The sequence below is a fragment of the Papio anubis genome, chromosome 13 (assembly GCF_008728515.1).
Source record: "Papio anubis isolate 15944 chromosome 13, Panubis1.0, whole genome shotgun sequence".
Taxonomy (NCBI): Eukaryota; Metazoa; Chordata; class Mammalia; order Primates; family Cercopithecidae; genus Papio; species Papio anubis.
In genome coordinates, this window is record NC_044988.1 from 4,745,284 (window position 1) to 4,863,808 (window position 118,525).

The following is a 118,525-nucleotide window of genomic DNA, read 5'->3' on the forward strand; positions in this document are numbered from 1 at the left end:
CAGATCAAGAGGGCATGGAAATGTAGTCACCAGCCAGGGTCAAAAGGGGACGCGCATTTGGAGTACATGGCCAGCACCAGGCACCATCACCCCACACCATGGACCCACCCTGCAGCTGTGGGAGTCCAGAGTCGGCAAAAGAGCCCTTCCTCGTGCAGTGCCCCCTTGCGCCCTCTATAGCGAAAGGCTGGCACTGCACTCACTGGGAGGGAGAAATGTTATCCCAGAGCAGGAACTGAAGGGTGACTTGGAGCTCAGAGGTAGTGAACAGATGCAGTGACCCTAGAGGAAGAAAGAGGCCTCTTGGACAGGATGCCAAAAGAAATAACCGTAAAACTTGGTGAGTTAGACTTCAAAATGTAAACCTTCTGCTTATCAAAAGACACTACTAAGAAAATAATAGACAAGATATAGAACCGGAAAAAATATTTATAACTATACCTGAAAAAGAATAAGTATCCAGGCCAGGCGCGGTGGCTCACGCCTGCAATCCCAGCACTTTGGGAGGCCAAGGTGGGTGGATCACCTGAGGTCAGGAGTTTGAGACCAGCCTGGCCAATATGGTGAAACGCGTCTCTACTAAAAATACAAAAATTAACTGGGCGTGGTAGAGCACATCTGTAGTCCCAGCTACTTGGGAGGCTGAGGCAGGAGAATCACTTGAGACAGAAGTTGCAGAGAGCCGAGATCAAGTCACCGCACTCCAGCCTGGACAACAGAGGAACACTCTGTCTCAAAAAAAAAAAGAACGAGTATCCATAATATATAAAGAACTCCTTTTAAAAGCCAATGCTAAAAAAAATGAATAACCTGAAATTTATTATTATTTTTTAGAGACACAGTCTTGCTCTGTTGCCCAGGCTAGAGTGCAGTGGTACGATCACAGCTCACTGTATGCAGCCTTGACCTCCTGGGCTCAAGGGATCCTCCCAGCTCAGCCTCCAGAGTACCTGGGACTACAGACATGCATCACCATGCCCAGCTAATTAAAACAAAAAATGTTTTAGATGGACCTGAATTGTAAAATGAGCCAAACACCTGAACAGACACTTCACAAAAGAAAATATATAAAGAGTTAATGAACATGAATTTGTATGCAATACCATTACTCACCAGGGAAAGGATAATTAAAACTTCAATGAGTTACTACTTCAAGCACATTATAATGGCTAAAATCTCAAAAGCCGGAAAATATCAAGTGTTAGGACACAGAGCAAATGGAACACACAGTCACTTCGGAGAATGGTCTGTCAGTTTCTTATAAAACTGAACATACTTTTACTATATAATCCAGAAATTTCATTCTGTTTACTCAGGAGAAATAAAAACCTTTACTCAAACAAGTACTTACACACCAGTGTCTTAAGGAATAGATTTATTTGTGACAACTAAAGCTGAACAATCCAAACGTCTATTCCCCAGGTACATGGATAAACACACTGGGGTGCATGCCAACAGTGGAGTGCTGGTTAGCAGGGAGAAGGACTTTAGAACCGCTGATCCAGGTAACAACATGGATGAGCCTCAAAAACATTTTGTGGCCAGGTGAGGTGGCTCATGCCTGTAATCACAGCACTCTGGGTAGGACTGCAAGTAACACTCCTACCTGCAGTCAGGAGTTCGAGACCAGCCTGGCCAACATGGTGAAACCCAGTCTCTATTAAAAATACAAAAATTAGCCAGGCATGGTGGTGGGCGCCTGTAATCCCAGCTACTCAGGAGGCTGAGGCAGGAGAATCGCTTGAACCTGGGATGCAGAGGTTGCAGTGAGCCGAGATCATGCTATTGCACTCCAGCCTGGGCAACAAGAGTGAAACTCCATCTCGAAAAAAAAAAAAAAGAATGAAAGAATGGATACTGGATATATCCATTCCTTGCCCCAGGGGACAGCATATTCAGTCCAGGTGACAGGTCAAGACACGGCCAATTCAGTTCCATATTTCCCAGCCTTCCTCGAAGATAAGGGTGGTTCTGAAACCTGAGGTGCAGTCTACTGGGGAAAGTTAGGGCTTTTGCTTTCAAGAGAAAAGGGGGCCCATGTGGCTTGTGGTCTCCTCCCTGTTTCTTCCCAGACTGCACACAGACATGCTGTCTGGACCTCAAGCAGCCCTATTGTGACCAGTAGGCAGCAACCCTGAGGAGAAGGCCAACAGCATCACAGAGATGAGGCCCACACAACATCAAGCCTCTGAGCAAGACGGTCGCTGCCCAGGTCTGCTGTAGTGATGGGTGGGAGGAAATTTTATTTCTGTTACATGAAGCCCCATCCCATTCCTAATGGACAGATATGGGTAGCTTATAGACCAACTCTGGCAGTGCGCCCAAGGATGAATTCTCTGGCCACCATCTCCCAAGGTCAGACTGGACACCAGAGGGGAGGACACACATTTGGTGATAAGTTGTGATGCTGCCTTTAAAACATTCACTCTCACCTGACCTGGAGGTGAAGCACAAGCATTTCATCTACCTCCATATCTCCACGAACAGAGGCCTCATGTTGCTTCTGGAACCCATCTTGGGAAGAATGGGTGCCTCCCTCATCCCCAGCTGGGCCAGCACATGAGCCCAGTATGGAGAGAAGGAAGAAAAATGATAATCGGAGTCCACTTTAATTGACATTTATGTTTAACACAAATTCACAGAAACAAGGGGGAAAAAAGGAGGGAAATAAATTCTGCTATTTTCTAATACGGTTAGAATTTTTAACAGAGAAAAGAGCTTCTGACTCCTCTGTCCTACAGTCTTATGGACACTAGGGTTAAGGGCAGACCCTGTGGGCAGATCCTAGTGACAGCAGTTGCTCCCTGCCTTTCATCACACCCCGAGGACAGCAGTGAGTCCCAGGGAGTGAGGGCAGCTGTTAGAAGCCTCTGGAGCTAGCATTGCCACCTGCAAGGCCTCTGTGAGCTGGTGCCTCACTCCGGGGTGGCCCCCACCTCAAACTCTGAGTACAAGGATGGGTGACGATTGTGGTTACTGGCCTTTGGTGATGATGTGTCCTGTACCAAAGCCAGAACTGCCACCCTAATTGGGAAGCTGGACACCCATGTCCAACGGCCACTGGGAGAGAGGAAAGGGTCCAGTCCTGCCCAAGGGATACCTGTTGCAAGGCCACAGGAAGCAAGTCCTCGTGTCGCAAGGGCCCAAGCCAATCACTGCAGACAGCGGCAGACTGATCGTGGACAGCTCCACTTGCTAGAGGGAGCTCATGGTCACTGTAGCCCGAGCAAAGTCAGCAAGAAGGTGGGCAGTGGCCTCAGGGGACAACCAGACCATGCAGGTGTGCCGGGGTGGGGGAAAAATGGGATAGGCTCGGCCCCCATCACCCCTTTTCCTCCCTCCCTCTCCCTATTCCCTTCTTTCTCTCTCTCCACACTCTCTCGTTTTTGTCCTCGTCTGTGAAGTTTTCCAAGAACTCTTCGGTGTTTTCCATACTCAGATCCCATGTTCCTGACCCATCATGGCACAACCGTGAGGCCCCACTATTACTGCCTCACCTGCCTGCATTTGCGATCCAGGACACTGAATCAACAGGAACCTCTGTGCCAGGCACAGTGGCTCATGCCTGTAATCCCAGCACTTTGGGAGGCTGAGGCAGGTGGAGCACCTGAGGTCAGGATTTCAAGACCAGCCTCACCAACATGGTGAAACCCTGTCTCTATAAAATTAGCTGGGTGTGGTGGCGGGTGCCTGTAGTCTCAGCTACTCGGGAGGCTGAGGCAGGAGAATTGCTTGAGCCCAGGAGGTGGAGGTTGCAGTGACCAGAGATCGCACCACTGCACTCCAGCCTGGGCGACAGAGCAAGACTCCATCTCAAAATAATAATAATGACAATAATGTAGGAAGTACACACGGCACTGCACCAGAGGCAAACCCTCTGAAGAAGGGCATTTTTGTTATCTAACAAATAAAACAGATGAACAGAGAAAGACCAGCAGGGCTACAAATGTGCCATGCGCCCCCTGGGGGAACTGGGAAAGGACAGCAAGGACGCAGAGGAGGCAAACCTCATCCCATCACCCAGAGGACACCACTGGTAACATTTCAATGTTTATTTCCTATGTGTCTGCATTTACATCATTGCTGATTATTCAGCTCTGCAGTCTTTTCCAAGTAAGGCTGTAGCGTCAGCTTTGACGGGCTCCACTGTACTTCCTGTAATGCTTGCACATATTCTATCGCATGGAGGTGCCATAATATATCTTTACTCTGGCATACATCTAAGTTGCCTGCAACTTTTCCTTATTTCATATAATGCTATGGTGAATTATGCATAAAGCTTTTATCTTATTAAAAAATATCTCCCTAGAATGCATTCCCAGAAGCAAAATTATTTGGGTCAAGGAATATAAATATTTTAAAGGCTGTTGATAAATCTTGCAATTTTGTTATCTGGAAAAGTCAAGCCCATTCTTATTCCTATCCGCTGTGTGTGGAAGTGTTTATCCTGTAGCAATTGTGGAAGTGTGGGTATTCTCAGATTTCAAAAAGGGAGTTTTGTTTATGCCATAGGAAGTGAAACACTGTGAATCAGTTTCAATATGCATCTCTGGACTTCTGGGAATTTTCACTTTTCAAATACATAGTAGTCACTTTTATTTCTCTTGATTCACTGTGGCAGAGGCAATACTAAAAAATTATCTAGTTATATTCTGGGGCATACAACTAAACTATGTTTCTTGGCCCCATGCTGCTGGGTGTGATAACATGGATTTCTCACCACCTGAATGTGAGAAGAAGTGTCCTGCTTCTAGGTGAAAATACCCTCCATTCCTGGGACTTGAGTGCCAAGCAGGAGAGTCCTCCTACCCACATCAGACGTAAGTGAGGGTGAAATAAATCTTATCGTATTAGCCATCAAGATGTGGTTTATTTGATATTGTAGCAGAGCCTGGCCTCTTTTGCCAACATAGTTACCATTTAAGTTATCACTCCTGCTGTGTAATAAGTTAACCTAAAACTTAGTAGTTTAAAAAACAAGAATCATTTACTATCACCAGCAACTTCTACGGGCCAAGAAATCAAGAGAGACTCAACAGGATGGTTCTTTCTCTGGGTCTCTCATGAGACTACAGTCAGGTGCTGGCCAGAGCTGTGGTCTCATCTGAATGCTTGGCTGGGACAGCAGATCCACTTTCAAGGTGACTCACTCACACATGGCAAGTTGGTATCAGCTGCTGACTGGGGGCCGAGCTCCTCTCCACAAGGGATTGGTTCTCCTCAGGGCTGCTTTGTCCTCATGACATGGTGACTGGCTTCCCCCAAAATGAGCAGTCCAGAAAGAAAAGTCTGAAGCCACAATGTGCTTTATGACCCAGCCTCAGATGTCACACACCATCTACCTCTGCTGGAATTTATTGGCCACATGCACTCTCCCTGATTTACTGGGAAGGGAGACTACACTGGTTATGAATATGGAAGCAAGGATCATTGGGGGCCATCTTGAGGCTGGCAATTAATTCTTAAATCATTCAAGTATGTGTGCAGAGATTTACATACCAGAGAGGATGGTCATTATAGCGTTGTTTTCAGAAGAATAAAAGAAGGATGCCAAGCACAGTGGCTCACACCTGTAATCCCGGCACTTTGGGAGGCTGAGGCAGGTGGATCACCTGAAGTCAGGAGTCGAGCCAGCATGGTGAAACCCCGTCTCTACTAGAAATACAAAATTAGCCGGGTGTGGTGGCACATGCCTGTATCCCAGCTACTTGGGAGGCTGAGGCAGGAGAATCGCTTGAACCCAGGAGGTGGAGGTTGCAGTGAGCTGCGATCGTGCCATTGCACTCCAGCTTGGGTGACAAGAGTGAAACTCTGTCTCAGTAAATAAATAAATAAATAAATAAATAAATAAATAAATAAAGGAAAAGATAAATGTCCATTGGGTTGAATAAATCATGATATGACCACAAAATAGAACTGCAAGCAGTCACATGTTGCAGAATAATTTTCATGACATAAAAAGATGTAGTCGTAGATATAACTGAGTGGCAAAATAATATGTACAGTGATTCTGATTGGTAAAGAGTGTCTTTATTTTAAAAAGCATAGGAAAAGTGTGAAAGGGTATATACCTGGGATATTTTGGTCATCAATCAGCAAGTGTCCACACCCCTCACCTCCACTGTGATGGTTGGCTATCCGGCAGCCTTCGTGTACTATGAGGCTACTTTGAGGATGGAAGTTATATACTTTGCAAAACAGAAAAGAAAGATCCCCAGTAACATTATGGGGGCCAGGCATGGTGGCTCACGCCTGTAATCCCAGCACTTTGGGTGGCCCAGGAGGGCAAATCACTTGAGGTCAGGAGTTCGAGACCAGCCTCGCCAACAGGGTGAAACCCCCTGTCTACTAAAAATACAAAAATTAGCCAGGCATGGTAGTGGGCACCTGTAATCCCAGCTACTCAGGAGGCTGAAGCAAGAGAATTGCTTGAACCCAGGAGGCAGAGGTTGCAGTGAGCTGAGACTGCCTCACTGCACTCCAGCCTGGGAGACAGAGCAAGACTCAGTCTCAAAAAATGAAAACAAAAGAAACAGGCCACGCACGGTGGCTCAGGCCTGTAACCCCAGCACCGTGGGAGGCCGAGGTGGGTGGATCACCTGAGGTCAGGAGGTCGAGACCATCCTGGCCAACATGATGAAAACCTGTCTCTACTAAAAATACAAAAAAATTTAGCTGGGTGGGGCAGCAGGCGCCTGTAATCCCAACTACTTGAGAGGCTGAGGCAGGAGAATCACATGAACCCGGGAGGCAGAAGTTGTAGTAAGCGGAGATTGCGCCATTGCACTCCAGCCTGAGCGAAACCCCATCTCAATAAAACCCCATTATATATATATATATATGGGGGTACCATGCTGACCTTAGATTGCCTATCTCCAGGCTTTTTTCATGTGAGAGACAAACACATCCTAATTAGTGAAGGCTTTGAATCTTCAATCTCTGTACTAGCAACAGGACTGCTTCTTACCTCTAAAACTTTACTATCATTGTTTCTTTTAGCATAGTACAATGAGAGAAATTATTTATAGGTGTCAAGCGGGGCTTAATTCTTTTTCAGTCTGGGTATTTTGAGAGTCATTACAGGCAGAAGAAATAACACAAGCAAAGATGTACAAGCTGGGAAAGACAGGTATTTTCAGGGACACATCCGTCACTTCTGGAGTGTTCGCCTGTCTGCTCTTGCCTTACTAAGAGAAAGAAGGTGAAGTCATACTGTGGAGACCCTTGCTGTCAGGTGAGACATGAATTCCATTCCCATCATGGAGAACCATGGAGGCAGACTGTTCCAGTGGAGACAACCTACGTTTCCATCTCCCTCCCTCTCTCTCTCTCTCATTTTTTCCATCCCTCCCTCTGTCTGTCCCCATCTGTCTCCCTTCCTCCTTCTCCCCCAAGTCTTCCCCTTTCCCCTCCCTGCCTCTCTCCCTCCAGTTGCAGCAGGACCGTTCTCAGAGAGCGCCCTGTCAGGGACAGAACAACTCGCTGGGGAACATGGATGGGTCGCACAGCTTGGAGAAGTAGCTGGAAAGCCGACACCCTCCACAGCAGGCGAGCCCAGCCCTGCTGGCGCTCTGTGAAAGGCTATTTCTGTGTTTCCTGTGTTCAGCCCGAGACATGCCATCCCCGTCTGATAAATGCCCCTTTGTGCTGGAAGGGTTCTCACCAACCCATGAGATGCTCTCAGCCAGACCCAACTGCACGTGGCCCTGAGCTCTGCCCAGCAACAGGCCTGCTGGTGCTGGGACCCCTGCCAGCCTAGACGCCATCAGAGCCAGAGACAGGAAATGTGGCATTCTGGGGAGCCGCCCTGGAGGCTGTGTGGCTTCTGCACAGCACAGGCAACATCCACAGGCGGGACAGGCAGCCACGCCACAGTGAGGCCCGGGTCACATGCAGAGGCCTGGCTCATGGCCAGACCTGCCTTAAATGTGGAGCTGGGAACTGAAGGGTCTGGCGACTCTGCTCCTTGCGATCCACTTCCTGAGCAGCAGTGGCCATAGGACGAGTCCTTGTGGTCATCCGGCCCCACCCACCCCATGCCTGGCCATGAGGACACACCTCACATCCTACCTGATCTGCGTGTGTGTGTGTGTGTGTGGACAGAGTCTCGCTCTGTCACCCGGGCTGGAGTGCAGTGGTGTGATCTCAGCTCACTGCAACCTCTGCCTCCTGGGTTCAAGCTATTCTCCTGTCTCAGTCCCCCGAGTACCTGGGATTATAGGCACCTGCCACCACGCCCAGCTAATTTTTGTATCTTTAGTAGAGAAAGGGTTTTACCATGTTGGCCAGGCTGGTCCTGAACTCCTGACCTTAGGTGATCCGCACTCCTTGACCTCCCAAAGTGCTGGGATTATAGGCGTGAGCCACTGTGCCCGGCCCCTACCTGCCCTTGACAGGAACCAGGGGGTCTCAGGGGCCGTCCCCTGCACAGTGCCATTTCCCTGGCAGCCCACCGTCCCCAGAACTTCACGTCCACTTCCTTGGACTAGCATATTTCAACTTCCAAATTTTTCCTGTAGACTTCGGTTAAAAGGAAGGAATTGAACCAGAGGTTCGCCGCCAAAGCAAGATTCCAGGGAAATTTGGAAGGAGAAGCAGCTGTGGAAACCAGCGTTTTCAGACCATGAGGCACAGATAGCCTTCAGATGAAGCCAGCAGTGGCTGGGGCAGAGGGCAGAGGACAGAGAACAGAGAACGAAGGGCTCGGTGAAAGTTAAGCCCACTGCTTGCCGTCTGCAGTTACATTCTCTGCAAATAAGGTCATCTGGGACCCCTGCTTTTCAAGGTTATTGTCCCAGATGACATATCTTTTTTTTTTTTTTTTCTTTTTTGAGACAGGGTCTCACTCTGTCACCCAGGCTGGAGTGCAGTGGCGAAATCTCCACACATTGCAACCTCCAACCCCTAGTTTAGGCAATCCTCCTGCCTCAGCCTCCCGAGTAGCTGGGATTACAGGCATGCACCACCACACCAGCTAATTTTTGTATTTTTAGTAGAGATAGGGTGTTGTCATGTTGGCCAGGCTGGTCTCAAACTCCTGACCTCAAGTGATCCGCCTGCCTTGGCCTCCCAAAGTGGTGGGATTACAGGTGTGAGCCACCATACCTAGCCCCTGATGACATACCCTTGACCAAAATGAAGGTGACACTCACTTTCCTGCTGGCCTGAATGTGCTCACCAACCCTCTACTTGACCCAGTGAGGACATCCCCGGCCTGACCACAATGATCCCAACTAACATGAAAACATGTGGCCCTGGCTTTCTCGGGCTTGGGACAGAATCCTCTTTAGGCCTCGTCTGTTCACGGGTTTATGCAAGGAAAACAACTAAAAGTGGCATGTTTACAGTATGTTTGTTTCCAACATGCCACACTGATGACTCCTGACTTTTCCACAGCGGGGGGACATCTGCCTCATGCTGAGGGACAGTGGGAGGGTTTGTGGGAGGCACTGCGCCCCAGGCTTACAGGGGGCAGTCGCTCAGAAGCAGGCCCTCCCCTACCCGTGCCCCTGCATCAATCCTCAGCCTGGCCCACATCCCCGCCTCAGGACTTCCAGGGACAGCCGTGCCCATTGGCTTGGAGTAGGGTTCCTGCGCCAGCAGCATCAGCCCCTTGGGACTCGGCCCAGTGAGCTATGCTCTCCTGGGGTTCTCATGCATGTCCAAGTTTGAAAACCGCGGGCCCAACCAGAAACAGGACCAGACAAGCCCCTCTAGGCCGGGAGTGATGGTGTTCTACTGGTGTGAGCTCGTGCTCAGAAGTTGCAGGCTGACCTTTGTGCCGTCCCTGCCGCAGCACAGGGAGGGAGTGGGGACCGGAGGCTTCCACAGTCTGAGCCTGAAGCCCCCGCCCCACGGCGGACTCTTGTGACATTCACAGAGGTCTCCATCAAGGAAGCTAGGGGCAGCCTTGGGCCTGAGGTGGGCTGAAATTCCCTAGGCAGGACAGGAAAGGGCTTTGCCTTGGCTGCAAGGTAGCTCCTGGCACCCAGCCAAAGTAGGCAGAGGGTGCAGTGTGGACTCAGGCAATCTGGGTTTGAATCTCAGCTCTCAGAGCCCCAGTTTCCCCATCTGTAGAAAGGATACAACCCCATAATGAGATCATGCACACCACACCTGGGCTACAGTGTGCTCAGCAGCGACTGCTGTTCAAACCCACCCAATAGTCTCACAGACAGGCTGTCTTTTCTCTTCTATACATATATATATATATATATATATATATATATATATTTTTTTTTTTTTTTTTTTTTTTCCTTGAGATGGACTCTCCCTTTGTTGCCCGGGCTGGAGTGTGATGGTGAGTTCTTGGCCCACTGCAACCTCTGCCTCCCAGGTTCAAGCGATTTTACTGCCTCAGCCTCCCAAGTAGCTGGGACTACAGGCGCCTGCCATCACACCTGGCTAATTTTGTATTTTTAGTACAGATGGGGTTTCTCCATGTTGGTCAGGCTGGTCTCAAACTCCTGACCTCAGGTAATCTGCCCACCTCAGCCTCCCAAAGTGCTGGGATTACAGGCATAAGCCACCACGCCCAGCCCCATTTTAATTTTTTTTGTACAGACAGGGTTTTGCCATGTTGTCCAGGCCGGTCTTGAACTCCTGACTTCAAGTGATCCACCTGCCTCAGCCTCCCAAAGTACTGGGATTACAGGTGTGAGCCACTGCCCCCACCTTCCTTTTTTTTACCCTTTTTTTTTTTTAATAAATCACCACAACCAGACAATGAGATGCCTGACCCGGATTCACCATGACCCTTTCTTGCCCTTCTCCAGTTCCTGTTTTCTTACACATTGTTATGTTTTTTCCCTGCTCTGTAGACCCCTAGTTGTAGTCAGTCAGGGAGATGGATTTGAGACTGAGCTCCCATCTCCTCAGTTACAGTACCTGATTAAAGCTTCTTCCTTGGCAATACTTGTCTCAGTGACTAGCTTTGTGCGCGGTGAGAAGCTGGACCTAGACAGAACCCTGGTGTTTTGGTAACATTTCCATACTCAGCCTCTCAGTGGTGGTGGTATCATCACTCTTTCAATTTATTTATTTATTTATTTTTTTTTTTGAGACGGAGCCTCGCTCTGTTGCCAGGCTAGAGTGTAGTGGTGCAATCTCAGCTCACTGCAACCTCTGCCTCCCGGGTTCAAGGGATTATCCTGCCTCAGCCTCCCAAGTAGCTGGGATTACAGGCACCCACCAGTATGCCCAGCTAATTTTTGTTTTTAATAGAGACAGGGGTTTCGCCATGTTGGCCAGGCTGGTCTCCAACTCCTCACCTCAAGTGATTCACCTACCTCAGCCTCCCAAAGTGCTGGGATTACAGGTGTGAGCCACCATGCCTGGCCCTCAAATTTTTTAGGAAAACAGCCATAACTCATAGCTCTGGACACCCCAACAGCCTGGAACGGGTGGGAAAATGTGTGGGAGGCTGTTGGGTGCTAACAGACGGAAACAGCTACTGTTCAGCCCTCTCAACCTCCTGAGGTATGGGGTGTCTGTGGAGGGGGCTGAGGGTGGGAAGGGGGGGCATGTGTGTGCAGAGAGGATGCCCTCAGGGGAATCTGGGGGTTTATTGGAGGAGGTGCCCCAGACTTGGAGAAGGGGGACTTTGGTCCCCGGCAGAGGAGGCAGGAGAGACGGGGCCTGCTGGCTGGGTGCACTAGCCCCACCACCATCTGATGCGAGCTTACATTGGCCCGTTAATGGCTGTGCACTGAGCCCTGGGCCAGGCACTGAGCTTTGAGACCCAGTTGACTAAAGAGATGTTACCTAATTGTAGCCCCAGGGTTGGGCTTTCAGCCCAGCTGGCTCCCTGGATGGGCCAAGGCCAGCAGATGAGGCTGAGCTCAGAGCTCAGAGGTTGGCCTGGGCTCTTGGGAGAGGAAAGGGGAGGTACCCACACTGAATCTGATTCGCAGGTGGATGTCTGTTCGCCAAACCACAGACCACCTGCCCCGCCAGAGGCCCATCCTTGCTCCCATGCTCTCTGGCCCCGTGGCTTTGTGGCCTGAGTCAGCGGTCGATGTCAGGACCAAGAATAAGAAGCCTGGGCGGCCCCTGTCATTAGTGGTTTGCTGGGAATGGGCTGGGCCGAGCAGGCTGGACAGAGGGACGCCTGGGAACTGCGCCTGGAGGCTGGACAAAGAGAACGTGGCCAGGCCATGCCCCGGGCAACCACCTGGGTGGTGGGCAGCCTGTCGGCGGCACCTGGGGGCTTTGAAGTGGATTTCCCTCCCTCTGGGTCCACTGCCACTGAGATGCTAGCCTTTTGGGGAGAAGGGCAGACAACACTCACACAAGCACCGGCACTGACCCAGGTGTAGACAGGCGTTCCGCACTCAGGTGACGACGGGAAGGAGCCAGTCATGTGGCGCTCTGGCGCAGGATATTCAGGTGGAGGAAATGGGGAGGACAAACACCCTGAGGTAGAGAAAAGTCGACAGAACAAAAGAAGGGGATGGCCAGTGTGGAGCGGGCGAGGGGAGGGCAGGGGGTCGGGCAATGTGGGGGCTCAGTATGCAGGGGCCAGGAGTAAGGATGGTCACGGGGAGCCTTCAGGGAGATTTAAGCTGGTCAGTGACATAATGTAATTCACTTTTGCAAAGTAGGATTGACATCAGCTCTATCAGAAAAAAACTAAATTACAGCAGTCTCTGAACAGGATAGTTGTTTTTTTGTTTGTTTGTTTGTTTTTTGCTTTTTTTTCCTTACTTACACTTAAGAAGTCTGGAAGTGGGCAGCCCAGGGAGGCCTGTGCTGCAGGCTTTGTGGATGCAGGTTGTTTCTGTCTTCGGCTCCACTATTTGAGGCTCCCACAGCCAAGGTCTCCTCATGGTCCAATATGGCTATTGGAACTCCAGCCATTACATCCACTTTCCAGCCAGCAGGATAGAGGAAGTAATAAAGAATGGCACACACCTTCTGTTTAGGATCCCTTCCCCGATGTTGCACACGCACTTTCATTTCCAGATGTAGCCATAAGGGTATCTCTAGCTGCAGGCGAGACGGAAACGAAGCTCTGATTCTGAGAAGCCACTGGTGCAGCTGGAAGTCAGCAGCCTGGGACTGAGGGGGAAGAAGAGAGCACATAGTGGGGGATGACTACTCTCCCTGCCACTTTGCTGTGGCAGCTGGGGACAAGAGCTTTGCTGGGCACAGATGTCCATAAATGCAAAGTGGCATCAGCCCCAGCCTGGCCCCTGGGAGCCCCAGTGGGAGAGACGGAAGCACAAACAGGCAGGAACAGAGCAGTGTGTCCGGGCGCAGCAGAGGACGCGGGGCCAGCCTCCTGCTCCTGCCTGTTCTCTGCCCGCAGTGCGGCTGGACCCCTCCACATCTCCTGGCCTGGCCTCGCTTGCTCTGTAGACGAAGCGTCCCAGTCCCGGACGCAGATGGCCATTATCCACTTAGCTGCTCCCTTGTGGTGGACATCCACTTTGTTTCTGCTGCTATGTGGCCTTCTAGGGCCAGCGGTGCCTCGCTGTGCAGCCCGAACACATTGCTCCTCTGTGGTGGACAGCATGAGAGGCTGTCACACCTGCGTGGTGCTCATCTCCTGTCACCTAGCCCCTTATCATCCTTAACCTGGCTGTGCCTCCCCTCCCACTGGACCCTGCCGGGTGACCTTGGTGAGTCCCTTGGCTCTCCGAGTCTCCGCCATCCCGTCTTTAGTGTGGGGATGATGGCATGGCCACATCCGGTCCTCGCAGGCCTGGGCTTCCTTCCTCTGTCCTTCTGGAAATGGGGTGGCTGTGCCACCCTCCCGCCTCCCTTACCTCCCTGCTCTGTCCGCTGACCTGGTGGGAGCTATGGTCCCTGGGGACCGCCTGATAGCAACGCAGACTCTGGGCCCATCCTGTTGCCAGGTAACGGCTCCCTCAGGTGGGTGGCAGGTGGGTGGGGAGTGGATGGGCCACGCCTGGTGCTGGCAACACCACAGGCTTCCAGGGAGTTGCCACTGTCCTGGGCCAACTACCAGCCCCGTCCTTGTCCCGCTCACGTTAGCAAGAGCATGTGCAGGCGGGCAGGCGGGCATGCACAACTGGGTCGCCTCGGGCGTGCCACGCCACCTTGCCAAACTCGCTTTCTCCCTTGCTGATGTGGAAATGGCATCCCGGGCTGCAAGCCTCTCCAAGGTGGAGGCGGCTGGGGCTGGCTGCTTCTGAAGGCTTTCTGTGGGTGAAAACATGGTTCGTCTGACCCACTGACCTTTCAACAGCTTGGTGCTTTCACCACATGTTATCCAGGTCCGAGAGACACAACTGTACTCCCCACAGCAGGCGGTGGGGGGCGCTCAGACCGTGCTCAGTCCCAGCTCCTAGGACAGTGGGTAAGTGGGAGATCCAGGCCTCCGGTGTGCCTGTCCTCTGCCCCACTGGGGTCTCGTTCTTGGTCAGCGGGATGGAGTCACCTGCTTGAGGTGGCACTGTGAGGAGTGGGCTGAGGTGACGCCTCCATGGTCCTCACACGCCATCTTGCCATATACCCACTTTACATACGAGGAAGCGCACCCCAAGCCAGAAGGGGCAGATCTGAACTCAACACCAGCCCCAGAAGAATCCACCAGTCTTTGACGGGGGAGAGGGATGCACCACGCCTCCCTGGGCACCAGAGAGGCATCCCGAAATACCCTGTGGGCTGCTCCGCAGAGGCCTGGGGCCCTCGTGCATATACAGTGTTTGTGTGTACACGCCCACCCACACATGGGCCTGCTCTGCTGGAGCACCTGCCAGCCCGTTCCTCCCAGCCACAGCCCTCCTCTGTGTCTCTCATGGGGACGTGTCCCTCAGCTCAGGGTCAGCATCTAGAAACTGGTCTTGGACAGGCCATGCGCTCATGGTCTCCAGGAGAACTTGAAAGTAGGTGGATGGGCCGGGCGCAGTGGTTCACGCCTGTAATCCGAGGACTTTGGAAGGCTGAGGTGGGCAGATCACGAGGTCAGGAGACCGAGACCATCCTGGCTAACATGGTGAAACCCTGTCTCTACTAAAAATACAAAAAATTAGCTGGGTGTGGTGTCATGCGCCTGTAGTCCCAGCTACTCGGGAGGCTGAGGCAAGAGAATCATTGAGCCTGGCAGGCAGAGGTTGCAGTGAGCTGAGATCACGCCACTGCACTCCAGCCTGAGCAATAGAGCGAGACTCCATCTCAAAAAAAAAAAAAAAAAAGGTAGATGGAGGGGACACGGGGGACATTGTGCCTTTAAGACTTGTCCTGGGTTGGATCCAGCAGAGAACAGTTGGGTAAACAGCATTGAGCACAGTGGGGAAAACAGACACTACATACGCAAATAAGGATGACGGAGCAGACACGGGAACTCCGGGAACTCCAGCGCTGCAGCCTGCCTGAGCCCTGACACCCACACGTCCTCCCAGCAGCCCCAGGAGCTGAGGAAACTGAGGCTGGGAGAGGGTCGGACGGCCAGCACAGAGCAGGTTTACAAACCCTGAGGCTGATTTCCCAATGTCACTGGCGCTGCGACCCTCCTGGCTTCCTCTTAGAAGGTGGGAATGGGGCCGGGCACGGTGGCTCCCGCCTGTAATCCCAGCAATTTAGGAGGCCAAGGTGGGCGGATCACCTGAGGTCAGGAGTTTGAGATCAGCCTGGCCAACATGGTGAAACTCTGTCTCTACTAAAAACACAAAAATTAGCCAGGTGTGGTGGTGCCACACCCGTAGTCCCAGCTACTCAGGAGACTGAGGCAGGTGGATGACTTGAACCTGCAAGGTGGACGTTGTAGTGAGCCAAGATCGCACCACTGCACTCCAGCCTGGTGACAGAGCGAGATTCCATCTAAAAAACAAACAACAACAAAAACAAACAAATAAACAAACAAAAAACAGCGGGAATGGTGAAGCACACTGCAGGAGCTGCCGCATGGCCCGAAGGAAGGAATATTCTCAGGATGGGGTCTCCGCCCATCAACCCCTCCCACCAACCCCTCCCGCCAACCCCTCCCACCTCAGGGCCTCTCCACCCACCCTTGGCCTTCCAAGGTCTCAGGGCTCGTTCCCAGGGCCCTTTCTGGGTGTGCCGTATTTTCTCTGTGGTCCCCCACCTCCTGCCCCTCCAGGAATTGAGCCCTCATGGGCCGGTACTCTCCCCAGAATAGCAATTTGTCCCATACTGTGAGACACCTTTTTTTTTTTTTTTTTTTTTTTTGAGATGGAGTCTCGCTCTGTCCCCCAGGCTGGAGTGCAGTGGCCGGATCTCAGCTCACTGCAAGCTCCGCCTCCCGGGTTTACACCATTCTCCTGCCTCCGCCTCCCGAGTAGCTGGGACTACAGGTGCCCGCCACTGCACCCAGCTAATTTTTTGTATTTTTTAGTAGAGATGGGGTTTCACCAGGTTAGCCAGGATGGTCTCGATCTCCTGACCTTGTGATCCGCCCGTCTCGGCCTCCCAAAGTGCTGGGATTACAGTTTTGAGCCACAAGACACTTTTTTGTGTGGATGGTGGTGGATTTCCAGCTGCTGGTGAACACTCAGGTGTGCCAGCAGTATCCTGATTATGCGAGAACAACAGCAACTATCCCCATTGTGGGTCGTGATGCCAGACCCAGTCCTGCAGATCCCCTCTGAGGCAGAGCTGGGGCAGTGACAGCCTGAGCCTCAGTTTCTCTGCTGTGAAGTGGGCCAACAACAGCTCCTCCTTCATGGGATGACCCCATTGGGAGGAGCCAGACAAGCGCAATCCTGCTGCCCTGCCCATGCCCATACACTCCTACCTCCTGTCCCGCTGGTGGCCTGGTCGAATGGAGCCTGGGGTCTGAGCTGGCCTTCCTTCCTCTGCCCTTCTGGAAATAGGGTGGCCATGCTGCCGCATGCTGACTATGCTGTGGTCAGGATGAACTCCCCTGGCCTCCCAGGGTGGCCCTCACATGCTGTCAACCCCAGGTGGGCACAGTGCTGAGAAATGAACAGATGGAGAAACAAAGGCCAAGCAACCACTTCAATCATACAACAGGTGGAGACCTGCTTGGCATCTGGCCAGGGTTCTGGGCACTGTGATGCCCCCAGCCCACCTCCTGCCACAGGTGGCACAGATGTGCCCAAGTCAGGAGCAAGGCCTGGACAGGGTGGAGTGGAAGATCCTTTTTTTCCTGAAAAGTTGCTCATGGTGACTTGCATTTTCCCCACTTACAAAACTCACCCCCTCCCCCAGCAAGGGTGAGGCATGGGTCAGGGGGAGAATGGGAGCCCTACACAGGCGAGGCAGGCCCTGGGTTCCAACGCTGGCTGGGTGGCCACCTGTGCAGCCTGAGGGCCGAGCAGACCTCACCTTAGGGAACGTCCAATGAGGCAGGGGACAGTGCAGGCAAGCTGTGGCCTAGAGGACAGCACAGCCTCCTCAGGAGTTCTGAGGAGGGGCTCCGGTGCTGAGGGCTCCCTCCTGGGCTCTCCCCAACTGTGCCTCAGTTTCCTCCCCTGTCAGGTTGGGGGGGATGCCCACTTTCCAGGGCTGACAGTGAAACAAGAACTGACGCAGCTGTCTGTGTGCCTCTTGTTCATTGTCGGACCCCATCGGTGCCACAGGAGCAGGCTTCCACTTACAGGAAGAAACTCCAGACTGGGCTGGGCTCCAGGCTGCCCTGAGGATTTGCATGGTGATCTCGCACACTGCTACCTAACCTCTCTCTGCTCTTGTTTCTTTACAGGCAGGGAGAAGGGATCATGCTCACATGGCCTTGACCAAACCCCAGCCTTATGCTGTAGCAGGACGAGCCGCAGACAAAACTCCTCAGACACTGAGTTAAAGAAGGAAGGGGTTTATTCGGCCGGGGGCATCGGCAAGACTCCTGTCTCAAGAGCCCAGCTCCCCGAGTGAGCAATTCCTGCCCCTTTTAAGGGCTCATAACTCTAAGGGGGTGCACATGAGAGGGTCGTGATTGATTGAGCCAACAGTGGGTACGTGACTGGGGGTTGCATGCACCAGTAATTGGATGGGAACACAACAGGATAGGGATTTTCACAGTGCATTTCTATACAATGTCTGTAATCTATAGATAACAGAACCTATTAGGTCTGGGGTCAATCTTTAACTACCAGGCCCAGGGTGGTGCTGGGCTGTCTGCCTGTGGATTTCATTTCTGCCTTTTAGTTTTTACTTTTTCTTTCTTTGGAGGCAGAAATTGGGCATAAGACAATATGAGGGGTGGTCTCCTCCTTTAATGCTAATAGCACCAAAAGGGAAGCTGATGCAGAGAGGTTAAGCCACCTGCCTGAGCCCACATAACTACTGGTGGCAGTTCTGGGATGTAGAGTCCTGCCAGGGTGACCCCCATCTGACCTCCCCAGGGAGGTTGGGGGGTCAAGAGTCCGCTCACTGTTTTGGAGGCTTTAGTGGAGGCACCAGCAGACATGGTGAGAGAATGCACGCCTTGGGTGGGTCCTGGAGGGGTGGGGGGCTATGAAACAGTGGGATCTGGGAGTGAGGCCAAGGCCAGAAGTAAAAGACACTGTTGTGGGAAGTCAGGGACCCCAAACAGAGGGACTGGCTGAAGCCATGGCAGAAGATCATAAATTGTGAAGATTTCATGCACATTTATTAGTTCCCCAAATTAATACTTTTATAATTTCTTACGGCTGTCTTTACTGCAGTCTCTGAACATAAATTGTGAAGATTTCATGGACGTTTATCACTTCCCCAATCAATACTCTTGTGATTTCCTATGCCTGTCTTTAATCTCTTAATCCCATCTTCAAAAGCTGAGGATGTATGTCACCTCAGGACCCTGTGATGATTGCATTAACTGCACAAATTGTTTGAACAATATGAAATCTGGGCACCTTGAAAAAAGAACAGGACAACAGCGATGTTTAGGGAACAAGGGAGATAACCATTAGGTCTGGCTGCCTGAGAGCCGGGAGGAACAGAGCCATATTTCTCTTCTTTCAAAAGCAAATAGGAGAAATATCGCTGAATTCTTTTTCTAAGCAAGGAACAGCCCTGAGAAAGAGAATGTGTTCCTAGGTAGGTCTCTAAAATGGCCACTCTGGGAATGTCTGTCTTTTACGGTTGCAGATAAGGGATGAAATAAGCCCCGGTCTTCCATAGTACTCCCAGGCCTGTTAGGACCAGGAAATTCCCGCCTAGTAAATTTTGGTCAGACCAGTTGTCTGCTCTCAAACCCTGTCTCCCGAAAAGATGTTATCAATGACAAGGCGTGCCCTAAACTTCATTAGCAATTTTAATTTTGCCCCGTCCTGTGATCTCGCCCTGCCTCCATTTGCCTTATGATATTTGTGATCTCTGTGACCTACACTCTATTCGTACACTCCCTCCCCTTTTGAAAATCACTAATAAAAACTTGCTGATTTTGCAGCTTGGGGGGCATCATGGAACCTGCCAACATGTGATGCCTCCCCCAGCACCCAGCTTTAAAATTTCTCTCTTTTGTACTCTTTCCCTTTATTTCTCAGACTGGCCGACACCTAGGAAAATAGAAAAGAACGTACGTGAAATAACGTTGAATTATCGGGGGCAGCTTCCCCGGATAGGACACAGCACCCCAGCCTTCACCCCAAGCTCCTGCAGCCCAGTGCCACTAGGGGAAATAATGTCCTCTGCATCTCACCTGGCTTTCCAGCCTGGAAGAGGCTTTACCAGTACGTCCTGGGGGAAAAAGGGCCGACTGAACCAAGGCCTGGAAGGTCCAACACACTTTGCCCAGCCCCTGGTGACTGGTCTGGGCACAGAGTGCCACCCTAGGGCAAGTCAGGCTCCCTCTAGTCCTCTGACACAGAGACGGCTCCATCATGCAGGAGGGGCTGAGAGCCAGCGCACCTTCATCCCCTTTGTGCCTCCCCCCGCCCCTTCAGGAGGCTGTGCCCTCATAACCCCCATTTCCCAGCAAGAAAGCCTAAGGTCAGGGAGTGGGAAGCTGCATGCCAGCGTGACCCGCAGTCAGGGGAACCCCGGACTCTGACGCTGTTACTAGGGGCGCAGTAGGCGCTGTGCTGGAGCAATCTGCGGTTCTCAGAGCAAACCCCGCCTGGGAAAAACCCAACGTGGGCGCCAGCGGCAACGCCCGCTCGCTTTCATGCAGTTTGCCTGGTGGCCAGGGAAAGGTCTGTTCTTGGCCTCATTTTGTGTATTAAAAGTGTCCGCGACGGAGTTTCAAAGCAAGATGCAGCGCAGGGTCCTCTGGGGCCATCGGCGTCGCGCCCCCTCCCTTGGGGGGTCCCGCGGGAGCGTCTGAGGCTGGAGAGGTTGGAGTCGCCCCGAACCGCTCGCTCTCAGCGGATGGCCTCTAGACCCGGTTCCGCCCTGAGTGGAGGCGGAGTCTGGGGCAGCCGCTGGCTGCGGGGCGGGCCGGGGACGGGCCGGGGGCGGGCCGGGGGCGGGTACGCAGCTGGAGCCTGAGGTTGAGGCTCGGGCGCGCTCAGGCCCGGATCCTGGCGGCCTGGGCGGCCGCACCATGGACTCGAGGACCGAGGAGTACGAGCTCAACGGCGGCCTGCCGCCGGGCACACCCGGCTCCCCGGACGCCTCGGTAAGACCTTCCTCCCACCGCTGCGTGATCTTGCCCGGCCCTGTCCTTTCCGGGTGCCGCGGCTCCCCGGGCACCTGTGGGCGCCCGGCCGAGTGCGCGCCGCGTTCGCACTGCAGAGTGGTGGGGGACGTCCCGCCCCAGGCCAAGTCCCTCCTGCCCCATCAGGCTCAGAACGATGCCCACGGGAGTTCCAGCCACCCCCGGCAAGTGGGCGGGATGTGGGGGCGTGGGGGCGCGGGGCGGGCTGGCGTCCCCAGCCCTACTGAGCAGCGCCCGCGTTTGGCTGCGCGGCGGAGCGGGCCTGGGCGCAGCTCCTCGGGCTAAGGACTGCCGGCGCCCGGCTTTCCCGACCTCCCCCGACTCCCGCGCGGCCCCCTCTAACTTCAGCCTCGCCGTGCCGGCTCCTCAGCGCACTTTGCCCGGGGGTGGGCGGAGAGGAGTCACAGCCTCCGGGCTCCAGACCAGCGACATGCAGACACTTACGTCACCCCACGCTGACTACACAATCTGATGCGTGCCTTGATGGGGGAACTTGGGGCCCGCTGTGGTCCCTATTCCACTTACCTGCCTTGAGAAATAGAAACGTCACACAACCTTCAGTGTATGTCCCCACAGGCCCTCCAGAGCTTGCCCTGTCCGGTCTAGTAGGACTGTGGGCAGGGGCAGGCCCTGGCAATGGTCTTGCTTCAGAATTCTTCATCCCAGGACTCAGAACTTACTGAGCACCTTGTGTTTGTTGCAAGGTCCTGGCATGGCCCTCTGATGACTTGTTTACTTTGGACATTCTTTCCTTTTCCAACCCCCCAGGGATGGGGGCAGGGAACAGCAGCCTGTGGGTTTTTCCAGGCCTCACCGTGGCGTGGACCAGACGGGGGCAAAGACGCTCTGCCCGCTTGCTGGTGAGCAGTCCTAGGCCGTGCTGTGGGGACAGGCCATGTTCAGGGAGGTGGGGCCTCATGAGCCCCGGGATAGGATGGCCCTGGGGCTGCATGGACACTTGTCGCCAGGTTAGAGATGAGGAAAACTGAGGGCTGAGAGGAGCTGTCGCACTGCAGGACTTGACTGGTGTGCAGGACCCCAGGGACCTGCCCCTACCCCAATGTGTGAGCACTTTGGAGCAATAGGCAGGGGGCTCCTCTGGCTGTGTGTCCCTGGGAAGTTGCTGCACCTCGCTGGGCCTTTTAGACATGGTCTTATAAAGACAGAACCGAGGCTCCCACCTGCCTTCAGGGAAGTGGGGAAAGCAAGTCAGGTAGTAAACAGGGCAGTGGCTTGGAAGCGCCTTGGAAAGGGAGGGATACTACTGCTCCCCCACCCTTGACCTTGCCTGGGCAGTGCCCTCCACTCAGAGCAGTCTCTGCTCACCTCTGCGGGCGGCAGGATGGGCTGTGCCTCCTGAGATGGGTGCATCTCAGGCCCAGAGGAGATTGGGTTGGATTTGTTCCCGGATCACTGTCTTGGCTCTGGGCACCAGAGGGAGGGAAACACAGCCCCGCCCCACCACGCCGCGGTTGGAGAGCAGCCCAACCCAGACAGGGCAGGAGAGGCCAAGGCAAAGCATGGGGTGCCCTAGGGGCTGGCGGCCCGTTGTGGGGGGCGGGGCATGGTGGTCAGGGAAGGCTTTCTGTGGAGGTGGGGACATTGGCGCTGAGCCCTGGAGGGTGGGGAAGATGGGTGGGCAGATCTGGCTCTCTGAGATGTGTGGAAGGGCATCTAGGCAGAGGGAACAGCAGGAGCAAAGGCTTGGAGGCTGGACCACAAAGCACATGAGGGCTGGGTAGGAGGTGGGGGAATGGGAAGCCAGGCCGATGAGAGGGGCCTTGCAGGCCTGATCACGGTCTGGTGTCCAGGGAGCTGTGGAAGGGCTATGAGCCAGTGTGAGGATGAGCACATTTCCCCTTGAAGGGTAAAAACTTCGAGGGCCACTCTACTCACCGAGCCTGGAGGCCCAGGACCACGCACCTGTTCCTCTTCCCACCCTCAAGACCTTGCTTCTCCGTTTCTTGGGCACATAATGTCAGCACTCTGTGCCTCAGTTTCTCATCTGTGAAATGGGCGTGATTGCAGTACCTGCCGCAGAGGGTGGTGAGGACTCAGTGGCTGATGTACATGAAGTGCTTAGAGCCAGGCCAGCACTCAGCGCCCTCATCCTTACTTCTGCCTGCCATGGAGACCCTCTCCCAGTGGTGAGCCCTGGCAGTGGTTTGGAGAGGGCAGTGCTTTGCCCAGCATGGGTCCCAAGGAGAGTCTCAGTTTCCTTTTCTGTAAAATGGGGCACAACTGCTCACCTCCCAGGGTGGCCGAGGCTCAGGGAGGAGCCGCACGTGGAACTCCGGCCTGGGTGGGCTCTGTTGGGCCACGGCCGTAGGAAGCTCTCAAGTCTCCCCTGCCCCATGTGTCCTGTGCCCCTGTGGCCCTTCATGTGAGGGCCCCCATCAGTGTCCAGGGATTGAGCTCGCTGTGGCTGTCAGCAGAAGGAACAGTAAACAACAATTTCAATGTGAAAATGGCCTGAATCTGTTATCCCCAGGGCGTCTCAAGGCAGGGAGGTGGTGCGGATAGGGTTGGGACACGGCCATCTGGTGCCAGCCACACCTTCCTGACCCTCACAGCCCGCACGTTGAAGGTTCCTGGGGCCACATCTGGGCCGAGAGGCATGGTCTTCGGACGCAGGTAGCTGTGCCCGGTACACCTGCCGTCTGGGCCGTGCATGGCCTCAGCTGCCCAGGGGGAGGTTTGCTCTTTTTCGCATTTCTGCTTTCCTGGCAGATCCTGAGGCTGGCAGGGTCTGGGCCAAGTTCTGAAAGGCAACCCTATGGTCTCAGGGCCACTCCTGGTCAGTGCTGAGTCCACAGGAAGTGGGTCTGCTTGGCCCAGCTGCGGTGGGGACCCCGCCTCCCAGCACTTCCTGCTCTCTTGCTGGGGATTTCCTGCCAGGAACACAGACGTGGAGCTGGGAGACCCTCTCGGGGCCTGCTTCCTGGGCTGGCCAGTAGGAGACGGTGCAGGGCTCCAGTGCCAGTCCCCGCCTGTCTGTGTGGCATCTGGGGAATGGGCACAGCAGCTCATGCCCCTACTGGTGGGTCAGACAAGGGATGTCGGAGGCCCCAGGCAGGTCCTAGCATATGGTAGGGGAGAAGAGGGGTTGCCTGATTCTCAGGTCCCCCCACCGTCTGCCAATGCCTGCTGAGTCCAAGGTTAGGGCCGGTGAGCAGGACAGGCTGCGAGCAGCCAAGGTGTAGACTAGGACCCCCAGGCACCCAGGGCAGGCACCTCATCCACTGGGTCCTGCTCAGCACAGGAGAGCCTGTGCCCCAGGCTGTCCTTTCTTTGCCGTGTGACTGTTATGTGAGCCTGTTCAGCTGCTTTTGAGTCAGTGGAGTTGGTTGGGGAGGCAGAGTCTTTCAAAACAGTGAGAGCCAGGCATCAAGGAAGAACAGCCCTGCCACCTACTGCCATGTGCTCCACCAGCTACGGGGCCTCTGAGGCCATCCCATTCAGTCGCCTCCACATCCTTGTCTACCCATTTTACAGATGAGGAAACTGAGGCATAGAGTGGTCAGTGTTGAGGCAGGACTGGGGAGGTAAAGGAGGTGCTGTGGCAGCTTCCAGCCCTGCTTCTCACAGGCCCTTGGAAGGGGTGGATGATATGCATCACCACATTTGTGGACCCACAGCCCCTGACCCTGTCTCTGCCCATCCAAGCCCTGGGTGAGCCGGAGCACCCATTATGCTATGGCCAGAGCCAGGCCCGTGGATGCAGCAAGCCTGGTTCATATCCCACTTCTGTGCCAACCCCTCCTGCCTGAGCGGAGGATGCTCACTGCAGTGGCCCTGGGACCCACCGTGCGGCCCAGCCCCAACATGTGCAGCCTGCAGTGGGGAGGCTGACTGTCCACAGAAGGTTGCACGAAGAGCCAGCCACGCCCCTGCCCAGAGCTGACCTCCTCACCAAGCCTCCTTCCTAACTTTCAGAGGAGAAATATCTGGCCTGGCCCCAGGCCCCGGGTGCTGCTGAGGTTCTGGGAAAGTCCCGCTGGCCCTGGGAATATATTAACCAGGGTGTTTATTCCCTGCCCTGTCCAAGCCATGGGCACAGGTCTCGGCAGGGCTCAGCTCCTGGCAGCTCCTGCTGGCCGGTCAGGACCACAGGGCTCCCTCACGTGTGGTAGCTGGGTCCCCCGGCCACCCTAAGGCCCATCCCAACATAGAGGCAAGTGCCCAGGACTGGGGGAGAGTGGGGTCGTCCTCCCTGGGACCTCCCTGTGCGGTGGTCAGCTCCAGGGCTCCAAGGCCCAGAGCACTGAGGTTAGGGACAGGGAAGCAGACCGGCCCTGCCGCCCTCCCCTCCACATGATGCTCCCAATGTGGCCTGCTGCCCGCGGTGGTTGCCAGCTACGCTGTATCCTGGGGCAGCCCTATGCTTTGGGACACACAGTCCTGGGAGGTGGCTCTGGGCAAACCTCCTCCGAGCTGCAGTCTGCTGGTCTGTAGAATGGAGAGGAACACAGCCTCTCCCTTGGTGAGTGGGAGCTTCCCAGGTGCAACCCTAGATACACTGAGTGGGAGACTGAGGCCAATGCAGGGGGAGCTTGTGTCAGGGCCATGGGCTGGGCTGTGGTGAGCCAGGGCTTGACCTGCATGCAGAAGCTTCCTTAGCTGCAGGTTGGACAGGAAGCAGATGGCCGGATGGGCTGGAAGTGCCCTTCACCAGCATGGGTGTGTGGTCAGGGCATTTGCTGGCCACTCAGGGCTTGGAGGCCATCCCGGGGGCATCTGCTCCACAGCCTCGTGGTACACCTGGGAGACTGAGGCACAAAGTGGGGCTAGTTGTCCTGAAGTTACACAGCTGGAGCCTGAAGCAGGGAGCCCCTGAGAGCTCAGCCCCTAAGGGGACAATGGCGTCAGCTACCAGAGCTTCTGAGACCCGGTGTCTGGGTTCAAATCCTAACCAAGCCCTCACTTGCTGTGTGGCTTTGGGTAAGGAACCACCTTTGCTGGGCCTCAGTTTACCCACCTTAAGTGGGCATGAGGACAGCAGGGGCACAGGCTCCCCGTGGCTGGGGGTGCTGAGAGCTGAGGCTTCGGGAACTGGGGGCTCTGTGCGGACGGCCCTTTTTAATGGCTCTGAGTGTTCCTCGTGACAGCATGGCTATGAAATATTTAAACGGCTCTGCAGAGCTCAGAAAAAAGGGAATTCTTCCTCCCGCCCAGAGGCCAACACAGTTAGCCTGGGCATGTGTGTCTGTTTATGTATGTGTGTGTGTAGTTTGTGTCTATATGTGCATGTGTATTTGTGTGTGCTGTATTGTGTGCACCTGTGTGTCTCACGTGTCTATGTGTGTCTTTCTGGGGGTTGTGTGTTTCTGTGCCTGTGTGACTAGGAACAGGCACATATTTGTGTAGATGCCCCTGGAAGGTGGAAATCCTCACAAGGTCTATACTTGGCCGCCTTCTCCCAGCACAAGTCCTGGGATGGAGACCCGGATGAGCATTAGGGTGGCCTTGAAAGAAGGCACTTTGGCACTTGAGGTTTGTGAAACAGGAGCACATGCCCACTGTGGCCAGCAGCCCCCTCGACACTGCACCTCACAGAGCACACGTGTGATGGGGTGTGACCCGCTGGACGGCTTCGCAAGAGCAGAGCTGGACACCAACTCAGTGCCAGGCACAGGCCTTTACGTCTGGGCCGTCCTCACCCAGACCCTGGGCAGCCTGGAAGGAAGCCCCTAAGTGGATAATGGTGGGTCAGGGACACACAGTCCTGGGAGGTGGCTCTGGGCAAACCTCCTCCGAGCTGCAATCTGCTGGTCTGTAGAATGGGAGAGGAGCACAGCCTCCCAGTCGGCGTGTGCCCTGCCTGTGCTGGGGCCTGGGGGAATCCCAGGGAGTGCAGCGTCAGGCCCAGGGTGGGAGAGGCGAAGTACAGACCCCATAGTGGCTTCGGGATATGCATGGAGTGACCCAAGAGCACACCAGGGCCCCAGGGACAGGGCTGCTGGCCGGCCCAGGTAAAGGCGGCTGTCCCTGTGCACACCCGTGTCCACGTGAACTTGCTACTTAGAGAGCGGCTGATGCTGAAGGCAGGTTGTTGGAATGCCCAGGCCCAGGTGTAAGCAGCAGAGCCCGCCGGTGTCCCCTGACGCCCACTGTCTCTTCCTCCTGGGCACATAATTTTAGATGAAACTGAAAACGCACAGCACGAAAGCAAGGCCCCTGCCCTCTGCTGGCTCTGTGTTGGCTGCCTCATGTATTTTTCACTGTGCATGCTTCCAGCCTGCAGAAAGTCAAGGCCTGGATGGATGCCCGTGTCCGCCCCTCCCTGTGGCCCTGCGGCACCCCGGCCTCCCGGCCTGCATCTTTCATGAGTCTAGAAACAGTATCTCCCAGAGCAGGCCCCAGGAGGTCCACTGCCAGCAGTGGGTTCTCACAGCTGCCTCCAAGCAGGTGACCAGTCCTGGGAGGCTGTGGTCCAGGGCCTGGCAGCTCAGGGGCGCCTGCGGACAAAGGGCTGGGCCAAGGGGCTGGCAGGTTTGTCCTGAGTGACTGAAGAGGGGCCCCACCAGGGCAGCTTAAGAGGGGCAGACTCTTGCTCCAGAGAAAGAGGAAGTTGGATACTTCGGGCTGCCTTGGAACGAAGGGCCAGCGCTAGACAGGACCTTCCTGTGGCAGGAGAGAGGGCCATGTCCTGCCAGGGGAAGTCCTGGGAGGCTTCCTGGAAGCAGTGGCCTCTGTGTGGGGCCTTGGAGCTTGAGAGTATCTGGCAACAGGGAAAGGCACTGGGGGCTCCAAGAGAACTGTAGGGAGCCCCTCCCAGATGGGCCCCTAAGGCAGAGAGGATTCCATCAGAACTCGCATTTCCATTTGATTACTCTGAGAAGTAATGTGGAAGCTAAGCTCCACTGTATGTCGTATGCCAAGGCATCTGTTGAGCCTCTGCTGTGTGGGGGCCCGGCTCTGGGTGGCCCACCTCAGTGAGGGCTTGCTGCTAATGGCCAGATAGTTCTGCAAGGCCTGTGCTGAGGCCTGGAGGCTGAGTGGCCTGTCGGGCCCCAAGTCTGGGAGGTTGGGAGGTGGCAGGGGCGATCTCAGCCCTTAGGTCCGGCCCAGGAAGACTCGTTTCTTGCCTGGGCCAGTGTGCACAGATCTGTCCACCCACACGTCACTTCCTTTCCTGACATCAGGAGCTCAGACTCTGAGGCGGGGGGAGAGGAGGCCAAGGGCACAGACGGGTAGGGGCAGGCAGGGAGAAGCAGCCGCGCCTATGGCAGGAGGGCAAGGATCGGGCAACGCTTTCCAGTGGAAAACCAGAGTGCATGTACTAGGGTTGCTATGTCATTTCCGTTCTCTCCAGGACTGTATTCCTAGGGGAGGTTTTATAAAGACCGAGCACATTCTCGCAGCCTCTCCTTAGGGTAATAAGCACTTCTGACTGAGCACTTACTGGGGTGGGGGCAAGGGTAGCCCTCACCTGCAGGGCCCAGCAACCCCCAGAGCCCAACTCAGGCACAGCCCTTGCCCCTCCCCCACCCTCCTTGCTGACCATCCCCCTCCCCGCAGCCGGCCCGCTGGGGCTGGAGGCACGGGCCCATCAATGTGAACCATTATGCCAACAAGAAGAGCGCAGCTGAGAGCATGCTGGACATCGCGCTGCTGATGGCCAACGCGTCCCAGCTGAAGGCCGTCGTGGAACAGGGCCCCAGCTTCGCCTTCTACGTGCCCCTGGTGGTCCTCATCTCCATCTCCCTCGCGCTGCAGATTGGCGTGGGGGTGCTGCTCATCTTCCTCGGTAGGTCCCTGGGTGGGGCAGCCGGGCCACCTGCTCGCCTTGCTGGCATCTGCTCGCACCCCCGGGACAGGTGCCCACCACCTTGCACACTTGGCTCTCAAGGCACTGCCGAGTCCCTGGCCCTCATCACCCAGACACGCAGTCCAGGAAGTGGTACCCCACCCCCCACGCCCTCCACTTTGGTTTTTGTTTCGTTTTGTTTTGTGTTTTGAAACAGTCAGCCAGGCTGGAATGCAGCAGCACAGTCTCGGCTCACTGCAAACTCCATCTCCTGGGCTCAAGTGATCCTCCCACCTCAGCCCCCAAAGTAACTGGGATTACAGGCGCTCACCACCATGCCCGGCTAATTTTTGTATTTTTTGTAGAGATGAGGTTACGCCATGTTGCCCGGTTGAATTTTTGAGCTCAAGTGATCCAACAGCCTCAGTCTCCCAAAATACTGGGATTACAGGCGTGAGTCACCTCGCTTGGCCTTGCTTTGTTTTTGAAACCGGGTCTTTCTCTGTCTTGATCATGGCTCACTGTAGTCTCAACCTCCCAGGCTCAAGTGAGCCTTCTGCCTCAGCCTCCCAGGTAGCCTGGACCACAGCTATGTGCCACCATGCCGGCTAAATTTTTTTGTTTTTGTTAGACACGGGGTCTTGCTATGCTGCCCAGGCTGGTCTCAAACTCCTGGGCTCATGTGATCCTTCTGTCTCAGCCTCCCAAAGTGCTGGGATTACAGGTATGAACCACCGTGCCTGGCCCCACCCTGCATTTTGAAAGAGCACAGAGTGGGGTCAGGGCCTGGCCTGTGGGCATTAGGGCAGGTGTTTCACTGGGTTCTTGTTGACTCATGCCATGAGATAGCCTCAGCCATGCCAGTCCTCACCTTCTGGGCCCAGGGTCCTCCTCATGACTGCATGACCTTGGGCAAGTGGCTGAACCTCCCAGGCCTCACCTATAAAACAGGCATCATAATAGAACTACAGTTTGTGGCAGGAATCACTAGATTAAGGCCCGCAAAGGGCTCAGTGCATTTGCCCAAACCTGGCCTTTGGTTGACGTCCATAGCTTCAATTCCTATAAGGAAAGTGCGGGGGCTACAGAAGGTGGGGTCGTAGACTGAGGGGCTGCCCAAGCCAGGGGTGCTGTTGTCAGTGTTTCAGCAAAACGTGTATTTTTCTCTGGGCGACAAAACTCATCGTAAATGCGATTGAGGGCCCTGTAATGTCCCAGGACAGCTTGACCACTGGGGTGGGTCCCCTTGCACTGTCCCAGGCTGGGGTGCTGCATCTGGGCTGCCCTTGGCACCATCCACTCCCCTCTCGCCCACAGTCAAGTACGACCTTAACAACCCGGCCAAGCACGCCAAGCTGGACTTCCTCAACAACCTGGCCACGGGCCTGGTGTTCATCATCGTGGTAGTCAACATCTTCATCACGGCCTTCGGGGTCCAGAAGCCCTTGATGGACATGGCGCCCCAGCAGTAGGGCACCCAGGTGAGCCGGGAGATGGGGCGCGAGGCCTGCAGTCCTGGGGTTGCTCACTGTCGGAGGCTCTCGCAGTGTGGCGAGTCCCTGGCTGGCCAGCCTTGGACACCTTCCTACGCTATGGGCATCCTTGTCCACACCTACAAGGCCAATGCCTGGCCACTGTCTTGAGGCCAGCCTTGCCACTGGTGCTGGCCACCTGGGGTCCTGTGGTCACAATGTTTAGATGTAATGTGTGTAAGAGCCACCATTTGAACATCCTGGAGAACTCACTTAAACATAAGATTTCTATGTATTCAGAACATCTGTCTGAAAAAAAAAAAAAAGATTTCTGGGTCAGGTGCTGTGGCTTACACCTATAATCCCAGCATTTTGGGAGGCTGAGGCGGGCAGATCACTTGAGGTCAGGAGTTCGAGACCAGCCTTGCCAACAGGGTGAAACCCCGTCTCTACTAAAAATACAAAAAATAGCCGGGTGTGGTGGCACATCCCTGTAGTCCCAGCTACTCAGGAAGCTGAGGCAGGGGAATCGCTTGAACCCAGAAGGCAGAGGTTGCAGTGAGCTAAGATTGTACTCCTGCACTCCAGCCTGAGCGACAGTGAGATTCTTTCCAAAAAACACCCAAAACCCAGAGATTTCTGGCTTCTCTTGGTAAGTCAGGGGCTCTGCACCCCTTATCAGCTCCACTTAGCAGGTGAAGCTTCCTCCCAGCCCTCATCTGAGAAAAAGGGGCCCTGGTATGACCGCCTGCCTGACCCCACTGTGCCAGTCTAACCAGGACGGTGGGATTCAGGATCTTGTCACATGAGCCCCTGTGACTCTTCAAGTCTGCCCCGTGCCGGACCTCACAGAGTCTGTTAGCTGCCTGCCCTAGGCTGGAGCCTGGTTGTGTGCGGGATGCAGACGGACGCTGTCCCCACAGGACGAGGCTGTCCCCACAGGACAAGGTACCCAGTGTAGGAAGACTTCCCACACCACACACAGCCTCTCCCTGTGTCCTCGCTCAGAGGGGGTGAGCGTCTGCCCAGTGACACAGCCTAGGAGCAGGATCCACAGGAAGGCCTAGGACACAGCCATGGTCAGGGCCACATGGTGCACACACTACAGTCCATGCAGCCAGGCCAGGGCCACACACCACAGTCCCTGCAACCTCGGGCCTAGGGGTCACCCCTCCGGTTTGTAGCAGAGGTGGAGGTGAGTTGCCAAGGGAGGGGTGGGCACTCCTGGCAGGTGGCCATCTCTCCACCAGTGGTGGCCCACGGCAGAGTAGACAGGAGCAGTGTGCTTGGGACAGAGCACCTGTGTGTCAAGGATATATAAAAATTTCCCCAGGCCGGGTGCGGTGGCTCACACCTGGAATCCCAGCACTTTGGGAGACTGAGGAGAGCAGATCACTTGAGGTCAGGAGCTTGAGACCAGCCTGACCAACATGGAGAAAACCCATCTCTACTAAAAATACAAAATTAGCCGGGCGTGATGGCGCCTGCCTGTCATCCCAGCTACTCTGGAGGATGAGGCAGGAGAATCCCTCGACCCTGGGAGGTGGAGGTTGCGGTGAGCCAAGATCGCGCCATTGCACTCCAGCCCGGGAAACAATGCAAAACTCTGTCTCGGGAAAAAAAAAAAAAAAAATTCCCCAAGAGGGCGTAGTGGAGGAAGAGGTGGGGTGCTGGGGCCAGCAGCTGGGTTGGGAACGCCCCGCATCCACCCGGCCTCGCCCCTCCCCACACAGGGGCCAGCTAGGAGTGGCTGCAGCTCGTGGTGACCGATGCTCCCCTACCACACCCATGGCCATTCCCCCAGTGGGGTCACACCAGCCCCAGTGTCCCGGCCGTGGAGCCTGAAGTCACCTTTCTGAAAGGGCGCGGATGTGAGCGACCCCAGTGGGGTCCGAGTCACTGTTCAGATGCTGCCTCCAGTTTGTATTTGTCCCCTTCCAGAACACCTAGATGTCAGCTGTTCCCTGGCTTGGGGCATATGGCCAGGCCATTTATTAACCACCTGCTGTGTGTGCTGAATGCAGTCCCTAACTCTCCCAAACATCAGTTATCTGCCTGCCGGGAAGAGGGTGCTGGGCCTGTGGGCCAGGTGGGGACCCAGCAGTGGACCTTAGGGCTGTCCTCAGAGGCTCGGAGGCCAAAGCTGCTGTGTGTCCTGCCTGGAGCAGCCAGAGAGGTCTCAGGCTTCGTGGGTGGCTATGGTTACAGCTGCCCAGCCCCAGCCCCCCATGGTGGGCCAGGCCTTTAAGTCCTGGCAGTAACCCGGCCATGCTATATTCATTCCATTTTCAGAGGGGAAACTGAGGCATGGGGTACTTTGACACCTCTCATGTCAGAATCAGTCTCTTCTCCTTCCTGAGTTCGGGTGTCCAAATGGCGCCGACACTTGGGGCTGGTCACAGCCTGGCTCAGAGCTTCTCTTCTCCCTCCTTCCAGTGGGCCTCCTAACACCCTCACTTCCCTGAGCAGACCCTCTCCTCTCCTCCCTTCCCAGGCTCCTCTCCTCTTTGAGGCTGAGCCTCTTCCTTTGGGCCGGACTCTCACTCTCTCCCCTCCTTCAGGCCCCAGACCCTCTCCTCTCTCTCCTTCCAGGCCCAGACCCTCTCCTCTCTCTCTCCTTCCAGGCCCAGACCCTCTCCTCTCCCTCCTTCCCAGGCCCAGACCCTCTCCTCTCCACTCAGCCTTCAGGCTCAGAGCCTCTCTACTGTCTCCTTCGGGCCCAGACCCTCTCCTCTCCCTCCTTCCAGGCCCCCAGACCCTCTCATGTTCTTCCATTCCTGTCTCCTTCCGCCTCTCTCCTTCCAGGCTCCATTTTCTCCTCTCCCTTCCCGGCTCAGGCCCTCTCCTTCTGTCCAGACCCTCCTCTCCCTCCTTCCCAGGCTCAGACCCTCTCCTCTCCCTCCTTCCCAGGCTCCTCTCCCTCCTTCCAGGCCCCAGACCTCTTCTCCTTTGAGGCCAGACCCTCTCCTCTCCCTCCTTTGGGCCCAGACCCTCTCCTCTCTCTCCTTGGGCTGAACTCTTCTCTCCCTCCTTCCAGGCCAGACCCTCTTCTCTCCCTCCTTCAGGCCCCAGACCTCTCCTCTCTCCTTCCAGGCCCAGACCCTCTCCTCTCTCTCCTTCCAGGCCCAGACCCTCTCCTCTCCCTCCTTCCCAGGCCCCAGACCCTCTCCTCCCTCCTTCCGGGCTCAGGCCTCTCTTCTGTCTCCTTCAGGCCCCAGACCCTCTCCTCTCCTCCTTCCAATTTGGACCTCTCCTCTGTCTCCTTCCAGGCTCAGACCCTCTCCTCTGTCTCCTTTAGAACAAGACCTCTCTCTCTCTCTTTGGGCCTCCTCCCAGGCTCCAGACCCTCCTTCCCTCTCCTCTCCCTCCTTCCCAGGCTCAGACCCTCTCCTCTCTCTCCTTCCAGGCCCAGACCCTCTCCTCTGTCTCCTTCCAGGCTCAGAGCCTCTCCTCTCCCTCCTTCCAGGCCCAGACCCTCTCCTCTCCCTCCTTCCAGGCTCAGACCCTCTCCTCTCCCTCCTTCCCAGGCCCAGACCCTCTCCTCTCTCTCCTTCCAGGCTCAGAGCCTCTCCTCTCTCTCCTTTCCAGGACCTTGGATGCTGCCTGCCTTGCAACTCAGCTGCCCGACCCCAGGAGCTGCCGTACCTGTGAGGTGTCCACCTCCCTGCACGTGGCACTCCCCAGACTGCCAGAGCCCAGGCTGGCCTCATCTTCACCATGTCCCCGGACCAGCCCTTGCTCTGACTGCGACCAAGCGCCATGCAGGAGGCCACTCTTGTCTCTCGGCGGCTGTTCCCAGGAGGCAGCTCCCTCCTGGCACATGGGGCTGGCCACAATAGCCCAGAGGGTCAGAACTGGATAGCCACAGAGACCTGTGCCCAGAGAGGGGTCTCAACCCACCCAAGGACACACAGCAGGTCCGTGGATGGGCTGGAAGAGGGACCAGGGCCAGCCTCTGTCTTAGGACATTCCAGAAAGACAAGGAGATGTCTCTCCCTCTCGCGAAGCACCAGCGTCCCCACCTTGCGTGGGCCCTGTCCGGGTTGCCATGGTGACCCCAGCCTCTATCCAATTCCTAACCCAGGGACCCTGCACAGCCAGAACTGCCTTTGGCCCTACTAATGGTCACTGGCTCTGGTCTCAAGTGCCTGGGCTTGGTGGCCATCAAGAGGGAGCCAGCCAGGCCTGTGAGGGCCATAGACCCTGTATATACCCTGCACCAGCAGTGACCAGGCAGAGCCCAGCCCCCTCCACGGGGGTCCCAGCGCCCACTTTTCTAATCATGAATGACCAATAAAGCCCATGCTCTTTGTCAGGCTCCATGTGCCATCTCCCTGTTCCCAGGGCTGGACCGGCCTTGACCTCCCCGTCCGCTCTTCAGCTATCCTGCAGGGGCGTCAGGAGCACATGGTTCTGGCCAGGGCCGCCTTCTCCAGAATCTTGGCTTGGGGAGCTCTTTGGCTCCTGACATCTCCCGGGGTGAGGTTTGGAGGCACGGAGGTGGAAGTCTGAGGTCACTGGCATCAGCAGCCCCTGGTGACTTCTGACCCAGGCAGGGTCAGGTGTGGAGCAGCGGCGTGTTGCCCCTCACACGTTTCCAGCACTGTTTCCTGCCCGCCTGCTGACAGGCCTTGAGGTCCTGCCCCCGCGTCTCTCTGCCAAGTTTGAAGTTGCTGCTTCCCCACAGTGGTGTCCAGTGATGCCTGTGGTCAGCGGGGACATTCTCTGGGTAGAGGGGAGCTGGGAGCCATGCCGGGACCAGGCCCTGCACTCTCAGGGCCCACCTGCCCCACAGGACCCCTCACCCAGTGGAAATCTGGCTCCCGGGCCACCAGTGTCTGACGCTTCACTCTCTTCTCCTTGGTCCCCCGTCCTTCCCCAACCCCCCACTACCCATTCTGTTCTCCCCACCGGCCCTCCCAGCCCCAGCCCCTCATCTCCCGGGACGCGGAGCATCTGGTGGCCTGAGGTGGGAGTAGGGCCAGTCTGCCCCATTCTCCATCCCACACTGCCTCTGTGTCCCCGCTGTGGTACCTGAGCATCTCCTGCCAGCCTCTGCCCTTTCCTCCTCCAAGCAGCCTTCCAGGGGCACAGGGGAGGGGCGAGGCCTCCAGCACTGCCAAGGCCCCCACTTCCTTCCTCATCGCTTTTCTTCTGTCCCCATCTGGGCTGGGCCCCATGACTTGGGGTGACTCCAGCTCCCGGTTCCTCGGATGGATGAGCGGCCCCCACCCTGCAGTCCTGTGTCTGGGCTGACATCGGGTCTGCACAGCCCCATTGCTGAAGTGACGGAAAGCAGCAGCACTCCTGAGTGAAGGGGTCTAACCTGGGCTCTGCTCGAAAGCACTCCCGGGGAACACAGCAGCAACTCCTGAGTAGGTGGACTGTGTGGATGCCGAGAAGCTGAGCTCGTGGCACTGCTCTCTCCCCTTTCGTGTTTGTCCCATAGAGGGTGTGAAAAGCAGTTGATACGGGAATGGGTTCTGAGACGTGCTGAGTGGAAAAGGAAGCTGCGAAGGTATATGGTGGGTGCGAAACGTGTCCTGAGAGGAGGCGATGTGGCGTTGGCCACAGGTTGCGTGGCCAGGGCTGACTCAGATGCATGCCGCCCAGCACTCGGTCCCTGCTTTGGCCGTGGCCTGCAGTGTGGGCTGGCTGGCGGTCCGGCAGGAGAGAAGGCCCCCTGTGTGCCTGGCCTCACACACAAGCAGCCGGATGTTGGCCAACACATGTCTTAGCTCCTCCTTTGGCCAGGAAAGGAAGTTCACCAGGACCAAGGGGGAGGGACGAACCCAGATGGCTGTGCTGGGCCCTGGGCCATCCCCAGTTGGATATGTGCACCCTGACCCCCTGCGGTCCCCATGCCAAGGTGGCCTCACCTACTCAGACACCCATGCTGGCTGCCCCCAACCTCCCCGCCCACCAACTCCCAGGCTCATTCACCAACCACTCCACCAGCTCTGACCCTGATGTCTGGGGTTCCCATCTCAGTCCTCAGCCTGTGCTGCTGTCCCCTGAAGAGCATCCTTCCAGGCCCCCATCGGCTGGCCGGGGCTTAGCTCTAAGGTTGCTCCGGAGGCCTTCCTGACCAGTCTGATGCCGCCCCTCCCTGATCACTGTCTTGGCCCCATTGCAGTTTATGCTTTGGTGCCTTGGGCTAGAGTCACTGTCCATGTTGCCAGAGACAGTGCAGCCAGGTGGACTCTCCTCCTGGAGCTGGTGTCTGAGTCCAGCCCAAGTCCAGGGCGGGCACTCCAAGAATGAGTGTTCTACCTGCTGGGTCTCCTAAGGGCCAAGGGGCTCTGCAGGAGCCGGGGGCAGGGCTTGGCACCCGCATCCCTGTCTGTGCTTCTCCTACTTAAGGATCCTTGGTCTGACCTGGCTCTCCTACCAGATGCCACCACCTACCTGCAGCTTGTGTCCTCAGCACTGTCCAGCATATAGTAGGTGCTCAGTAAATGTCTGGGGCAGAACCCACTCACCTGCCTGTCTGTGCTAGGCCCTGTGCACCTGTCACAGCAGCCAAGGGACAGACAAAAAACAGGCCCAGGAGCTGCTGAGAGCCAAGCTAGCTTCTGGGAGGGTTTGATAGCCCCTATGGGATCCTAGGACCTGATGTATCCACTCCAGCCTGTCCTGCCCGTGGATTCATCTCTGCTCTCATGGGGGACCTGGAAAGTCAACAAGATGTACCCACCAAGTTGGGTGGTGGGGGGGACAAGGAGGGACACACAGGGAGCTCAGGAGGGATGGGCAGGGAGGTCAGTAGGTGACCTGGGATGATGGCGAGGGGCCATGTGGAAGTCTGGGAAGAAGGTTTGAGGACAAGGAAGCCTGTGCACAAGTCCTGTGAGCTGGGCTGTTGCTGGGGAAGCAGTGACGTGTGGGAGCAGGTAGGGGCAGTCACATACAGCTGGAGATGACCAACCGGGCAGAGTGCGATGGGAGGCTCTCCTAACCTCTTTCCTATAACAGAGAGATTATTAGATAGATAGATGGTAGATACATGGATGGACGGATGGATGGATGGACGGACAGATGGATGGATGGATGATGGATGGATGATGGATGGATGGTCAGATAGATTAGATAGATAGATAATAGATAGATGATGGATAGATAGATTAGATAGATGATTAGAAAGAGATGATTGCTAGAAGCTGTTGTATTAATTTGATGGAAAAGATGAAAAGATTGACTGATAGATGGATGATAGATGAGAATAGATGACATTGGATAGTTTGATAGATGATGGATAGACGATAGATACGTAGGCAGGCATAGATCTCAGTGGCTTGTTGCAAGGTGAAGAGGTACCACTGTGCCAGCCTGAAGCCCAGCCTCGGCCGCTCACTCCCTTATAGGGATCCCTCGCTCGGGTCTCTTCATGGCTTGGGTGCCTGTGCATGTCCTTGACACTGCTTATTCCTGCCCACCTAAAAGCACTGGAAGTGTCTTCTAAGTCTTGTTGGATCTACAGGCTCCCTCTCCCAGGGCAGTGCTTCCTGTCTGGTTCACCGTTGAAGGACCTGGCCCATTCATTCCACATGTGCAGAGGAAGGACAAGGGCAGCTCAGGCCAGATGAGTGGGGAGGCAACTGGGCCTCCATGCAAGGTGCTGGGCCCAGGCCTGGTAGGGCCAGGCAGGGAGGAGCACCTGATCCGTGTGTACTGAGGAGCTGGCCATTGTGACAGAACCCACGTCACACCCTATGTCCAGCCCTCCCCTCCATTTCCTAGGGACCTCCACTTCCACCTGTGTTCAATCAGAGTGGAGTGCCTGGTTCTTCACTGCATTATTCTTTTTTTTTTTTTTTTGTACTGCATTATTCTTAACAATCAGAGGACTGGGCCCGGCACAGTGGCTCATGCCTGTAATCCCAGCACTTTGGGATGCCCAGACAGGTGGATCACCTGAGCTCAGGAGTTCATGACCAGCCTGGACAACATGGCAAAACCCTGTTTCTACTAAAAATACAAAAAAATTAGCTGGGTGTACTGGCACATGCCCGTAGTCCCAGCTACTCAGGAGGCTGAGGCACAAGAATTTCTTGAACCCAGGAGGTGCAGGTTGCAGCAAGCTGAGATCGCACCACTACACTACAGCCTGGGAGACAGAGTGCGAGATTTCTGTATCAGAAAAAAAAAAAAAAAAAAAAAAAAAAAGGCACGGTGGCTCACGCCTGTAATCCCAGCACTTTGGGAGGCCAAGGCAGGCGGATCACGAGGTCGGGAGTTCGAGACCAGCCCGGCCAACATAGTGAAACCCCGTCTCTATTAAAAATACAAAAATAAGCCAGGTGTGGTAGTGGGCACCTGTAATCCCAGCTACTGAGGAAGTTTCGAGGCGGGGAGAATCTTGAACCTTGGGAGGCAAAGGTTGCAGGAGCCGATCAGCCACTGCACCCCAGCCTGGGCAACAGGGCGAGAGACTCCAAAAAAAAACAGGCACAGTGGCTCATGCCTGTAATCCCATCAGTTTGGGAGGCAGAGATGGGTGGATCACTAGATCAGGAGATCAAGACCATCCTGACTAACATGGTGAAACCCCATCTCTACTAAAAATACCAAAAACAAACAAAAAAAATTTGCTGGGTATGGTGGCAGGCGCCTGTAGTCCCAGCTACTTGGGAGGCTGAGGCAGGAGAATGGCCTGAACCTGGGAGGTGGAGCTTGCAGTGAGCCGAGACCGCACCACTGCATTCCAGCCCGGGCGACAGAGCAAGACTCCGTTTCAAAAAAAAAAAAAAAAAAAAAAAAAAAAAATTAGGGGTCTGAATGCTTTCATATTTTTCTTCTTTCTCTCAAATACTTTACTTTAGAGGAAACACTAACTCCAGGTGCTGCTGCCCTGCTGTGACCTCAGGAAGCTGCCCCACCAGCTGCAGCCTCTTTGGCCCCCAGCCCAGCACGTCCTCGTCCTTCCAGCCAGCGGACAGCTGGGCTCTCCCACCAGCTGTCTGTAGGCCAGTTTTAGGCCAGCGTAGCCCACTCCCTCCACACTTGTGGCTGCAGCCTGGTCTGTGGAGAACCACCCCTGCTCCCTCGCCCCTCTGCAAGGCAGTGCTAGGTCCCCTCCCCAGATCTGATCACCGTTTGGGGTCCCACCGCAACCCATCCAGCACTTGCCCAGCCAGGCTGCGGGAGGGTGGGTGTTCCTCACCTGCCATGCTCATGCTAACCCTACAGCTGGGGGAACCAAGGCTCTGAGCTGTGACATGACCCCAGCAGGCCGTGGTGACAACAGCATGCCCCTCGTACTCCATCTCCCGAGTGCCCCTCAGGTGCAGGGGACAGTAGGGCGCACAAGAGGCTGGACCCCTTCCCAGATTCTGAACCTGTCTGTGTGAGGGGGGTGTCCAGGGCTCACCCAAGGAAGGCCAGAACCCTGTGGCTGCTGAGGCCCGGGTTGGTGCAGAGGTGTGAGAGGCACTGAGTGGGCAGGACCCCTGTGAGCCCTCTGCGGAGGAGCCGCTGGCCCCGGTCACAAGGCACTGAGCCGGCAGAACTGGAGGCAACAGCACAAGAAAGCCGTAGATTCCGGAATCGGTTGCCCGACTGGATTAAGATCGAAGCAGTTTGAGTTTGTGACCGGATCCGAGGTTTCAATACCTTTAATCGAGATTTACCTCTTCCTTTCACTTCTTTCCTTTACTTTTCCTTTCCTTTAATCTTTACTTTCCTTTATCGATGATTTCACTCTTTTCTTTATCTCTTTTACCTTTTACCTCTTTTATCTTTTATCGATTTTACCTTTTCGATCTCTTTATCTCTTTGACACTTTTCATCTTTCCCTTTTGACATTTTTTGACTGGCGGCAAGCGGATTTTGACGTGATTTGACGATGGATTTTGCGACGGATTTGCCGGACGCAGGATTTTGATCTCGATTTTTGATATTTTGATGCCGATTTGCCGGATGGATCTGCCGTGATTTGATTTTGATCCTTTCGCACGGATCCTCCACTTCACTTCACTTTCTACCTTTCCTTTACCTACCTTTGCCTTCCTTCATCCATCCTCACACCCTTTAACCCTTCACCACCTACAACCTCTGCACAACCCTCCCTCACCCAAAGCCCCGACCTCATCTTCCTACTCTGCCCTGCACGTTCCCACCGCAACATCCCATGTCCAGCCTGAAAACCACTTCATTTTCCTGAGGGTGGCATTCCTGAAGGATGAGTTGATGGGCGGGGCTGGTAAGGAGTCCCAAGCTGAGGGAGCAGCATGGTTTTTGCCTGAACACCCACAGCACAGGTGTGGAAGCACAGGACACGGCCATCTGTGGATGTAGTGTGGAAACAGGGACTCAGGACAGCCAGGAGGGCCTCACTGCCCAAGGCTGCCTTCCCCTCCCTGGGGACCTAGTTCACTGCTGGTCATAGGAACTGGTTGGCCCGGTGGTTGGCAGGGCTGGGCCTGATGGGTGGCTGAGGCCCAGACACGGGTGCCTATCATTCTCCCTCCTCCAGACTCCAGCCTCAAAGGGTGGGGCAGCCACCAGGTGGGAGGTGGCAGATGCAAGAGTGGGCCTGGTTGGTGGTCAGGGACGTCACAGACTCAGACCCAGGCTTGAGTCCAGTTGGTCAGGGATGGAGCTGGGGGTAGCTGGGCGCTGGGAGGGCAGTCCAAGGACAGTGGGGCTCAGGACCTGGCTGATGTGGGCCTCGGGGCAGGGCGGTGAGTGCACACAGATGGACAGGGAAGGCAGCAGTCCTGGGGCCAGGCAGCCCCTCGCTGAGGAATGACACCTGCCCACGGGGCCTGGGGAGTCAGGGCCTCAGGTGGTGTCAGGCAGCCCTGAGGTATGTGTGTCCTCCACGGCCTCTGGCCAGGCCACCTAGGACTTGCCCAGGCCACACACCGGCCTGTGCCCTGCCTGCCTCGGAGGTTTCCTGCCTTCAGCTGACGCCGTAATAGAATGTTAATGTCCCTGGAGACCCCTCCTTAGCTCTCCAGGGACAAGTCACACCTGTCTACACCCTTCACCCAGACACCTGTCACCTTCACTAAGTATGTGTCTCCTTTACCAAGGCATGACGGGCACCTGGAGCAAGGTGGTCAATTCCTAATAGGATTTCCGAGGCAGGGGGGCTGTGACAGAACCCACGCTCAAGGAGGAGTCCCGAGGGAGGGATCCCATTTCACAGGTGGGCGAACGGGCTGAGACTGGAGCACAGGCCCTGGCCCCGCGGCTCAGGGTGGAGGAGGGAGAGGGCAGCTAGGGCTGTCCCCCCGCCACCCCACTCAGTGGGCGCGTGGCAGCCTGGCAGGTGGGAGGGCTCTGAGGCCCTGGCTGTCCTTGCCCCTGGCCCTCAGATCCCTGAAGGGGCAGGCACTGTGATGAGCAAGCAGCAGCGCCGCCCAGTAACGGGACATCACGTCCTGGAGCTCCACACTCCGCTGTCAGCCTGGTTCCCACTGTAACATGCGCAGCGACCCTGCGACTGACTGAGCATGGTCCCTCCAGGAGCCGCACTCATAGCCTTGCCCTGCCGGTGGCATCACCCCAGGGTGAGGGGCTCCCAGTACCTTCTGGGGCAAAGCCTGGGTGCCTCCAGAAACCCCCTGGAAAATGCAAACTCATGATGATTCTGCGGGTTGACAAATATTCTTGTTTCCCCACTAAAAGGCTTGGGGGAGGAGCTGACAAGGAGAGGGAAGCAGGTCTCCGGCCCAGGCTCAGCAGCCAGAGGGGGAGAGAGAGAGAGAGAGAGAGAGAGAGAGAGAGAGAGAGAGTGTGTGTGTGTGTGTGTGTGTGTGTGACAGAGGCACATAAGGTGGGAGGAGGGGGCAGTGTGGGGGACATCTGAGGTGGGGAGGCAGTGCCCAGGGGCTTATCCGAGGCAGGTGAGCCCATGTTGGGGGCGTCCTGTCTGGGGGTCTGTGCCAGCAGCTGGATGTGGAGATGCCGGGAACACCAGGGCCAGTCCCAGCTGAAGCAGCCATAGCTACCGTCATCTCTGAAGCCCTCCTGAGACTGAGGAACGAGACAGGCTGAGGGAACTTGAACATTTAATATGGTCAGCACCTTGTAAGATGAAGGTGTTTTTTGTTTTTTGTTTTTGTTTTTTGTTTTTTTGAGACGGAGTCTCGCTCTGTCGCCCGGGCTGGAGTGCAGTGGCGCGATCTCGGCTCACTGCAAGCTCCGCCTCCCGGGTTCACGCCATTCTCCTGCCTCAGCCTCCCGAGTAGCTGGGACTACAGGCGCCCACCGCCACGCCCGGCTAGTTTTTTGTGTTTTCAGTACAGACGGGGTTTCACCGTGTTAGCCAGGATGGTCTCGGTCTCCTGACCTCGTGATCCACCCGCCTTGGCCTCCCAAAGTGCTGGGATTACAGGCGTGAGCCACCGTGCCCGGCCGGAGGTGTGTTTTTTACACAAATTATAAATAATGAAAAATAAGCATTTAGAAAAAGAAGCAGCAGTCCCCTTGGCGGGTCGGCTGGAGGACTCTTTGGTTGAGTGGCGGGTGAGGCCCTGGGTCCAGGGTCTGTCAGAGCCCCCCTAGGTCATCTGCCAGGAAGGCCAGCAGGTAGCGGCTGACATGTCTGTCGATGATGACAGGCGAGAAGCCGAGGACGCGCCGGGTCCCTGGCAGGCCCTTGGGGTCTAGAAGACAAAAGGGGAGGCAAAAGCTCACGAACCAGTCCCAGAGGTGAATTCTGTGTTTCCATCCCTCCCATGGGGGTGGGTGGGAGTGGGCACTGGGGCAGGGTGCTCCCTCCCGGTCATGGTCTTGGCTTGAGTTGAAAAGACAAGAATTAGGGCAGATTCCAGAGCCCCCAGCTCCCACACAAGTGACCCAGGGGCCTTGAGTCCTGCCATGTGTGCCTGTGTCCTCGCGCCCAGTAGGCCTCCCAGCACGACAAACTCAGGCATCACAGCAAAGGGAGACCGGGCAGGCCAGGCTGGGCACCAGTAGACGGGCCCTGGGAGGCTCCTATGCATCAGGCCTGTGGCTGGTGGAGAGACCCAAGGCCCTGGGGCACGTGACCTGCTCAAGGGCCCCACATGGCTCAAGGTCACAGGTGTGGCAGGGCTTTGTAACACCCAGAGTCCTGGCTGCACCCCTCCTCCTGCTAGGGGTCATCATTTTCTGGTTCCCAAGGGTGGCAGGAGCCAGTGGATGCTGGGAGCCTCCTCACATCCCATTTCTCATGAGCCCTGCAAGGTGACACCATCCCACTGCTCAAGTGTGGACACTGAGGTGTGGAGAGGCCAAGGGGTCCTAAATTGGGCAGGGTCTGGGGCCCTGGCTTGGTGGCAGAGGGGAAGCAGGCCCAGCCCTGTGAGGGTCCACCTGTACCCACCTGGTGGATAGCAGTACAGGAGCAGGGCCAGTCCCACAGCAAGGCCCAGACCAGCCAGGAAGCTCATGGGTCCTGGGGAGAAACCAGCGTGAACAGGGCTCCCCTGGGCCTCAGAGGGGTGGGGTCCTGAGGCTCGGGGGCTGCGCAGGGGAGGGGGTGCCAGGCTGAGGTGCTGCCTGAAGAGCCCCTAAGCGAGCACCTTAGGGGGTCTGTCACCAACAGAAGGCCAGGAATGGAGCCACACTTGGGGTGGAGAAGCCCCTGAGGCGGAGATGGAGCCCTGGGGAGGGTAAAGAGAGAGGGAAAGAGAGGGAGAGAGAGAGAGGGCAGCAGGGAGGTGTTACCCCTGTCACTCAGCTCGCCGCTCTGGCTGCCCGAGTCTAGCTGTGTGCAATCTGAGTTCTCTAGAAACAAAACCACAGAGCATGGTTAGTCAATGGGCAGGGCCGGAGAGCAAGGTCGTCACCCCGTAGGAAGCCCAAGGCCACTGCTGCCTCCTGGGGCCGCCAGGCCAGACCAGGCCGTGGTACCCGAGACCAACCCTCCTCAGGGAACTATGCACAGTCTGGGTCTTCTCCGGTGGTCCAGCTGCTGTGACTTCAAGTGCCACAGGCATGGGGAAGGTCATTGTACCCTGGTGGCCACAGGCACCAAACGCAGCATGAACATTGCTGTGGACAGCGTGGCTGCTGTCGGCCTGGTGGCTGCCTCACTGGGTGCAGCTGGGCCAGAAGCTTTCTGCCCAGGCCTCCCCTGGAGGTTATCCAGCCTGAGACCTGCTGGACGGGCCTAAAGGCACGCGGGAGCCACAGAAGGTGCTCCACCTCCAGTGGGGCCGAGGCTTGGCCCTGCCTGGTTTTGAAAGCCCCCTGTGGCATATTCGTGGCTCGGGAGGGAGAGCCAGTCCCTCCTGCAGGGCTGGGCCTCCCCTCGAGCTCTCCCTGCCCACCATCTGCACTGTGTCCTGTGAGGCTTGGGGAGGCCTCCGGGGGCTCAGAGACCCCCAGCCCAGTAGCCTGGAGTGAGCCACCCAGTCCCTCTGGTCTCTGTCCTGTTGCTTGAGGGCCAAGGGGCAGTAGCCCCTCCTCCTAGGGCCCTGACCACAGAGGCGTCAGATCAGAGTTGCCATCTTCACCTTGAGGCGCCCTGAACGTCCCGGCAGCTCTGTGGGCCCAGGCTACTGGCATCCACATGACTCCCGGGGCCTGAGCGCACAGTGCCTGAGGACAGGAGCCTCAGAGCTGAAATGCATGTGCTTCGGACCAGCCATCCGGGCCTGACCACGCCCTATGGAAACCCCCACACGTGTGCAGATCACGGCAATGAAAGGGTTCATCATGGGGTTGGGTAATTCCAGCGGGGACCGCCTAGGAGCGCTATGCAGCTGTGGGAACAAGGCTGCTGTCCACACAGACAAGAAGGGATCCCCCTGGAATGAGGCTAGAAAAGGAAGGGCAAGAGAGGACGCACAAGATGCCCCCTTCTGTGTGAAAACTGCCATGACAGACAGAGATGGAGAAAGTGGGAGACAGAGACCAACATCTGCACTGCCTGTGCCTGCCACACTCTCCCCTCGGGGCTGAGGGTGGCCTCTGGGGAAGGGCTGAGGCGAGAGGGGATGCCAGGCCTGGGCTGCAGCAGACTTGGGAGGTCACGAAGAACATCCATGGCATCAGCAGCAGGTTGGGGTGCCCTCCCTGGGCCGGCACCAAGCATGCATGGTTGGGGACGTGGAACTTACGCAGAGCGTGGCGGCTGGGCAGGCAGCTGTGCAGGGGCTGGGCATGGATATACAGGGCTCGGTAGAACTCCTGGCAGTCCCGCTCGCCGCTCCGCTGCAGGTGGCTCAGGAGGTCACAGAGCCGCACACGCAAGGACGCCTTGGGGTTCCGGAACTGAGGGTATAAGGGGGTGCCAGGGAAGATCAGGCCAGGGGGGCTGGCTGTGGGTCAGGGCAGGGCACCAAGGTCAAGCCCCCAGCCTCAGCTTCCCCATTGAGTGTCAGGACACCTGCTGGATGGCAGCTCCTGTGACACCCTGCCCCTTACCCACACCACATAGTGCCTGGCATTGCCTCTGTCACAGGCATCACTGCTACTCCTCATACTCCCTGTGGGGTGGGAGGTTGGGAAACAGGCTGGGAGCGGTCACAAAGAAATCACAGGGCTGGCCGGGCACAGTGGCTCACGCCTGTAATCCCAGCACTTTGGGAGGCCAAGGCAGGCGGATCACGAGGTCAGGAGATCGAGACCATCCTGGCTAACACGGTGAAACCCCGTCTCTACTAAAAAATACAAAAAAAATAGCCAGGTGTGGTGGCGGGCGCCTGTAGTCCCGGCTACTCGGGAGGCTGAGGCAGGAGAATGGCATGAACCTGGGAGGCGGAGCTTGCAGTGAGCTGACATCGCGCCACTGCACTCCAGCCTGGGCAACGGAGCAAGACTCTGTCTCAAAAAAGAAAGAAAAAAAAAAAAAGAAGAAAGCACAGGGCTGGTGACATCATTCCAAGTGTTAGGACATAGTGTGGCTTCCTGTGTGACCTCAGCCAGCTACTCCACCCCTCTGAGACTTGGTTTCTTCATTTGTAAAAAGGGGATAATGAACCCTCATGGTAGGCTATGACAGGGAATTAATGAAGTGAGGTATAAGTGCTAACTTCTGTTATTTTGCAGTCTACAGGAATGTGATTCAAGTTTTTAAAAAATAAGTTGAAGCTGAGCGTGATGGCTCATGCCTGTAATCCCAGCACTTTGGGAGGCCGAGGCAGGCAGATCAGGAGCTCGAGGTCAGGAGTTTGACACCAGCCTGGCCAACATGGCGAAACCCCATCTCTACTAAGAGTACACAAAATTAGCCAGGCATGGTGGTGCATGTTTAATCCCAGCTACTTGGGAGGCTGAGGCCAGAGGATCACTGGAAACTGGGAGGCAGAGGTTGCACTGAGCCGAGATCACGCCACTGCACTCCAGCCTGGGTGACAGACTCCATCTCAAAAAAAAAAGAAAAGAGTGACAAAAGTATTGGCTCTTTTGATGTGTCTGACAGAGAAATGTGTGGTTCTCAAGGTCAGTGGACAGGCCACTGGGCCTTGACCGCCAGGACCTGGAGTCTGTGGCCCAGTGCTGCCACCTGGTGGCAGCATACCATTCTACATGGCCACAGGAAACGAGTAAAACCATGGCAGTGTGGAAATGACAGCCAGATGGGTGGCAGAAGCTATGGTGTCTGTGAGGAAGGAATATGTGGTTTTTCTTGTATAAACATCCGAAACTTTCTAAACTTTCTAAAAGTGAACATGCATTAGACTTCAATTACAATAATAAGAGATGGATTTGAGCTCCTAACTTTTAAAATTACTGTTATCACCTTCACAATGGAAGAAGCACCTGAGCCAGTAGCAGGGCCCGTGTTGACTTGTGTTCTGTTGTGGGCCAACCTCCTTGTGCCAGGAGATGCCCCAACCCTAAGGATAGCCCTGCATCATGACCCCCTGCCAAGTGAGGAAATGACAGCTCCAAGAGAAGGGATTCAATTGGGGTCACCCAGAGGGGAAGGAGGCTGGCAGGACCTGTACCCCGAAGGCCTAGGGGTCTCTGGCACTCACTGCCCATCCCTCTGGTCTTGGTGATGGCTGTCAAGGAACAGGTGGCTCAGTGCGGGCGCCAGAGCCACAGATGTGGGCGGGGTCGGCAGGGTGTGGCTAACTCTCTCATCCAATGTCCCCTCAGGGCCACCTGGCACTGGGGTGATGGGGCAGGACAGACTTCCCAAGACAGAGCCCAGGAATTGCATCTTAAATGCCATCTCCAGCAGAGCCATCCTGCTGTTTCCAGCTCTGCAGCTCTGAGAGGCCAGGGCCATGTGACAGAGCAACAGCCACCGGCCCTGGGCACTTTCCCAAACAACAGGATGAACTCAGGACATGGCCTGGCACTCCTGAGATGAGCGGCCCCGGGCAAGCGGCTGCCTCTTGGGCCTTGGGATCACTTCTGTGAGATGGGGTGATGGGCGCGGTGCCCACAGGGCTGCAGGGCCATCTGGTGCTAAGGGCTCTCGGGCAGGCGTTTACCCGGCTCAGCTCAGTCAGTCCACACCACACCTGCCAGGCAGCGCTCTCAGCGTCTGCTCCACACATGGGGAAGCTGGGGTTCCGAGGGGACCAGCCCGCTCAGCACTGCGGAGAGGGGCAGACTGTGGCACGGCCACGGGGTGGGTCAGCATCTGCCTTCCTAGAAGCTCGGTTGCCTACCTGTGACATGCTGGGCTTTCCAGCCGCGTACAGTAACATAGAAATTAGAGAAAAGGAAGCAATTGTTTGCCCACTTTGAACCTTCAGAAGATGCAGAATGCAAAGCACTGTGGCACTGGGGTGGGCCAGGACTATCTGTTCCCCATCCCACTTCAGCTCTCCCTCTGCCTCCGCCCTCCTCACCCCTCCCTCTCGCCCTCTTTCTCGCCTTCCTCCAAGTCTTATACTGTCATGTGCTTCATGTATTGTCACGTTATCTCCTATAATCTCCCAGCAACTCGGGGACAGCATACCCAATGACATAGGAAGAAACTGAGGCACAGAGAGCTGACGTTATGGGCTTGTTTGGTCCAAAGGGCCCCAAAGGGTCAGTTTGTAGCTCAGGCAGCCTTAGTAGCCAGGTCCAGATATGTCACCTCTGAATCCTGACATACCTAGTGTGTCATTCCCTTGAGAGAATGACCCAGGGCTGGTCACCAGCTTCTCCCAGCCCAGAAGGGAAGGGAAACTGAGCAGTGTCTCGGGCACCCCCCTCACCTCCTCAGCACCTTTTCCGCCTCCTTGTTGGTAAGGATCTGTGGGTAGTAGCGGTTCAGCTGGAGGATGATCTTGTCCACCTGCTGCTCACTCAAGCGCCCGTGGCCTGTCAGGAAAGGCGTGTCCTGCACCAGGCGGTCACAATACGTCTGATCTAAAACAGACAGCATAGGGGCATGAGCTAGCACAGCCCAAGGGGACCAGAGATGACAGCCTTGCACTGACACCACAGGAGGGCATCACCCCCGAAGTGGGTGCCCACCAGGAGGGTCCACCCGCAGAATCACAGCCATCCCAGCCCGTGTGGTGTGCATTGCACAGCTGAGAGCTGCCCCTGGCCTGCCAACCTGCCTGCTGCCAACCTGCCCCACCAGAAGATGGAAGTGAAGGGTTGTGCTGGAAACCCACTTTCACAGAGCTCACCACAGAAATCAAACTCAGAGGGGCTAAGAATCTACTTTTCATGGGCCACCTGCAGGGCCATCAGGAAATAGCTGGGGCCTAGGGTGGCACAGGTGGCTCAGAATGCCCAGGGCCAGGCATGGTGGCTCAGACCAGGTGCGATGGCTCACCCCTGTAACACCAACATTTTGGGAGGCCAAGGTGGGCAGATCACTTGAGCTCAGGAGTTCGAGATCAAGAATGCTCAGACGTGGGCTCTGCAGATCTTCACACTGGCACAGATACAGGAACACAGGGCTCAGGGTGGCCCGTGCTGGGATCACGATGGGACACAGTGTGTCTGAAAGGCCTTAAGAAGCTTCTACCAACAGTAAACCAGTGAGTTCTCCCAGAGGGCTAGAAATGCTTTTCATTTGCCTTTTTTTTTTTTTCCAGAATCACCATTAAAATATCATTGTACCACTTTTCCATTAAGAATGTTTCTTAGAATGACAGATCTTTAAGGCTGAGCAGTGGAGTGACGACAGGAGGGCATGGAGAGGATGGTACACAGGATCCCCACAGGGACTGAACATGTGCATCACCTTACATACTTGTGGCAGCTTGTCCTGTTTCCCCATGTACACAAAGAAAATATTTATAGAACATAACACAGAGGAAAATGAGAAGGGAATCTAAATGTGTTGCTATAAAAAGTGAACAAAACACAAAAGAAGGCAGTAATAGAATAAATGAGGGTCAAAAAAGCTACAAGACATACAGGAAACACATAGCAAAATGGCAGTAGTAACACATTCCTTATCAGCAATTAATTCAAATGTAAATAGGTTAAACTTTCCTTTTTTTTTTTTTTTTTGAGATAGAGTCTTGCTCTGTTGCCCAGGCTGGAGTGCTGAGGCCCAATCTCGGCTCACTGCAACCTCTGCCTCCTGGGTTCAAGCGATTCTCCCTGGGATTACAGGTGTATGCCACCATGCCCATCTGGTTTTTGTATTTTTTTAGTAGAGACAGGGTTTCACCATGTTGGCCAGGCTGGTGTCAAACTCTGGACCTCAGGTGATTTGCCTGCCTTGGCCTCCCAAAGTGCTGGGATTATAGGCATGAGCTACCGCGCCCAGCCAAATTTTCCTATCAAAAGGCATAGATTGGCAGAATGGATTTTTAAAATATGAGACAACTAAGTGCTGTCTACAAAAGACTCACTTCAGATCTAAAGACACAAAGAAGTTGAAAATGAAAGGACCTAAAAAAATTCCCATACAAATAGTAACCAAAAGAGAGATGAGGTAACTATACTAACATCAGGCAAAATAGACTATAAGTCAAAAACTATTATAAGAGATTAAAAAGTATATTATGTATTAATAAAAGGATAAATTCATCAAGAATATGCAACAGTTATAAACATATATGCACCAAATATCAGAGCTTCAAAATGTAAGAAGCAAACACTGGCAGAGTTGAAGGGAGAAATAGATACCTCTATAATAATATTTGGAGACTTCAAAACACCACTTTCAGTAAGAGACAGAACCACCAGACAGAAGATAAATGAGGAAATAGAGGACTTCAACAACACCATAAGCCAATTATACCTGGTAGACATACACAGAACACTCCATCCAACAATATAGATATTTTTCTCACGTGCACATGAAACATTCCCCAAGATAGGCTGCAAAACAAGTTTGTGGCCACAAAAACCAGTTTTAATATATTTTAAAAGGTTGAAATCATATAAAATATATTTTCTGACCACCCACAATGAAGCTAGAAATCAATAATAGAAAACTAAAAAATTCACAAATATGTGAAAATTAAATAGCCAATGGGGTGCCAGTCATAGTGGCTCACACCTGTAATCCCAGCACTTTGGGAAGCTGAGGCAGGCAGATCACTTGAGGCCAGGAGTTTGGGACCAGCCTGGCCAACATGGCAAAACCCTATCTCTACTAAAAATACAAAACTTAGCCAGGCATGGTGGTGCACACTTGTAATCCCAGCTACCTGGGAGGCTGAGGCACAAGAATTCCTTGAACCTGGGAGGTGGAGGTTGTAGTGAGCTGAATTCGTGCCACTGCACTCCAGCCTGGGTGACAGAGCGAGACTCTGTCTCAAACAAACAAACAAACAAACAAGAAAACCAATGGGTCAAAAGAGAAATCATGAGGGAAATTAGGAAGTAACATGAGAAAAGCGGAAACACACACCTACACACACACACCCACACACACACACACACACCCCCTACACTACGCCAAAACCTAAGGGATGCAGCAAAAGCAGTGCTGAGAGGGAAAATTATAGTTGCAAATGCATATATTTAAAAAAAAATCTTAAATCAGTAACCTAACATCACACTTTAAGGAGTGAGAAAAGGAAAAACTAAAGACCAGAGAGCTTGAAGAGCAAACTAAACCCAAAGCTCACAGAAGGAGGGAAATAATCAAGATTAGAGTGAAGACAAATGAAATAGAGAATCGAAAAACAGTGGAGAAAAATCAAGAAAACCAAAGTCGATTCTTTGATGATATCAATAAAAATGACAAAACTAGCTAGACTGACAAAGAAAAATAAGAGAAGACTCAAATTACTAGTATCAGGAATAAAAGTGAGGACATTACCATGAACTTTACAGAAATAAAAAGGAATGTAAGAGAATACTATGAACATTTGTATACCAACAAATTAGATAACCTAAATGAAATGAAAACATTCCTAAAAACACAATCCACCAAAACTAAACCATGAAGAAATAGAAAATCTAACCAATAACTAGTAAGATTAAATCAATAATGAAAAATATCTCAAGAAAGAAAAGCTTAGGACCAGACAGCTTTGCTGGTTAATTCTACCATAAATGTAAAGAACTAATACCAATCCTTCTCAAACTTACAAAAAAAAACTGAAGAGGAGGGAACACTTCATAACTAATTCTGTGAGGTCAGCTTTACCCTGATACCAAAATCAGACAAAGTGGCTTCAAGAAAAGAAAACCACTTTGGGAGAGAGAGGCAGGAGAGTCACTTGATGCCAGGAATTCAAGACCACACTTGGGCAATACAGCAAGACCTTGTCTCTATGAAAAAAAAGAAAATGGAAAAGACTACAGACCAATACTCCTTAGGAATATTGATGGAAAAAATCAACAAAATCCAGCAAATCAAATTCAGCAGCATGTTAAAAGAAGTATACATTGATTTGTTCCTGGAATACAAGGATGGTTCGACATGTAAAAATCAAAAATCAATCAATGAAATATACCACATTAATAGAATGAAGGAAAAAATACATGGCCATTTCAGTTGTTTTAGAAAAAGCATTTGATAAATGTCAACATCCTTTCTTGATATAAATATTTAATTAATTAGGTCTAGAAGATGGTATGGTTTGAATGTGTCAACAAGCATGTATTGGAAACTTAATCCCCAAAGTAACAGCACTGAGAGATAGAACCTAATGGGAAGTGTACAGGTCATGAGGGCTCTACCGTCATGAATGGATTAATGCCAATTACAAAAGGGCTTGAAGTTTCGGGTTTGTTTTCTTCCTCTTAATCCCTCTCATTCTCTCTAGCCCTTCTGCCTTCCACCATGGGATAACACAGCAAGAAAACCCTCACCAGATGCTGGCTCCCTGATCTTGGACTTCCAAACCTCTAGAAGCATGAGCCTATACATTTCTGCTCATTATAAACTCCCTAGTTTCAAGTCTTCTGTTATAGCAGCACAAAATGGACTAAGACAGAAGGAAACTTCATCAACATGATAAAGGCCATAGAGTTGGCACTCTGTCTCTGCAGGTTCCATATCCAGGGATTAAATCAACAGCAGATATAAAATATTTGGGGAAAAGCAATACAAAATAAGACTACAGCCAAAAAATACAAGTTTTAAAAATACAGTACAACGATTTACATAGCATTTACATTGTGTTAGGTATTATAAGTAACCTAGAGATAATTTAAAATATATGGAAGGATGTGTGTAGGTGCAAATATTATAGCACTTTATATAAGGGATTTAAACATCCTCAGATGATTTTGAGGGGATTCCTGGAATCATCCCACCTCATATATTGAAGGACATTTTTATATGAAAAGCCCACAGCTAACATCATACCTTAATGGTGAAAGACTGAAAGCTTTTTCTTTAAGATCAGGAACAAGATAAAGATGTCTGCTCTTACCACTTATATTCAACATAGTACTGGAAGTTCCAACCAGAGCAATTAGGCAAGAAAAGGAAAAGGGAATAAAAGGCATCCAAATTGTAAAGGAAAAAGTAAAATTTTCTCTGTTCACAGATGACATGATTTTATACACAGAAAATCCTAAAATCTTTTTCTTTGAAGTTAGAGCTAATTAAAAGCATGCAGCAAGGTTGCAAGAGGCAAAATTCACAGCAAGCCGGGCGCTGGTGGCTCAAGCCTGTAATCCAGCATCTCTTTAGAGGCCGAGACGGGCGGATCACGAGGTCAGGAGATCGAGACCATCCTGGCTAACATGGTGAAAACCCTGCCTCTACTAAAAATACAAACTGGCCGCGCTGTGGCGATGCCTGTAGTCCCAGCTACTCGGAAGGCTGAGGCAGGAGAATGCATGGAACCCCGGGAGGCGGAGCCAGAGTGAGCAGAGATCCCGCCACTGCACTCCAGCCTGGCGCTGCAGATGACTCCGCCCCAAAAAAAAAAAAAAAAAAAACTAACACAAAAAATATTTCATCTCACATACTAACAATGAACAATCCAAAATTAAGAAAGGACTCAATTTATAATGCCAGCACAAAAGAATAAAATAGGGCCGGGCGCGGTGTTTCAATGCCTGTAATCCCAGCACCTTTGGGAGGCCGAGACGGGCGGATCACGAGGTCAGGAGATCGAGACCATCCTGGCTAACACGGTGAAACCCTGCCTCTACTAAAATACAAAAACTAGCCGGGAATAGGTGGCGGCGCCTGTGTCCCAGCTGACGTGAGGCTGAGGCAGGAGAATGAAGGGAACCCGGGCGGAGCTTTGCGAGCTGAGATCCGCCACTGCACTCCAGCCTAAGGGCAGAGCTTGTGACCGCCTCAAAAAAAGGAAAAGAATAAAATACTTAGAAAGAAATTTAATCAAGAAGGCAAAAATCTTGTACACTGAAAGCCACAAAACATTGCTGCAAGCACTACCCAAAGCAATCTACAGATTCAATGCAATCCCTATCAAAATCTCAAGTGTTTTTTGCAGAAACAGAAAAACCCATCCTAAAATTCATATAGAATTTCAAAACAAAATACCTGTATAGCCAACAAGAAAAAAAAATCTTAAAAAACAAACAAACAAAAAACAGGGTTGGAGGACTCATATTTCCTGCTTTCCAAACTTACTGTAAAAAGATACAATAATGAAAACAATGTGGTACTATCATAAAGACAGATATATGGGTCACTGGCATAGAAAAAGAGAGTCTAGAATTAAACCCTACTTTTAATTAAAAGAGTGGAAAAAAAGAGTGAAAAAATAGTTCACATAAATGGGAGAAATATTTGCAAAGCATGTATCTCATAAGGGATTAGTATCCATACTCTATAAAGAACTCCTACAACTGAACAGCAAAAGACACAAAGAACCCAATTCAAAAATAAGCAAAGAACTTGAATAGACGCTTCTCTAAAGAAAATATACAACTAGCCATCAAACACACAAAAAAATGCTTATCAGGCCAGGCGCGGTGGCTCCCACCTGTAATCCCAGCACTTTGGGAGGCTGAGGCGGGCAGATCACCTGAAATCACCTAAGGTCAGGAGTTTGAGACTGACCTGGTCAACATGGAGAAACCCTGTCTCTACTAAAAACACAATAATTAGCCGGGCATGGTGGTGTGTGCCTGTAATCCCAACTACTTGGGAGGCTGAGGCAAGAGAATCACTTGAACCCAGGAGATGGAAGTTGCAGTGAGCCGAGATTGCGCCACTGCACTCCAGTCTGGGAAACAGAGCAAGACTCTGTCTCAAGAAAAAGAAAAAGAAAAAATGGTCATGATTACTCATTAAGGAAATTCAAATAAAAATCACAATGAGATATCGCTTCATACTCATTAGGATAGCTATATATTAATATAACAAATGTTGGTGAGGATATGGAGAAATTCAAACTCATGGGCATTACTGCCGAAAATGTAAAATAGTGCAGCCACTGTGGAAAAAAACAGTATGGCAGTTCCTCAAAAATCTAAACATAGAATTATTGTATGATGGCTGGGCACGGTGGCTCACATCTATAATCCCAGCACTTTGGGAGGCCGAGGCAGGCAGATCACGAGGTCAGGAGAGCGAGACCATCCTGGCTAACATGGTGAAACCCGGTCTCTACTAAAAATACAAAAATTAGCCAGGTGGGATGGCAGGCGCCTGTAATCCCAGCCACTTGGGAGGCTGAGGCAGGAGAATCGCTTCAACCTGGGCAGCAGAGGTTGCAGTGAACTGAGATTGCACCACTGTACTCCAGCCTGGGCAACGGTGAGACTCTGTCTCAAAAAAAAAAAAAAGAATTACCATGTGATCCAGAAATTCTTCTAGGTATATACCTTAGACAACAAAAAGCAGGAACTCAGTCGGGGGTGGTGGCTCATGCCTGTCATCCCAGCACTTTGGGAGGCCAAGCTGGGCAGATGACCTGAGGTCAGGAGCTCAAGACCAGCATGGCCAACATGGCGAAGCCCCGTCTCTACTAAATACAAAAAGCTAGCCAGGCATGGTGGCACTCGCCTGTAGTGCCAGCTATTCAGGGGGCTGAGGCATGAGAATCACTTGAACCCAGGAGGCAGAGGTTGCACTAAGCCAAGATCACAACACTGCACTCCAGCCTGGGCAACAAAGTGAGACTCTGTCTTAAATAAATAAATAAATAAATAAATAAATAAATGAATGCAGGAACTCAAATGGATACTTGCACACTGGTTTTCATAGCAGCACTATTCAAAATAAAGATGGAAATAGTGCAAATGTTCACCAGAAGATGAATGAATTATCAAAATGTGGTATATACCTATGTACAACAGAATATTACTCAGCCCTAAAAAGGAAGGAAATTATGATACATGGATGTCACAACATGGATGAACCTTGAAAACATCATGCTAAGTGCAATAAACATGGCACAAAAGGACAAATATTATATGATTCCAATTATATGAAGTACTTAGAGGAGTCAAATTCATACAGACAGAAAATAGAAGAGAGATTACCAGGAGGTGTGAGCAGAAGGAGAAAGGGCAGTTATTGTTTAATGGGTACCAAATTTCTGTTTGGGATGATAAAGAAGCTCTGGAAATGGACAGTGGTGACAACTGCACAATATTGTGAGTGTATTTAGTATCACTGAAGTGTACACTGAAAAATGGGTAAGAAAATAAATTTTATGTTTCTGTATATTTTCTCACAAAAAATGTAAATGGATAAATAAACTCTGGTTTATCCATACAATGAATATTATTCAGTGCTAAAAAGAAATGAAGGCTGAGTGTGGTGGCTCACGCCTGTCATCCCAGCACTTAGGGAGGCTGAGGCAGGTGAATCGCTTAACCTGGGAGGCAGAGGTTGCAGTGAGCCGAGAGTGCGCCACTGCACTCCAGCCTGGGCAACAGTGAGACTGTCTCAAAGAAAAAACCAAAACAAACACAGTGCCATCGTGTTGGACATAGCGGGGCCCCCTCTTGGGTTTCCTCCTTGAGGCACAGACTCAACAGACTGTTTTACTTTCTCATGCCTCTTTCCAGTTGCCACTTCCTCCTGGCTGGTCTTTCTGCCCCCCAGAATGTGGACCCGCCCCAAAAGCAACCATGCTCTGTGGGACCCTGTGCAGACCCTACAGACCCAGGCCCAGGTGAGAACAGCCCATCTCAGCATGCTCGCCCTGCGCCGGGCTGGGGACCACGGCGATGGGCAGATCCATCCACATCCTCCAGGGGCTCACAGTGTAGGGGCGTGGGCTGGCATTCACCAAGCAACCCCGCAAACACATCCTTAACCCCACAGATACCTGCCCTCCAGAGAACAACAGGGGGGCCATCCTGGTTCACAGGGTCCCTGGTGATGCCCACATTGAGGCCATCAGCCACCCTATCATCTGGCTGAAGCCACTTGCCATGGGCTGCGCAGGGAAGCAGATGGCTGGGGGCTGACTCAGCCCTCACCTGCACTGAGTCCGCCAGCAGCCCCACCACGGTGAGGAAGCTGAGCGCAAGGCCGTCAAGTGACCTGCCAAGGCCACACGGACAGGCCCAGCTGGGCGGTCTGGGTCCAGCGCCTACAGTCCTCTAGTTAAAAGAACTAAGATGAATTAGCCAAGATTCACAGAGCAATCCCACACGTCTGGCACTCTGTGAGCCCTGCGTCTACCTACAACCTTCATCCTTCCAACAGCCCTGCAACATAGGGACAACCACCAGCCCCGTTTTCAGATAGGGAAACTAAGGCACAGTGAGATGATAAGGTACCTGCCCAAGACTGCAACCAGATACGAAGTGACAGATCAAGATCCAGGCCCAGGCACAGCCGTGTTGAGGACCACCTCTTGACATCCAGACATTCTGCCTCTCTAATTAACATGCAACTTCACTGTAATCAGCGACAGCAGTCTACTCCCTGCCAGACCAAGAGACCAAGAGCAGACCCAAGGCTGTCCTCCCCAGCACTGCCCACTTGGCTAAGAATCCAGTAGTTAGGTGCTCACTAAAGAGTTCTGCAGGCTGGACGCAGTGGCTCACGCCTATAATCCCAGCACTTTGGGAGGCTGAGGCAGGTGGATCATGAGGTCAGGAGTTCAAGACCAGCCTGGCCAACACGGTGAAACCCCATCTCTACTAAAAATACAAAAGAAATTAGCTGGTCGTGGTGGCACACGCCTGTAGTCCCAGCTACTCAGGAGGCTGAGGTAGGAGAATTCCTTGAACCCGGGAGGCAGAGGTTGCAGTGAGTCAAGATAGCGCCACTGCACTCCAGCCTGGGTGACAGAGTGAGACTCTGTCTCAAAAAAAAAAAAAAAAAGAGTTCTGCAATGAATGGTCCAAGGCCCAAGGGCAAGCACGGTAGGTGGACAGAGGCCAGCATCCTGTAGCGGCCTCCTGCTGCCCTGCAAGCCGCTAACCAGGCGGAGCCTCCGCTGCTGCACAGCCATGAGTCACCGTGAGCCGTGAGTCAGCTGGCACAGGCCGCAAGATCTGGGGGCTGAAGCCAGGCTCCGCGGCTTGGGGGCTCTGCGCTTCCTGTGGTTGCGAGTTGTGCACACAAACACGCAGCACTTGGAAGCCAGAAAAGGCACAAGAAACGAAACCATCTCAGTGCCAGCTCCCGATAAACAAGTCCCTGAACTGTTTTTATAGGACAAAGGAAGATGGCTTGCTCTGGCACCGACCCGGCAAGCCTTCACCATGCCCTACATCCCCTTTCTTCTTGCCAAGCTGGCACCAGCACTATAGACCCCCACTCTATTACCCCAACATGAACCTTCTTATCAGCTCAGACTGATGCCCTCAGCCTGGCATTCGAGGCCCCATGGGAGCTGGCCCCACCCACTCTCACCCGGCCCTCCAGGCCCATGAGACTTCCTGCGTGGCAGTCCCCAACAGCACCATCCTGTCTGGGAACCTTGCCCCAGGCTGAGAATACCTGTTCCTGGGTTTCCACCTGGTTAATTCATGTTCACCTTGCTATCCTACGTGCAAGAGGGCTTCCGAAGCTCCTGTCATCCCCAACCAATTGGAGTCCAGACACTTGGGCATCAACCTCCACTCCCGAATTTTTTTTTTTTTTTTTTTTAGACGGAGTCTCGCTCTGTTGCCCAGGCTGGAGTGCAGTAGCGCGATCTCGGCTCACTGCAAGCTCCGCCTCTCGGGTTCACGCCATTCTCCTGCCTCAGCCTCCCCACTACCTGGGACTACAGGCGCCCGCCACCACGCCCAGCTAATTTTTTGTATTTTTAGTAGAGACGGGGTTTCACTGTGTTAGCCAGGATGGTCTTGATCTCCTGACCTCGTGATCCACCTGCCTCGGCCTCCCAAAGTGCTGGGATTGATTACAGGCTTGAGCCACCGCGCCCGGGCCCCTCCCGTATTTCTTCCAGGAGCCCCCTTGTCTCAGTGCTCAGCCCAACTAAAACTGCTCACTCGCCGGCACAGCCCAGGGGGGTAACTTGTCAAGCACCTGCCCCACCCAGACACCTCCTCAGCGTTCTGCAGGCACTGGCTCACATGCGCTGCTTGCAGCGAGGGCTGGCGCGAGGCAGGACCCCAGTTGGTGCAGGGAGGTGGTGAGCCTGGGACTACGGGTCTGCAGCCTTGCAGGGCTGTTCATATGACCCTCCCAGAGCTGTGCTCCAAGGGCCTTGGCTCTCCATGCCAAAGACTAAGGCTTGTGAGGGAATGTCTCCAGGCCCAGTGAGTAGACCCAGCAGGTAGGAAGCACACACTGGAAAAGGTGAGGCCTACAATCAGAGCCTTCAGGGACCCCTGCCTGATGGGATCTCCCAGCTCCAGCATCCCCTTATGCAAGGAAGCTTCCCTGACAGAGAGCAAGGGACAGGGTCCCTTTGTGCAGGAAGGCTCCTCAATGGACAGCAAGGCCTCAGGCTCTGCCAATACCTAGTCCCTGGGACAGGGCTCCCTGGAGACCAGCATAGCTCTGAGTTGTGTCCCACGCATTCTGATGAACTCACGAAGGGAGTTAAGGAATTCCAGCGTGGGCAGGGCACAATTTGACTTTGTTTCCCCATCTGTACACAGACAAGATACTCCACGTGTCCCCATCTGATCATTTTCTTTCTTTCTTTTTTTTTTTTTTGAGACGGAGTCTTGCTCTGTCGTCCAGGCCGGAGTGCAGTGGCGCCATCTCGGCTCACTGCAAGCTCCGCCTCCTGGGTTCAAGAAATTCTCCTGCCTCAGCCTTCCCAGTAGCTGGGACTACAGGTGCCCGCTACCACGCCCGGCTAATTTTTTGTATTTTTAGCAGAGACGGGGTTTCACCATGTTAGCCAGGATGGTCTCGATCTCCTGACTTTGTGATCCGCCCGCCTGGGCCTCCCAAAATGCTGGGATTACAGGCGTGAGCAACGGCGCCCGGTCCCCATCTGATCATTTTCAGACAGGAATCACCCAACATAGGGTCCAATGCACAGTAAGTGCTCAGATATGAGAGCCACAAATAAGAAGGGTTAGAAGGGAGGACAAAGGGGAGCAGGTGGCAGCTGGGGGGGTCTCTTGTGGCCTAGGCTGGAAGTCTCTTCTGACCTGGTGTCCTGGAAGTCGTCAGTTTCCAGCCCATGAGATCCTATTTGTGTGCAGGACCTAGGCTGAGACTCAAGTGAGAGCACTGAGAGAGGACTAGGGACTTCTGGGGCCAACCTGAGCCCCTGAGCCAATTCTGCTCCATGAAGCAGAACAGTGAGAATGAAGTACAGCTTCTGGGAACCCCCATACTCCCTGACCGGGCTGCCATGGGGTCCCTTACCAGCCCATCACCCTCATGGGGTTTCTCCAACAGGGGAAGGTCCACAGAGCAGGGTCACCCTGTTTGGGATCAGGAGGATGGTGGGCAGGTCCCCAGAGAGGCCCTGGGGAGGAAGGCTGGGCTGGGGCCGCTAGTGTGGAGCACAACAACACTGGAGGGTCCAGTCGTTGTCCCCGATTCCCTTAGGCCTAAACAGGGGCAAGACCGTCGTGGACCCCCAAAAGAGTCTGGGAGGCTCCAAGAGTCCCACAGAAACCACATGCAGCCGAGGAACGCATCGCCTGTGCTGCGAGGTCGTTGGGGTGGTTGCAAGGATGGAGCGTTGTTTCCGTGACCAGAATCATAGCAGGACCGCTGTGAATTCTCTCTGTTGTCATTTCTACCACCTCCTACTCTTTCGTACCAAATTCCCCACCACGGGACACCTCCCAACACACAGACTGGCAGTGGCCGAGCCCAGACCCTGGCTGTGCAGCCCCACCCTGGAGCTGTCTTGTCGCCCCCGCCCTTTTCAGGCCCCGCACCTGGCCACCACCCATCGTGCCCCACCCCGCCTCGGCTGGCACGGCCCCGCCGGGCAGAAGCCCGGGACACCCACCACCTCGCAGGGGTGCAGCCGCGCACCACCGGCAGCTGACGGGCCAAGGTCACTCGGCCCCCGCAGCCCAGGCGCGGCCTGCAGGCAACTCGCAAGACAGCCGGACCCTCCGGCCGGGCCACCCATCCAGGGCGCCCGCATCCCTGCCACCCAGCCAGCCCCGTGCCCACCTGTCATGGCGACGGACACAGCGCCGCCCGCAGTCCCCAGCTGTCTACCCCGCTGCGCGTCAGCCCCTCGGTCAGTCGCCCAGTACAGCCGTTCCGGTGACCGCCGCCCGCGGGCCGTGCTCGCCCGCCCCTTTTGGCTAGGCCCGTCCCCCGGCTTCGGCGGTGTAGACTCGGGGGCTCTAAACCCCGCCCCTCGGCGAGCCCTGCCCCTTCCCGCTAGGCCCCGCCCCTGACGCGCCCACTACGGCGCCGCCAGGGCTCTAAACTCCGCCCCTCACTCGAATCCCGCCCCTTTGCCGTCCTGGGATAGGCCGCTACGAAGATCCTTGAGCCTTGCCCCTCACTCGAGCCCCGCCCCCTCCGGAATCGGCTTTCGCGCCTCCAGGAGTCCTGAGCCCCGCCCTGCACCTGAACCCCGCCCTCTCCGACGAAGGTTTCCAAGCTTCAAGGACCCACTGGGCCCCGCCCCTCACTCGGGCCCTGCCTCCTCCGGCCCGGCTTCCGCGCCTCCAGGAGCCCTGGGCCAGCCCCTCACTCGAGTCCCGCTCCCCTCACTCGAGTCCCGCTCCCCTCCGGCGTCGGCCTCTGCGCGTCCAGGGACCCTGAGCCCCGCCCCTTCCTGCTATACCCAGCCATTGCGGGCGTCACCGGACCGCCCGCCCGCCCCTCCCAGCGTCCGTTAAGGCGCCGCGAGGGTCCCAGAGTCCCTCCCCTTGCTGGGCCTACAACGCCGTCGCAGCGGCCTTAAGCCCCGCCTATCACTGGAGCCCTGCCCGCGTCCGAGTCCCACCCTCAGCGCTGCCAGAGCTACGGCGGCCGCGCGCCTTCGTGGCCGCGCCCGCTCCTGCCCGGGGCCCCGTGCGTCTTGGGCCCGCCCTTCCGGGCGCTGCCGCGCTGGGTGGCGGAGTCGGGATCCAGGTGGCCCGGCGGCACCCGGCTCAGTCCACCGCCCCTCCCTCGGCCTCGCGCCCCACCCTTTGGCTGAGGAAACAGACTGAGAGGGGAGGTGACTGATCCAGGGGCATACAGAAATTCAGGCCCTGGGGAGTATAGGGCCAGGCCTGGGGCAGAAGACCGGTTGGCGTCCAGTACGCCGCAGGGACCCGCCAAAGGAGACAGTGCCCAGTGATGCTCTCCCAAATCCAGGGGAGAAGGACTCAACGGTGTGACCTCGCGGGGGGGAGGAGGGGGTGGCCACGCCTTCTTGGGGGACCCCAGTCCCCCACCTTCAAAAGACACTAGCTTGGCAGTGTGACCGTAACTAGGGAGGTCACTTAACCTGCCTGAGCCTCAGTTTCCTGGACTGTAAAATGAGTGACCTCGGGCAAACTCTCCACCTTCCCTCCCTCTTTCTGGCCTTTCCAGCTCCGGTGCCCACCACAAAAAGACGCCAGCCCCATATGATGTGAATGCACTGGGCCTCAGCCAGGAGATGGAGACCCGTGAAGGGAAGCAAAGCAGCGCCCTCCCAGCCAGCAGCAGCAGTTACCCCTCCCGTTTCCTTCTCTGCCTGTGTGGGCCGTTCCCTCATAGCAGCTCTAATATGAGATGCTGGAGCCTGACCCAGAATCGGGGCCCAACACAGTATCCCCTTCTGGGACAGTACTGTGGTCCCCGCAGTTCATGCGCCGTCTGTCTCTGTGCCTCAGTTCTCCCCTGTGCCACGACCTCCCATCAGGGCCAGCATATGGGGCGTCAGGAGAATGGGTGCAGTTGTCACCTGGAAACCTCAGAACTCTTGGGGCCCAGTCATGGCCATACACAGCAGCCACCCCTGTCCCCAAACACTGAAGGTGAGCCCCTGCGCAGGCTCCGCAGGAGGCCAGGCTGCCAGCAGACCCAGCCTGCCCCAGGCCTGTGGACAGGGCCAGTCCCAGGGCAGGAGGGTAGTGGCCCAGCCTGTGGGTCCCTCCAGGCCTCTCATCTGCTTATGTGCCTGGGTAAGTCCAGGCTGGCTCTGGGCTCCAGGTGCTCCCCTGGAGGACCCAGAGGGGGCTTCCCCAGAGGGCCTCTTTTGCCCCGATGGGATGTGGCCTGACGCCAATTCTTCTTCATCCATCACACCGTTATGGCGTCTAGTACTTAGCTCTCTGGGTTTATTTTGCACACACTCCTGCCCCTGAGTGATGTCAGAGCCATAAGGGTGGGGACAGAGTGGAAGGGAGACACAGTGGGGACCACAGTGGCTCCATGCACTGCCTACCTTCAGGGAGCCCTGACCCCAGCCCCTTTTGGGAAAGCTAGCATCCCACCTTCACAACCACTCCTGCACCCTCAGCACTGCCCCTGACCATGTGATGGACAGGGAAACTGAGGCTTCGAGCATGAAGCCCCTTGCCCAAAGTCTGGCAGCCAGGTGTGGCCTCCCAAGTATAGGTCGCTGCTCCTTGGCCACCTGAGGGTTTGAAGAGGATTTACTTCAAGGAACCCAATCCTGCATGCAGGGACTCAAAGCCCTGTGCCCTCTGGGATGTGCCCTCCAAGCCTATGGGATGGAAGGTCACGGCAGAAAGCAGGACAGCTGCTAGTGCAGCCAGGGGTCTACAGCCCAGATGCCCACCACGGGGGCTGCAAGCAGGCATGGACACCCCCATGGTCAAAGGGCAGGTCCTGGGCATTCCCCCTCCCCCAGGCATAGCACACACATCCTCCCTCCTGGCTAGCTCTTGCCAGCTATGGCTGCCTGGACCCCAAATGGAAAGTGAGTTCCTGGGAAAGTTGGGGGGCCCCTTAGGAGGAGTGAACTGAGGTGTGACAGGAAGTCCCGCCCTTGGACACTGTCAAAGAAAAACCAGAGCTGGACTGTGGTTACAGATGTAAAAACAGATTTTTATTCAGGACTCTTGTGATAGGGGAAGACAGACATCAGCAGAGAACTGGGCTCAACTCCGAATACAGCAAGGACACTTGGGACAGGAGGCAGCTTTGAGGATGGAAAATTAGGAAGAGGAAACATCGGGGTGAAGGGGATTCCGGCTGACAGAATTCTTGCAAAGACAGCCTGGGCTGATAAGATCTCACCCAGAGGACGGTGCGGGTGAGGACCGTGATGGGGTATCAAGGGTGATCAGGTATCCAGGGTGGGGAGTTCTTGCTAAACTCACTAGGAGGATTCTTTGTTGAAACTGGATTTTACAAGGAAGTTCACAGATGGGCCAAGGAGAAAGTTCAGGAGCCTGACTAAAGTTTAGTCAAGCAGAGAATCTTTGTGAATGTCACAGAAGCCAGGGCGCTGACACACACACACACCCGCTCCTCTGAACGGCCTCCACCTTACTATTTGCTTCTTTCAGATTTTCTTGCCATTCACATGCTTGATCTCGTTAGAAAGCAGGCAGAATTTTAAAATTATGCAGGCAAAGCTAATTTCCACAGGGTTCTTTGCATTGGGTTGGGTGGGGGCACTTCCCCCTGGTTTTCCTATGGCCAGCCTTTCCTCACTCAGGCCTCTGCTCACCTGCACCCTGCACCTGTGGGCTCTGCCTTCCAAGCCCAGCCCTGCTCCCACCTCGGTGACCACCATCCCTGTTATCTCTTGCTTGGAAGGTGGCAGCTGCCTTCTCACGTCTCTTGTGAGATGTGAGACGTGCCCCATCCTTGTCTCCACAGCCCAGTACTCACATGGTGGCCACAGGCCATAACACTGAGTCTGACCGTCCTCTTCTCCCACCCCGGGCTCATAGCCTTCCTGTTCCTCCAGCAGCCACCTCTGCCATTTACAAATCTTCATGTGTGCTGTGACCACCCAGAATGTTCTTCTCCCTGCCTAGCATCCTCACCCCCGCTTGGAGTCTGGCCCTTCTGGACCACATCACTCGCCACCACACCCCACCCCCAGTCTCAGTTCTTCAGAGCGCTAGCCTTGCCCTATGATGGTTTCCCCACTGACCATTATCTGTGCTGTAGTGTTCACTCCACAAAGGCTGCCATGCAGGAGGCACTTAATGAATGCACACAGATAGCTCTGTTGACAATTAGGGTTAAGGATAGGAGGGCAAGGACAGATGCTATAAAGATGACAGGGTGGCCTCCCTGAGAGGCTGACGCTGAAGACGGTGTTTCTAGGCCAGGGCAGGAGGCACGAGGCCCCCATGGGCTGTGGGAGACCTTCATGGCTGAAGCCAACTGTAACCAGGCCAAGAGGTGATGGTGGGTGATGAAGGGCCTGAACACTGAGGAGCAAGGACATTCTCCTCCCACATTCTCACATGGCCAGAGGCCATCATTTATCCATTCAGCCACTGATTAATTCATTCAACAATATCTCCTAAACATATGCCCAACCCAGAGCTGGATCACAGGGAAGACAGGAAGTTCCATCCCCCGATGGAGCTTCCCTGTTACCAGAGGACACAAACACACATCTGCGTGTTGATCTAGTAAGAGCTAGGGAGGTGGGTCAGGCCAAGAAAGAGGCAGAGGATGTCTGTGAGGTTGCCAGCCTCCAAGGTGGCCCCAGCAATCCTCACATTCCAGGTCATGCCCTTGTGTAGACTCCTCCCACAGTCAGTCAGGCTGGTCTGTGTGGCCAGTGAAGTGTGGCAGGGGTGATGGTGTGACTTCTGAGGCTGGGTCACAGAGGCATCATGGTTTCAGCCTTGCATCTTCAGATAGCTTGTTCTGGGGCTAATCAGCCACCATATCATAAGGATGCTCAACCTGCCTTGCAGAGAGCCCTGTGTGGAGAGGAACTAGGCCCCCAGCCAACAACCAGCAGTGACTCACTGTGAGAGAGGGAATCATCTTGGAAGTGGATCCTAAGCCCCAGTAGAGACTTCAGATGAGACCTCAACCCTGGCTGACATCTGACTGCAGTGGCATAAGAAACCCTGAGTCAGAACCACCCTGCAAAGCCCAAATTCTTGACCCACCAAGTGAAAGAGAATAAATGGCGATTGTTGTGTTTGAACTCCCATGTTTTGGGGTAATCAGTTCCAAGGCAATAAATAACTAATGTACTATTCATCTGAGCAGAGGCCTAGCTGCACTGAGGAAGCCAGATGATAGCTGGGGAAGTGTTCCAGATGAAACAGGGCACGCAGGAGCCTCAAGGCAGAAGTGAACCTGCTGTGCCTGAGAGACAGCCAATGTGATGTTGTGGCTGGAGTGGAGCAATGGGAACAATAACAGGGAGTGACTGGGCATATTAGGCCGGGTCACACAGGCCAGGCAGCTAGGAGCCCATGGTTTGGGGGCTGTAAGCTGGGGGAAGAGCATGGTGATTTGCTCTGATTTACATATTTTAACAATCCTCTGTATACACAAAATAACTAAAAGCAGGGTCTCAAAAGAGATATCTGCACACTGATTCACAGTAGCCAAGAGGTGGATACAACCCAAGTGTCCATGAAGAGATGAATGGGTAGGCTGGGCAGTGGCTCACATCTGTAATCCCAGCACTGTAGGAGGCCAAGGTGAGTGGATCACTTGAGGTCAGGAGTTTGAGACCACCCTGGCCAACGTGGTGAAACTCCATCTCTAGTAAAAATACAAAAACTAGCTGGGCGTGGTGGCAGGCGCCTGTAGTCCCAGCGACTCAGGAGGCTGAGGCAGGAGGATCACTTGAACCCGGGAGGTGGAGGTTGCAGTGAGCCAAGATCATGCCACTGCACTCAAGCCTGGGCGATGGAGTGAGACTGCATCTCAAAAAAAAAACAACAAAAAAAAAACAGGTGAAAGGATACACAAAATGTGGCCTTATTCAGCCTTAAAAAGGAAGGAAATTCTGACCCATTCTACAGCAAAGGTGAACCTTGAGGACACCATGCAAAGTGAAATAGTCGAGTTACAAAAAGACACATATGCGGGACTCCACCTATGCAAGGTATCTAAAGTAATCAAATTCATAGAAACAGAAGACTGGATGGTGGCTGCCAGGCACCTGGGGGAGGAGGGAATGGGGAATTAGTGTTCCATGGGGACAGAGTTTCCGTCTGGGAAGATGAAAAAGTTCTAGAGATCGACGGTGGTGACAGATGCACAGCAACGCGAATGCACTTAATGCCACTGACCTGTTTACCTAAAACGATTAAAATGGTAATCACACCTGTAACCTCAGCACTGTGCAAGGCCAAAGCAGGAGGATCACTTGAGGCCAGGAGTCCAAGACCAGCCTGGGCAACATGGTGAGACCCTGTCTGTACAAAAAAAAAAAAAAAAGTAAAAAAGTTAGCTGGGCGTGGTGGCACGTGTCTGTAGTCCTAGCTACTTGGGAGGCTGAGGTGGGATCCCTTGAGCCATGGAGGTAGAGGTGGCAGTGAGCTATGATCACGCCACTGTACTCCAGCCTTAGTGACAGAGCAGACTGTCTCAAAAGAAAAGTTACACTTTTCGTGTATTTTGCCATAATTTACAAAACAAACCTTCTGGTAGCTGTGTGTAAGTTGACTGATCGGGGGCTTGACTGGAGGCAGGGAGACCATGAGGAGGCCACTTTCATGGTCCAGGTGAGAGGCCTGAACCAGGACAAAGGTGCTTCTCCCTCCCACAGCTCTGAGGTGGGGAGGAGGGGTGGATTCTGGATGAAGTTTGAGGATGCACCAAAGGACTTGCCGGAGGATTGGCTGTGGGGCCTGAGAGAAAGGGAAGGGCTCTGGCCTGGGGGTAGGGAAGGAGGGAGGAAAACTGAGTTCTGCTCTGTCCATGCTGAGTTTGAGATGTCTGGGGTCATCCAAATCTGAGCTCTGGGACTGCCTGACCAATAGAACATTGTGCTAGGCTCAGGCCTCACAGAGCCAGCAGCTCCCACTTGCTGTCTCTTGGGCTGCTCACTCTTGAAATCCAGTGAGTGAACACGCGTCTGGGAGATTCTGCCCTGGCCACTATCTGACTGCAACCACATGTGAGAGGCACAAGCCAGAACCACCTAGCTTCGCCCAGCAAGCCCTCAGAACCAGGGGCACGCAGGATAACATGGCGGCAGCGGCTGCTGCTTTAAGCCACTGAGTTTTGGAGTGATCCACTGTATAGCAATAGAAAAATGAAACACATAGGTAACCAAGTTGTTGAGGATTGGTTCAGGAGACATGATTTTTTTCCCCAGTCACTTACGTTCTACTGAGTAAAGATGTCTCCTTTTGACACCTTAAGCTAATTCTCTAACTTTTCAGCCCCTTCCGGTTATCAGAATGGCACCATTCCCATATTTAAGGCTGAGTCACGTTTCTTTGATAACTTAGCTTTCATCCCGACTGAAAAACATGGGTCTCGCCAACACCAAATTTGAAAGGCAGCTGAGACCTCAGTGGTCTGGAGACGACAAGAAGGATGCCATCGTAGCCTGGATGTTGCTCGCTGCTGTTTCCCCACTCCTTTACCACCCCTGGAGAGGGACCCCCGGTGACTTTGTGGTGTGGCTTAATCTGATCCACACATTATGAACAGAAGCGATGTGTGCTCCCTCCAGGCCAGAGCATTTAATTGCTGGTGCAAGTACCGCCTACCCTTGTATCCTCTTCCGTCCTAGGCCTAGCACAGAGGCCGTGAGTCTGTGGATTGTATCCTCTTCCCCTGCCACGAGACTGTGGACTCCCACACTGGAATGGGGGCTCCTCCACCAGCCGGGGTCCCTGGTGACTGTATGGAGTGGAGCCCACCCCTGCCAATCCAGCCGAGACACAGAGCGCAAGTGGGAAATAAACTTGGTTGTCTGACCCCTGAGATTCAGGGGATTGTTCGTTTCAGTCGCATAACCTCACTAGTCCTGATGAACACAATAATATCAAAAGTTACTGGTTTTTGAGCTGAGGTGAGTGTGGGAATGTGCCATGTGGCCAGCAAGGGCCAAGCATTCCAGGCAGTGGGAACAGCGTGTGCTAAGGCCTTCAGTGGGAGTGAGCGGGGTGTGTCCAGAAAAATCAGAGCAGTTGGTGGTCCCTTTTCTTTGTTCCCAGTACTAGTGGGAATTGGACCTCTAGGGTTTTTTGGGGAGATTTGGGGCCAGCTCCTTGCCTTGGGAGCAAGGTGAAGGGAGAGCTGGCCCCAAATCTCCCCAGAAAAATCCTAGAGGCCCAGAGAGCCAAATCCTCTCACATGCATTGTCAGACCATGCGTGCAGGAGTACTCGGCTCTCTGCTCCCCGGCTGTACCATCTCTCGGTCCAGCTGAGACCCCTAGGCCATGGCGCAGACGTGGGGGGATCCAGCATGCTGCACTGTGAGGGGCTCATGCCCCACAGCTCCCCTGGGCAATGGCTCTGTGCTGCCACGCCCCATGTCATTTCCTCCCCTCTGGCCCCCCTGCCCAGTGCAGCCCCTCCATGGCCATCTGGACACCCATTTCTGTAACTGTCAGCTACTGGGAGCTGGAGCCCTTCACCCCAGTTCTCCTGTTCTCTGCTCCAATAGCCCAGGGTCAGCCACCCGGGCGCAAAACACCCATCTCCCTTTGCAGGCCCCTCAAATTTCAAGGGAGGCCTCTGGGCTCCCCTTAGCTCCAGCCACCTGGCCTGGCCTGTCCTGCATGGTGGTGATCTACAGCCTCCACCTACCTGGTCCCACCTCACAACGGGGGTTAGTGGTAGAAAGGGCTGAATGGGGACTAGAACTTAGAACAGGAGAGCCCGGAGCCTTTTGTCAACAGCGCCAAACCTTGGTGCTGCTTAAGTCCTTTAAGGAGCTAGAAGTGATTCAATATCCCTGGTATCCAGATCAGTGGTGGCAGCCTGGGCCTATGGGCCACCATCAGCCCTGACCCTGACCGTATCCAGATCAGCGGTGGCAGCCTGGGCCTGTGGGCCACCGCCAGCCCTGACCCTGACCGTATCCAGATCAGCGGTGGCAGCCTGGGCCTGTGGGCCACCGCCACCACCAACCCTGACCCTGACCTGCTGCTTAGCCTACCGGTCCCCAGAGGCCTGCAGCCAAGAGGCACCACTTCTCACTCCCATAAAAGCCAAGCAGAGGCAGGGCGCGGTGGCTCACGCCTGTAATCCCAGCACTTTGGGAGGCCCAGGCCGGCGGATCACAAGGTCAGGAGATCGAGACCATTCTGGCTAACATGGTGAAACCCCGTCTCTACTAAAAATACAAAAAAAATCAGCCAGGCGTGGTGGCGGGCGCCTGTAGTCCCAGCTACTCGGGAGGCTGAGGCAGGAGAATGGCATAAACCCGGGAGGCGGAGCTTGTAGTGAGCTGAGATCGCACCACTGCACTCCAGCCTGGGCGACAGAGCGAGACTCCGTCTCAAAACAAACAAACAAACAAAACACAAAAAACAAACAAAAAAGTCAAGGACAGCTCTCCTGAGCCTGTCAGGAGCCCCAGCAGAGGAAAGCTGCACTGGGCTGGCGAGGGCTGGATCCGTGCTTTCCTGCCTCAGTGTCCCTTTGTGCCCACAGAGGCCCTGAGACGCTCCAGCACTTGACAGGAAACCACCAGGCACACTCTCTGGCCTCACGATCCTGCTCCAGGAATCCACCCAAAGGAAACGGCATCCCAGTATCAAGGTGTCTAGAAATGTGAAGGCCAGAAACGTGAAACCACCTAAGCATCCCTTGGCTGGGGATGTGTCATATAAATCATGGGACACCTGTCAGATGGGCAACTCTGTGCAGCACGAATCAGGAAAGTATCTGGTTTGAAGGGACATGACAAGTGTAGCTTCAGTCTGCAAGGAGCCATGCAGAGTAAGGGCTTCTTCCTCCTGACCTTTGGCTCCTCTTCCTCATGGCCCCAACATGGCTGCTGGGCTTCAGGCAGGAAGCAGGAGAGATCAAAGGGCAAACCCAGTGGCTTTTCTCAATGGCCAGAGACAGGTCACACCCCGAATTACGGGAGGCTGAAGGTGTAGTTTTAACTGGCCCGGGACAAATGGGGGGCTCAGAGGTGAGAGAGAGGGTAGGGCGGAGAGCTACAGAATGAGCTCTGAGTTCATTTTAAGTAGAAGCAAACAAGAGGTGCAGCAGCAGGCAGAACTGGCTAAAACCACGCCTGCAGTAGGCATGGCTATGTACACACAGGCCTGCAATACAAATAACCCCTCTGGGAGTGACGCTGGGAGAGGAAGAAATTAGCCTTTTTTTTTTTTTTTGAGACGGAGTTTCACTCTTGTTGCCCAGGCTGGAGTGCAATGGCACCATCTCAGCTCACTGCAACCTCCGCCTCCCAGCTTCAAGCAATTCTCCTGTTTCAGCCTCCCAAGGAGCTGGGATTACAGGAGCACGCCTCCATGCCCAGCTAATCTTTGTACTTTTAGTAGAGACGTGGTTTCATCACATTGGTCAGGCTGGTTTCACACTCCTTACCTCAGGTGATCCGCCCGCCTCGGCCTCACAAAGTGCTGGGATTACAGGTGTGAGCCACCGTGCCCGACCAAAATTAATCACCTTTTATAAAATTGCTTTGACAAGTGATTGGGTTAAAGGTGACTGTGATGCTTGAACCCCGGAGGCGGAGGTTGCAGCGAGCCAAGATCGCGCCACTGCACTCCAGCCTGGGCGAGAGTAAGACCTTGTCTCAGAAAAAAAAAAAAAAAAAAAAAGGTGACTGTGATGGTTATAAAGTGTGTCTGCCAATTGTCTTCTCACCAGTCAGCACTCTTCCCACCTAGCAGGGGAGTCCAACTCTCCACCCCTTGATTAGAAGGCCCACTCGACTCCCAGTGAACAGACACAGCATGACTTCTGAGGCCAGGACCTGAAAGGCAAAATGACCTCCACCTGGTGCTCACATTGCAACTCCACCTTGAACACTGGCTGCCATGTTGTGAGGAAGCCCAGGCCACGAGGCTGCCACATGGGGGTGCTATGGCTGTGAAATAAAATCTTAAGCCCCACTGACTGACTGAATGGACCTGTTTTGGCCAAGGAGACCTGGCCGTGACTAAGACACGTCAGTCACGCCACAGTACACTCCTTCCTCACTAATCAATATCAGATTTTTTTCTTCAGAGTTGAACAGAAACTAGTCCTGAAAACCAAAAAAAGGGAAGTCTCCTCTGCAGACTCTAACATCAACCAACCTTTATATTTTTCAGTATTAGATATAATGATGTAGTTTTACTTCATACCCCTCATCTGCACTTTTACAGACAACAGATGCAGAACCGTCCACGGGTCCTTCCTTGGAAGCTTCCTTCCTGTGGAGGAAGATGTTGAGGTAGCCATCTGTACTTGCTGAAAAGAAGTTTATTGCTATTTTCTTATGTTATTATACAAAACTAGATTTGCTTAAAACATTTCCCAGTCTCTTTAAAGGAATACTAGTTAGTGGGAGGCCACAGCTGGTACATTACCCTCAGTAGTAGTTTCAAGTAGTCCATAACTATAAAACTCGTTACAGCCAGGATATGTTGGAACAGAACACTCCCGCTGGGGTCCTCAGCTTTGGATGTCAGCTCGGCCCCCCAAGGGGTCCCTACACCTGGAAGCTGATTCCACTCATTAGTCTCGAGCTGGACGCATGTGGAGTTCACGTGGAATTGCAGCTGACTGGCTGGTGGGGTGAGTCTGGCCTCCCATTGTGGAGCATGGGCGCCAGCCTCACTGCACGGTCACCCTAGGGCATATGCTGCGGGCTTTTGTGGCATTCCTGTGGCCAGCCCAGAGGCAGGCAGGGGCTGTCTGGGGTTCGCCATATGCACCATCACCTGGGCTTGGGGCGAGCTGGAGGAGCCACTGAGGCTCAGAGCTCTGGGGATCCTAGGGTCCTTGTCCACGCTGCAGGTCACACTGGCCAGCTTGCTGGTGCTCTCAACATGGTCTCTGTGGAGAGAGGAGGCATGAGTTGGCAAAAGAGTGTAGATAGGGTTTAACCCCCAACTCCATACCTTCCCAGGTACCCAGGCCCTGGGCCTTCAGTGGGCCTGGGGCAACTGTCGACCTGAGCACTGAGGAGCTCGCTTCCTCCTGCCAGGAGCTGCCCTGCACCCTAAGGTGCACAGAGGCCATTCCATCTCCCTGCTGGGCCCTGTTGGCAAGTGTGTCCTTCATCCACATAACCAGGGTGTGGCCCAGGAGTCAGACACTCGCCCCTCTAAGGTGTGGGAAGGGACTTCCTGGGACTCATTCAGAGTGTGCAGAAACCACCAGAAACCCAGCTGCCTGGCCAGGGCCTGGGACGTCCCAGGCAGAGGAGGGATGCTGGGGAGAGGGAGGTCAAGGGGAAGACATCGTCCCTCCTGCCAGGCCTGCCTCTTTGGTGGCCAGGAGCTGGATCACCCACCTGCTCCACCCTCAGTCCTCTCGTGGCTCTCCCACCCCCCAGACAAAAACCAAGCCATTCCCCAGGCTGACCAGACCTTGGCCCTGCCCCATCTCCAGCTTCCACGCACACTGGCCTCTGCTCCATGTGGGCTGCCTGGCAGCTCCCACCTCCAGCCGTTTGCCCTTTCCTCCTCTCAGAGGCTGTCTCTCTCCCCTCCCAAAGCAGGCTCTCTTAGTCCTTTCACTTCCGGCATCACCTCTTCCAGGAAGCCTTCCTGGACCACAGCTCCCACCCACAACTAATTCTCAGAAAAACTCTAGTAAGTAGTAGGAAATAAGAAATGATCTGCTTATGCAATGAGTAAGTTAAAGAATCAATAACTGGTGGAGACAAAAGGGAGCTTCGGGGAGCCAGGAGCCAGACTGACTTCACCCAGCCTCTTTGACTGGTTGTGTGGGAGTCTATACAGGTTTCTTAATCTGACGGTTCTTCACCTGGAAAATGGGATAAAAGTAGTACCCACCCCTAGGTGAAGAGAGTTAATATTTGAAAGAGTTCAGAACAGTGCCTGTCACATTGCAACTTCTGAGAAGTACTTATGAAATAAAAACAAGGTCAAGAGGCAAACCTCACCTTGCTCAAGGAAATTTACCATCTATGGAGGTAGCCTGGGCCCTGCCTGAGGGGTGGGCAGTCCCAGAACAGGCAGATCCCGAGGATCCTGCCTGGCAGCCCGGGGCCCAGGGCTGGGGACTCAGGGAACTCTGCCTCCATTGGCTGCGAAGTCCTGGGCAGGACCTGGCTTCTCTGAGTCCCCACGAAGCTGGGCTGAGTGCTCGAGGTCCCCATGTGTGCGAGAGCTCTGGGAAAGGGCTCTGCCCGAAGCGTGCCCCTCCCAACCCCCCTCAGCCTCACCACCACTTCCTGCCTCTTGAGCTGACTATCAGAGTCCCCCAAGCTGGCCTCCTCCAGCCTCTCACAGCCCTGTCAGGGTGCCTCCCTCCCGCCCTGGCTGTCTCACTCCCCTGGGAGGTGAACACAGCTCTGTACACAGATCTGTGGTCACTCTTGGACGGGACGCGCACGTCCGACCACATACTGCGCAAGTTCCTGCAGTGGAAGAGACAGTGTCTGTGGCGCTGGGACCAGGCAGACGTGTGGCCCCAAACGGCACCCCTGGGAGCCCCTCTGGCCAGCAAAGCCCCTGCAGCAGCAGCAGCAGCTGTGGCTGCCATCATCCTGGACACCATGTTGCCTTGAGAGGCAATTATTCCTTCCCCCATTCCACTTTTCCCAGTTATGACACAGGATGATGTGGTCTCAGTAATGGGGAGTGGGATCACAGGTGGGGCAATGGAGGAGCTCTGAAACTGGCTTTGGATATCTCACTACCCAAAAGGAAAGGCATTAGCCACCATGGCCCCAACAAAACTAAAATAAAAAGGAAAGGGGGCCAGGCATGGTGGCTCACACCTGTAATCCCAGCACTTTGGGATTACGCTTTGGGAGGCTGAGACGGGTGGATTGCTTGAGACCAGGAGTTTGAGACCATCCTGGCCAACATGGTGAAACTCCATCTCTACTAAAAATACAAAAATTAGTCGGATATGCTGGCACGCGCCTGTAGTCCCAGCTACTCAGGAGGCTGAGGCAGGAGAATTGCTTGAACCCAGGAAGCGGAGGTTATAGTGAGCCGAGATAGCACTACTGCACTCCAGCCTGGGCGACGTAGTGAGACTGTCTTAAAAAAAAAAAAAAGAGGAACTGGGCATGGTGGCTCACACCTGTAATCCCAGTACTTTGGGAGGCTGAGGTGGGCGGACCATGAGGTCAGGAGATGGAGACCATCCTGGCTAACACGGTGAAACCCTGTCTATACTAAAAATACAAAATATTAGCCAGGCGTGGTGGCGGGCGCCTTTGGTCCCAGCTACTTGGGAGGCTGAGCAGAAGAATGGTGTGAATCCGGGAGGTGGAACTTGCAGTGAGCCGAGATCGCACCACTGCACTCCAGCCTGGGCGACAGAGCGAGACTCCAGCCTGGGCAACAGAGCGAGACTCCATCTCAAAAAAAAAAAAAAAAAAAGGAAAGAGGCCTAATAAATTTATAGCCAATCGATGGGTCAGGTGCCCTCCCACAACACATGGAACAAAACATTAGGAGGTAATTCAGCAGAGAAAATGAGAAAATGACTAATGCCAGCAATGGCACTGGTGAGCCAAGGCTGGAGAAAACATTCTTCCTCGACATTTATCAAAGAAATGCTGACGGAAACCACCCACACAACTTGTAGCTACTGTAAGAAACAAATGATAAACAAATGGTCAGCACTCAGTGATGATGCAGTTACCAGAAAAACATGGCCACACTCACTCGTACCAGAGCTCCCAGGGAAATAATGTGGTCATAAAATATTCAGACTGTTGGGCCTAAACAATCGAGTCCTAGGATCACCTCCAAGAGTTGTGGTCTTGAAAAGAAAAGCAGCACTAAGCAAAAAGACACTGAACACGTCTGGCCACTCAGCAGGGGACAGTCTAGCAGATGCTGGAAGCTTTGGAATAATGGGCTGCTGTAAGGAATGATAGCCTGGAGGCCTCAGACCACCATGGTGACCTGGAGCGTGTTGCTAAGTGCAGAAGTCTCGAGAGCAGCATTTCTGCTACATCCGTGTTGATGTAATACACACCTGAAGCACCAGGAAAGGAGACAGAAAGGTGAATTCCTTCCCTGCAGGTGTTGGCTAGACCCAGCATGGGGTGTGCAACCCAGGGCCGCACAGATCACCACCTCCTGTGCCTCAGTTTCCCTGTCTGCATAAGGTCGTAAGAGTGGCAACGACACTAACAGCCAGTATTCACTGAGCTCGCCCCTGGGCCTGGCGAGAGAGGCACACACCTGGACTCAGGTAACCTCAACAACTTGAAAGGGTGGGCGCTACTGCAATCCTCACTTTACACATGAGGACACCGAGGCATGGAGCTGTTACAGTCATACAGTGAGGCCATGAGGGCTGGGACCAAGTGCACTGCAGGCTTGAAAGGCTCCAGCGGGAGGGCCTGAAGGAAGGGAACACAAGCTCAATGATGTCGTCTCGATGGCTTCCTGGAGCCCGGCGTCTAAGCGCTGTTCTCCACCCAGAGAAACAGGGCTCCTGGAGCAGTGGTGAACCGCGGAGCTGGGCACAGAAAGCACGAGATGGGCCTGGGACATCCTGTGCAAGGCAGGAAGCACTCACACACTGATGGGGATGGATCAGAAGGACACAGGCCATGGCTTGGCACAGCTCCCACTGCCAAGAACAACTGGAGCCCACAAAAAGTGTGCTTGAAAATAATGCAGGGGAAGGGGCATGAATGAGGTGGCCTGGCTGAGCTGGTAACCGTGAGAACGGGAGGCAGGGACAGGAGATCCGTGACGATATTCTACTTTTGTGTATTTGTGAACTTTTCCCAAAATAAAAGTTTCAGAAAAGAATATTCATGAGTTCGTGTGATGCTAAAACAACAAAACAAAATCGAAAGAAAAAAAGGGAAGAAAAAAACAGCTCATCCTCATCCTTGATAGAAGGAATGTCAGAAGTGCAACAGAATGAACAAAATCACCATTCCGTAATGCCCAAGGCAAGAGCAGATCTGGCAGGATCACCCTTGCACGCTGAGACCATGAGTCGGAGGAAGCTGAGACAGTGGAGGGACGCTTGCAGAGCCCCTTCCTCAGGCTCTGACAGTGGAGGGATCTGGGGGGCTTCGCTTCAGCCAAGAGACCTCATTCCATGTGGCGTCTTGGGGCGGCCTGGCCCATGTCTGTGATCTGCACACGCAGCCCTGTACCAGAAGTGCACAGCTGGCCCTGGTCACACAGAAACCCCAGACAGATCCAGACAGGACCTCTGCATGGGCCCACTGGCCTGGAGCCCTCAGAGGACTACACCATGAAAATCTGAAGGCCCATACCCATTTAAGGAGCCCAGAGACCTGGCAGCTGAGCGCTGCGTGTGATTATGGACCAAAGGGTAGGCACGCTCAATGCTGCTCACCACACTGAGACGTTCTCCACTCGACAGGCCACATGCAATCAGTATTAGATTTCTGTTGGTTTTTATTTTTTTTGGGACGGAGTCTTGCTCTGTTGCCCAGGCTAGAGTGCAATGGCGCAAACTTGGCTCACTGCAGCCTCCGCCTCCTGGGTTCAAGTGATTCTCCTGTCTCTGCCTCCTGAGTAGCCAGGATTAAAGCCACACACCACCGCCCAGCTAATGTTTGTGTTTTTAGTAGAGATGGGATTTCACCATGTTGGCCTGGCGGTCTCGAACTCCTGACCTCAGGTGATCCTCCCACCTCAGCCTCCCATACTGCTGGGATTACAGGTGTGAGCCACCACGCCTGGCCAATCAGTATTAGATTTCTGGACTCAGAAAAAGAATGTCCTTGTATTGGTTCAGGGCAAAAAAAAAGTATGTGTGTATTAAGAGAGAGAGAAAGGAGAGGGAGAGAGCACGGGAGGGAGAGCAAGTGACTGAAGCTCAGTGCAGAGCCCCGCTGGGTGTGGGTGGAGGGAACACAGGTGTGTAGAAGCTTCAGCTTCCCTGGAGGATGGACCCTCCAGATGAAAACAATCCGGGGAGCAGTTCTGAGTCCTAGAATGTTCGTCAGGACAGAGGGCTGCAAGGACCCCCAGCCTCTTGTTTTAGAGATGGGAGTTAAGGTTCTGGGTAGGCCAGGTGTTCTCAGGCTCTCAGCGTGTGGGAGCAGCAGGTGGCCCGGGGCCTGACCCAGCTGGACCCCTTGTCCCCCAGCATGCCCCCCACCCAGACCCGGGCTCACGTGGTGAAGCTGTGGTTGTCGTGCGCCTGGCTGGACCTGCTCACGGGTTTGTTGAAGTGCTTGAGGCCAAGGTATGCGGCCTGCACTGTCTCCAAGTCCTCATCTCTCAGCTGGGACCACAGCTGGGCTGACCTGGAGGACAGTTTGGGAGGAAGGACTCTGAGCATGCACATGTGTCCCCGACAGCGGTGAAAACGGGCTCCATGTAGGCCCACGGCACCGTCTGCAGGACGAGCACAGGCTGGCAAACCTCTCAAAGAGCTGGGCAGTGGATGTTTTAGGTGCGGTGAGACACATGATTTCTCCCACAGCTAAGCTCTGCCGCTGCAGCCCAAAAGCAGCCACACACCAGTAGACGATGAACATGGCTGTGTTCCAATAAAACTTTACTTACAAATACAGGTGGTGGGAAGTTCTAGGGCTGGACAGTGCTAATGGCTGCACGACGTCAGGAACATACTTAACGCCACTGAACTGTAGGCGTTAAAAAGGTAAGTCTGATGTATTGATATTTTACCACAATAAAAAATAAAAACAAAAAATAATAATAAATTACCACGGGGAAAAAACCTGACAGGGAGCTGGACTTCGCTGGTGGGCTACAGCTAACCAGCCCTCCATCTGCAGTGACAGTGACTCCCCCTCAAGGTTTAGGGGGCGTGTGTGGCAGCCCTGCAGGCCGTTAACACAGCAGAGTGCATACTGCATATGTGTGTAGGTTTAAGAATAAAACAATCCCAGCCTGGCCGCGGTGGCTCACGCCTGTAATCCCAGCACTTTGGGAGGCAGATCACCAGGTGGATCACCTGGGCAGGAGTTCGAAACCAGCCTGGCCAACATGGTGAAACCCCATCTCCACGAAAAATACAAAAAATTAGCCAAGTGTGGTGGTGCATACCTGTAACCCCAGCTTCTAGGAAGGCTGAGGCAGGAGAATTGCTTGAACCCAGGAGGTGGAGGTTGTAGCAAGCTGAGATCACGCTACTGTCCTCCAGCCTGGGCGATAGAGCAACACTCCGTCTCAAAAAAAAAAAAACCAATCCCCCATGAACCCATGGCCTGGCCTAAGAGCAGGGCCTCAGAGGCCCACATGCTCCCTGGCTGTGATGCTGCCCGTGGCTGCTGCATGGGCCAGGAGCAGCACTTGGTGAGACGCAGGCTCAGAGCAGTGGTAGGAACGGGTGCGTGCCCTGAGGGCAGTGCCGGGGTTCCCATGAAACACTCTGCCCTTTCCTCCTCCCATGGTGCCAAGAGGCGCCTCCCGGGAGGACCCTGAGACCATGAGGCCACCATACCTGTCGGAGCGCCGCTGCTCACTCTTCTTCATGCACTTGAGGAGGCAGCAGGTGAGGAAGGCCATGGACATAAGCAGGATGATGGCGCAGCTCACGATGGAGGCAATCACGGCCACCCTGAAGCCAAAGGTCTCGTGTGGTGGCACCACTGTGTGGGAGACAACCACAGCTCCTGGGCGAGGTTTGCCCAGATCTGCCTGGCCCAGGGGTTGGGGATCTCAGGGGTGGTAGGGGCAGGGCCTGGGTGTGTACAGGGCCCGGGCAGCCCTCAGTGAGCCCTGTTGCATGGTAAGGGGGCAGTGAGGTGCTGGGGGCTGAGGCAAGGATCTGTGCAAACTATATTTGGAGGTGGGGCTATCAGAGAAGACTCTCCCCAAGAAACAGGTATTTGAGCAGGGTGTGTAGGAGTATGCAGAGTGGCTAATTGAAGGGGGTATTTGAGCAGGGTTTTGTAGGGTGTGTAGGAGTATGCAGAGTGGCTAATTGAAGGGGGTATTTGAGCAGGGTTTTGTAGGGTGTGTAGGAGTTTGCAGAGTGGCCAGTTAGAGGAGCTCTGGCAGAGAGTTCAGAGTGATGGCCTACGTGGCTCCTACCCAATGGAGTCCTGCCTGAGGAATGAAGGAAGGGCAGGCCACAGAGAGGAGGTGACAACAGACAGTGCTGAGGAGGCCTTGCCCAGTCCATGGTCTGGGTTCTCACAATGCCCCAAGGTGGCAACATTCTTCAGGGGGCCTACATTCCTTCTCAGGTTACTTTCCAGGAAGGCCCAAAATACTATGTATCTGCTGTGTGACCTCAGCTATGCTCCAAACACTAGTTCCATCAGATTCTACTGGATGTTCTGGCTAAAAAAGGCCCCAGAATCCTAATTTGAGCAACACCATGTACTCCCCTAGTAGGGGCCACGGCCCTGTCTCCTGGTCCCCATTTCCCATGCTCCCTAGTGGATGCTGGCCACCCAGAATGAAGACTACATTTCCCAGTGGTCACAGGACCATGTTCTGGCCAGTGGAGGATAAGAAGTGATGTGAGACAACTTCTAAGAACCTTCCCTGAGATACTGGGGCCTGCCCTTTGGCCCCGGGGCCCCTCACCCCATAACAGCTGCCTGGAACACAGCTGCTGCCACCTTGAATCATGAGGCTGAGGGCATGCAGAGCAGAGCCATGCCAGGGAATGGGCCTGGCTCCCACTGCCATGGAGCCCACACAGGCCTGCCTGCCCACCCCGAAGGCTGAGCTCCATCATAGTTAATCCTAGCATTTTGGGTTTTCTGCCTCTCAAAAGCTAATCCGAACACTCGCATTCTCAGAGAATCACCAGCATGTGGACATTTGAAAGATTCTGAGAAGTCCCGCAGCATAAAAACCCAGAAGCTGCCAAACTGTATTTTGACTCTGAGCCCTTTTCATGCACAAAACACATGAACATAATACACATGGCTTCATTCCTGACGTGCCATTCTGGGCACTGAAAAGGGACTACCTTGTGGACCCTCCAACACCTTTACAACAAATACAACCAGAAAACCATCTCCTCCCACAGACTGGGAGCTCCAGGGCCAGGCACATCGTGACCTTCCGTGTTGCCAGTACTTAGCATTCCTGATACATGAAATATCCTATTAAAGTTTGCCATGTCCACGTGTACGTGAATGAATGAATGAATGAATGAATGAATGAACATAGTTTCCTGCTTAACAGATGAAAACGTGCTGGCTCAGAGAGCTTGCGCAGCCTCTTGGCAGTGAGGGGCTAAGTCAGTAGCAGAGCCAGGATTGGAGGCCCACTGCTAGGCTTCGGGTCCACGCTGCCAACATGGCAGTGGGAGGGTTGAGGGCCACCAGCTGGCTGCTGATATGTAAGCAGGCTGTCAGTGTTGGGAACGGGATCCTACACACTGGCCCAGCCCTTGTGAGTAGACACCCATGCCATCCCCACCCACACCATCCCCACCCGCACCATCCCCACCCGTGCCATCCCCACCCGCGCCATCCCCACCTGCACCATCCCCATGACAGGATTTGGGGCCATCCCCCACCCCCAGAGCTACCGAGCTGAGAGAGGGGTCCTTACGTTTGCACACTGGAGACCCCGAAGACCACTCAGCGATGCTCCCCTTCCAGGTGCAGGTGAGGAGCCCAGACCCCACCATCTGGTGGTTGGAGGGGCAGTGGAACATGAGCACGGTCCCCACGGAAGCACCATCGCCACGAAGGACTTGGAAGGTGGCTTGCGGGGGTAGCCGCAGCTGAGCGCAGGTGCCTGGGGAGAGAGGCAGGTGTGAGGCATGGGGGGTGGGCACGCAGGGCGGGGCTGGGCAGGACCCTGGAGGGAGGAGCTGGCACAGCATTGGGGAGCACAGGGGCAGGATGCAGCTCCAAAGGCCATTGGATGCTCTAGAGGTCACATGGGGTCATCCAGACCCAGGGACAATGCAGAGCTGGATCCCTCCAGGAAGTACACTCTAGACGTTGAGGATTGGAGCGTTAAAAAAAAGAAACACATGTTAGAAGACAATAAAAGCAAATATACCTTCCCTGAGACACTGAGGCATTGCCTTTGATTATGACCTAAACACAGTTCCAAAGGCAGAAATCAGAACAAAAAAAAAAGAGGGACAGAGAGAGAGCAACAGACTTGACTGCATACAAAGCAGAAAGCGAAAGCTTCTGAGGCTCCTAATAACGGAAAACAACCAACTCAGGTGAAAAATTCGGGAGAGGATATTTGGAAAGCACAGGACAAAGGTTGGTTCGACAGTCTTAATTTATAAAGAGGTCTTACACATCAATGAAAACTGAATTTTCCGTTTAAAAAAAAAAAAAAAACAAGTTCTAATGTGTGAACAAGCAATTCGCAAGGACACCAATGGCCCACAGTCATGAAAAATGCAGACCCACAGGCAACTGAGGAAATGCTGATTCAAGGCAGAGCTCATTTTTCCTGCATCAGTGAGGTGAAGGCAAAAAGAAAACAATATGCAAGTTGGCAGGGCCTGGGAAGCCCTGTACCCGGGCTGGGGTACAGATCCAACCTTTCTGCAGAGCGTTTGGTAAATTCGTTAAGCACCCTATGTTGCATATGCACCCTCAGCCACAGGAAATAAGAATCTGCTGGCCGGGCGCGGTGGCTCACGCTTGTAATCCCAGCACTTTGGGAGGCCGAGGCAGGTGGATCACGAGGTCAGGAGACTGAGACCAGCCTGTCCAACATGGTGAAACCCCATCTCTACTAAAAATACAAAAATTAGCTGGGTGTGGTGGTGCATGCCTGTAATCCCAGCTACTTGGGAGGCTGAGGTGGGAGAAATGCTTGAACCAGGGGAGTCGGAGGTTGCAGTGAGCCAAGATCACACCACTGCACTCCTGCACTCCAGCCTGGCGACAGAGCAAGACTCCATCTCAAAAAAAAAAAAAAAAAAGAAAGAAAGAAAGAAAAAGAAAAAAAGAAAGAATCTGCTGCCAAGATTATGGGGAAGCCCACCTCAGAACCATACGTAATAGAGAAAGGCTGAAACAACCCACGTCTCCCGCAGGAGGGAATGATTCCCTCACCCAGGTCCATCCAGACGGTAAAATACCAGGGAGCACTTACAGTGATGTTCTTATTTTTTTTGTTGTTGTTTTTTTTTTTGAGACGGAGTCTCGCCCTGTCGCCCAGGCTGGAATGTGCAATGGCGCGACCTCAGCTCACAACAACCTCCGCCTCCCGGGTTCAAGCGATTCTCTTGCCTCACCCTCCCGAGTAGCTGGGATTACAGGCGTGTGCGACCACGCCTGGCTAATTTTCTGTATTTTTAGTAGAGACAGGGTTTCGCCATGTTGGCCAAGCTTGTCTCGAACTCCTAACCTCGTGATCTGCCCGCCGTGGCCTCCCAAAGTGCTGAGATTACAGACATGAGCCACCATGCCTGGCCAGTGACGTTCTTATATAAGGACAAAGAGATGCTCTGGATGCAGCAGCAATCAAGAATTTTTATAAAATTCTAATGACGACAACAGCTGGGACTGAGAAGATTACTGTGGCTAGACGCCGTTGCACCTGCCTTACGTGTGCCATCATCTATCGGCACAGCAGCCTACCCAAGGAGAACCATCATTATCCCCATCGACAGATGAGCAAACCGGGCAGGGGGTCTTACAACACTTTCTGCAGTCACACAGCTCTTATGCTGAGGGAAGACTTAGAACCAGACAAGGAGGCTCTGGTCTAACTTCACACACATTCATATACACACACAATGTATATGAGTTGTCGTGCTATGCATGTATCAGCAGCTGGTTACTTTTCACAGCAGTGAAGTGTTCCATTGTGCAGATGGGCCTCAGTGTGTGTCCCTGTTCCCCGCATCTGAGTTGCCTCTGGGTTTCAAGGATGTTCAGTGAAACTGCTAAAGACATCCTTGAGCAGGTCTCCTGGTGTCCAGATGCAAGAGGCTCTTCCTCCTGCTTATCTGGTATGTCCTGATTTTTGGGCATTGACAGTGGACCGCTGGTGCATCACAGGTAAAGAACAGGGACAGGCCGGGTGCGGTGGCTCATGCCTGTAATCCCAGCACTTTGGGAGGCTGAGTTGGGCAGATCACAAGGTCAGGAGATTGAGACCATCCTGGCTAACACGGTGTAACCCAGTCTCTACTAAAAACACAAAAATAATTAGCTGGGTGTGGTGGCGGGTGCCTGTAGTCCCAGCTACTCGGGAGGCTGAGGCAGGAGAATGGCATGAACCCAGGAAGCGGAGCTTGCGATGAGCTGAGATTGCGCCACTGCATTCCAGCCTGGACAACAGAGTGAGACTCCGTCTCAAATTAAAAAAAAAAAAAAAGAACAGGGACAGCAGGCCGTGCTGATTCATGGCATGTGCAGAGGCAGAGACTGACCGGAGACAGCAGTGGTGAAGGGCCACCTAAACATCTCTGTGTCTGTCTCCCTCTGCACAGGCAGAGCCTGACACCCAGAGATGGGGGTGATGGCGGGGACAAAAACTGGGGCATGCAGAGTCTGAGGGACTTCAATATTCCACACTGACCTGCTATGACCTTCCCCTGTCCTCTGTGTGCTGTGTCTCCAGCCAGGACCGTGCCCCGGGTGCCAGGCATGGAAGTCTCACTGCCCACCGAGCCTGAGATGAGACCTAGCCAAGCTTCTGAGCTCCCCAAACCTGCTCACCATGTGGCTTCTCCTATTATAAGTTCAATTTAAATCAGCAGTCCCTCCATCCTTCAGTTGCTTGGGCCCCAAACCTTGAAACCTTTCTCAATCCACAACCAATTTGCCAGCAAACTCTGTGGACTCTAATTTTAAAATGTTTACCAAAGACATCTGAGGTAGGCTGCATACCATCCCCCAGATTTATTCACGTCCGCCCAGGAACAGTCACGTGGGCTGGCTGTGTGCCCAGGCAAGGTCTTCATCTGCAAGACCTATCACTCCATTTCTTATCCCACATCTGAATTCACAAGCCCATCTAGGGGGAAACTGAGGCTCAGAGAAGTCACACCACCCCTTGCCCCAGCCATGTGTGCCACGGCTATTAATGGGCATCAGCAGAGCTGGGCTTCAGGCCAGGCCCGGAAATCTGGTCTGGGATCTGGCAAAAGTGGAGGTTACCAGAGGCTCTGTGCCATGGCAGTGACAGTAAAGGATGGCATTTGGCTGTAGCTGGCCAGGTCACATTGACCTACTCCCCAGCAGCACCCGGTGGTCCCCCTGCCCCCTGGCCTCTGTGTCACTGAGGACCCCAGGGCCTTAACAAGCTGAGATGCTGAGGGTGAGAGTGTGGAGGCAGGGGTGGCCCTCAGACATGCCCCACCACTTTGGGAAGGTCAGGCTACACAGATTCTGCCCTGACGACACTTGCTAGTAAGGGAGGAAGAGGTGTGGGAGGGGCTTATGGTTTGTGTACTTTTCTGGGAGGGATGCGGGAGGGACTGATCTAACACAAACACCACTGGGGGCCTAATGGGTGCTGTACTTCATTATAGCCCTATGAGGAGGGTGGTCTACCCCTAGCTTACAGATGGGGAAACTGAGGCACAGCAAAGCTCAGTGACATGCCCAAGGTCACTCAGTGGGAATGTGGTAGGGATGGAACTGGGACCCTGCACACTGTGTCGGGAGCCCCACCTGATGGCCAAGCCCAGGGGGTAGCATCTGCCCATCTCACCTCATCCTGGGTAGCTTCCACTCTAATTCCCACTCCTGGCTGTGGATGCCTCTAGTAACCCTTCTCCCCATTCCAGAGTTGCAGCTGGAAATGTGATCACCACTGAAAACTACATTTCCCAACCTGCCCTCCAGGGAGCTGTCACGTGACTAAACCTGGCCAATGAGGTGTGAGCATAGATGCTGTGCCAATTCTGCATTGGGGAGTGTGATGGTTAATACTGAGTGTCAACTTGGTTGAACGGAAGGATGCAAGTATCGTCCCTGGGTGTGTCTGTGAGGGTGTTGCCAACGGAGATTAACATTTGAGTTGGTGGACTGGGAGAAGCAGACCCACCCTTAATCTGGTGGGCACCATCTAATCAGCTGCCAGTGAGGCTAGACTAAAAGCAGGCAGAGGAACATGGAAGGACTAGACTGGCTCAATCTTCTGGCCTCCATCTTTCTCCCATGTTGGATGCTTCCTGCCCTTGAACATCAGACTCTAAGTTCTTCAGCTTTTGGATTCTTGGACTTACACCAGTGGCTTGCCAAGGGCTCTCGGGCCTTTAGCCACAGACTGAAGGCTGCACTGTCTTCTCTACTTTTGAGGTTCTGGGACTCGGACTGGCTTCCTTGCTCCTCAGCGTGCAGGCAGCTTATTGTGGGACTTCACCTTGTTATCGTTTGAGTCAGTACTCCTTAATAAACTCCCCTTTATATATACATCTATCCTATTAGTCCTGTCCCTCTAGAGAACCCTGACTAATACAGGGAGCAAAGATGGTGGACGTGTGAAGGGGCAGAGCAACCTCTCGGATCCTGAGAAGAGACAGAAATAAACTCTAGCTGGAGTTAGGCCACTGTTTTTTTGTGGATTTGTGAAGTGGACTGGCTCAAATCTGATACAAAGCTTCAGCAACACGTCTCAGCCCAGTGCCTTATTTAGCGCTTGGGATTCTGCCTGGCCCACTCGGGGCCCCAAGGTGACAATAACAAAAGTAGGAATATCAGCAGCAACAATAATAATAGAAGGAAGAATAATGCCCAGGCTGTACTCTGTGCTGAGCGCTTCAGCAGCTGTCGGGCGACAGTACATAAACGAACACACGAGGTCCAGCCTGTGGGGCTCCTAGGCCACCTCCACCACACGCATTTGGGGGCCCAGGCAAGGGAGCCTGCCCCGGCGTCAGCGTCAGCACAGCTGTTGTGCCCACCTTGGACTGGAATGTGGAGGAAATGAGGTGTCTGGAAGGCATCTGGAAGGTGGCTGTGCCTGGTACACATGAGGGCAGGAGCCATGTTGTCCTTGGAAGAGCTGCCTCCCCCATTCTGCAGCCCCAGAAACCATGGCTCAGGGACACTGAGGTCACATAGCCAGTTTGTGGTTCTGCCAGGGTCAACCGCAGCCACCTGGCTCTTCATCCCCGGGCTGTCCCCATCCTTTCTGCCCCTTCAGTATCTGGGGAAGGTCAGCCTCTGGCCTGGGCAGAGTCATTCTGACGGCTCCCTGTCTATGCATAGATCCTCAGCATTCGCACAGCTACTAACAATAACAATGCATGTATGGATGGAATATTTTGTTCAAGAGCACCCCGCATTCCTTATCTGCATTATTACAGATAAGGCTCAAAGAGGTGGACTCACCTGCCCAAATGCCCACTGATAGCAGGGAGGGAGCCACCACTAGATGCAGTGTCTGAGATTCTTACATTTGTAACATATATGTAATAGGAGATTTGTATCTTCTCTACATAAACAGCACTTAGATATTAATGAGCCAATGACAAAAATCACAACAAAATGGGGAAGTTAGAAAAGAAAGACAAATGGCTCGGCCAGGCACGGTGGCTCATACCTGAGAATCCCAGCACTTTGGGAGGCCGAGGCAGTGGATCAATTGAGGTCAGGAGTTCAAGACTAGCCTGGCCAACATGGTGAAACCCCATCTTTACTAAAATACAAAAATTAACCGGGTGTGGGTGGCACATGTCTGCAATCCCAGCTACTTGAGAGGCTGAAGCAGGAGAATCGCCTGATCCCAGGAAGCAGAGGTTGCAGTGAGCCGAAATTGTACCACTGCACTCCAGCCTGGGCAACGAAGTGAGACTCCATCTCAAAAAAACAAAAACAAAAACAAAAACAAAAAAAAAGGAAGAAGTAAAACAATCTCCATTAGATGACATGATTTTGTATATATGTAGAAAAGCCTCAGAAATCCACTAAAAGCTATTATAAATAGAAATGAGTTCAGCAAGGTTGTAGAATACCAGGTCAACATACACAAGTCAAATGTATTTCTGTACAGTAGCAGGGAGCAAATTGAAAATTAAGAAAAACATTTTATACAATAGCATCAAAAAGAATGTTACAAATTTAATAACAGAAGTGCAAAACATAACTCTGAAAACTACAAAACGTTGTTGAAAGAAATTAAAGACCTGGCCGGGCGCGGTGGCTCAAGCCTGTAATCCCAGCACTTTGGGAGGCCGAGACGGGCGGATCACGAGGTCAGGAGATCGAGACCATCCTGGCTAACACGATGAAACCCCGTCTCTACTAAAAGATACAAAAAACTAGCCGGGCGTGGTGGCGGGCGCCTGTAGTCCCAGCTACTCCGGAGGCTGAGGCAGGAGAATGGCGTGAACCCAGGAGGCGGAGCTTGCAGTGAGCCGAGATCCGGCCACTGCACTCCAGCCTGGGCGACAGAGCAAGACTCCGTCTCAAAAAAAAAAAAAAGAAATTAAAGACCTAAATAAATGGGAAAACATCCCATGCTCATGGATCAGGAGACTTAATATTGTTATGATGGCAACATATTATGGTAGTCCCTCCTTATCCTTGTTTTCACATTCCATGGTTTCAGTTACCGGTGGTGGTTCCACAATCAGAAAATAGTTACCTTACAACAGTTGTGCTTTGGGGCCATTATTAAGTAAAATGAGAGTTGCTTGAACACAAACACTGCAGTATCAGGGGATCTGATAACCCAGAGGGCTACTAAGTGACTCACAGCAATCCCAGGCGGGGTGGAGCAGGATGGGTGAGATTTCGTCAAAATACCCAGAGTGGCTCACAGTGTAAAACTTACAAATTATTTCTGGAATTTCCCATTCCATCACAAGGCCTATGTATTTCATCTCACTTCATCTCATCATGTAGGCATTTTATCATCTCACATCATCACAAGAAGGGTGAGTACCGTCTATTAAGATATTTAGAGAGAGAGAGAGACCACATTCACATTACTCTCATTACAATATATTGTTATAATTGGTATAACTTATTACGAGCTATCATTAATCTTTCACTGTGTTTAATTTATAAATTAAACTTATCATAGGTACATGTGTTTAGAAAAAAAAACAACGTATATAGTGTCTGAAGTTTCAGGCATGTACTGAGGGGTCTTGGAATGTATCTCCCTTGGATACATTGTATCTACTATATGCATTGTATCTACTATATTCATTGAATCTACTGTATTCATTGAATCTACTGTATTCCTCAAACTGATATACAGATTCAACAAAATCTTTATCAGAATCCAGCTGCTTTCTTTCTAGAAATCAATAAGCTGATCCTAAAGCTCATATGGAAATGCAAAAGACCTAGAATAGCCGAAACACTCTTGAAAAAGAACAAAGTTGGAGGGTTCACACTTACCAAATTCAAAACTTATTACAAAGCTAGAGTAATCAAAACAGTGTGGTACTATCATAAGGACAGACATAAAGGCCAACAGAATAGAACTGAGAATGCAGAAGTAAACCCTTACATTTACAGTCAAATGATTTTCAACAAGGGTACCAAGATAATTAAATGGGAAAGGAATAGTTTTTCAACAAATTGATGCTGGGACAACTGAAGCTGGACCCCTAGCTCATACCATACACTAAAATTAAAATGAATCAAAGACCTAAAAGTAAGAGCTAAAACTATGAAACTCTTAGAAGAAAACAGAGGGGAAAATCTTTGTGAACTTTGGCAATGGTTTCTTAGGTCTAACACCAAAGACAAACACCAAAAGAAAAAGAAAAACAGGACTTCATCAAAATGAAAAATGTTTGTGCTTTAAAGGACACATTCAAACAGGACTTCATCAAAATGAAAAATGTTTGTGCTTTAAAGGACACATTCAATAAAGCGAAAAGACAACTTACCAATAGGGAGAAAATACTTGCAAATCATGTATCTGATAAGAGGCATGTGTCTAGAACATATAAAGAATTATTACAACTCAATTATAATAAGACGACAAAATTTTAAAATGGCCAAAGGATCTGAACAGACATTTCTCTGAAAAAGATAAGTTAGCAGCCATTAAGCACAAGAAGATTCTCAAAATTATTAACCTTCAGGGAAATACAAATCAAAACCACAAAGAAGTCTGTCAAAAAGACAGGCAATACCAAGGGTTGGCTGGGCGTGTTGGCTCACGCCTGTAATCCCAGGACTTTGGGAGGCCGAGGTAGGTGGATTACTTGAGGTTAGGAGTTTTGAGACCAGCCTGGCCAATAGGGTGAAACTCTGTCTCTACTCAAAATATGAAAATTAGCCAGGTGTGGTGGTGGACGCCTGTAATCCCAGCTACTTGGGAGGCTGAGGCAGGAGAATCACTTGAACCCAGGAGGTGGAGGTCGCAGTGAGCCAAGATTGTGCCACTGCACTCCAGCCAAGGCAACAGAGTGACTCTGTTTCAAAAAAAGAAAAAAAAAATTGACTGGAGTGATGGTAGCACGTATCTATGAATGTACAAAAACTACTCAGTTCTATGATTTAAATAGGTAAATTGTATGGTATGTGAATTATAGCCCAGTAAAGTTGTTTAAAGAATCATGGGGAAAATATGTCAATTAAAGAAATGCACATTTAAAACTGAAGATACTTGGCCGGGCACGGTGGCTCACACCTGTAATCCCAGCACTTCGGGAGGCCGAGGCAGGCAGATCATGAGGTCAGGAGTTTGAGACCCGCCTGACCAATATGATGAAAACCTGTCTCTACTAAAAATACAAAAATTAGCTGGGCATGGTGGTGTGAGCCTGTAGTCCCAGCTACTTCAGAGGCTGAGACAGAAGAATCCCTTGAACCTGGGAGGTGGAGATTGCAGTGAGCCAAGATCATGCCACTGCACTCCAGCCTGGGCGACAGAGCAAGACTCCATCTCAAAAAGAAAAAAAAAAAAGCAACTGAAGATACTCTTTTTTTGCTTCTTATCTCTGTCAGAGTTAAAAAGACCAGCCCTTCAGATTAGGGAGGCTGCAGGGGAGGGGTGCACAATTTCTAGGGGTGGTACACAGAGTGGGGAGGGCCTGAGGAGCTGCCCTGCCCTTCCGGGGGATGGAGGGGACAGTGGGCAGGACTGGAGTCAGCAGGAGGCAGAACCGCCCAGGGATGCTGGGTCGATGACAGCTGACACTGAGCATTACCTGTGCCAGGTACAGCTCTAACCCCTGGCCTGGGCTATTTCCTATAACCCTGGACTGACTCTCGCTGGCCTTGGGTCACCTAGCTCCCAGTGGCACAGCTAGGACTTGAATTCTGTCTCCAGGGTTGGGCTCTTCATCAACTACCATGCTCCGTATCCGCAGACATCAGTGTAGGAATGAATAAATGAATGAATGCAAGAACAAATGAATAGAGGACTGGCAGCCTGACCTCACGGACAAGAGTCGTGATCAGCACTCCCCAAGGGCCAGAAACCACTTTGCTTTTTCAGGATCTTGGGATCTGGATATGCACTGTTCTTCTGGCCAAGGAGGTGCCTATGGGATTCTGGAGCCCTGGCAGACACAGCAGGGCAGCCACGGGCTGGCCACGTGGCCCCTTCTCCAGGGCAGCCAGGCGGCCAACACTTCCCAGTCCTTAATTTAGAGCTGCGACTTCTGCATTCCTCTGTGGCTTCCCAGTCCACTGTGGCCCTTGCAGAGAGGAGGCCCCACCAGCCATAGGTTTGGGAGTAGCCGTTGGCGGATGGGAGGGGAGGTTGGCGAGGGTGAGTGTACCCAGCACCCACAACAAGCACCTGGCTGTGTCTGCCCAGTGAGAAGATGAATGGATGAATGTGAATTCATTCTTTAAAAATAAAACGGTAACTTCGTTAGAATAATGAGATGCCTGGAGGGGTGGACCAAGGGATGGAGACAGATGTGAGAAAGCAGGCACAGCGAAATGCGAAGGGTGGAATCGAGCTGGTGCATGTCCAAGCAAAAAATTATTTCAACTCTGCTGCACGTTCAAAAGAAAAATGCTCGGGGAAGACCTTAAGCATCCCCACTGCTGACATGTAACTAATCCCCTGGGCACATCCCCTTCCCACCCACTGGGGTCCCAGGGAAGGGGTGGCCATACCACTCCCCATCCAGGACCCAGACACTAACCACTGCTGAACCGTCTGGGCACTGGGCTGATCCTCGAGACTTATTCTACTGAGACTGTGTGTCACCGCGGGAACATAGCTTTCTCTCAAACAAGACAGATGTGACCACCAGGGCCTCCCATGCACCCGAGGCAGCCAGGCCCAGCTCTGGAGCCAGAGGACCTGGGTTTGAGGGTCAGTCCGGCTTTTCCAGAAGACCCTGGTCACTTCTCCACCTACAAATACCACAGCAGGCAGGGTGGGGCAAGGACTGGATGAAATGATGATCATCCCAAGGCCACCTCCACAGCTGACTTCCTCTAAGTGTGTCTTAGAAGGAGCAGCTCCTCGGATGGGCGCGGTGGCTCACGCCTGTAATCCCAGCACTTTGGGAGGCTGAGGCGAGCGGATCACAAGGTCAGGAGATCGAGACCATCCTGGCTAACACAGTGAAACCCCGTCTCTACTAAAAATACAAAAAATTAGCCGGGCGTGGTGGCGGGCACCTGTAGTCCCAGCTACTGGGGAGGCTGAGGCAGGAGAATGGTGTGAACCCAGAAGGCAGAGCTTGCAGTGAGCCGAGATCGTGCCCACTGCATTCCAGCCTGGGCAACAGAGCGAGTCTCCATCTCAAAAAATAAAAAATAAAAAAGGAGGAGGAGCAGCCCCTGCCCCTGCCTGCCCACATGTTGTGCTGAGCCGGGTGGGGAGCTCATGACTAGCCATGTCTGAGGTTGACCAGTCGGCTCTCGCCTAGGCATGTCTGAGGTCAACCAAGGTCTTGTCTTGGTTCACACTTCATCTGTCAAAAGCCACATCCTGTGTTCTCAGCCGCCAGGTTCTGCTATAGTGAAGGCTCTTGTCCTCAGACAGCAACTGCAGGTAGTGGATTACATGTCACAGTGAAAGGCATCAACAAGGGGGCAAGCATGGCCCCTTCCCAGCATCCCCAGAGCCTGTCCTGCCTGCATCATTGAGCCTCACAGACATGGGGGATAAAGGGTGAAGTCGGCTGGGTGCGGTGGCTCACACCTGTAATCCCAGCACTTTGGGAGGCCGAGGTGGGCAGATCACAAGATCAGGAGATCAAAACCATCCTGGCCAACATGGTGAAACCCCATCTCTACTAAAAAAATAAAAATTAGCGGGGTGTGGCAGTGTGCGCCTGTAGTCCCAGTTATTTGGGAGGCTGAGGGAGGAGAATTGCTTGAACCGGGAGGCAGAGGCTGCAGTGAGCCAAGATCACACCACTGCACTCTAGCCTGGTTGACAGAGTGAAACTCTGTCTCAAAAAAGATTTAAAAAAAAGGTGAAGTCACCACCCACAGCCAAAGAAACGGGACCAGCCAGCGCGGTAACACTGACCTACAAGAAGTCTGAGATGTGCTGTCAAATTAAAAACTCAAACAAAAGTATAAAACGATTTGGAGTACAAGCCCAGTACAATTGATGCCAGCCCCCTAACTGTACGTGAGCAGAGAAGGATGGTGCCTAGTGGGGCTGGGGGGCCTTAAATGCAGTCCTGGCGTCAGACCCTGCATTTCTAGCCAGCTGACCAGGAGGGTCTCATGCCCAGGTCCTAATGTAAGTGCCCTGCTGGAATAGCTTTCCTTCACAAGTCAAGCAGAGGGTCTGGGAAAGTTACTGGTAGGAGGGAGGGCAGGGTGAGTCCTCGCTGAACACTCACAGCCCTGATCTGCCTCCTCAGAGCAGCCGAGAGGTCCAACCTCCTTTAAGCCCTCAGCCAAGAGGGCACGGGGAGGCAAAGTCATGTTCCTGTGGCCTCTGCTGCCAGAAAGAGAAGCCACTGACCGGGAATGCCCTGGTCTTAGCCCCCAGTTGGGTGGGCAGGTTTCCTGGAAGGCTAATCAATAGGTTCCCAGGGTCTGATCCTGACAAGACGCTTCCCAGCAGCAGGTCCTGGACCTGGATTTCTCACCTGGCTCAGTCTCAACTTCTCCGTCTGCAAAACTGGTGACTTGCCCTCCTGGGGTCTGAGAGGAGCAGGACTACCCTGTGGAGACCTTGGAACAGGATCTGGTGCACAGGATCACTCCCTAGGTCAGGGCTTGAGCAGCCCAGGACATGAGCCCTACTGGGGCCCTGGGTCTCAATCCCCAAGGTCCATGAAACCCAGGAAAACTTCAGCCCTTAGTCCCTGATCCCCAAAGTCTGCAGTATACAGGGGACCTTCAACCCTCCAGGCCCCAGTGGGGTCTCCTGCACTCCTTTCCTGAGCCTGGGAGGTCAGGAAACACTTTCTCTGGGCTGGCTCCATTTTCCAGATGAGAAAACTGAGGCCCATAAACCTGCCCAAGGCCCCTGGCTGCACAATGGCAGTGCCAAGGGTAGGAGCCTGCACTCCTGTCCCCTTGGGGTAGCCCTTTCCATAGGATTCACAGCGAACTCACAGCCAGGATTCCATAGGATTCACAGTGAACTCACAGCCAGGATGGGGCAGGCAGGCAGCACAGTGCCAGGAGCTATGGCCTACGAAGTCTCTACCTGCACCCAACTCCCAGGGGCGTTCCAAGAAATCACCAAGGCATGAGGATGGAGCTGGTGGATCACCCTTGGCTCTAACCGCCACACAGCCAAGTCCTGCTCACACGGAGACTCCAGGACTCCCAGGGGACCCAGGGCCACCCCTCACTGACCTCCTGAGCCCCTCCCCATGCCTGGTGCCTGAGAGGCAGATCCCACCTGTCCCCTCCCCTGCTTCAAATACTCATGAACTCTCAGCTGCCCGCAGATGGCCCTCCTGTGCCTGATCCCTGCAGGGGACCCCACACCCCAGCTGTCTTTGAGGATGTCTCTTCCCTAAAGCTGGAGACAGAGGCCTTGCCTCCCTGGATCTGTCCTGCCCTCCAGCCCCACCCTACCTGCCTGCTGTTCCCCAGCCCTTGGTTGTGGCTGCCCTTGATCTGCTGGCCCAGCGCTGGGGCATTTCTTACCTGGCACCCTTTAGATCCCTTTGCATGTAAATCTTAAAGGAGAGGGAAAAACAACAGAAACCCGATTTGATGCAAACAAGGTACAAAATCAAACACATGAGGCCCTGCCTGGCCCTCCCACGGCTCAGGGGCAGGTGGAGAGGGCCAATGGGTACCTCGGGGGCACACCTGTGGGATGCCTGAGCGGCCCTCAGCCCACATGCTGCACCTGCGCCTCTGCCCGGCCACCTACTGCAGCTGCGCTTCCTCCCTCTCTGGCCTTATGTACGGAGGCGGGCAGGCCTGATCGGGTGGGTCCTCATCCTCCCAGCCCATGAGGCCAGTCAGGCGTCTGAGAACAATCCGTACTTGTTAATCTTCTATCTAGAACCTTGGACCCCAGGTCAGCCCTTCCATCCTCCCTCCTGGGATTCGCCACACAGCCCCTATACCCTGACCTCGCCTGCTATGCGACCAAGTAACTATGTTCCCTTTTATGCTGGCTGAGGCTGTGGGAGAGAGGGCACCCGAGTGATAGAGGCAGGCTGTGGACCCAGTCTCACCTAGACTCGATCCCCACCTGCCAGTGAGTCCCTGTGTGACCTCAATCTGGGTCTCAGTTCCCCCAAACGTGAAACAGGAACCTTCAGAGGAATTTCTCAGAGTTTAAAGGGGGTGACTTGTGCACACAGAGGTGCTTTGAGAACAGGACCCCCAAGACCCTGGCAGTGGGGACAGGGCCTGGCCCCAACACTACATGTGAGTGGCCCACAGCCCTGGTTGTGTGTCTTCAGGTAAGTCAACTGCCCTCTTTGAGCCCATCTCCACATGGAGGGTGGGCACAGGCTTCAGAGCCACTGCAGCCTTCCATCTCCAGGCTGAGCAGCAGGGTGGCCTTAGGACGTGGAAAGCTCACAATCCTCCAGAACACAGGGGGGCTAATTCCAAATGAGGAACGTGTACCCCCACATCCCTGGTGGAAAACCGAGGGCCCTGGAACCTATGTCTTCTACCAGCTGCTCTGTCAATGCCGATGGGTGGCAGGAGGCCATAAACAGGCATCACGGGGCATGTCCGCCTTGCTTTGACTTACACAGGCATTCACAGGGTCTCAATTTCTCCTCCGTAAAATGGACACAGTTCAGTTCTGGGGCAGGAGTTCAGGGGTGAAGCCAAGAAGGCACCGGCAGAGCACACCTCCTGCTACCCCCCCGCCCAGGCCCTTCCTCCAAGGCCCTTCCAGGGATGCCAGGGGGGTTACCTACAGCCACTGGAACCCTGCTTTCCTGGACAATCTCCCAGATCAGGGAGTGCTGGGGCTGACCTGGGAGCAGGGCCAGGGGCCAGTCACACAACAAACATGATAAACTCCTACTCTGAGCTAGTCTCCCCCGCACGCTGCCCTTCTCCCAGGGCGCTCATGGGAGATGAGGGAAGACCACTTCCTGCCTCCCGGGAAGACAAGTGTGTCTGCACTACTGTGCTCTTAATAGCTACTCTAGGAAAGCCGGTGGTAATGGTCCCATTTTAAAGATGGTGGGAAAAACACACACGCCCATGCTGTGTTTTTGGTTTTTGTTTTGTTTTGAGACAGAATCTCACTCTGGTGGCCCAGGGTGGAGTGCAGTGAGGTGATCACAGCTCACTGTAGCCTCGAACTCTGGGCTAAAGCAATCCTTCCACCTTTCAGCCTCCAGAATAACTGGGACTACAGGCACATGCCACCATGCTCGGCTCATTTTTTTTTGCATTTTTTGTAGAATGAGGTCTTGCTATGTTACCCAGGTTGGTTTCGAGCTCCTGGACTCAAGCAATCCGCTCGCCTCAGCCTCCCAAAGTGTGGGATTAGAGGCATGAGCCACCACTCCTGGCCAGTGGTGTTTTAGTGTCAAATCCTCTCCAAAGACTCCCAACCCCCTAGCCTCTCACTTCACAGCACATTTCACAGATCAAGAAACTGAGATCTCATGGCAGGAGAGTGATGGAGTCCAGATGATGGCATCATCCCTGCACCAGAACAAGTGTCCTCCCGGGGCTCCACTGGGCCTGTCCACAAGCTTGGGGGCAGGTAGACAGTGGGGAAACTGGGGAACATGGGGAAACTGAGGCACAGAGGTGCAGCGACTCACCCCAGGTCACAGGGGGATTCTAACCCAAAACTCCAACAAGGGGGCCAGTGCCTGGGAAGTGGTCATGGTGGTCAGAGGCAGAGCCAGGGCCAGGGAGGATGAACAAGAGCACAGGGTGCCAGACTAAGCTCCATTCCCAGCACAAATTCCAAGGCAAACAACCTTTTGTATGCAAATATGCCAGAGCCTCCAGATACTCCCTGGCCTTGGGCTGACCTTGGGCAAGTCAAGGCTATCCAAAGGGCATTGGCACCCACTCCTCCAGGCTGTTGTGCCAGTAGAAGGGGCTCCTCAGGCAGTACGAGGCCCTGGGCAGGCCTTGCTCAACCACAGGAGCAAAAGTGCTCATCACCCCAACACCAAATGAGGGACTCTGGACATTAGGCTGCCAGAGAGTCAAACTAAACAAACCAAGTCCACCAGCGCCAGGAACAAGTGTCAGCGCCCACCTTGCGGAGTTGAGGAGCTCTGCTCGGTGAATTAGCTCCCTGAGCCGCAGTTTCCCCATCTGTGAGAGGAAGCCAGCCTCCTGCCACCTTCCTGCCAGTTCCCTGACGCTGCAGGCTGACAGCGTGACCTGGTCCAGCCCACCCCAGTCCGGGCTTCAGCTTCCTCCTGCGCAGAGCCTTAGCCCCGCAACGCCCGAGACAGCCAGGACCCTCAGGCCTAACGCTCGTGGGTAGTGGCCACGGAAAAAAGTTTTTGGGATATCTGAGACCCCGAGTTCCGGTTTGCTTCCACTTCTACAAGGGTTAGACTTTAGAATCATTCAAGGAGCAAGGCCAGCAATCGAACCCCGGAGACTTGGGCACGGGAGCAGAAAGCTCTTTAAGCACATTCTTGAATTCAAACACTTAAAAGTAAAATAAAAAGCAGCCTCTCTTCCTTCCGGAGGCCTCTGAGCCTCGGAGACAGCCGAGGCGATCCCAAGCCTGGCCATAGGATGACCTCGGACAGCCACTCCCCTCTCGCAGGCTCAGTTTCTCCATCTGTAAAGTGGAGCTGCGGTGGTCACCAAGGAATCGTGAAGATGCAACCTCCCTCAGGGGCAGAGAGGGCTCCCCGCTCCCGCCTCCGCGCCGCCCGCCCGCCAGGTGAGGCCGGTTTCGACTTCCCCCGGAGGGGCGCGGAGGGGTCCGGCGCCTGCGGCGCGGAGAGGCTTGGCCGGCCGCGGTGTCCGCAGGCGCCCGGGACCAAGGCGCGGCGGCGACTCGGGAAGGGGCGCGCGGGCTGCTGCTCGCTGCCAGGCTTCGGCTCCGCTAGGGCGCCTGTTGGGCTGGCGGAGGGTCGAGGAGGTTCATACTAGGGGCAGATCGCGGCTGTGGCCCCCACCCACGGCTGTGCGGCCCCGCGACCCCCTCCCCTCGGCTTTCCCGTCTGTGAAATGGGCGCAGAGCCCCGCACGCGGCCACTCGGCCTCAGCCCTCACCTGTGCGGTTCCCTGGGGCAGGCGTGGTGACCCCGGCCCGCCCCCGGGGCCTCGCCTTGCCACGGAGGGTGGCGGCCGCCCCGCGCATCCTGCGCGCTCCGAGGCGCTTGGCGGGGTCTGCCAGGGCAGTGAGCCGGGCTTGTGGGGGCGGGACCTGGACCTGGGTGAGGGGCGGGACGCAACAAGCCCCGCCTCCCGCGCCCGCCCAGGGGCGGTGCCATGCAACTTACAGACCACGCCCACATTTGGGCTGGGACCGAGGTCCGGGCGGGGGCGGGGTCCCCTGGGGAGCCCGAATACCCAGCGGGCCAAGCCAGCTGGCCGAGCGGAAAGTGTTGCTCCTCCGGGGCGTTGCACGCGCGGCTACCTCTGCCTAACACCCTTCCCCCATCCCGCCCTGTTCTCACCTCCATTCCTAGTGTGGTTTTTCCATGCGCTTCTATGTTTTTATTTTTTGAGCAGGATTTTGCCTTCTCAGGGTGCCGGATTCGGCCGGTACCAAAGGGCAAAGAGCAAAACCCCTTCCCGGCCGGCCCCTCGCACACCCCACTCCCCACCAGAGATCTGTGTGGACCCAGCCTTCTTTCCCTGTCTCTCACTGGGCCAGGCCTGCTGAGGCACCCTGAGGTCTGGGTGCCCTTGTTGTCTTCGGTTCTCACTGAGGGGCCCCCGGCTGGGAGAAACAGGATTGAAAGCCCTGGGGTCTGGCTGCAGGGCCCACACGCACCTGGAGGCCTCCCTTCTCCTGGCTTCCCCTTCCCACTCAGCTCCACCTGCAGCAGGCCCAGAGCTGTGATCCGGGCTCTTTCTCTCTCCCTGACCCCACCCAACCCAGGCTTAGCCCCCTTCCCAAACAGCCACCAAAGGGTGGGGTGTGGTGTCAGGCCTCAGACATCCTGGATCTTGGGCTGCTTATGGGAAGCCACCTGAGCCGTGCCTATCCCTGTGGAGCTGGCAAAGGTAATCCTGGCAGAGGATTACAGCAGGAGCAAAGGCCCTGGTTTGGCAATGTGTGGCAGCAGAAGCCCAGAGCAGCTGGCTGAGGCATGCCTGCAGGAGCGCAGAAGGTGGCCCAGGTGGGCCAGGCTGTCTCCAGAGTGCCTGGCAGGTGACCGTGAAGGGTGTGGATGTTCAGGTGGACCATGAAGCGGGGTTCCAGCAGAGCAGCCCCTCCCCGCCTCTGCTTTCCGAGCCCTCCAAAGCTGAGGTTCAGTGTGAAACGTGAGGGGCCCTCCCCCTTTCACCATCAGGGTTGGCGTCACCCCTGATATCTTCTTCCTCCTTGCCCTTGTGGGTCACACACGATGGCTTACTTCAAGCTCCTTTATTCAAAACCCAGCATGTGTGTTCTTCCGCCGTGTGGGGAAGCACAGGACCGTCAGCGGTGCCCACTGCAGACCACGCTCTGGGACCCCAGAATGTCTTGCCAAGTGGCCCCTAACACACCTCTCAGGCCTGTGTGGTCCTTTCTCTGGTTTTGCCCACCATGCACCACTGGGCGGAGGGCCACTGCCTGTAGGTACATGGACAGGGCTGGGAGGCAGGTCTGGGGCAGCCCTGCAATTGCTGGGTGGAGCTAGGTGAGGATGGAAAACACTAGGCTGCCTGCAGCTCCTTAAGCCACCACGCTGTGGCCCAGGCCTTCAGGACTCCTCAAATGCTAAACACCTGGCCATTTAGGAAGTGTGTTTCCTAGAGCTGAGTAACATAGTGCCACAGACTGGGTGCCTGAGAACAACAGGAATTTATTGTCTTATGTTTCAGGAGGCCGGAAGTCTGAGATCAGGGTGTCGGCAGGCCTACAATCCCTCCAGAAACTCCAGGAGAACAGCCTTCCTTGCATCTTCCAGCTTCTGGCAGTTCCTTGGCTGGTGGTAACTTAACTCCTGTCTACACACGGTGCTTTCCCTGTGTCTCTCTGTGTTCACATCTCTCTTCTAAGGACACCAGTCATATTAGATTAGGGCCCATCGTAATGTCCTCATCTTAACTTAAGACCCTATAAAGAGTCTGTAAAGACCGGCCAGGCACAGTGGCTCACACCTGTAATCCCGGCACACTGGGAGGCGGAGGCAGGTGGATCGTAAGGTCAGGAGTTCGTGACCAGCCTGGTCAACATAGTGAAACCCTGTCCCTACTAAAAATACAAAAATTAGCTGGGCGTGGTGGCGCGTGCCTGTAGTCCCAGTTACTTTAAAAAAGAGTCTGTAAAGACCTTGTCTCCAAATAAGGTCATATTTGGAGGTACTGAGGATTAGGACTTAAACATAGATTTTGGGGGACACAGTTCAGCCCCTGACAGGTGGGATCAAGGAGGACAGAGCATGTTTTTCTGAGCAGTCTGTCGCTTGGTTGGGTTGTGGACATTTAGGCTTGTGGTGCTGGGCCTCCATTTGTACTGTTAGGGGACCTGGAGGTGGCCTAAGGACCTCTGTCATGTCCTTTCCACTGGAAACAGTATGCCTTGCTGTGGCTCAGAACACCCATTTGCTGCCAAAAGGCCATCTTCAGGAGCTGTGGGAGGGATCTGAGCCTGGTTCTGGAGGTGGGCCTGTCACCTATTTGAACCCTGATCAGGGCCATCTTGTCCACCTTTTCCCAGGCCCTTGGAATGGTTTGCTCCTACAAAGCCCAGCAATTCCAGCCACACACATGGGCGAAACTGAGGCACGTGGAAGGAACGGCATGGGCCCACCAAGGACAACCGCCTGGGGTGCCCCCTTCCATGGTGGGAACCATGGCTCTCTGACAGGCTTCCCTGATCCCTGGGGCAGGGGTGGGCACCCTTGCACTAAGTCTTCGTGTTCTCATCTGAGGGGTGGACGTGGTCCTGCCACCCTCTCAAGGCAAGTGAGAGACCGTGATGTGCTCAGGATGGAGTGGTGGCCTCTGAACTGGCCTGCCAAGGCCCCGTCAGCATTTGAGCTTGGCCCACCCACCCAGCTCTCCTAGTTGCCTGGTTTCCCAGACTCTCCAAGTCTAGGCACAAACTGGGAGCAGTGCTTGGGCTTCGCCTGCCTGAGTGTGTCTCTTTGCCTTCCTCACCCTCCCCCTCCATGGAGCCCTCCCTGATGGCACTCCCTGTCAGAGCCATTTCGTGCCACCTGTCCTTAAGGCCTGGTCAGCCTGTGTCACGTCTCTGAAATGAAGAGGACATGTGGCCAGGTGTAGAGCTATGGACATGTGGCCGATTGTGGCCAGGAGGATCACTTGAGGTCAGATACACCAGTAATCCCAGCTACTCGGGAGGCCAAGGCACGAAAATTGCTTGAACCTAGGAGGCAGAGGTTGCAGTGATCTGAGATTGCACCACTGCACTCCAGCCTGGGTGACAGAGGGAGACTGTGTCTCAAAAAACAAAACAAAACAAAACAAAACAAAAAAATATGGGCTCCCCTGCTAAAGAGGCAGAGGAGGAGGCTAGGAGGAACGGATGGACTGCTGACAAGGCAGGTCGGGAGAAGGAAGCAGAGTCAGTCACAGCCTGAGGAACTGACCAAAGTCGCAGCCTCTTCCCAGCTCCATTTGCAACTGGGAGCACACAGTGCACTGTCAGTGGATGCTTATTGGATGGAACCTGGGAGGCGGGGGAGGCCTGCCAGCCCTGGGGCTCAGTGTTCCACTCTGTAACATGGGGGTCTCATGCGCTGCCAGAGGTTTCCAGGGGAAGGTGAGGGTCTGGCTTGGGGGTCTCCTCTTTCCTCAGACCTTAGCTGAGGTGTTGCCACCCCCAGGAAGTCTTCCTCAACCCTTGGTTTGCCTGACTCAGCACCCGTGGGCCATGGTGGCCTGGGAGGGGGCCCATGCAGGAGTCTGGTGGTGACAGAGTTCTTGGCTTGACGAGTTTTTCTAAAATTAGATAATAATTGTGGAAATCTAAAACATTTTGTTTTGCTTTTTTTTTTTTTTGACGAAGTCTTGCTCTGTCACCCAGGCTGGATTGCAGTGGCATGAGCTCGGCTCACTGCAACCTCTACTCCTGGGTTCATGCAATTCTCCTGCCTCAACCTCCCGAGTAGCTGGGATTACAGGCATGCACCACCACGCCCAGTTAATTTTTGTATTTTAGTAGAAACAGGGTTTCACCATGTTGGTCAGGCTGGTCTTGAACTCCTGACCTCAGGTGATGCACCCTCCTTGGCCTCTCAAAGTGCTGGGATTACAGGTGTGAGCCACTTTTTTGCTTTATTCTTGATTTTAGTTTTTACTCAATAGAAAATGAGATTTTTGTTCTGAAAACCTCTCACAATAGACCACGTCCAGAAAGTTCTTTTGCAAAATGATAAGAGGCAGGGAAGCACTGGTGGCCTCATGGGTATCTTCTCTTTTTAAAAACTGTATTACATTTTAAAAACTAAAAGCAAAACAAGAAAAAAAAAAAAGTAACCTGAGGTTGCAGTTCTAATAGGCCAGATGTTTGCAGAGAAAACAATTTTCCCAAAAATGTTTTCTGCTAGGCCATCTGGAGCCCTCAACACACACCACTTATCCTCCTAAAGCAAGGCAAGAGCCCTGTCCCCACTGTGCACAGCGACAAAGGCCCCTCCCCAGGGGTACTCCGCTGCTGCGGCCTGAGCTCTGACCATCAGACTGTCCTACCTGGCCGCAGCCTGCACAAATAGATCAGTCAGCCCAGGTGACATGACATTGAGCCGCCGCCCTCAGGTTCAGAAATGGTGACTCAGAGACACAAAGCAAGGCGCCCGGAGGGCAGAAGGAATGACAGGTTCATGGAACAGGTACTACCAAGCACATACTGCGTGCCAGGCCAGTTCAGAAGCTGGGATACAGCTGGGCCTAGGAGGGACAAACTCTGGCCAGGGGCTGCTCCCCCGATCCTCATCCTACAAGCCAGGGCCTTTGCCCGGCCACTGCTGGGTTGGCAGATAGCGGCTCATCTTTTTCCCACCCCTCAACTCCTTTTGTACTTTCTGAACTTCCCACAATGAGCATGTATCTATTCTCTGATAAGAAACAAGGATTTTAAATGCTTTGTAAATGTAAACTATTGCAAAATTTCCCACGACCATTCTGATGTTCACTTGTCAGGAAAGATGTGGACTGACCGGGGTCCTCGGCTGCTAGGATTACACAGCATTACCATGCTCTGAGGACTTACAACCAAGCATAGGATTTCAGGTGGGGGGTTGTGCTTCCATTGGCCTGGAGCTGTTCCCAGCTAAGCTGGCAGGTCAGGGGGTGCACAGGTGGGTCAAGGGCAGCCCGAGGCTTAATGCTCAAGAGCCAGTTAAGCTTCTTTGATGCCCGGCACCTGCACAGCGAGCAGCATGGGCCCCCAAGTGCCTGGTCACTGGAGAAGCGTGAGAGCCTCGCCTCCTCCCTCCCCACAGGCTTCCTGCCAGCTCCCACCCTGCCCCCGACAGAGCAGCGGCTGCTCAGCCCTCACCAGCTGCCTGGCTCAGTGTGTTTTAGTCCTGCCTCTTCACCAGCCCTCTGGTGGCCTCAGGTAAGCCCGCACCCCCTGGGCTCCAGTTTCCCCACCTCCTCTTAAAAAGGGCTGAATCGGAGGGTCCTGACAGCCCGGGGCGGGTGCAGTGTGTCTGGCAGCCATGCCGCTGAAGCTCAGAGTGTCTGCTCGGGTCGCTCAGGTTCCCTGGTCTACTGCCTGGCTTATATCTTTGGAGGAGGCAATCCTGCGGCCCCCCAGCGGGGGCAAGGGTTCCATCTGGATATGGCCCCCGGGTGGCCTCTCAGTGGCCTGTAAGGTTGGCTGAGGCTCATCCATACAGAGACATCAGAGGAACTCAGCCTTAGGAAGCTCCTTGGAAGTCTCCTGTGTTACAGATGGGGAGACTGAGGCCTGCGGCGAGGGGAGAGTCTCCCTACAAACCAGGCTTTGGAGCCTGTCTGGGGTCAGCCTGTGGGACCTGGGCATGTGACTTGGGCTCTCCTTGCCTCAGTTTCCTCCCACTCCCAACAAAAAATGGGCATGCCAGGACTCCTGTCCCAGGGCCAAGGGTGGAGCCCATGATAGATGGAGCTTTGCTGCCATCTCTGGAGGAAAGTGGAGAGCAGAAAGGGCTGCTGGCGGCTCCCCGTCTACACTCGCCTCTCCCTCTGCCTGCGTTGGCAGCTCCAGTTTCCTAATAATCACTCAGTTACCATTGATGAGGGCTTCACCATCCCCATTTTACAGACGGGAAACTGAGGCTTAAGCCTGTGAGTCACGTATTTGCTAAGTGGCTGCTTTAGTTGCAGGGGACAAAAACCCAAGTTAAACCCATGGGTGAATAAGGAGGCAGGTTATGGGTGATGGGGGAAAGGTGTCTGTAGGACTCCATCTGTCTCCCCATCGCTCAGCATGCGTTCCTCTGTCTATTGGCCTCATCCACCCCACCACGGATGCTGCAGCTTCCAGGTTCTGAGCAAAGACCTTGCAGCTCACAGTCCTAGAGGCAGGGCAAGGCTGTCTCCCGGGATCCTAACATCTCATCCCAGGATGGATCACCCTCAACACTGTGGCCAGGCAGAGGCACTTGGCTGGGCGCGGGTTCCAGTATCTCTGTACCTGTCACTGGATAACCACAGATACTTCTTAGAATGGCAATAATCCTTCCCTTTGCTCACGAACCTACAATTTAGGCAGGACCCAGCATCTGGTCTCTGCTCCCTGGGGAGGTTCAGCTGGAGCAGAGCTCCAGTCCCAGGCCGGCTGATCGCAGGCTGACGCGTTGGTGCCGGCTGTTGACTACTCTCCCAGGGCGGCTTGAGCTTTCTCACAGCATGCTGGCTGGCTTTCCAGGAGCAAGCATTCCAGAGGACAGGAAGTGGAAGCTGCCAGCTTCTCAAGGCCTCGGCCCAGAAACGACACTGCTGTTACATCATTTTCACCAAGCATAGAGCTCAGAGTCAAGGAGTAGAAACAAAGACCTCACTTTCTCTTTTTTTTTTTTTTTTTTTTGAGACGGAGTCTCGCTCTGTCTCCCAGGCTGGAGTGCAGTGGCCGGATCTCAGCTCACTGCAAGCTCCGCCTCCCGGGTTTACGTCATTCTCCTGCCTCAGCCTCCGGAGTAGCTGGGATTACAGGCGCCTGTCACCTCGCCCGGCTAGTTTTTTGTATTTTTTAGTAGAGACGGGGTTTCACCGTGTTAGCCAGGATGGTCTCGATCTCCTGACCTTGTGATCCGCCCGTCTCGGCCTCCCAAAGTGCTGGGATTACAGGCTTGAGCCACCGCGCCCGGCCTAAAGACTTCACTTTCAATGGGAGTGTCAACAAATTGAAGGGCCACCAGAGGGGCCAAGGCCTGTGCTTTGGATAGAAGCACCAGGCCAGGTTGTTGTCAACCACTTCTTGAGTATCTGCTGTGCACCTGAGCTCCAGAAGCCGCTCCTCATTAGAACGCCAAGATCAGGCTGAGACCCAAAATGTACACATGATCCCATGACTTTTATTTTCTTTTTTTGCCTTTTATTATTATTTTTTTTGAGACAGAGTCTCGCTGTGTTACCCAGGCTGGAGTGCAGTGGTGCCATCTTGGCTCACTGCAAGCTCTGCCTCCCAGGTTCACGTCATTCTCCTGCCTCAGCCTCCCGAGTAGCTGGGACTGCAGGCACCCACCACCATGCCCAGCTAACTTTTTGTGTTTTTAGTAGAGACGGAGTTTCATCATGTTAGCCAGGATGGTCTTGATTTCCTGACCTTGTGATCTGCCTGCCTGGGCCTCCCAAAGTGCTGGGATTACAGGTGTGAGCCACAGCGCCTGGCCCCCATTATTTTTTGATAAAACACAGACACACACATATACAGACAGATCCAAACACATGGATGGCTGGAGGGTGCTAAGTGTGTGGTGTTATTACTGGGTGGAGATACAGGTGAGGTGCTTGTTCTTAGTGCCTATCCATATTTGCTAAACTCTTTAGAGGAATGTTCGTTTCATTGGTCTGTACTTCTGAGCTATAAGGACGCTGTCTGTGGGGGCAGGCAGGTGCACCCCATTACCAGAGACAAGACCATATTTCGTAGCCAGTCATGAGCGCATATGAATCCGATGATGGCAGTTTGTTTTTTCCCTGAGACTTGGCTTAGCCCAGGTGGGTCCAAGCTCACAGCGCCATCCAGGGTCTCCCTGCGCTCTTTTCTTTTTTATTTTTTTGAGACAGAATCTTACTCTGTTGCCCAGGCTGGAGTGCAGTGGCATGATCTCAGTTCACTGCAACCTCTGCCTCCCAGGTTCAAACGATTCTCCTGGCTCAGCCTCCCCAGTAGCTGGGATTACAGGCAAGAACCACCACACCCAGCTAATTTTTGTATTTTAGTAGAGACGGGCTTTCATTATGTCGACCAGGCTGGTCTCAAATTCCTGATCTCAAGTGATCCGCCTGCCTCAGCTTCCCAAAGTGCTGGGATTACAGGAGTGAGCCACCACTCCCAGCCCCCTGTGCTCTTTTCTTTCTTGTCTCCTTCAACCCCTATGATCCTGAGCCCTCCCGGAAACCACCTCATTCTCAGCTCCTCAGAGAGCATTGCAGAGGGCAAGGAGAGGGCCAAAGCTAGCCCATTTGGTGACTTTGTACACATTTGGAGAAGGCCACATCCCTGAGGGTGGTACATGGGCTGCATCTCAATGTATGTACACATTCCTCAGTGCCTCTGTGTAGCGGATGACCTGCTCAACGGAACATGGCGATCCTTGGTGGGGATCGTGTCACTGCAGCCTTCAGGGGGTAAGAGCGTACTGGTCCTGCACTATAGACCACCTGTAGTGCAAACGGCCACTGCCTCTGGAAGTCAGACTTCAAGAAATGGTTCTGTGAACAGGCCCCTGCCCGGCTCTTCCGTGGAGTCAAAAGTCCTTCCCCTTGCTTCCCGATTTTTTTTTTTTTTTTTTTTTGAGACGGAGTCTTGCTCTGTCGCCAGGCTGGAGTACAGTGGCATGATCTCGGCTCACTGCAACCACTGCCTCTTGGGTTCAAGCAATTCTCCTGCCTCAGCCTCCCGAGTAGCTGGGACTACAGGTGTGTGCCACCATGCCCAGCTAATTTTCGTATTTTTAGTAGAGACCATGCTGGCGAGGATGGTCTGGATCTCTTGACCTCATGATCCGCCCACCTCAGCCTCCCAAAGTGCTGGGATTACAGGCATGAGCCACCGCACCTGGCTGCTTCCCAATTTTATTCCATACACTCATTAATACTGACGGGCTCTGCCTGTCTCTGTGCTCCATGCTGCTGGCCCTGGAGGTCTCCCAAATCCACAGGGCCCAGGAGCAAAGTCCTCACTCCCCAGTGAAGCAGGAGACCCCCTCCCCCAGCCTGTCCCCACAGTGTTCCAGCTGCAGTGACCTTCCTGCCCCAGCCCTGTCCCCACAGTGTTGCAGCTGCAGTGACCTTCCTGCCCCAGCCCTGTCCCCACAGTGTTCCAGCTGCAGTGACCTTCCTGCCCGCTCTGCTCAGCTCTGTGGCCCTGCTGGTGCTTCAGCGCTCAGCTCGGGCACCACGTTCTCCAGCAAGGATTCCCTAACCATCCAGGCTGGGTGGGGCTGGACCACAGGTTTGCTCCCTCCTCAAATCCCCTGCAGACAAATCATACCTCAAGGGCAGGAACCATGCCTGACTCATCTCTGTGGCCCCAGAGCCCAGCGTGGGGCCGGGCACAGAGCAGGCACTGGTGAGGGTCTGAGGAACATGCAAATGAGACAGTCCGAATAGGTAATGCGGGTGATGACACTGGAAAACACCTGTTGTTCTTTTCTGTCCGCTCACCAAATTGAGCTCTAGTTCATAATATGGAATTTGGCTTCAGGCCATCCTGAGTTCAAACCCTGGTCCCGAGCCAGCTGACTTTGGGGTGGTCACCTGTAGCAGATGCCGTCTGTGCCTGCCATGTCGCCTCAGCCATGCCCACTCGTGGGGCCCTCAGCCCAACTTCCAGCTGCTGGAGACTCCCTCTGGGGGCCCGTATTAATCATACTTTTTATTTTCTGTATTCTGATGCTTTGACATCTTGGGGACTTGCTGACCCTGGAGTGACGGCCCCTCCCAGGGATAGCCAGTCCCTAGAGAGAGTAAAGGACTTGGCTGTGATCACACCTTTCAAATGCAAACCAACCCAGAGCCCACATGCTACACCGCCTATCCGGGGCTCCCACACTCCGGGCCACCATCCCCCTGCACTCCTCACCCCGAGGCAGGTGCCAGACAATCAGCAAGAGCCTCCATGCCCCAGAGCCCACGGAAATGATTCGCACCTGCCAGTACTCAGCCGGCTTACCCTGCCTTGCCCACACCTTCCTGCAAAACCACAGTAAAGGCTCCGGCCCACAGTCCCCCCATTCCCTCTGCCTGCTGACCAACCCTGGGGCTTCCCTGTGTGGCCCTGCGAGGCTGGAGGCCTCTTCCACTTTGGATCTGTGATAGCAAGCTATCTTCTCAATGGTAGTTGTCTACTGGTCTGCTGGCCTCACCATACCTGAATAATAACAAAACCAGAATCATCTTCAAACAGGTCCAAAGTCCCTCTGCTCAGGCAGGGCAGGCCGGAAACGTGGGAGAATGATGAATGGTCCCTAGAGAAGCCCTCAACCAGTGTCTCCAAGTGTCTCCGAGGTATTGGAGGGTAAATGCCCAGCTGGATGGTACCGGGGTGACTGTCTACCCTGTGAGAAGCCAGCACTGAATTGGCGTTCACCGCTCCTGTTGAACATAAACAGTCTCCCAGGGCATCAGTATCAGACAAGACCACTTCAACATCTTGTCTTGGCACAGAAAAAACAACGTCAAAGTCACAGGCCAAGTGTGGTGGCTCACGCCTGTAATCCCGCCACTTTGGGAGGCTGATGCAGGTGGATAACCTTGAGCCCAGGAGTTCAGCCAAGACCAGCCTGGCTAACATGGCAAAACCCTGTTTCTACTAAAAAATACAAAAATTAGCTGGGCATGGTGGTAGGTACCTGTAATCCCAGCTACTTGAAAGGCTGAGGCAGCAGAATTGTTTGAACCCGGGAGGCAGAGGTTGCAGTGAGCTGAGATTGTGCCATTGCACTCCACCTGGGTGACAGAGCGAGACTTCGTCTCAAAAAAAAAAAAGGAAAAAGTCACTGGAAAGACAATACCAACATCCTGGGTGATACAAGTGGCTGCTGTTTCATACCAATTGCAGCTTGAGCCTCATTTCATTCCTCTGCTTTCTGATGGAATGTATCAAGATACCCAAGCATAGAATTGCTCCTAATAGCATCCAATGCAGACTGGCTTCTGAGCCCCCCTCAAAACCACCTAACACAGCCCAAATCCTACTCCACATCCTCCCTAACAGCATCCCACTGCAACGCCCTAAGCTTTCCCAACGCATGTGCTCCCGCTCATTGCCGCAAGTCTGCAAACCCAACTTTGTTCATCAGCAGATGTGTTCTGGGGCTATTAACTGGAGGGATGGAGTAGTAGCTACCAGACTCCCCTGCAGACTAAGTTCCAGTTGCCTCCAGACCTAGTTGCTTAGCTACCCACCCTGTGTGTTAGTGTTCCAGGGTCCCTGCAACAAAGTACCACAAATCGGGGTCTCAAAACAAAGGCATTCTTGGTACTCCTTGGCTTGTAGCTGCACCACTTCAATCCCTACATCCACCACCACATCTCTGTGTCTTCTCTTCTTATCGGGACACTAATTATCGGATTTATGGCCCATCCTAATTCAGTATGACTTCTATATCTAACTATATCTGCAAAGATCTTATTTCCAAATAAAATCACATTCTGATGTTCCAGGCAGACATAAATTTGTGGGTACACTATTCAACTCACTACAGCGGGAACCCCTAAAGGTCGCTGTGGTCCCTTGTTCAAAATGCATTCACCTCATCCCAATATCCTCCAAAGTCTGAGCACATTCCAAAAGGGAGAAAAGGAGCCAGGCGTGGTGGTTCACGCCTGTAATCCCAGCACTTTGGGAGGCCGAGGCGGGTGGATCACGAGGTCAGGAGATCGAGACCATCCTGGCTAACATAGTGAAACTCCATCTCTACTAAAAATACAAAAAAATTAGCCAGGCGTGGTGGCGGTGCCTGTAGTCCCAGCTACTCGGGAGGCTGAGGCAGGAGAATGGCAGGAACCCAGGAGGTGGAGTTTGCAGTGAGCCAAGATCATGCCACTGCACTCCAGCCTGGGTGACAGAGCAAGACTCCATCTCAAAAAACAAACAAACAACAACAACAACAACAACAAATAAATAAATAAAAAGGGAGAAAGGGAAGAAACAAAGGGGTCTCTTGGTCCTAAGTAAGTCTGAGACCCAGCAGGCAAGTTCCATTAGGTTTCATGATCTGAAAATAATCCTCAGTGGCTCAGTGTTCTGTCCTCTGGGACTGTGTTGTTGGCCCTGCACTCTGGGGCCTTGGCAGCAGCAGCAGCCACCCTCCTGCCACCTGCCCCCTGCAGGCCCGCCCCTAGCCTGTCTCTGCATCCATGCCTGCTGTCCTCCAAGGCATTCTTCCTTCATTTCATCCCATCTCCATGCCTTTCTTTTTTCTTTTCTTTTTTTTTTTTTTAAAGACGGAGTCCCACTCTGTTGCCCAGGCTGGAGTGCACTGGTGTGATCTCGGCTCACTGCAAGCTCCGCCTCCTGGGTTCACGCCATTCTCCTGCCTCAGCCTCCCGAGTAGCTGGGACTGTAGGCGCCCACCATCAGGCCCGGTTAAATTTTTGTATTTTTTTTTAGTAGAGACGGGGTTTTCACCGTGTTAGCCAGGATGGTCTTGATCTCCTGACCTCATGATCTGCCTGCCTCAGCCTCCCAAAGTGCTAAGATTACAGGCGTGAGCCACCACACCTGGCCCCCCACCTTTCAATTTAGGCTGGCAGCGTTTCTGCTGGTGCAACATTCTCAGAAATCTTGTTGGTCTCCTGTGTAGTTTACAGGGACCCATGCCATCAGACAAGAGGCTCTATCCACAGATCATTCCTGGATAACCTCATCTCTATTCCTCAGTTCCACTGAGATGGCTGATTGGATCCACGAGTCACATTCATAATGTCTTTAACAAAATGTCCAGCAACACCCTTGGTGTTATCTTCACACTTTCTTTCCACACTTTCTCAATAGTGAATCTGCTAATTTTAGCAATCTGGACAGGCTAAGGGCTTCCCAGATTACCAAGTACAGTTCCTTTTTGCTTAACAGTTCCTTCCTCGATTTATCTCTTTTCTCTTAAAAGAGATAAATTGCTACAAGCAGCAAAAACAAACCAGGCCACACCTTCCACACCGTTTGGAAATCTCCTACTTTCTACCCAACACTAGAATGTAGTTCAGCCAACTTCTCTACCACTCTATAACACAGATCACTTTTCCTCCTCTTTCCAATAGCATGTTCCTTACTCTCTTCTAAGGCCTCACCAGAAGCACCTGTGATGTTCATATTTCTACGAACATTCTGTTCTTTTTTTTTTTTTTTCTTTTTTGAGATGAAGTTTGCTCTGTTGCCCAGGCTACAGTGCAGTGGTGCAATCTCAGCTCATTGCAAGCTCTGCCTCCTGGGTTTAAGTGATTCTCTGCCTCAGCCTCCCCAGTAACTGGGACTACAGGCGCATGCCACCACACCCAACTAATTTTCATATTTTTAGTAGAGACGGGGTTTCACCATATTGGTCAGGCTAGTCTTGAACTCCTGACCTCGTGATCTGCCTGCCTCGGTCCCCCAAAGTGCTGAGATTACAGGTGTGAGCCACGGCACCTGGCCTGTTCTTCATGACATATATATTATTTAAGATGATAGATTTCGATCAGGTGTGATGACTCATGCCTGTAATCCCATCACTTTGGGAGGCCAAGCCAGGTGGATCACCTGAGGTCAGTAGTTCGAGACCAGCCTGCCCAACATGGTGAAACTCTGTCTCTACTGAAAATACAAAGAATTAGCCAGGCGTGGTGGCGGGCGACTGTAATCCCAGCTACTTGGGAGGCTGATGCAGGAGAATCGCTTGAACCTGGGAGGCAGAGGCTGCAGTGAGCCGAGATCATACCATTTGCACTCCAGCCTGGGCAACAAGAGTGAGACTCTTTTCTCAAAAAAAAAAAAAGACGATAGATTTCTCTATATTTTTTCTTTGATTTCTAATCCTCATGAGGAGTACCTTAAATAAATGTCCACTTTTCTACCAACAAGCGCTTGAAGGCCATCTGGGCTTTTTCTATCAAGCACCTCAAAACTCTTCCAGCTTCTACCCATTACTCAACTCCAAAGCTACTTTTGCATTTTCAAAAATTTGTCACAACAGCACCTCACTTCCTGGTGCAAAATCTGTATTAGTTTTCTAGGGCTACCATACAAAATAATTCTCTCACAGTTCTGGAGGCCAGGAGTCTAAAATCTAGGTGTTGCCAGGGCCAAGACCCCTTTGAAAGCTCTAGGGGAGGAGGATCCTTCCTTGCCTCTTCCTAGTTTCTGGTGACTCCCAGAAATCCTTGATATTCTTTGGCTTGTAGAGGCATCACTCCAATCTCTGCCTCTGCTCTCCCATGGCCTTCTTCCCTGTGTGTATCTCTCCTCTTTTTTTTCGAGATGGAGTCTTGCTCTGTCGCCCAGGCTAGAGTGTAGTGGCGTGACCTTGGCTCACTGCAACCTCCACTTCCTGGATTCAAGTGATTCTCCTGCCTCAGCCTCCCTAGTAGCTGGGACTACAGCCGTGCGCCACCACATTGGATACTTCTTGTATTTTTAGTAGAGATGGGGTTTCACCATGTTGGGCAGGCTGGTCTCGATCTCCTGACCTCATGATCCACCCACCTTGGCCTTCCAAAGTGCTGGGATTACAGGTGTGAGCCACTGCACCCGGCCCTTTTCTTTTCTTACAGGGGCAAAAATCATTGGATTTAGGGGCTATCCTAATCTAATGTGGCTGTTACAACTCTCATTCATATTAATGCTGCCTCAACATCCATCTTGTCCTGTCGCTGGCTTGTCACACCTGAGCTATATATTTGGACACAGTCTCCACGCAGTTCCTGTTTTTGCATTTTGGATAGATAAGGTCTCATACTCTGAACTGCAGGGTCACCTTACTTCTGCTTTAAGTCTGGTGAACTTGACAATGTAGCCAAGTTCCGGTGCTTACCCTCATGCTTCCTTTAAATCAACCAATGAGCCCCTGACTTGGGAAACCCACGTAGATAACACCCTGGACCCCAGTAAAGGCTTTGGCCCCCAGATCCCCCTCTCTTTCTCCTTGCCTGCTGCTGAGCACGTGTCCCAGACGTCCCCTCCCTTTCCCGTGGGCCTTGTGAAGCATGCTGCCCTCTGCTCCCTGGGCTTTGTGAATTAGAAACTCAATCCTTTTGCCATTTTGGTCTGAGGTCCCCCACTGACTAAACCGAACCTGACCTAAATGCCTCACTTAAGTCACAAACAGTGACCTCATCTTAACTTAACAAATTACATCCCAGTTCCAAATCAGGCCACATGTTGAGGTTCTGGATGGACATGGAATTTGGAGGTGACATTATTCAACACACTGTACCTTGTATTGACTTTCAGCCTTTCTCTGCCTCAATCTCCCCTCCCCTACTCGGTTTCCTAGATCACCTCCCAAATAAACTCCTTACATTGAAATCTACATAGCAGGGCCTGCTACGGGAGAACACGCCTCAGGCATGGCCTCCCCATGCTGAGCCGCAGAGTACTTCTCTCCGTGCAGGTGAGGACAGTAGCCCTTTCCTCTGAGGTTTTGTTGAGGGCAGAGGAGAGAATCCTCGTCTCACAGAGCAAAATATTCACTTCATGACTCCGGGAAGAGGGGTGCTTTGAGACTATACCCCAATATAATTTTTCTTTTTCTTTTCTTTTCTTTCTTTCTTTTTTTTTTTTTGAGATGGAGTCTCGCTTTGTCACCAGGCTGCAGTGCAGTGGCGCGGTCTCGGCTCACTGCAACCTCCGCCTCCCAGGTTCAAGCGATTCTCCTGCCTCAGCCTCCCGAGTAGGTGGGACTATAGGCACGCACCACCATGCCCAGTTGATTTTTGTATTTTTAGTAGAGATAAGGTTTCACCATGTTGGCCAGGATGGTCTCGATCTCTTGACCTCGTGATCCACCTGCCTCAGCCTCCCAAAATGCTTTACTGGCGTGAGCCACCGCGCCAGCCATGATTTTTCTTAAATGTGAATGGGCTGTTCAGGTGTCTGCAGTTTTTCAATGTCTCTTCGGAACAGATGTTGTTGGAAGGGGTGGATCTTTTTTTTTTTGAGATGGAGTCTTGCTTTATTGCCCAGACTGGAGTGCAGTGGTGCAATCACGGCTCACTGCAACCTCCGCCTCCTGTGCTCAAGCAATTCTCCTGCCTCAGTCTCCTGAGTAGCTGGGATTACAGGCATCCACCACCATGCCTGGATGATGTTTTTGTATTTTTAGTAGAGATGGGATTTCACCACGTTGGCCAGGCTGGTCTCAAACTCCTGACCTCAGGTGATCCGCCTGCCTTGGCCTCCCAAAGTGCTGGGATTACAGTGTGAGCCACCATGCCTGGCCAGGGGTGGATAATTTACGTGAGTTTTAATAAGGTAAAGGGAAAGCCAGGCTTCCTTTCTGAGATGGAGATTCATGAGGAAGTTGTGTGTAGAATTTATAGCGGGCAGCACTGGGGCACTGAAGACTAAGCTTTCCGAGGGGGCCAGGCCTGGCCCCGGCAGAAAAGAGGAAGAGATGCTATGAGCCTGGATGCTGGGTGGGGGAAATATGGCCCAGGCAGGACATTTTGGAGAGCAGAGGCTGATCCGTGCAAAACAGTGGCTGCTGGGTGGAGAAGGACAGCAGTTAGCAGAAAACCTGACTCCACCTGACATTTATTGACTCATGACTAACTACCTAGATGAAACCAGAGATTTGACTTCCTCCCACCTCTGTTTGGGTCTCACTGGGAGGCTCTTCCAGTTCCAAGATGGCCGCCCAAGCTCAGCAGCCAGGCTCCCTCCTGCCATCGGGGGGTGGGGAGGCCATCTTGGGCCATGTGACCATGTAAACCAGTCACTGTGGCCAAGGGAATGGGGACGCTGATTGGCTCGGGTCGAGTCACAGGCCCCCGAAGTGGAGTCTTCCTGGAACACCTTCACTTTCCAGAAATTCGGGGCTCAGCTGACACACACCCAGCCTCCAGCTCTTTCTCTCTTAGGTGATGATACCCATTGCTGTCCCCAAGCCTCCAGGTCACAGCCTTGTGTTTGCCCCGCCCTGGCTAGACAGGAAGGGCTGAGTCCAGCCTGGGGCCAGTGCTGGGCATCTGTCAACAGGGTGGGAGGAAGCCCAAGGGAGCAAGGACAGAAGCATGGAAGTGGGCAGGCTGCTGCCGTCAGGGACCCCGGGAACACTCATGTCCAAGGCAGCACTAAGGCCTGCACCTCCTGTGGCCCAGCTGGAAGGGGCCTTAGCGCACAAGGGATTCAGGGGCCATGGAGCCCGACAGCTGGGAGATGGCATGTGGCTGCTGTCCGACCACACCGTTGTCATCCTGGCTAAGCTGCAGCCTTCCGGAGGCTTGCAGGAGCCTCTGTCAGAGCTTCCCACCTAGGCGCAGGGCACTGAGCCCATAAATCCACCAAGGCAGTGTGAGGAGAGCAGGGTAGGCCCTGAGGCCGGGCGGCCCAGGCGGCTGCTTTCCAGGATAGAATGTGCAGAATGTGGGGTGCCTGCCTGGTTGCTCCCCGATGGCCTGCCCTGCCTCCCTTTTTGGCCCACCCAGACCTTCAGCTTTATGTAACACCCCTGGAACTGCGGGAGGAGCCCTGGAGGTAGACGGAGCCCGTGGCTCCAGCGGGTCCCTTTCCTCAACCTCAGTTTTCTCCCCAGTATATGGGGAGGAATCCTCCATCCAGAGTAACGATGTGAATGATGTTGTGGGCAGGGAGCAGCCTGGCCTCTTGTTGCAGCCAGCTGCTGCAGAGACCAACAGGTGCCCCTCAGGAACCATAACTGCTTCAACCTGGGGCAAGAGGGAGGTCCTGAGGGGAAGGGTGGAAGGGCCTGGACCATACCTGCCCAGTGCCAGGCGCTGCCTGCATGGACATAGTATTTCAGCTTCAGAGCCAACCACCACTGGCCCTGCCTACTGGGGCCCAGAAAGTAGGGTGTCTTGGGGTGGGTGCCTGAAGGAATGGGCTGTGGGGTCATGATGCAGCCGCCCCCAGGAACCACTGGGCCCAAAGCTCCCCCTGGATGGCCCTGGAGGGGTCATCCAGAGGGATTTTGCGGGCAGAAACACAGCAAGCAGCCCCAAGGGAAGGTGAGCCCACCGTTCTTCCCGCATGCTCAGTGCCAGAACTGGCTGCTCAGAGGGGCTTGGATTCTGGAAAGTGGGAGATGTTCCTGGGGCAGCTGGTGATAAGACAGAGTTCTGGAGGCCTCCATGGCTGCAGGGAGGGCAGGGCTGGCACTACCCAAAGGCCTGGGCTCTGGCCTCTGGGGTAAGCCGCCCTCTTAGGCTGGGGCTTGTGGGGGCCAATGGCTTTTCAGAGGTGCTGTCCTGCTGCAGATCCTGCTGCCTCCGTGGGATGGTGGGAGGCAGGCATAGCGGGAATTGGACTGACCTGCATCCCAGTCTCCCTCTGCCCATGTCCTGGGGACATGGACGCTTGTTTGGGTCTTAGTGTGCCCGTGTTTACAACAGGACCAACCATCTGAGAAGGAGCTGACTCTGATGTCCCCGAGACCCAGGACGGTGAGTGAGGCAGGCGAGCACTGGGCTTTATGACCTCAGACAGCCTCTACTTTCCCATCTATAAAATGAGGATCCCAGACCCAAAGTGCTCAGGGCCCCTATGGCAAGGCAGGAGTTACTGAGCCTTTCCAAGGCTATGGACAGGTATTCACTGAGCACCTGCTGTGGGCCAGGCACTGCTAGAGGGGCTGCTTCCTGCCCTCTTGGAGCTTCTAATCTACGTGGGAAAAGAGAGGTTAAACCAGAGAGCAAATGGCTAAACAAACAAGTGGAGAGGCTGGAGGGCTGTCTGCGGAGGCGGCGTCTGAGCACAGTGAGTGTTGAGGAGGTGGCCCACGAAGCCCTGCAGGAGGAGCCCCCAGGCCCAGGGAACAGCATGTGCCAAGGCCCCAGGAGGAAAGGAGGCTGGTGGTTCTGAAGGCCAGGTAGCTGCAGCCTGGTGATGGGGCTGAAAGTGTAACTGTGCCTGGGGCTACAGGTGGTGTTTGGTCCCCTATCCCAGAAGTCCAAATGATGCTCAGTGCACTTCCCTATGGGACAGGGCACTCAGGAGGCCCGCCTCCCCTGTGTGGTGGCCCAGGCTGAGCCCCCAAAGAGTCTGCTAGCAGTACCTGGTGCATGAGCAAATGGAAGAAAAGTAAATTAGGGGCCGGATGCAGTGGCTCATGCCTGTAATCCCAGCAATTTGGGAGGCCAAGGCGGGTAGATCCCCTGAGGTCAGAAATTCCAGACCAGCCTGGCTAACATGGTGAAACCCCATCCCTACTAAGAATACAAAAATTAGCTAAGTGTGGTGGTGTGCACCTGTAATCCCAATTACTGGGGAGGCTGAGGCGGAGGGTGCAGTGAGCTGAGATCGCACCACTGCACTCCAAGCCTGGGTGACAGAGCGAGACTCCATCTGAAAAAAAAAAAAAAAAAAGAATGAGGGAATCCTAGACAGCCCCTAACTCACTGTGTGACCTTGGGAACGTGCACTCCCCTCTCTGGGTCTCAGTTTCACTGCTGCCAAAACGCCTTCTCAGTCATCATTCTCCTCTCAGGCAGCTGCGGAGCACTGGGCTTGCAGCAGGCCCTCCTGGAAGCTCATTCATCTTCCCCAGGACTGCCAGGCTGCAGCCAGCACCCTGCTCTGGGCCTAGTAAGGTGGGGTGTGCCGGGTGGGGAACCTGCCCATGGCAGAAGCACACTCCTTCCCCTCTGTCCTGGTTTCCTCTCACCGCCCACCACCGCCTTTGAAACCTGTGAAAGCCTTTCAGCTCTGGTGTCCCCTGTGCTCCAACCTTAGCCCTTGGGCTGGTACCAGGAGCCCCCATCCTGCAGGCTAGCGTGAGAGGGAGCCTCGGAAGGGCCCCCAGCCCAGTCCCTCCCTGACTCCTGTGGTGATGGACTCCCCAGACTCTGTGCTGCCCCGTTCCACGTTCTTCAGGCCCGAGACACCAGGAGCTACCTCCCACTCAGCCACAGGCCTCCCTTCCCCCAACCCAGGGAGTGGTCTCCTATGCCTCTGGAGGCGGTGGCCTTGGGGAGAAAGGGCAGGGAAGATGGTAAAGAGGCCAAAAGCCAGCGTGCGTCCAGCATGCATCCAGGCTCCGCCACTCCATTAATGGGCAGTGGAGCGTGCCCAAGCTCTGGACTGTGGGGTGGGAGGGCCGGAACGGGGGGTGGGGCAGTGTGTGGCGAGAGGCCAGGCCCAGGCAGCACCGACGCCCCGGTGTGGAGGCCCCCGTGGCAGCCAGCTCCCCAGCAGCATCTTTGGTGGGGTGTCCCACAGGAGGGGTCTCTGAGGACAGACCCTAGGAAGGCCGGATCTGTAAGGGCGCAGCACATAGGCTCTGCATGCCGGAGGCCTCTCACTGCCCCTGTCTGAGCCTCAGCTTCCTCTTTTGGAAAAAGTGGGAACAACAGCCTACAGCCACCAGTATGAGAACAAACAAGCTCTCAGCAGGACGGGCCTCGCAGCAGGTGGCAGAGTCTGGGGGCACGCCCTGCCCCAGACCTGCGGTGACGCACCTTGTCCCTGCCTCCCAGCGGACTAGCCAGACTGGTGAGTGCAAGACAGAGGGCTTGAGGCTAGGGGACTCACCATGGCGACCCCCA

The 118,525-nt window shown here is 53.9% G+C and overlaps 3 protein-coding genes and 1 long non-coding RNA gene across 17 annotated transcripts; 1 reads left to right on the forward strand and 3 right to left on the reverse strand.

Annotated features, from left to right (window-relative positions):
- Positions 1–20,032: 20,032 nt before the first annotated feature.
- On the forward strand, positions 20,033–34,069 carry NINJ1 (ninjurin 1). Of its 2 annotated transcripts, XM_003911991.5 has the most exons (4): positions 20,033–20,488; positions 28,049–28,277; positions 29,595–29,758; positions 33,338–34,069. In XM_003911991.5, exons 1-3 carry the CDS (start codon positions 20,414–20,416, stop codon positions 29,747–29,749), a joined length of 459 nt encoding a protein of 152 aa, XP_003912040.3. In that variant the 5' UTR covers positions 20,033–20,413; the 3' UTR covers positions 29,750–29,758; positions 33,338–34,069. The 2 variants fall into 2 exon arrangements, with proteins under 2 accessions (XP_003912040.3, XP_031509899.1); XM_031654039.1 differs by lacking the exon at positions 29,595–29,758 and having other exon boundaries at positions 33,338–34,066.
- Positions 33,680–37,697, reverse strand: LOC116269985. The gene is made up of 2 exons (XR_004177787.1): positions 34,784–37,697; positions 33,680–34,452 (listed from the first exon to the last, which is right to left on the reverse strand). It is a non-coding gene; the product is annotated as an uncharacterized LOC116269985 (long non-coding RNA).
- A 4,362-nt stretch (positions 37,698–42,059) lies between these two features.
- Positions 42,060–60,728, reverse strand: CARD19 (caspase recruitment domain family member 19). Of its 7 annotated transcripts, none has more exons than XR_638755.4 (6): positions 60,504–60,681; positions 47,851–48,004; positions 44,806–44,959; positions 43,409–43,468; positions 43,065–43,136; positions 42,060–42,363 (listed from the first exon to the last, which is right to left on the reverse strand). XR_638755.4 is itself a non-coding variant. In XM_003911990.4 (6 exons), the coding sequence occupies exons 1-6, from the start codon at positions 60,508–60,510 to the stop codon at positions 42,248–42,250; spliced, it is 552 nt and encodes a 183-aa protein (XP_003912039.1). In that variant the 5' UTR covers positions 60,511–60,728; the 3' UTR covers positions 42,060–42,247. The 7 variants fall into 7 exon arrangements, 4 of the variants coding, with proteins under 4 accessions (XP_003912039.1, XP_009187468.1, XP_021783405.1 ...); XM_003911990.4 differs by having other exon boundaries at positions 47,862–48,004; positions 60,504–60,728; XR_638756.4 differs by lacking the exon at positions 43,409–43,468.
- A 10,882-nt stretch (positions 60,729–71,610) lies between these two features.
- Positions 71,611–97,903, reverse strand: SUSD3 (sushi domain containing 3). 7 transcript variants are annotated; one of them, XM_017949290.3, is made up of 7 exons: positions 97,766–97,865; positions 89,077–89,126; positions 88,005–88,118; positions 80,844–81,032; positions 78,769–78,916; positions 77,474–77,605; positions 71,632–72,204 (listed from the first exon to the last, which is right to left on the reverse strand). In XM_017949290.3, exons 3-7 carry the CDS (start codon positions 88,051–88,053, stop codon positions 71,994–71,996), a joined length of 729 nt encoding a protein of 242 aa, XP_017804779.1. In that variant the 5' UTR covers positions 88,054–88,118; positions 89,077–89,126; positions 97,766–97,865; the 3' UTR covers positions 71,632–71,993. The 7 variants fall into 7 exon arrangements, with proteins under 7 accessions (XP_003912037.1, XP_021783403.1, XP_017804779.1 ...); XM_021927710.1 differs by lacking the exons at positions 88,005–88,118; positions 89,077–89,126 and adding an exon at positions 75,546–75,706 and having other exon boundaries at positions 72,093–72,204; positions 97,766–97,874; XM_003911988.4 differs by lacking the exons at positions 88,005–88,118; positions 89,077–89,126 and having other exon boundaries at positions 71,611–72,204; positions 97,766–97,903.
- Positions 97,904–118,525: the final 20,622 nt, after the last annotated feature.

Bases quoted from the DNA above. Each gene is read 5' to 3' on its own strand.
- NINJ1 (XM_031654039.1), top strand. From the start codon at position 20,414: ATGGACTCGAGGACCGAGGAGTACGAGCTCAACGGCGGCCTGCCGCCG. The intron at 20,489-28,048 runs GTAAGACCTTCC...CCCTCCCCGCAG, and splicing joins CCGGCTCCCCGGACGCCTCG to CCGGCCCGCTGGGGCTGGAG. The intron at 28,278-33,337 runs GTAGGTCCCTGG...TCTCCTTTCCAG, and splicing joins GGTGCTGCTCATCTTCCTCG to GACCTTGGATGCTGCCTGCC.
- SUSD3 (XM_003911988.4), bottom strand. From the start codon at position 97,853: ATGCGCGGGGCGGCCGCCACCCTCCGTGGCAAGGCGAGGCCCCGGGGG. The intron at 77,606-78,768 runs GTATGGTGGCCT...ACTGTCCTCCAG, and splicing joins GAGCAGCGGCGCTCCGACAG to GTCAGCCCAGCTGTGGTCCC. The intron at 72,205-77,473 runs GTGAGCCCGGGT...CTCTCTCCACAG, and splicing joins GACAACCACAGCTTCACCAC to AGACCATGTTGAGAGCACCA.
- CARD19 (XM_031654040.1), bottom strand. The intron at 44,960-47,861 runs GTGCTGAGGAGG...TTATACCCTCAG, and splicing joins CCAACAAGGAGGCGGAAAAG to TTCCGGAACCCCAAGGCGTC.